Genomic DNA, 126,930 nt, shown 5'->3' on the forward strand with positions numbered 1-126,930 from the left:
AAGGGTCCCACAGGCTCATCCAAGGGTTCTGACCAAGCGAGCTTGGATGCTGAGAAGAGAGTCTGGGAAGGAGAGGTAAGGCTCCCTCAGGCTCGGGTTTCCAACAGGCCAAACCTACTGACTGACCAATCCCTTATCCTCGTGCACTCGTGCACCCTGTCTGAGGTAGTGGGAAGAGGCAAAAGAGCTCTACTCTCAATTGCACCTAACCATTAGTAGCTATTACCTGGTCTGATGGCTCTGACAGTTAATCCCAGCATGTGGAGGCGGAGGTAGAGGTAGAGGTAGAGGTAGAGGTAGAGGTAGAGGTAGAGGTAGAGGTAGAGGTAGAGGCAGGTGGATCTCTGTTGACTTTAAGGCCAGCCTCGTCTACAGAGCAAGCCAGGGCTATCTATATAATGGTGAGCCTCTGCTCCAAACAATAAAAACAAAAAATATAAGTAGCTATGTGGGAGTCACTGAGGCCTTTGTGTGAATGATAAAAAGATGTGGGAAAAAACGTATTAGGCTCAGAGATCTCTCTTAATTTTACCAGTGAATCCTAAATTAAGCATTTGGAACGTTAACCAGAAAGGGTCAAGGGATTCCTGACTCATTTGTTTTCCTTTGCCTGTCTACTCAAATCAGCAGCACCAGCCTGCCCCCAGGCCACAGCCTGGGAAGGTAGATGGAATCCCACTATCTCGCTACCCTTTTGCTTTCCCTTCCATTTGCAGCTTTTACTAAAGCGGGTGGTTCCTTCGGACGATTCAAACGTGGTTTGGGAACTGTATGAATACCCAGCGCTTTGGCAGCCCCGCCCCTCCTGACTCCGGCGTCTCGTAGAGCAAAGTTCTGGCTCTGCCTTTAAGGACGCTCCACGACCAGCTCCGTGGGTACCACAGAAGGGGGGTGCAGGTGTCCAGTCCCACGAGCAACTAAGGCAAAGTGCTTGCCCTCCTTCCCTTCCCTCCTCCCGACAGGGCACCCCCAAGGTGAGGGATCAGTGCAGGTCTGTTTCAGGGACTCTGGGGAGCAGTGGTAATTTAGTCAACTCTTCGGCTCCATACTACTGCATCGATCTCGCCATCTGGCTCTGAGGCCCACAGGCCGGTGGTAGCGAACCAGGACCAACTCCCAGACAATTCTCATCCCACCTCAAGCATGCCACCTGTGCGCATGCGTAACACCGCAGGCCAGAGCCTGGCCTGATCGGACTTACGCATGCGCAGATTTTTCGGGGCGATACCGGGGCGGGGCCCCAAATCTTGTTGTGGGGTTGTGCCCCGAGGCACGTTGGGAAACTCCACTTCACCCTCCAGGTCTACTCAGAACACTAGGAGACGAGTCGCGGGGTCTCACCATTCCTAGGCTGCCAGCTCCAACAATTTCTCCGCGGCGACGGCAGGAGCCGCAGGGCCAAAGCCGGCTTCCGTGAGACACATCTACTTCCGGGTTGCGAACGAAGGGTTGGACGATCTCTTCCGGTTCGTCCTGGACCCGTAAGTGGAAGGGGCGTGGCCGTGCGCCTTAGTGGAAACCATTTTGCGGGGAGCCGGAAATACAGCTTTCCCGGTTGGCAGAAGCGCTTAGGGAGGCACCAGGCAGTGTTAATTATAGGAACCGCGGAGGTTTCCGTGTTGGAAAACGCAGCGGGAGGGCGGGGCTTGTGCTGAGACCCCGCCCAGGCGACGCTGGGAGGGGCGGGGCCGCCGTGCATTCGTAATTAGCACTAACCTTGGTAGGTCTCTCTGGACCAAATCTTGTATTGTTTTATCTGCCAGTGTTTTCAGATAAGGGATTCGGTCAGGCTCTTTGCTAAGCACAGGACTGGAGGAACATGTTGGAGAGTTTGCTCTAACTGTGGCGTACAGTACGATCCCGAAAATTCCTGTCTAAGGGGGAGATGCAGGATGGTGGCCGCGTTCCTAAGGAAACACTCCTTAGAAGGAGCGGCGCCAGTTGCTTACGCCAGAAGAACTCCATCTAGACTGCTGGGGTCAGTCGTGGGTAGCCAGCAAACCAACCGAATCCTTTTCAGAGGACAGTGTTCCCTGAGGAAACTGTTTTGAAAGAAAGAACTAGTTCCCAGAGAACAGGAGACGTCCAGACTTTGGGGCCGTGAGAGATGCCCGGGAAAGCTAGGGAGACTGGGCTCTAATAGCTCTTTCATGCCTTCTTTGAGGGGCACAAAAGTGGAGCAGCTCTGGCTGGAGGAGCTTCCGGGAAGAGCGTTTGCCCAGCGTGCCTGACATCCTGAACTTAAGTGTCAAATGGACGACCCTGACAAGTTGCAAGTCTTCTCTTCATAATATACTGTTACTTATTTAACGAGCATGTATTTGCTTTATCGCTCCCAAAACAAAGTTTTCTGGTATACAGTGTGCTTGTTAGAGGTTTGTCAACTTGAAACTAGCTAGAATCTTCGCGCTCAGTTGAGAAAATGCCTCCTTCAGACTGGTTGGTAGGCAAGTCTGGGGTGTGTTTTCTTGTTTGGATAGATGTGGGAGGTCTAAGCAGTGCCTGCCTTGAGGTTCTTGCCCCAACTTTCCTCGGTAATAGACAGTGACTTGAAAGTTATGAGATGAGGGGCTGGTGAGATGGCTCAGTGGGTAAGAGCACCCGACTGCTCTTCCAAAGGTCTGGAGTTCAAATCCCAGCAACCACGTGGTGGCTCACAACCATCCATAACGAGATCTGACTCCCTCTTCTGGAGTGTCTGAAGACAGCTACAGTGTACTTACATATAACCAATAAATAAATCTTAAAAAAAAAAAAAGAAAGTTATGAGATGAAATAGACCCTTTGCTTCCCAGGTCGCCTTTAGTTACAGTGTTTTGATCACAGCAATTAAAAACAAACTAGGACACAGTCTGGTGGGTTGTGCAAAATATAGTGTGGTTTAGTATCTATACAGATGACAATTAATTGGGCTTTCTTCTTTAAAGAGTTTTTGTTTGTTTGTTTGTTTGTTTTTAAGTAGGAGTGAAATACTTGTTGCTTATCAGGCAAGTTCTGTCCCACCAAGCCACATGGACAGCCCTAACAAGGGATCGTTTGGTAAAGAGCTGGATGGGTACTGTTCAATGTTTGTTAGATGTTTTTCTCCTAGGAAAGGCAAACCCTTAAAGAAGGAAACCCTGAAAGAAGAAAGGGTTATTTTAGCTCACAGGGTTTTTGGGGGTGTGAGGGGGACAAACATCATGGCAGGAAAGGCATGGTGGCAGGAGTGTGGGGTGATTGCTCACGCTGTGTCCAGAACTTGGAAGTGCAGAGAGATGAAGTATTGGTGTTCTGCCTGCTTTCTCCTTTCTGTTCAGTCTGTAGCCCTAGCCCAAGGTCACTCGAAATTAGGGTGTGTCTCCCATCTAAGTTAAACCTCCAGAAATAGCTTCACAGATGTCTTGTGACTCTAAATGAGGTTAAGCGGACAAGATCACAAGCCCACCTGATGTCCAGGCATACCACATTTATGTCGGTGGCATCCATCAGCTGCTGGTGCCACTGGAGCATAGCGATCACCGGTCTTTCTTGGTTTGTTTGGCTTGGGTTTTTGAGACAGAGCCTCTATGTAGTTTTGGCTGTCCTGTAACTTGCAATGTAGGTCCTGAACTCACAGAGATCCATCTCCCTCTGCCTCCCAATGTAAGGATTAATGGCGTGTGTCACCACACCCAGGTATTAGGCTTTAGAGACAGGGTCTCATGCAGTCCAGCTGGTCTCAAACTCAAGTTATCAAAAGATTGACCTTGAACTTCTCATCCTCCCATCTCCACCTCCCCAGTGCTAGGATTACAGCCGGGTGCCATTATCCCTGGTTTTGTGTGGTACTGGGTATCAAACCCATGGCTTTGTGCGTGTTGTATAAACACTCTACCAACTGAGCTATATCCCCAACCCTGAAACATCACTTTTAAATCATAGCATTCCCTAAAGTCTCATGTTAATTCTTTAGACCGGATGTGAGCTTTATTACTGAACATGGTTCAGTGGGCATAGTAAGCAGAGTGGAAGCTCTCAGGAGGACCACAGAGTCTGCCACTCTCCCCAGGGACTATAACTGGGGACATATGTGCCCCATAGCCATCAGGGATGCACTGGTTGTCAGTTACCACTCCTTTCAATTCTTCTGCATTAAACTTGGTAAAGCCCCACCTCTTTGAGGCGTGGCTCTTCCAGAGGCCAGGGAACTTGAACCTTACCTCTATGCAAGGCCTTAACCACCTTCCTCATTGTGAAACCTGACACAGATGGGCTTGATGACTTGGCCTAAGTGGATCCTGGCCACTGTGTCCTGGAGCTTCCCAAAGGCAGCATGCACGCTTGTCTGCAGCCTGGACTGGGGATAGTATTGAGGTCAGAGACAGAAATAGCCCCTAGAAAGCTGCCACCAAGATCCCTTAGGGAAACCCACACAGATAGAAGGTTGAATATCCCTCCAAGTAGGCTTCTGTTTGCAGCCATTACACACAGGTGCCATGAAGAAGGGGGCCTGGCCAGCTCAACTGGCTGTATCACACTCATTTTTCTTTCTTTGTTTCTTTTGTTTGTTTGCTTTTGAAAACAGGGTCTCTCCATGGCCCTGGCTGTTCTAGAACTCACTTGGTAGACAAGTGCAGCATTGAAGAGTGCTGGGATTAAAGGTGGGTGCCACATGCCTGCCTTCATGTTCATATCTTAATGCAGAAGGCAGTTATTTCATCTTAAAAAAAAAAAAAACTCAAAGTCTCAACACTTTCAAAATGATTCAAAAATATAAGTGCAGAGTCTTTTCTGAGACTCAGGTGACCTCTTAACTGCGAGTCTCTATAAAATAAAATACAAGTTACTTACAGTATACAATGGCACAGTGTAAATATTTCCATTCCAAAATAGAGTGTGGGTCATGCAGGGAAGATCAGGCCAATGGCTGGAGAGGTGACTCACTCTGTAAAGTGTGCTGCAAAAGACCAGGCCAAAGCAAGACTGAAACCCAGACAGGCCAGCACTCTGCAGTCTGAACTCATGATGGAACCGTCTGGGCTCCAGCACTGTTAGCAGCTGTGGCCCCAGCCCACCACCGGCAGCACCTGCAGCTTTCCTCTCCGGTCAGCGCCCTTCTCTGCCTGCAGCTTTCCTCAGCAGATGCTCCATAGCCCTAGAACCTCCAATATGCACTGCAACTCTGGCATCCCGTTCACATGGTCAGGCAGTGGGTTCCCAGGGAACCTGACCCCATTCCACCTTGCCTGGCCTTGGAGACTATGTGTGCCTATACAACTACCACCACGTAGGTACCACCAAGTTCCACTGTGGCTTCAAGATGTAGTCTATCCTCTTCCTATTACCGTTGCAGTGCCTTCTGTACACACTAGTGGCCCAACCCAGAACACCTGGGAAAACAGAATCTAGTTAGGTTCTGTTTTCAAACAGTGAACGTTTTCAGGGGCATTCCCAATTTAGACTTTCAAGTTTGAGTTTTCACAGATTGGTGTCTCAGTAGATGGGGTATTGCCCGCAGGACACCTTTCCTGTGGCCCTGCTCCCTGTAAAGCTGGATAAGATTAGTGAGCAGAAGCCATGACTATAGCCTAAGACACCATGTTGTGATTATGACATTTTCTCCACCTCCACATTAGTCCATCACTCGTTAATTCCGCCCCAGTCAAGTTTGAAGTGGAAACTTCTAGTTCTTTGGAAAGTTAGTTATGTCAAATGATATTTTGTCGGGGCACCCAGGTGAAAGGACATCTTGCTAAAGCAGACATGGGAAAGACTGTTTTCCTGAAGCAGACACAGGTGAAAGGATGTTTGGCTAAAGCAAACATGTGAAAGGACTCTTGATGAAGGAGTATATAAATATGACCCACAGACATCAAGAGCCGAGCACTCAGCCTTGGTTTGGTTTGTTCTGTCTTTGCTAAAGACACACATGTACTGATTCGCTTGTATTTCTTGTTGAGCTCAACTTGTGGTAAAGCTGCCATTGAGAGAATCTCACCCAAGAACTGCTTGTGAGACTCCTGTGGCAGCTTGTCGCTTCTGCGGCCTCACCTCAGGCCGGTTGGCGAGCCTGGTGGTTCCTTCAGGATTGAACTACAGCTGTCTGGTCTCCACTTGCTGAAAGGACTGGACTGTAGCTGCCGGTTCGTACCTGGTGTGTCTGCCTGCCTAGAGGACTGGTGTGCAGCTGCTGAGTTGTATTTGGTGTTTGCTATGGGACTGAACTACTGCCCGAGACGATTGAGCTTGCCCCCAAAGAACTATTGCTGAACAAGTCCACTTCCCCCATATGCTAATAACTTTTCTCTTCCACTACCTCTGCTGGGTGGTTGGCTAAAAGTAGGTTGCAAAAAAAAAAATGTGTGTCTACATAAGTTCTCTTGGTGTGAGCAGAGTGTAGCCAGGGTGTAACAAGAATGGTGCTACCATGTTTCCCTCTGAAACTCAACGAGCACAGCAGTTACTGTCTATGTCAGGGTGCTGGTCCTCTAGACTCGCACCATAACGGCTTACAAAACTCTGTTGAGAGCATTCCAGGATTGCTCTTGCCAAAATCTTCCTCTCCTAACCCGAAACCATTTCCAAAGGCCTAGGAGCTGCACGGTCACCTTTATCCCAGCAGTGGCCAGTCCTCAGTACCATGTTTCTGTATGAGTTACTTTTATTGTTGTGCTCACTGAAGCAATTTATGGAAAGGTTTGCTCCAGCACAGTTTGAGCTGTACATTGTATCATGATGGGGACAGCCACGTGGGCAGCGGCTCTGAGAGGCAGCTGGGCGCACCGCACCCACAGGCAGTAAGCAGGGAGCCAGATGCGGTGCTGTGGTGCTCTGCATCGTCTCTTGTGTTTATTTACTTTGGGACTCCAGCTCTTCCCCCCCCCCCACCCCACTCCCCCTGCAGTTAAACCCCTCTGGAAATGCCTTCGTAGAAATAATCCAGAGGCACCAACCAGCCACAAAGCCTTTGACCTGCAATTTGTCCTGCCTGCACGATGTGCAGGGGCAATGGTGGCCCAGAATTTGCAGCAGTGGCCAAAATGGCTGAGTTATATAGGAATCAGACTGGGGACAGGGAAGCGGAAGCCTAGCCAAGGAGAGTGAGATGTTAAGGGCAAGGTGAAAGGTGCTGGGAGGAGCCACAGGTACTGAAGGATGCTGGGGGTCTGGCCGGTATCCTCTTTGATATGTAAACAGGCACCTCAGTCATAGTCCCAGGGTTCTGAGAGCTAACAAGGACCACCTTACCATGACCACCCTGCGGTCATATCTGTTTCAGAAGGTCCCTTGTGCTTATGCTCTGCTTCTGAGCCCTGCCTACTTACCCGCCAAATCCTCCATTTGGGAACCCTACCCTAGAAAAACCTTAACTTCCCCACATCCAAGGCTGAACCCCACCCTAGGGGGAGACAGCCCATGTACACAAATGAAAAAGCTTATTTTAGTTCATTGCTTGCTGTAATTAATTTGGCAGTGGTGATTTGACTAGGGTTGGTGGTCTTTCTTCTCACATCTTTGGGACTGACACAGAAAGGGGAAATAAAAATGAGACACAGACTCAGTCTGAGAAACTAGGTGGCTGCCCGGTGCTATGACCCACACCTGAGATTGCAGCTACCTGGACGGCTGAAGCTGGGGATTGCATGTTCGAGGTCAGCCTGGGCTGTATAGCAAAATTCTGTTGAGAAAGAAAGAAACTTAAAATATTCCAAACCTGAAGCACCTTGCTGGTTTTCCCACCATTCCCTACTACTAGTCCCTAGGCTCTGCACCCCTAACTGGCCTTCCAGCATTCTTCCCCACTGTGCTACCTCCCATTCATTCCCAGTACCCAGAGTGCTCCTCTTCAGATAGAGTGCTCCTCTTCAGATGATTCAAACTCTACTTATATCTGACTACTGTGGGAATCCCTCTCTTCTTGGAAGCAAACACCTCCACCCCTCTGACATCATCGCTGCCTTCTTTTGTTACCAGGCTTGGCCTTCTAGGACAGATGCTTCCAGGTTCGGGGCCTCATGTCTAAAGAACTGAAAAGAAGGGCTCAGGCAGGTTTGCAGATGGAAGAAGATAATATTATTCAGAGCAAAGCAATAGTTCAGGTTATAGAGGAACGTAATAGCAAGACTGACGTCAGGCCACAGGAGGGGGAGGTCACTGAAGGGCCCTAAGCTTTGCCTGAGGTCTCTTCCTATGGGATCCATAAGAAGGAAGGGCTACTTACTGAGAAGTATAGTTTGGGTGTTTCTCTATTTTAATTGAGAGATTAAGTCATATATTAAATTTTTCTACTACACACATCCCTTCCCATAGTGCATCTGATTTTAATCATATGCACACTTTATCACGCACAAGCATAAGATGGTAAACGGGATTCCCCCTAAACTTTACCAGAAGACACAATTTTGCCTTTATTGCACATGTACCTAAAACCAGTTCAGGTCGGGTCAGCCTTCTATTCATCACTCCCGGACATGTTGGGAATACAACTGAATAAGAACTATTTTAATTTGATTGTTACTAGGAGTGGGGAAGTTTAAACTGTTGGTCAAAGATGAGGGTGCTCGGGCTAGACAGATGGCCCAGCGGTTAAGAGCACTGATTGCTCTTCCAGAGGTCCTGAGTTCAAATCCTAGCAGCCACATGGTGGTTCACAACCATCTGTAATGAGATCTGATGCCCTCTTCTGGGGTGTCTGAAGACAGCTACAGTGTACTTACATATAATAAATAAATCTTTAAAAAAAATGAGGGTGCTCATAGCCCAATACACTGAAGGAACTCTGAGGTTGCTAGGGTCATTGTTTGGAGATGGGTATATGTGCATAATACACGCAAGGGGGAGGAACTTTGGTGCCACATGCATTAATATACACACATGCATGCACATAGGAGGGCTTGTGTGTGTCATGAGAAACAAACGGAGTTCCAGGAGAAACTGACCTGTACTAGTAAGGCATTTTTCAGCAGTAGGGTCCTCAGAGGGAGGAGCGGGAGGCGAGAAGACAGAAGCCGCGAGAGCTGGAGTCGGGAGGTCTTGCACAAGTTGTGTCTTAGGCCAACAGAAAACTATCATATACTGTGAAGTCAGCAGAAGGCTACTCAAGCAGTGTTGCATAAAGGGACACAGGATGTCAGCCAGACAGCGCTGGAGAGGGTAACTTTGCTCCTTAGGGAGAAGAGTGGGGTTCTCAGGACCCACAAATCCTTGCCAGGCATATTTCTGGGTTTGCACAAGGAACTACTGTTATCTTTCCATACATCAGGCATGGGGGGCGGGGGGAGCCTTGGGTCAGCCTGGCTCTCAGCACTAAAGGATCACCCACTCATGCTTTCGCTTGCCCTTCCCATCCTCCTGCTCCTCCCCCTGCCCATCCTCTCACTCCTCCCCCTGCCCATCCTCTCGCTCCTCCCCCTTCCAGTCTCCTGCTCCTCCCCCTGCCCATCCTCTCGCTCCTCCCCCTTCCATTCTCCTGCTCCTCCCCCTGCCCATCCTCTCGCTCCTCCCCCTGCCCATCCTCTCGCTCCTCCCCCTTCCCATCCTCCTGCTCCTCCCCCTGCCCATCCTCCTGCTCCTCCCCCTGCCCATCCTCTCGCTCCTCCCCCTGCCCAGCTGGTGAGCTCCGAGTTCAGTCGTTTGGCTCGGGTTCTTCTTCTTTTCAGTACTAAAGTACATGCTTGCTATCTGTTGAGTAATCATCTTCAATTACAACAAAGGAATAGCCTGTGGGAAGCCCAGAGTTGTGTGGGAGCAGAAACAAAGAGCTCTGAATTAAATAGGTTCAGTTTTGGGCACCTGCGAGGTATCCTGGCGGAGGTGTTTTGTTTAAGAGGCAGACATACTAGTTTCCTTAGGAAAGAGGTCTGGAGATATAGAAAGTCAGCATCATGATGAGGCAGACGTGAACGCCCAGGGAGGAGAGTAGACATAGGTATAATGCAGGAGAGCCAAGACCAGTGCACGGGACCCTCCAGCATTCATGATGAAGTGGAGACTTGGAGCCCAGAAAGAAACAGGATACAGATGAAAAGAAGGAGCTAGCAGTGACTCCATCCATTCAGCTTAGTCATCCGTGGTGGAGAACAGTCTCAGTGCACTCTCTTTCCCTGGTGTGGATGGAGCTTCCGTGGGAGCCACGGCTCATGGGTCCTTTTGAATCTTTGCTTAGGACTCCATGTTTCTTCTGGAAGATTCGAATGCAATGGTTGGGAACACAGGATCTGCAGTCAAATTACTCGTTTTTTTTGTCTTTTTTTGTTTTTGTTTTTGTTTTTAAAGACAGGGTCTCTTTGTCCAGCCTGGCTTGGAGCTCACTATGTAGATCAGGCTGGTCTTGAACTCACAGAAATATACCTTCCTCTGCCTCCCAAGTGCCAGGACTAAAGGCATGGGCTATCACACCTAGCATTTGGTTTTATTTTGTAAAAGATTTGTTTTTATTATTTTTTTCTCTGTTTCTCTATCTTGCTCTCTCCTTGTACAAATGCACACATGCACACACATTACATACATGCATGCCTGCCCATGCCCATGTATGCATGCCCAGCCACCATGTCATAGCATGTGTGGAGGTTAGTTCTCTTCTCCTTCCATCGTGTGACTCCCAGGATTTGAACTTAAGATAGTCGGGGCTGAAGCACACACCTTGACCTCCTGGCACATCCCACTGGTACACAAACAACTCTAATTTCTTAAAATTAGAATTTAAAATTGTATTTACTTGTGCGTGTGTGTGTGTGTGTGTGTGCGTGTGTGTGTGTGTGTCTGTATGAGTGTACACATATCGTGAGAAATACGCGGATGTCAGAGGCCGGCCTGTGAGAATTAATTCTCATTTTCCTAAGTCTTGGGATTGAACTCTGACTGCCAGTCTTCGCAGCCCATGGCTTCACCCACTGAGCCATCTCACTGGCCCCAGAGTTAATTTAAAAAAAAAAAAAGTGACTAAATTTGCACATCTCAGTCCAAAGTTCATAATTATACTTAAAAAAAAAATCACTCCCTTTAAAGTGAGTTGTGTGACAAAGTTTGCTCCTGTAGCTATTTCAATTTAAAGTACTTGCCTATATAATTACAGAAGAGAAAAGAATGAGATATAAAAAAAATAAAGAATTAAAATATTTAGGACGATATCCTTCCTTTTTAGGTTTTTGGCCGCTTGACCCAAGGTAGAGTTATTTGGGGAGAAGCTCAACTGAGAAAGTGCCTCCATCAGAGTGGCCTTGGGCAGGTCTGTGAGCATTTTCCTGATTCCTGATTGCCATGGGAGGGCCCCACCCTGATTGCCATGGGAGGGCCCCACCCCTCCCCCACCCCTCCCTCACCCCCACCCTGCTTGAACCCCACCCCCACCCCTGCCCACAGTGGGGAAGGGTCATATAGGGCAGATGGCTCTGGGTGTTTGAGAAAACCGGCTAAGCAAGCCATAAAGAGCAAGCCAGGGAGCAGTATTCCTTTACAGCCCCTGTTTCAGTTTCTGCCTCCAGGTTCCTGCTTTGAGTTCCTGCCCGACTTCCCCTGAGGATGGACCTGCGATCCAAATAAATAAATAAATTATCCACCCCAATGTGCTTTATTTATTTATTTATTTATTTATTTATCTATCTTATGTATGTAAAGTATACAGTTGCTGTCTTCAGACACACCAGAAAAGGGCATCAGATCCCATTACAGATGGTTGTGAGCCACCATGTGGTTGCCGGGAATTGAACTCAGGATCTCTAGAAGAGCAGTCAGTGCTCTTAACTGCTGAGCCATCTCTCCAGCCCCTTGATGTGCTTTTGCTCATCATCTTTATCATCACAATAGAAAGCAAATTAAGACAATAGGTTATTTGGATAGTCCAACAACATCCACTGAAAAATTAATACAAATAAGACATGTTTCACTTTATTTATTTATTTAGGCATGTGTTTGTGCGTGTATGTGCACACATGCACATGGAGTCTAACTCGGATCATCAGGCTTGATGCTTTAAGCAAAACAGACATAAGTTAATGCACACTTTAAAAGGTGTAAAGGAAATAAAATATGTGATATTCAATTGAAATAACAAAGCTGACTACATAGTCACAATCTAGATATGAATATGTTAGATCTAGATACTTAACATTAAAAATGCTTGTGAAGGACACCAGGAAGCTCGGACAACTAGGAAGGCACAGTATATCTTGAAGTAGAAAGACTCGCTATCATAAAGATGTCAGCTCTCCATAAATTAATCTATAAATTTAATATGGCCTAATAAAAATACCAATAGACTCCATAACCTGAATGTAAAGTTCACGTGTCAATTTATACCGATTTAAACAGCGGCAACAACAGCAAGCTAGCCAGGAGCGTGCTGAAAGGGAAGGTTAATGAGGGGGAGGAAGCTCTCCCACATAGCACGGTGAACTCCAGAGAATGCCAGTGCGTGCATAAGCGGCTCCATCAAGAGAACAGAATGGTCCAGAAATAGATCCAAGACGTTAAAAAAAAATGTAGTATATTATAAAGATAGCATTGTCTGTCAGCAGGGAAAGGCTAGATTATTCAGTAAGTACTATTGAGACGACTGTGCAGCCACCTGGAAAAAAATAATGCGGCCTCTCTGCTTCACTAAATCACTTCTACAGGAATCAATTGTACTTAAATAAATACAAAAGAGTAGAATTACAAATTTATAACGTCAGAGTGGGGAAAGTATTTCTCACGTGGTACAAGATTTCTCAAAGCGTAGGAAAAGACAAATTCTGTCATCAGAAAAAAATCTATAATTTCTGCAGGGTGAAAGCACACCATAAACAAAGACAAATGGCGAACCAAGGGGGTGCCTGTAGCTCATCCAACAGACAGGAGCTAACTTGCTTTATGTATGCAAAATCCTTTCAAATCGATATGAAAAAGAATAAAACTCCTACAAATGGGTTGCTGACAGAAAAGGAAAGATAAATGGCCCTCAGACATATTAAAAAAAAAAATGCTCAAGTCCCTCATAAGAAAATTGAAATTACATTTAAATATGTCTCACCCATAAACCGGCAACAATTTCAAACGCTTGATGGTGGGTCAAAGGGCAAATTGTCCGTTGCTTGTTGGAATTACAGCTCCGTATGACCTTTGATCCAGCACACCTGAATGTATGGGTGATAAACTATATAGAAAGTTAAAGCATTGGTAGAAAAGGTTTAGAAAACATCCAGTCACTTAACAGCACAGGACCAATCAATTATACAGCGCATCCAAGTAGTGGGTGCCGTACAGCCAGCTGGAAGAAGAGCTGGCATAAAAGCTTTATAGAGTGATTTTAAGAAAAGAGTTGCCAGGTAGTGGTGGCGCACGCCTTTAGTCCCAGCACTCCAGAGGCAGAGGCAGGTGGATTTCTGAGTTCGAGGCCAGCCTGGTCTACAGAGTGAGTTCCAGGACAGCCAGGGTTACACAGAAGAAACCCTGTCTAGAAAAAACCAAAAAAAGAAAGAAAGAAACGCAGGCTTTGGCTGAGGTGGAAACAGGCTTGGTTTGGATGAACTGAGCGAAGGTACCAGCGGCCATCGTCTGACATGTTTGTGTTTGGTTGTGTGTTCGATTTCTCGAACCCACAACGGTGGTTTACAACCATCCATCTATCCAGTTCCAGAGGAGCCAATGCCCTCTTCTGACCTTTGTGGCACTGAGCACACACATGGTACACACACAAACAAACATGCACTGCACACAGGACCATGCACGAAAAACACACAAAAGGTAGCCGGGCGGTGGTGGCACACGCCTTTAATCCCAGCACTTGGGAGACAGAGACAGGTGGATTTCTGAGTTCGAGGCCAGCCTGGTCTACAAAGTGAGTTCCAGGACAGCCAGGGTTATACAGAGAAACCCTGTCTCAAAAAAAAAAAAAAAAAAAAAAACAAAAACAAAAACAAAAAAAAACCCCACAAAATGTAAAATGAACAAACCTAATCCGTAAAATGTTTAAAAGAGAGGGCTGTTTAGTTGTATGTGTGCTGTCCAGGTCCGTGACTCAGGATAGAACTGGAGGTACATGGAGGAATCAGCCTGACAGTTGCAGCCCCAGGGCAAGGCAAGGTCATCCTGGGAGAGTCCTAGCAGTGGGGTGTCCCCCCCCCCCAGGAATGCAGGCAGGAGACAACAGTGGAGGCAGGCCAGGAGTGAGGGGAGACTACAGAGAGAGAGGCAAGGATAACTAGTCTGTCTCTCACTTGGCTGAAAACCTTTGAGGATATAAAATGAGCTTTATTCTTCTTGATGGTTTCCCTGTCTGTCTACCCTTCAGTTAGCACAAGGGTCTGTCTGTCCACCGTTCTCCCTGTGGCAGATCTATCTTTCCCAACTCAACATTGCTTGAAATCCCTCTGAGCCCTGAAGGCCTCTCCTGCCTGGGCCTTACCTCACACCTGAAGGCCGCTCTCCAGCTCTGCGGGCCCAGCACACCTTCCCACCCAGAGAAGACAGAGACATTGCATTTCAGTGTCATGACTAAGAAAATCGTCTCAGCACAACACAGTCAGGAGCCCATTGCTGAATGAGTGGTTGGACAGACAGACGGACGGATGGACAGATGGATAGCTGGAAGGATGCATGGATGGTGAGTTCTCAGGAGCCTAAGAACATTAGTTTTGGTTTTGTAATGTTTCAGAACTTATAGCCACGCCCCTGTGGTTGTGACAAGCTCACCCATCGGAAGTGTTTTGTTCATATTTATGTCCTCAGTGTGTGGTACAACACACGACAACACACAGTAGGTGTTCAGAAAGTGATTAAGCAGTCAGCTGGTAGCTGAATGTGGTCGTGCATCCCTTAATCCCAGCGCTCAGGAGAGCAGAGGCAGGTGGATCACTGAGTTCGAAGCCAGCCTGGTCCACAGAGCAGATTCCAAGCCACCCAGGCCTACCTAGTGAGACCCTGTCTCAAAACAGTAAATACAAGCCGTAATACAAAGTCATTTAATCTAGTCTGCTTTCTAAGCAGAAGCACAGCAGGGGCAAGATGATGGCAGATGCGGCTCAACCGGTCCCGTGGGAGGGAGGAGCAGGCAGTCTATACCTTCAGAAGAACTTGACTTGGTTTCTACTGTGTGCTCAGTCTCCTGAGCAGGATGCCTAGTATTGGGTGCTAAAGGGATATTTGTTGAATGAATGAATGAATGAATGAATGATGGTGTGGCATGTGTTTGATAGCCAGGCAAAGAGGAAGTGGCCCAAGGCTGAAGGAGAGAGGACTGGCCACTGCTAATCATCTGTAGGGTACAGAAGTTCGCCTTTGTGCCTTCACTCTCCCTTTGCTGACCTCGCCCTTCACTGGCAGCCCAGCACCTTCCCAGTTGGAGCCCTGAGGTACACCTTAGGCAGTTCCTAAGCTTCCTGTAATGTCACCCCTCCCCAGGCAGGCCCTTGAGTCTCTTAAACAAGCACTCTGCTGCCTCCTAGTGGCTTCTACAATAAAGGGCCTCTCTTCGGAAGCATGGCAGTGACCGGAGAGGGCAGGCACCTGAATCTTCCTAAATTTCCCAACCTCAAGTTATTGGGAAGCAGCCATAAGCATTCCTCAGCTGAGTCCTGGCTGCTGGGCCAGCTCTCCTCTCCTCCTCTCACTTAGCTTCAAGAGAGCTAAGCACCTTCAATTCCAGTACTCGGAGGGAGAGGCAGAAGAATCAAGACCACCGTGGTGTACTTAGTGAGTCCTAGGCCAGTCAGGGATACATAGTGAGACTCTGTTTCAAAGAAAGGAAGAATAGATGGAAGAATGGATGGAAGGAAGGAAGGGAGGGAGGGAGGAAAGAAGGAAGGACCGACCTGAGCCAACAGGCCAATCTTACGCATGTTGAGGGATATTCAAGTTAGTGACTAGTGTAACATACCCAGTCTTTGCTTTGCCTTCTCCCAACTTTAAGTGATGGCTTTGTGGGTGGTGAGGAGAGCAGCCAGGTCCTCACAGCACGCAGCATGAGAGGAAGTCTGGCACCTGTGGAGAACTAGAGGGCCCGTGCCTCTCAGGAGCTAGCCATTGCTGTGTTCTAGCCAATTGGCTTTGCACCTAACAGCAATCTAAGCTAATAACCCCCAGACCACTTGGTGATCTTGTGAACCTACAAGGCAGGGAAACACCTGGGGCTCAGAAACCAAAGTTTCTGCCAAAGAAAAAAGCTGCTTTCTTTTTTCTTTTCTTTTTTTCTTCTTCTTTTTTTTTTTTTTGTTTTTTTGTTTTTGTTTTTGTTTTTGTTTTTTTTTGTTTTGTTTTGTTTTTTTAAGACAGGATTTCTCTGTGTAGTCTGGCTGTCCTGGAACTCACTCTGTAGACCAGGCTGGCCTCAAACTCAGAAATCCACCTGCCTCTGCCTCCCAAGTGCTGGGATTAAAAGCGTGCGCCACCACCGCCTGGCAGAAAGCTGCTTTCTTATGTTTCTATGGCGCGCACACGTGCACCTCTGTGTGCTTGTATAGTTGACTCTCAAACCCAGGCTTTATACATGCTGGGAAAGCACTTTGCTGTTGAGGTATGCCCAAGCATGCTTGTTTGTTTGTTTGTTTGTTTAGTGGCTGCTTTTAAGATGTTCTTTTGGGCCGGGCGTGGTGGCGCATGCCTTTAATCCCAGCACTCAGGAGAGGCAGGCGGATTTTTGAGTTCGAGGCCAGCCTGGTCTACAGGGCAAGTTCCAGGACAGCCAGGGCTACACAGAGAAACTCTGTCTCGAGGAAAAAAAAAAAAAAGACGTTCTCTTGGGGATGAAGAGATGGCTTGGCAGTTAAGAGTACTGGATGCTCTTGCAGAGGTCCTGGGTTTGAATCCCAACACCCACATGGCAGCTCACAACTATCTGCCACTCTAGTTCCAGGGTATCTGATGCCCTCTTTGGGCCAAACGGCACCAGGCATGCACATCGTTCACAGACATGGATGCTGCAAAGCACATATGTCCAAAGTTAAAATAAACATTTTGTTTAAAATTGCTCTTTTGTCTTTGGCTTCAGGCTTCACTGTGATAATAGGTATGGCTTTCTTTATACTTATCTGCTTAGGTTCTCTGAACTTGAAGTTCATTCTTCTATTATTTGGAAATTCTCATTATCTCTTAGGACATTTCCCCTTCTCTTTCTGGGACTCCACAGTCATGTGATATCACTCCACGTGCCTTCGGTGCTTAGTTTGGGGGCTTGGGTGTTAGAAGGTGCTACATTTGGTTGTTTTCTGTCAGCCCAGCCTCGAGTTCATGGATTTCTCACCACCTTTGGTTTTTGTCTAGATTGCCAATAACCTTGTTGAAGGAATTCTTATAGTTACTTTTTCTGTGTGCTGGGAATTGGAATTAGGGACTTTCAGTGTGCAGGCAAGCATCTACCACTGAGCTGGATTCTCAACCCCATGTTATTTGTGTGTGTGTGTGTGTGTGTGTGTGTGTGTGTATGGGGAGGGGGCGAGAGTGTGTGCTCGAGCCTATGTGAACTGTCCGAGGAATTCAGGAGAAGGTTTGAAGCTGGAGTTACAGGCGTTTGTGACCTTCTTGACAAGGTCCCCAGGCCCTCTGCAAGAGCAGTGCCTACTCTTCACCACTGAGCATCCCCCCAGCCTCTAACTTTCTAATTTCCAGATCCCCATCTTTAATTTCCTTTTCTAGAACTTCCTGCTCTTTATTCAGAGCCCCTTTCACTCATGTGTAATGTCCGCCTTCCCGACAGACCAGACCCTCAGCGCTTTAGCTCCGGCTTCTCCCCGGCCCCGGCTGACGTGCATAGTATCTCAGCCATGCCCACGTCTCTTTTCGAGATGACTTATCAGGAATTCTGCCTAGCCTTAGCCTCCCACAGTAAGTGAGACAGGAAAATATATCTTTCTATCCCTGGCTCTTTGTCTAGGTTATTTCCAAAAGATTCTTGTCCCCCTTTCTTCCAAGTCTCTGCAGTCATGACTGGGGCTAACACAGATCTTTCCCTCGGGTTCTTTCCCACGTTACTTTTGACTCGTCGTCGTCTTGAGCCTCCTGAGGCCATGAACCATGCAAGCAAAGTTATGGCCAATGCTTAATATAGCCCCTTCCATGCCTTCCTTGGCTCCCCTCAGGTTGTGATTTTTGTTTGATCAGATAGGCTAACTCTGTTCTAAAAAAACAAACAAGTCTTGCGTATCAACTCCATTGCTAGAAAACCAACACACGTACACACACACAGGCACATACACACACACACACACAGAGGCACACACACACACATCCCCGCACACAGGCACACACACACACACAGGCACACACACACACACACACACACACACATCCCCGCACACAGGCACACACACACACACACACACGCATGCACACACACATCCCTGCACACAGGCGTGCACACACACACACACATATACACACATACACACACACACACATCCCTGCACACAGGCAGGCACACACACACACACACACACACACACACACACACACACACACACACACATCTAAGAAGCCAGAGCCCTCCATCCTGGTGATTAGCTGCTAAGAACTTTAAGCACCATGACAAGACTGTGAAAAAAATTGTATAAAACCTTTTCAAATGCTATTTCAAGTGCTTATAAAATACCACCTTGTCTTCACTCACTACTGATTTTAATATTCAGAATATGCCCATTGCATTAGTAAAGTTTGTTAGAGTTCATCTCTCTTCCGGATGGGTGCAGAGATGTCACAGTTACACAGGACATAGCTCACTTATAGCTGATTAGCTTCCAAAGCAAGGTTATAAAATTCATTTCAAATATTTGAAACAATATAATTTAATATGAAGGCTTTTATTGTTGTTGTTATTTTGTTTTTTCAAGACAGGATTTCTCTGTGTAGCCCTGGCTGTCCTAGAGTTCTCTCTGTAGACCAGGCTGGCCTTGATCTCAGAGATTCAAATGCCTCTGCCTCCCGAGTGCTGGGATTAAAGGCGTGCGGCACCGTGCCCGGCCCTCACTGTGTCACCAGGCTGTTCTGAGCTCACCATGCTCCTGCCTGCACCTCTGCGGTGCTGGGATTCCAGCCAGAGACCGACTGTGGACGTGTTTTAATGTTGGGTGTGATTGCGATGAGGCTGGAAACTGCTTCTTCCTGCCACAGCCTGTGCTGTCTGCGACCTGCATATGAATGCCAGTGTCCTCCTGACCAGGCATCCTTGCTGGCGCAGGCTATGGTTCAGAGCAAAATCTGATCCTCATAAGAGCCGTAGAGCGAGCTGGGCATCCCCCATGTTCTCCTTTTCTTTCCCGAGTTTTTGTTTTTGTGACAGGGTCTCAGTATGTAGCCCTGGCTATCCTGGAGCTCAGGCTAGCCCTGAACTCATAGAGACCTTTTTTTTTTTTTTTTTTTTTTTTTTTAGATTTATTTATTATTATATGTAAGTACACTGTAGCTGTCCTCAGACACACCAGAAGAGAGTGCCAGATCTCATTATGGATGGTTGTGAGCCACCATGTAGTTGCTGGGATTTGAACTCAGGACCAAAAGAGCAGTCAGTGCTCTTAACCGCTGAGCCATCTCTCCAGCCCCCATAGAGACCTTCTTACTTCTGCTTCCTAGTGCTGGGATTCTATGGATGTGCCGCCCTATCCAGCTCTTTCCTGGGTTTTAACCTCAACTGGAACCAAAGGTGGGCACTATTCCTGAGGGTTCACTTAGGGCATCTGCTTCTTGCTGTGCCTGACCCCTAAGCCATTCGTGACAGCATAAATAGAAGGGAGGGCAGGGAAGACTGGGTGGGGGTGAGGCAGGTCGGGTGAGCGCAGGACAGATATGTTAACTGAAGCAGGGGGCTGGTGAGATGGCTCAGAGGGTAAGGTCTTCTGAAGATCCTGAGTTCAAATCCCAGCAACCACATGGTGGCTCACAACCACCCATAATGAGATCTGACGCCCTCTTCTGGTGCGCCTGAAGTCAGCTACAGTGTACTTATTTGTAATAATAAATGAATCTTTGGACTGGAGCGAGCAGGGACTGAATGAGTAGGGTTGACCAGAGTGAGCAGAGGTCCTAAAACTTCAATTCCCAACAACCACATGAAGGTTCACAACCATCTGTACAGCTACAGTGTAGTCACATACATAAAATAAATAAATAAATCTTTAAAAAAAAAAGTAACTAAAGCAGGGTTTCCACTGACCAGACACATGGCTGATGGTGACAGCCATGTGATCCCCCACCGTCTGGACCTAGACCCTCCATATCTGCATTGCCTCTACTGTTGTAGCCAGGGATGACCACGGACTCCTGGTCCTCCTGAATCTGCCTTCCAGGTGCTGGGAACATGGGCATGAGCCACCATGCCTCCTGCTCTTATTGTCTGAGCTGTCACACTAATCATCTGATCATCGGATACTTATTTGTAGTTGATTAAACGGGTTCTCTAAGTGACTGTGTGCCGGCTACTGATGATGCCTCTGTCGTGCTGGCTCCCAGAGCCAGCGACACCACCTGGGCAGTTCTCTGATGGACGCTCAGCTTATTGTCAGATGGCCTTGGACCTAGTTCCAAAGATGAGTCCGGGGTGTGTGACCTTCAGCAATGAGACAGAAGACTGGTAATAAAATAAACCAACCTTTATTTTATTACAAACTAATAGTTTGGGGACTGAAAAAAGAAAAGAAAAGAAAATAGAGTTTCCCAAAGTTCTGGAACAACTTCGCAACAACTGTGTGTGTTTAAGAGCACCAGCTGGGATCCCGAATTGGGTTAGGGTTAGGATTAGAACAAGCCGCTGTGCAGTTGCTAGTGGCCCAGAAGTTTGAGAGTCGCTAACTAAGGGATGGAGTGGGTACTGGAGCTGCCCGATCCTTCCTGCTTTGTACAGATCGATCCGGGTAGTGACTGGCTGGACATTTTGCAGACAGGCCCAGCTAGCTCCTCTGAGGGTTCCTGGCCTTCCTTCCTTTGGACCGAGGAAGCACTGAAAGAGCTAATACAGTTACAGTTGGGTGGTGACTGAGACAAGGGCCCTGCCATCCACCCAGAGCACGGGCACAGATCCCGAGCTGGGCTCAGACTTGACCTGAGCACACAGCTGCTTAGCCTAACATTTCGGCCAGGTTTCCTCGCTGGCTCAGGCTATGGCTCAAAGCAAAACCCTACTCCTGGCGGCAGGCTCAGAGCCAGCTGGGCACACCCATGCCCTCCTTTTCTTTCCTGAGTTTTTGTTTTTGAGGCAGGGTCTCACTATGGTGCCCTGGTCTCCTTGGACTCAGGCCAGCCCTGAACCCGTGGAGCCTCTTGGCCTCTGCTCCCTCTCCTCTCCCTCCTCCCACTCCCTCCTCTCCTGACCCATTTCTTCTTTTTGTTAGGCAGAGTTCTTCTGCAGCCACTCCCCAGACCACACTAGCCTTGGACTTCCTGGGATCCTCTCTCTGTCTCTGTAATGCTGGGATTATAGAGGACACTTTGTCACCGCCTCACCCCCTCCCCCCAAGAGAGAAAAACAACACTGCATGACCCTCATGCCATAACCACAGGGCAACATAGGGAAACCCTCATAAAAACACCCGGAAGCCTAGCACACGGGGAGGTGACCCAGTCCAGTGCTCAGATGGAGAGAGAAGCAGGGTTCTGCCTCTAAACTGGAACTGTGGTAAGTCAGATAAACTCCTGCAGAGTTGTAAGGGGTGGGGGGGGGGGAGACAATTATATTCATCTAAATCCTCTCACAAAGAGAAAGCTGTCTTTGCTGGGAACAATATTTTGATATGTGCTTCAGCCTGCAGCTGAGATCCCAGTGGAGGCTCAGGGGTGGGTGGAGCAGCTCTACCTGAGACGTGAAAGAGATCTTAGAATTCTGCATATTATACCTCAGAGTGGGGCGGGGGGAGGGAAGGAAGGAAGCTGCTGTTGAGTGCCATTCTCTGTGACTCTCTTTTCCCATCATCCTCTTTGTGTGTGCAGGCACGTGTGTGCACGGACATGCTCATGTAGACATGTGAACATGTGTATGTTACATGTGTGTGAGTTCATGGGGAGGTAGAGGTGGACACTGGGACCAGTCTTCAGTTGCCCTCTCCTACTGTATGTTTTGAGGCAGGTTCTCTCAGAACCTGAAGCTCCCCAATTTGACTAGGCTAGCTAAGCTGGCTACTGAATTGCAAGGACCTACCTACTGCACCTCCTGATGCTGGGACTACAAATGTGTGCGGCCAAGCCTGGCGTTTTATGTAGGAGCTGGGATTCGAACTCAGGTCCTTGTGCTTGTGCAGCAAGCAGTGTACAGACTGAGTTGTCACCCCACCCACAACCTCCTTTTATTTTTAGGAAGATTCCCAATGCCCTAAATGCCTAGAGTCGAGTATAGTGTGCACACTGGATATGTACACTGGCGTTTATACATGGAAAGAACAAAGAGGTGGCTCAGGTTTCCCCAGCGTCCAGGAAAGCAGGGCAATGCAAGAGGTGCAGACGGGGACACAGAAAGAAGGAGCTTGCTGCAGGGATACCACCAGAGGACCTCACTGAACAACCTCCCCCGCACCCCCCCCCCGCCCCGCCATGACTTCTTTTTGTTATAGATCTTTCTTGGGATAGGCTCAGTCCCACTAGCAGCAGGTGAGATGAATGTGAGGTCCCTCGAAAGAGCCTTGAGTCTTCATTAGTGACATCTTCAAGCCACGAGAGGCAAAGGAGATAAGTCTGCTCTAACCAGAGAGGCCTTCAGCAGATCCCCTGGATCCTGAGTCCTGCTGCCTCCCCTCCCCTCTTGTCCCAGGGTGATCTTAAACTGGAGAGCCTCCTATCTTGGCCTCCCAAGTGCCGAGAGCTAGGCCTGTGTCCCAATGCCTTCTCCTCATCTGCTTTTCCTAGTGACAGTTCTTGAAGACAGTCAGGAAACAAGAACCCCAAGACAGGCCCAGGCACAAGTCTTGGGTCTGTTACCCAGTTCCTGGTTTCCCCCAGTTTCATTCTCCTCTGATCCATTTCTTTGGAACAACCCTATACTAAGGACAAGCTGGGGCACCTGAGAAAGTCGTGTGAAACCCAGGAACCCCATACAGCACTAAGTACTGTGGGAAGTCCTGTGAGAGCCTGAAGCAGTCTTGGTCTCAGGACCCAAGCTGGTGGCCTGTGAGGCAAGTAGGATTTTGTTTCTGGGGTAGCGCAATAACCAAGTCCAGGACTGGTGTCTGAGAGGGTGCCTGGGCTGCCGGGTAGAACCTGGGCAGCCTTGATGGACAGGTCTCCCCAAATCCAGGCTAAGCACCCACCCTTGCTCCTTACCGAGCCTTGAAGGACACCGAGCTTCTGGGGCAGGAGGGATGCTCGTCCACCACCAGTAACCTGGGGATGTCTGGGTAGCCCCCTAGTTGTTCCCAGCACATGTTTGTAGGGGTCTTCTTTTCTATGGGGTGACTCGAAGAGGCCACATCAGCCTTCCATATGGCTTCCATCTGGCTCCCTTGTTGGCTAGGAGTGGGAGAGTGGAGAATGTCAAGAGAGACAAAGAAACACAGAAGTAGGCTGAGGAGCCACAAGTTGTTCAGGGCCCTAAGGTCCGAGACGCTGGGCCTTGTTTTCTTCCCTTGTTAAGGAGTTTGTCGCAGAGGCTCTGTGTCCTAGTTCCACTTCTAGGCTCATGTGCTGAGGCTGGAGCTCGGATCAGGTCTCACTGGGGTAGGTGTTTCCGTGACTCACCCTGACTGCCAGGGGGCTCACCATGTCCGAGCCCGAAGCCCGCATGGTGGGAAGGGTTGGGCTGGTTTACATGGACAGACCGACGTCTGATGCTGGCTCAATGGGCTCAGGGTAGAAATGGAGGTTGTCCCCTGTACTTTCTCAGAGTCAGCCAGGCTGCTCCCCCAAGCCATACACATTGCCACACGCAGAATGCCATGCACGAATTCTGGTCCTGGATCTGAGCGCCAGAGCCAGTCAGAGTAGCTGAGTGGCGGCGGGCCTTGAAGCCAGGAAGGTGACCTTTGCCTGTGTCCTCACTTGCCACTGCTTCCCTAGCCTAGCTGCCCCCCTGCCCCCTGCCTCCCCTCTAATCCTACTGCCTGTCCCTACCGGCCAGTACCTACCCAGTTATCGGCAGGGGCACAGACTCCCGGGGCTTAGGTGGAGGACGGTGCTTGGTGGTGGAGTGGCTGGAGCGGACTCTCTGAAGCAAGACTGAAGATGACTTGCTCTTCACTGGCTTCACATGGGTGAGCACGGGGACGCTCAGGTGGACGTTCCACTCTTGCTGGAGCTAGAGGGACCAGCAGGGGGCATCAGGAAGATTTACTGACTACCTAAGATGGGTGGAGGTCTTCTCTGATTGTCACTGACCCTGCTGGGCAGAGGAAAGGCTCTTTGACTGCAAACCCCAGGTCCCCGGCATATGACACATTCCTTGAAAGCCCTTTGGGGCTGGAGAGATGGCTCAGAGTGCAAGAGCACTGACTGCTCTTCTGAAGGTCCTTAGTTCAAATCCCAGCAACCACATGGTGGCTCACAACTACCCATAATGAGATCTGATGCCCTCTTTTGGTGTGTCTGAAGACAGCTACAGTGTACTTATTTATAATAACGAATAAATCTTTAGGCCGGAGCGATCAGGGCTGACCTGAGCGATGGCTCACAACCATCAGTATAACTACAGTGTACTCATATACATTAAATAAATAAATAAATAAATAAATAAATCTTTTAAAAAGTCCTTATTTTCTGGGGTAGTTTCTACTTTTTCCCTTGTTGTAAAGAGTCTGGACCACGGACAAAACAGAGGAAAGAAAGCGGAGGGAAGCCGGGCCGCCGTACAGCACAGACAGCCCTTGAGGGCAGGGCCTGAGGTGCAGAGTAACCAGCCATGAAGCAGGGCAAGGCTCTGGAAAGCCCACATGCCGTTATTTACACACACACCTGCCTTCTTTAAAAGGCTTCGTGATATTTCAGTGTTCTTCTAAACCTTCCTTACTACTGATGCACGTACACACCGGAGCCATGTGGTGCATGCGGCCGTCGGAAGACTGCTTCATGGAGTCGGTTCTCTTTTCTGCCTTTCCGTGCGTCCCAGGGGTGGAACTGAGGCTGTCAAACTTGTGTGGGAAGTGCCCTTAACCTCTGAGCCATCTCAAGCCTCACTCTGAGGTGGCAGAGCAAGGCGTTCTCACGCCTCACCCATTATAAAGAATGCGGTGGTAGTTTCGCTTCCCCTGTGCACATACTGTGTAGTTTAGCCCCCTGCTCCAGAGAGATTTCAGCCCACCACCACCATCCCACACTGAGCAGAGGCAGGAGGCAGAGAGCTACACCAGAGCCGGCATTGAGGACAGCCTCCGGGGTCCGACTCTCCTCCAGCCAGACCCCGGTCCTGAAGGCCGCAGGCCTTCAAAGTAGTGCCACAGACTGGACGCTGAACACTCCAGACCTGAGCCTGTGGGGAGATTTTAAATTCAACCATGACAACCCAGGAGAGACATGGCTGGGTCCTCTGGGGATTCCATTGTCAGTTTCTTTAGAAATTTCCATGTCATAATGGCTGCAATCAAATCTCTGTCTCCACCAGCGGTATCCAAAGGCTCTCTTTCATCCACGCCACTGATCCATCTCTTACCTTTCCCCTCTGATGAACCCCGTTTCTTCTCTGGTGTACCCCAGCCCCTGCTAAGGGGTACTCCTGTGATTTGCTACCACATGCATGCTACGTTGAAATAACCCAGACGCAGAGAGAAGATACTGCATAGCCTCACATGTATATGTGGAATCTAAAAGGAAAGATGTCAGATATATAGAGGTAAAAGATAAAACAGTAGTTACCAAAGTTGGGGTGTGGGCCAGGAAGTGGGGAGGTGCAGACCCAAGAACAGAGCAGAAGGCGTGGGTGATAGCTCCAGTTGTGACCGTGCTTGTAGGGACTGAGGTGTTCTAAAGGGAGACACTTGTGCCCCACCTTTGATCAGATACTTGAAAAGTGGTCCCCAAGGGACTGGAACTCCCCAGAGACCTCATGCAAGGGGAAAGCTAGAGCTCTGGTGCCGGAGGAGGAGGAGCCCGCCTCCCAGGAAGAAGTTTCACACGGTACTGACAACCTGCGAGATTCAGGCTAGAGCAGAGCACCCATGGGTCTGTGATGTGATGGGGGCATGTCGTGATTAGAACTATGAAGTCCTATAGGCCTCGCACCCTCTGTGTGGACCTGCACCTCGTGACAGCACTCCAGGTAACCACTGATCACTAGGCCCTCTCGTTTGATCCTTCACCAAGTGTGACCGCAGTGACCTGTCTCTGCTTTTCACTCTGACTTTCTCTTTAAGGGGCATCTCATAGATGAGCAGTTGGGGCCGGCTTTCCAGGGCCGCCAGAGACCAGGCTCGCACCCTGAAGACTCCTGTAACAGACAGGCAAGTCTAGTATGCATAAGTACAGTGTGAGGCTCTAGTTAACCACTGTGGATTGTATTAAGGATTTTGCCACTTGGATAGATCACAGCTGCTTTTGCCACAGAGGGAGAACAGGTCATTACCTGCAATGCAATGTTCCTGCTGAGGGGACAGAAGCGAAGCATCGAGGCTCTGTCTCCCTCAGCAGAGTTACCTTCATTTCTTAGGGACTTTGACTTAGGCCAGAGGTGACTTGGGGGTGGGGGTGGGGAGACACAGACTGTGATGTGATAAGGTGAGCCAGAAGCCATTATGGTGGCACCAGGAGTCTTGGTGAGATTCAGGAAAATTTCAGGTTTACAGCCTGAGGTGGACAAAGGCCTAACCCAAATGTGAATTGCATTGGAATTCTTGAATCTGGGCTTCCGTCAGAGTTCAGAGCTGGGATCTTCTTTTTCCTTCCCACATCCCCGTAACTGTCCCTTACCCTTCTGCCTTGCCACCATGGATACATTAGCCTGTTTTACTGCAGCAACCATTTTACAACAGGTGGGTATCTTACTTCATCCTGTGTTCTACACCTTACAATAAAATTCACCATCTACAAACACAGTAATTTTTAATCTCACAAAGCCCCCTGAAAAGCGTAGACTCAACAGGCACGCTCGGCCTTTTCACACTGCACGGGGAATGATGACGGTCACACTCTAGAGCTGCAGGAAACAAAGAGACCCCCTAATGCCTTAGCATTGTGATTTGCATTGGGCCCTGTTCGTGGTCCTGCTGGGTGCATACAGGCCACAGGTTAACTGTGCCAGGAGTCCCAGGGCCAGCAGATCACACCTGAACGACTGTACAATTTAAGAATATATGCCAGAACCAAAGGGCTTACATTTCTAAATAGAAATGGTTGATTAACTGCCCAATAAAGTTAACAAAGATAGACCCGAGCCAGGAGGATAGTCATGAAGTACTGTTGACAGAGAGGGATGGATTGTGTCAGCTGAGAGGAGGGCGGGGAGCCAAGCCCAAAGGCGCAGGCCACTGGATGATTTTAGTCTCTAAACAGCATCAAAACCAAAAACCGAGCAGTGGTTACTACCTGGGAGGGACGGCGGAGCCTACTTCGGTTTCCATGAATAGACAGCCTATCAACTAGAAGTCAGCAGGGTCCCGGGGAAGACATTCTCGGTGCCCGTGGGATGGCTGGGAAGGGGCTTGCCATGAAAGCCTGCTGACCCATGTTCCATCCCACCACCATGGAAGGGGACACACACGCACAGCAAATAAAGTCACTTTTAAATAGAGGCACTTATAGGAGGCTGGAGAAATGACTCAGAGGTTAGGAGCGCTGGCTGCTCTTCCAGAGAACCCGAGGTCAATTCCCAGCATCCCCATGGCAGCTCGCACCTGTCTGTAACTCAAATTGCAAGGGGATCTGACACCTTCACACAGACACACATGCAGGCAAAATGCCAACACACATAAAATAAAAAAATAAATGAATAATTTGGAAAGAGGTGCTCTGGGCCGCCGCGGCCGCCGTCCTTTGCATTCTTTGTTAGGAAGTGCCTGGAGGAAAGACTCCAGCAAACCAAGGAAGAGAGTCAAGGAAGGATCCAGAAGCAAGGGCAAACAAAGCCAGGCCTCTGTAAGGGGGAAGAGGCAGCTGTGTCTCAAGCCTGGACCGCAGCCAGCGCTGAAGGGGCAGGGGAGAACCCCAGTGCCAAGGAGAGAGTGCAGGCCTCCCAGGCCTGAAGGAGTCTTCTCTTCTGCCCTCCATATATTACACACTGGGCAGTTGCCCTCCCTCACACTCCCAGCCCAGAGGCTCTTAGAATCCCCTCATTTCCCATCCCCTGACAACCCTCACTCTGTCCTCACTCACTGAGCAGGTGGCGGGGCAGGAAACCCACCTTAGGGAACATGGCCACCATGGTGTGCAGGCATTCCTGGTGCCTTTCCTCCAGGTCTCTCTGCTTGTCTGCCCAGGCCTGCAGCCTGAGGCTCTGCTGGTGGTCAATGTTCTCCAGGAACAGATAGAGGTTCTGGGCCTTACTGGTAACTCTTGTTTGTCGAATGGCTCCTATGTGTTTGATCATTTCTAGTCTGGGAAAAGAGAGAAGAAACTTAGGAGGTAGAGAGACTTCCCTACCACCACCACCCTCCTACCCTGAGTCAGTTGACTAGAAAGACACCTCCACTTTGTTAACAAGGAACGGATGAGGCTGGGAAGGAAAAGTTGAAGCGAATGGTAGGGACCATGTGGGATGAAGGACAGGAGCAGAGGGGTTGCACGTAGGGAAAGTGGGTTTGGAGGGAAGGCCCACTAGAAGGAAAACAACATACGGATGCCTTGCCTCCTACACCTTCAAGGGTTGCCCAAGGCCTGGCACCAGCGTTCAATAGTTCCTTTCCCCAGGAGACCTGGGGGGGGGGTGCCCCTCATGGTTTCCTGCCTGCATCCCTTTCTCTCTCTCCCCTGGGTTTTAGCTCTACCACAATTTGCAGCGGGCATAGGTTGGGTCCCGGGTGGGTCACCTACCGGAGGCTCTGGAAGCGCCTGTATTGGATATACTTCTTGCATAGGTACTGCAGCCGGAGAATGCTCAGGTCCATGGCGATGGCAATGACCTCCAGGGCTTTGCTGCGCAGGTACTGTGGCAGTGCCACCTCTGACTCCGAACCGCCCAGGACCTGCAGGTTCTTCAGCTGGGCCTCCATGTCTATGTGGTAGACCTTGTCCTTAGGTGTCCCCGGGGCTTGCTGCAGAGAGACCTGGGACACCCTTCGGAGGATGGACGTCCCAGTGACTGGCAAGGAGGTGGATTTCTTGGGCTTCGCAGAAACCTGGCGGGTCGGTGGCCTTTGCAGAAACTCAGCTGAACCCAGGGTCCTCTGGGTCCCCTGCCCAGGCTGCTGGGTGTGTGGGGATGCGAGTATGTACGACCTGCTCTGATGCGCGGACTGGGCCCTGCAGTGGGGCGTCGGCGTGGACTCCGACTTCTTCAGGCTCTTCCACCGACTGGTGGTGGTGAAGATCATCTCCGAGCTTGCCTTCTGCTCCTTCCTGGGGCTGGGCTTCTCCTCCTCTGGCTGGGTGAGCCTCTGCCACTGCTGCCTGGCAGCCGCCTCTGCCTCCCACTGCCTCACCTTTTCCTGGTGCTCCTGCTCCAGCAGGGCCCACTTCTTCTGCCGCTGAAGCCACATCTCTTCCTCCTGCAGCCATTGCTGCCTTCTGGTCTCCCAGTTGAGCTCTTCCTCCCAGTGCCCCATGTGGCTCTCCAGAAGCCTCCTCCTGATGCTCCCTGGGGACAGGGACTTGCTTTGGGCTCCCTCCTCTTGGATGTGATCCCCCTGGTCTTTGTCTTTCATGTCCCCTAGTTTCTCCCATTGTGTGGGAATCTGGGGGACCTCTGAGTGCAGCAGCACAGGCTCCAGGGCCTCTGTGCGGTCAACGAACACATCCCTCACCCTCGAATCCGTGTCCGTGCCGAAGATTGGCTTTGGGGCTGCAGGTGTAGTGCCACTGTGCCAGGCCTTGGTCAGGGGACTTGAAAAGAGAGCTGAAACTGCCTGTCCTTTCTCCTTGGGCTCCTGCTTCTCCTTCTCCAGGGCTGTACCCTGCCCTGGAAGGGGCTCTTTTTCAGGGGGTTCCAGGTAATGAATGAAATGCTTGGTGGGTTCTTCTGGACCACTAGCAGGCTGGGCTATATTCAGCTGGAACTCCAGGGTGTGCTTTAACATGAGGAGGTGATGGTATTTGTCCCCTAGAATCTTTACCTGTTTCAGCAGCGCGTCCCTTTTGCTCTCCAGGACTTGGATGGATTTTTGGAAGTGCAGCCTCTGGGTGCTGAGCTCTTTGTTCTTTTCCACCTGCAGGTACTTGTACTTTGTCTCCAGACTCTTGTTCTCCTTGTGCTGGAGGGTCAAGGCCTTGTTGAGGTTCTCCACCACGGCGGACATGTACCTGATGGCTTTAACCTCCCCTTTGTTGAACATCGTGGAGTCCAGGAGCTCCTGTAGCATGGACCTGACCTCCGAGACGTTCAGGTGGGCGGTGTTCTTGTCCTGGAGCATCTGCTCCGGGCTCGGTGGCACAGGGATTCCCTGCTCCTTATTCTGTGGGCTCTTCTCATGCCAGTCCTGCCAGAAGTTATGTTTGTACCCTGGAAGGGACGGAGAGGAGAAAGGCAGCAAGCAGCCATTGAGAAGTGACAAGGTACTGGGAAAGGCGTACTGACCCTTCGGACCCTGCAGAGCCAGGATGCTCAGCCACCCCTGTTTGGGATGGGCAAGAGCAGGGAGCTGGCACTGTGAGCCAGAGAGGGGTTGGTTATCAGGAGACACCTCTGCCAAGCCCGAGATTGCCCAGAGTGTAACCTTAGGTCTATCAACAGCATAGCGCCTGTAGAACCCAAAGGGGGCTGTCATAGCGTGGCAGGCTCTATTCAGTTCAGCCTACTACCTAACAAGGAGTTACGTTTCTAATCATGTCTGGCTCCTTCATGTCAACTACCCAAACCTGTTAGATGTTGCCTTTCCTTTTTCTGTTACCTCTGTCCTGTGCCTATTAGAGAATCTATAACAACTGTTTGTGTGCCATTGTTGTTTTAATGGTTGTCTTTGCCCATATCAGGGGATCACATTGGACTGTCACCCCAAGAAAATAAACTCAGCAGAGACTGTGTGCGCTGTGTGCAACCCCAATGTCAGAGCTCAGCTCTTCCAGGGCTGCTCATGGCCGTATATCTTTGTGCCTACTCTGTGTGGGCTGATGGAATGGTCACCCTGGAGCATTCTCTCAAGCATCACTGGCAGGGAGAACAGAGGGGATCTCTGGATGTGAGGCGAGAGAGTGTATGGCACTTACGTGACGCTGAGCTCAGTCCAGATCTCACCATGTCAGGTAAGTCACATGACCCTGGGGTTCAGAAGTCTGAGACCAAGCCACTTGGATCCGAATCTAATTTGTTCCATGTGCTTTGGGTACATTTCCTAACTACTCAGTGCCTTAGTGTCTTCGTTGGAAAAATGGGAACAACCATAGATTCTAATTCTTGGAACTTAGAGTGCACATATTTAATTAAGGCCATGGATGATAGCCCTACAGTGAGTGTTCAATAAATAATTGCACCACAAGTCGGGCAGTGCTGGATTTAATCCCAGCATTTGGGAGATAGAGGCAGGCAGATCTCTGTGAGTTCGAGGCTGTCCTGGTCTACACAACTAACACTAGGACAGCCAAGGCGACACAGAGACACCTTGTCTTGAGAAACAAAACAAACAAACAAACAAACCAAACCAAACCAAGAACAAGAAAGTTTACACTGTGTGAGGCTGAAGAGATGGTCAGGTCTTAGGGAAGCGCTTGCCCTGTAAACATGTGGGCCTAAGTTTGGATCCCCAGCACTGACGTAAAAAGCTGGACACACCAGGCATACCTATGACCTCATTGTCCCGTTACCAGAGAGGCAGAGACAGCATCCCTGGGGTTACCAGTGAGCCAGCCCAGCCCCCTGGGAAGCTCTAGGGTCAAGGGGAGATTGTCTGAAAAGCAAGGTAGAGAATGATTGAGAAAGATGCCCAGTGTTAACTTCTGGCCTACACATAGCACACCACATAAATTTATATTCTGGCAAGAAAATAAGTATACAAATAGCTGTATTTCAACATACAGAGTAGTACAGATTTTGGGTCAGGTAGTCTCCATTTTCTATCTTCTTCCTCCTGTAACATTCAACCTAATTTATTTTTAAAGAATTATTTATTATTCGACACACCAGTAGAGGGCACTGGATCCCATTGCAGATGGTCGTGAGCCACCGTGTGGTTGCTGGGAACTGAACTCAGGACCTCTGGAGGAACAGTCAGTGTTCTTAACTGCTGAGCCATCTCTCCAGCCCCCCTAATTTTTTTTTTGAGACAGGGTCTCTCTACATATAATCCTGGCTGTCCTGGAGCTCACTATGTAAACCAACCAGGCTGGCCTCAGACTCAGCGATGTTGCACTTCTGCATGCTGAACGCTGGGATTAAAGGTGTGCGCCACCACGCCCAGCTTCAGCGTCACTTAGTTATCCAAGAGAATCCGTGGAAATGCTACCGTTAGCTCCTGTTTATTAAGCTTCGGGGCTCTTATCTACAAAACTCGGGAGGTAGTCTCAAGTCAATTATAGAGTGGATAGGAGTAAAATTTCAAGAGTTAGCCAGGCTGGTGAACTTAGGAGAATCCAGAATTCTCTGGAAGGCTCTAGGGGGACTTCTAGCTGAAGCTTACCAAAGCTGGCTTGAACTGGGTGGGTTTTGAGTGAGAACAAGGTGCCCTTCAACCTCTGCCTATAAACTCCAACTTTCCTGGCGTTTAGGCTTCATCTCTCGGAACTCCCATGAGACCACAGCTCCAGGAAGCTCCTCCTCACTTCATTCCTACTATATCTGGTTTTGTTTGTTTGTTTTCTTCGAGACAGGGTTTCTCTGTGTAGCCCTAGCTGTCCTGGAAGTCACTTTATAGAACAAGCTAGCTTCGAACTCAGAGATGAGCTCAGAAATCCACTCGCTGGGGCTGGTGAGATGGCTCAGTGGGTAAGAGCACCCGACTGCTCTTCCGAAGGTCCGAAGTTCAAATCCCAGCAACCACATGGTGGCTCACAACCATCCGTAATGAGATCTGACTCCCTCTTCTGGAGAGTCTGAAGACAGCTACAGTGTACTTACATGTAATAAATAAATAAATCTTAAAAAAAAAAAAAAAAAAAGAAATCCACTCGCCTCTGCCTTCTGAGTGCTGGGATTTTGGTGTTTACCATGTGCATGCAGTGCCTGTGGCGACCAGAAGGAGGCGTCAGCAACCCCCATCCCCAACTGCAGTGAAGCTCAGAACTGCTTTGTGATCGGCATGGCTCGGTTACCCCAGCCCTACACCCTGGCTTCCCGTGCTACACTTTTTCACATGTGCGGCATGGAGGATGGTCAGGAGCCCCTGAGATGGCCTCCAGCCTACCCCCTCCCGGCTCTTCTCCTGGAAGCTCCAGGCACCTACTTTGTGTCATTTTCTTCTGGTCTTCGATGAGAGTCGAGCACAGAGAGATGAGAGACTCGATGCCTCCTTTGGTGGCCATGAGGGAAAGAGGCAACACCTTCTCCATCACTTCGATCCATTCGTCTAGGGCTTCGTCTTCCTCCGAACTCCTGTCCTTTATCTCATAAGTCAGACTGTCACCTGAGCGGGACGGGGGTCAGGCTGAGAACAGTTTGTCCTCTAGAGACCCCCACATAGCACAGGGGGTGTAGCAGACCTGAGGGCGGGGTGGTTTCAGTGCACTCTGGCTATCGGACAGCTCGCTCTCTTGAGCCTCGTTCCCTTCCCTGCAGAAGGATTGGGGGAGGACCGAATGAGGTAACACTCGTGAAATGACCGACACAAGGCCTGCCATGCAGACACACAGTAGACACGAGACAGTGTTGCTTAAGTGTGAGGCCAGCCATGTTAATCTATGCCAGTTATAATCTAACATCTGGGCCACTAAATGGATTAAGTCTGATAAAGTTTTCTTTGTGCTTCTGTTTGCTTGCTTGCTTGCTTTTTTTTTTTTTTTTTTTTTTTTAGACAGGGTTTCTCTGTGTAGCCCTGGCTGTCCTGGAACTCACTCTGTAGACCAGGCTGGCCTCGAACTCAGAAATCCACCTGCCTCTGCCTCCCGAGTGCTGGGATTAAAGGCATGCACCACCAACACCCGGCGTTTGTCTGCTTTCTTGAGGTAGAGTCTCATTATGTAGCCTGAGCCGCGTTGCTTGCCTGTGTGGGTGTGTGTGAAGCCCAGAGATCACAGTGGACCGCCTCCTCTCACTGAACCTGGAACTTAACCATTACTTAAGCTGTCAGATGCAGTGCTGAGGGTGTGGGCACGCACTGCCGCTCTCAGCCTATTACGTAACTTCTAGGAGTCTGGACTTAAGCCCTCAAATCTGCATAGCAAGCACATACCCACTGGGCTACCTTCTCAGCCCCGCCTGTGGTGATTAATTTTGACAGCCTTGATGGAAGCCACGCCTCCGGGCAGGGAGGGGCATTTCAGAGGTGATCACAGCACGAGGTTCTGACCTAATCAGCGCATCAACCCACTGATAGATTCAAATTTAGGTGGACTGTTGGGAGATAACAGAAGCGTGGAAGGTAGGACCAAGTTGCGGGGTGTGGGTCACGGACAGGGGTGGAGATGGGTCATGAGTGTGTGTGTGTGTGTGTGTCTGTGTGTCTGTGTGTCTGTGTGTGCTGTAAATGGTCTGTCCTGCCCCTGGCCTCTTCCTGTTCTCTGCTTTCTGGTTGCATGAGTGGAGCAGCCTCCTCTGCCACAATCCCTGGGACTCACTCTCACCATGAGCTAAGTGATAGGGCCAAGAGATCACCACTGACATCTCTGAAGTCACCGTTACACTTTACCCTTCTTTACTTGTCAGAGCAACAAAAGACCGACTGACATGACATAGCCCTTCTGGGGAGTGAGGCTGCTGCGTGCTGTGTGTGGTGACACTAGACTCCTTCACTGGGGAGGAGGAGTTTCAGTCTGTCCTTTGCTGTCTGCAGCCACCAGCCCCACCCCCTCCTTGCAAGGTGCTGATTAGGTGGAGAGTCTCTGGACCGACTGCAGCAAGCCCTCAGACTCACCCCATTCGCCCAGCCAGTGGAGGATCTCATACAGGTGCTTCTCCTTGGCCTTGGCGTCATCAGAGAAGGCGGCGAGTTTCTCCAGCAAGATGAACCTCTTCTTGCCTTTCTGCTCTGGTTGGTGAGGCTTCGCTCTTTCTTTTAAGTCATATCCCAGTTCTTCCTGGAAGCGGTTGATGGCACAGTTGACATTGTCCAAGATGTCCGAGAGCTGGGTGGAAATATCCTAGGTGGGGCAGAGGCAGCAGATGGCAGAGGTTAGGGGTCACCATCTTGGAGGCCGTTGCCCATGTGCTAGCAGTGTAACTCTGGGTCTCAGGGCTTTCTCACTGTTAAGGCAGAGCTTGCTATAGTACTTTATGCCACGGGTTTTTATGAGAATGGCATGAAATGATATTGTAAAGGGTTTAAAACTGGGCCCAGGGCCAGGCGTGGTGGCGCACGCCTTTAATCCCAGCACTCGGGAGTCAGAGGCAGGTGGATTTCTGAGTTCCAGGCCAGCCTGGTCTACAAAGTGAGTTCCAGGACAGCCAGGCCTACACAGAGAAACCCTGTCTCGAAAAAACAAACCAAAACAAAAAACAAAACAAAACAAAACAAAATAAAACAAAACCTGCACCCAGAACACAGAGAGAGCATCGGCTCTTATTACCATTTTAATTTTTTAAAAAAGATTTATTTATTTATTTTATGTATATAAGTCCACCATTGCTCTCTTCAGACACACCAGAAGAGGGCACCAGATCCCATTGCAGATGGTTGTGAGCCACCATGTGGTTGCTGGGAATTGAATTCAGGACCTCTGGAAGAGTAGTCGGTGCTCTTAACTGCCAAGCCATCTCTCCATCTCTCCAGCCCTACCATTTTAATTTTTAAGCCTTTAGAATTTCAGAATTGGCTGGAGACATCAGGAATTTCACAAGGACTCAGAAGCAACATGGGAACAAAAAGGGAAATCCCAAAGAAACACTGGATAAAAGGTTCAAGCAGTGTGTCCTTTGCTGTCCCGAGTCAACATCTACTCCCCTCCTTGTAAGTGCTCCTCGGGGGAGATGGAAAAACACTGAGCACAGCTGCACCCGAGCCTCATCCCCAGAGTGATCCGAGCCTCTGAACATCTCTGAACATCTTCCCAAGTGTTTCCGGGGCATAGCTTAGGGGATTCTAGCAGTCTGCCAACACAGAGTGTGAATTTTAAAAATCTACCCCTGCACAAAACCTTTTAGGATCCATCGCTAGGTGCTGTCCAGGAGCCTCCTGCCCACTTACCTCGGGGCTGTGACCTTACATCCCTGCTTTTCAGAGGTGGTTGGTCTTAGCCTCCCTTGCAGAAGTCAGATACAGGATGTGAGCATTCCGAACTCACCTGTCTGCAAACCTGGCTTGTCAAGTCTCCCAGGACCCCCAAAGGCCCAGAGGCTGGAGTCTTGTGTAAACTAGAGATCAGTCCCCAGCCTCTACATCAGACCCTAATAGAAGGGTAGTTTCCTCGTCTCTGGGGTTACCTCCTGAGTCCGAATTAGCTGGGCAGTCTCAATCTTTGAGATAATAGCCTTCACTGATGTGGGAGTCACCAAGTGTGGGGGGTTGTCCTTCTCCATTCTAGATAATTCTCTCAGTCCGAAGATGTCCCATGGCTCTTGTACACAGGGCTGAACACACAGTATGGGCAGCTTTAGGGGCTAAGGGCCCAGGGAGGTTCCTGGGTACCCTCTGCCCGGCCACAGCTCCTCTAGTAACTGCCAGACACCAGGTTCCAACTGACTCTCTTTTCCCCAGTGACATCATCAGTTTGACTTAAAGAATTAGAAGATTAAACTTCCCACCTCCCAGCTGTATGCCAGCCGTTGCCTGCCATTATCCTTTGTTTGTTTCGCCTCACCATTAAAAATCATGTTCCCAAACTAAATATTAATGGCAAAAAAAAAAAAAAAAAAAAAAGAAAAGCAACTAGGAAAAATGACTTCCTGCTGCAGTTTAGATCCTGGTTCCCCAAAGATCCGTACGTGGAAGGTTCTGGTCCCCAGTGTGGTGCCAAGGGGAAGTTGTGGAACATTTGAGAGGTAGAGCCTTGTGCAGGGGGCCTTAGGATCTGTGTCCTCTTGAAGGGCATTGTAGGGCTCCAACCCTTTCTTCTTCCCCTATCCTTGATCTGTGGTTTTACTCCACCACATCGGAAGCACAGCTCTTTGGTCACAGGCTGGAATTCCCAAAATGGCGAGCCAAATAACCTTTTTCCCTTTGAGTCAATCCTTACAAGTGTTTGTTACGGCATCAGAAGGCTGACAAGACACTTTCTAAAGGGAACCTCTGACTTTAAAATCAGAGCCAATCAACACCTAAATGAGGATATGTTTTCTTCCGCCCCTAGGCTCAAGGCTCAGTCAACACTCTTACTAGCTAAAGTTGATAAATAATCATAGCAGGAGGCTTTTGTTTCGTTTGTTTTTTTGTTTGTTTTGTTTTGTTTTTTAAGATTTATTTATTATTATTCTCTAAGTACACTATAGCTGTCTCCAGATGCACCAGAAGAGGGTGTCAGATCTCATTATGGATGGTTGTGAGCCACCATGTGGTCGCTGGGATTTGAACTCAGGACCTTCGGAAGAGCAGTTGGTGCTCTTAACCACTGAGCCATCTCTCCAGCCCCCTCGTTTCTTTCTTTTTTGAACATCGCTGTATGTTTGGGACTTAGAATTGTACCTGGCCCATACTAGGGCACTAAGCACCTATTGAATGAATGGATACAGAGTGCAGGTTCACAGACATGAAAAATATTCTCCCTTGTCACCAAAAATACTGCCATCTAATAGATAACAAATTAAGCATCGTAAGTTGTCTTACCCACATAAGACTTTTCCTGACACTCAACTGCTTTTCACTGTACTGTCCATCCACTAAGGCAATGGTAATTCTGTTGCTTACTCACTCAGCAAACACTCACCTTTGGTAATATTCTCAGTGCTTTGCTTGCGGCTCTGTGCCGGCCAAGCAGAAGTGCGCTAAGCTCCAGATTGACTTAGACCCTGGCTAGTGGATACTTCCTGATCTTTATGTCTGTTCTGGGCGATCCTTTGAACCCTTATGATTTCAGAAATCTCATAGTTTGTAAATCATTTTTAGTTTGACCATGTTTAATTTTTAAAAATTTAGCCCCTCTCAATTGCTCACACTCTTGCTCTAAGGATCAGAACCAGACCCCTGTGTGTGCTAGATACACATTCTACCACTGGGCACGTCCCAACCCTGGATGACTTACCGTCACCAGCATACCTAAGCCAGCAAAGGCTCCGAGGGTGATGGGTCACACCCAGGTACAGCTGAAAGAACGGGGTTAGGATTCGAATTTGGTTTCTTTACTCCAGCTCCTTCTCTGGACTCTCTTTCCCCCCTTCCCCCTCTCTATTTTTCTTTTAAGTTCAACCACACTGATGAGTAGACTGTATATAAATAATCTAAGCAAGGCAATTGAAATGTAGACAGTGTATGATTTAATTAAGAAAAGCCCAAGACACCTCCTCAATTTAGTGTATGAAATAGACATGCTGAGGCTCTGAGCTCCTTCCTCAGAGTGAACACAACTCACGCTTTTCTGTTAAAAGCGTGGTGGGGATGCCTTTAACCAATCCCAGCACTCAGAGCCAGAGGCAGGTGGATCTCCATGGGTCCAAGGACAGCCTGATCTATGTAGCGAGTTCCAGGACAGCTAAGGCTACATAGAGAGATCCTGATGAGACAAAGGGAGAGGAGAGGGCCCAAGACTCAAACTGTATACTACTGACCTGAATGAAGATCCTGTCTTTAACAAAGGTAGTTGGAGCCGGGAAATGGTGGCGAATGCCTTTGATCCTCTAGCACTTGGGAGGCAGAGGCAGGCGGATTTCTGAGTTTGAGGCCAGCCTGGTCTACAGAGTGAGTTCCAGGACAGCCAGGGCTACACAGAGAAACCCTGTCTCAAAAAGAAAAAAAAAAAAAAAAAAAAAAAAAGATGTGTTAAATTGGATCTAAGCACCTCTTTTAAGGGACAACATTTAGTTGGGGCTGGCTTACAGGTTCAGAGGTTTAGTGTCTAGGCATGGCACTGGGGAAGGAGCTGAGAGTTGAGAGTTCTACATCTTTATCCAAAGGAAGTCAGGAGCAGACTGTCTCCCATGTGGCTAGGAGGAGGGTCACAAAAGGCCACCCCCACAGTGACACACTTCTTCCAATAAAGCCACACCCACTCCAGTAAGGCCATAGTTCCTAATAATGCCACTCCCTGGGCCAAGCATGTTCAAACCACCACACTCATATACATAAATAAATAAATCTTTTTTTTTAAAAAAGAAAGGGACTGATGGTTTAGTTTGTGTGTGTGTGTGTGTATGTGTGTGTGTGTGTATGTGTGTGTGTATGTGTGTGTGTGTGAGAGAGGAGAGAGAGAGAGAGAGAGAGAGAGAGAGAGAGAGAGAGGAGAGGGTTAAAACATTTCTATAAAGGTTTCACATAGTGGGAAGATAAAATATTTAAAAAATTTTTTTATTTACTGTATGAGTACTCTTCTGCATATACATCAGCAGGCCAGACAGAAGAGGGCACCAGGTACCCTTACAGATGGTTGTGAGCCACCATATGGTTGTTGGGAATTGAACTCAGGACCTCTGGGAGAACAGCCAGTGCTCTTAACCACTGAGACAGCTCTCCAGCCATGAGATAAAAATATTTTAATTCATTATAAATAAAGTTTCACAGTGCTTTGCAGAAAAGGTTGCCATTTAACATTTCTTACATCCTATAGTCACAACACACGTATACAGCACACTACAACACACACACTCGCGCGCGTGCGCGCACGCGCACACGCACGCACACACACACACACACACACACACACACACACACACACACACACGATGTAACATATAACACTCAGGACTGTAGCTGGGCTCTGGGCAGATGGTGCATATGCCCAGAAGTTAGGTGAGCACTGGAGAGTGTAAGGGTTGGTGACTCTTCCTCTCTGAAGCAGCCAGACTTATTTACATCCCTGCCCCTTAGGCCTGGGACATCTCTAGACACTAGTTGTTCTGAGACCTGCACCTTGGGCCAGCTGCCATAGCTTCAGCATCCAGCATCATTCAAAGGCCACTCTCGGGTGATCACCGCACGTCTAGGAGAGACACAAACTTTAAAAACCCCATCTAGCCCGCTTTAGACTCCGTGCAGAACGTTCTCATCTAGAGCAGACACTATTGTGTTGTTGGTCCTCAACTCATTAGAGGTTCAGCTTTATGACAACTGGTGTTATGACATCATTTCACTGTGAAGAAGCTGCCTCAGCGAAGCCAGGCGTGTGATATGTCGGACAGGTGTACGCACGGTCATGCAAGCATCTGGAGGTCAGAGGTCAACCACAGATGGCATTCCTCTGGACAGCCGTCTATCTTGGTTTTTGAGATAAGGTCTCCAAGCATTGGAGCTGTTAGGGTGACCCGCCAAGTCTGACTTTTTACATTAGTTCTGGGGACCAGTTGGGTCTTCATACTTCCAAGGCAAGCACTTTACAGGCTGAGCCACCCCCCTGTCTCAAGGTTTTAGTTTTCACTGCATAAATGGAAAAAAAAAACCCCAGGAAAACAAACATATCATTTTAAAACTTTATAGCTGGGAATGTGACTCAGTGGTAGAGCATTTGTATAACATGCACAAGGCTCTGGGTTTGAGTATAAAATACTTCTCTCTCTCTCTCTCTCTCTCTCTCTCTCTAAATGAATGTAATAAAATGGAGCAAAGAGATTTTGGGGAGAAAATAATTAAATAAAACACAATCACTCAATACCTAGTTCTTTTCAAGATAGGTTATTGCAACAGGTTAAGATGCTATAAAATGATATTCAGAGCATATGTGAGAACAATAAGCTTAACTTGTTAAAACACACACACTCTCTCGCACACACACACACACACACACACACACACACAAGAATGGCGGGTAAGCCAGCTGGGGTGCCACATGCCTTTACTCCCTGCACTAGGGAGGCAGAGGCAGGAGGATCTCTGTAAGTTTGAGATCAGCCTGGTGGACTACAGAGTGAGTTCCAGGACAGCCAGGGCTACACAGTGAAACCCTGTCTCAGGAAAAAAAAGAAAGAAAAAGAGAGAGAGGGAGACGGAGACGGAGACGGAGACGGAAGAAGGAAGGAAGAAAAATGAGGGTCACCTCAATGGCTTAGCAATAAAAGCACTTGCCACCAAACCTGATGACTTGAGTTTGATCCCAGGACTCCACACACAGTGGAAGAAGGGAAAGGGCTCCATAGCTTGCCTGTGGAGCACACACACTAACATTTGCACACAAATAAATTAACAAAAAAAGTTAAAATGCAAATAACACAGCGCAAATGAACACAATAAAAAGCAGATAGTGACAAATCCCTGGGGAATACTGAAAGTCCGCTGGGAAAATAAGATGCCTCAGCTTTGCACTTGGCTCGGCTCTGCAGAGCAATCACAGTGTGGTCAGAACTGACGATTAGACAAACAGAAAGTGTTACAGGATGGATTTTGCAGACGGATATGATAAATGATGTATAACTTATGAGAAGGGAAGAGCAATGAGCTAAATCCTTACATCTGCCCCCGTTATTTCTGGGGCTGAGGCAGGACTGAGAATCAATAACCATACACTAAATATTTCAACACTGTAAGCCAACAAACTGTTAAGTAAAATACATTCTAAAACTTAATTTCATAAAAATGTACCTGGAAGGTCGGGTTCTAAATTAAAGTTTTGGGACTCTCCAGAGTTCCACAGACGAAAATGGCAGTGCCCAGAACCTGGCTCTGCTCCATTCTTTCCTTTCTGCTCTTGGCTGTGTCCTGCCTTGAGAGAACCTACAGGGTCAGTGACCTCTGGTCTATGCTGAGCCTTTCTCTGCAAACAGCTGCCCTTGTTATTCCTCAGGCTTGGGGAGGCCCACATCATCTGCAAGGTCTCTGTGAGGAGGGATGAGGGAATCCAGTGAGAAACGGGAGATGGTCCAGGAAACAAACCGGCAAGGCAGTTCTCCCATCCCTTCGAGTATCCATCAAAATAGGATCAGTAAGGGAATAGTAGCAGTGGATCAGGATATCTCCTTGGATTCCTTACCCAGTGAGAAGCAATGAGGCTGACAGAGGGATACACTGAAGAAACAAACAAACCAAAAACCAAAAACAAAACAACAACAAAACCAAAGAAACCAAAACAACAGCAACAGAAAATCCACTAGTTGTGAAAAATGGCTGTCTCCAGGGAGAAGATCAACGAGGCAAGCAAGGCTCTGCTCTTTGTCCTGAAATGCTTTCTATATTCATTTGACCTTTAAAAACAGTTGCCTGCTCATACTGTAATCCCAGCACTTGGGAGGCAGAGGCAGGAGTGTGAATTCAAGGCCAGCCTAGGCAATGTGTTAAATTCCAAGTCAATCTGGGCTACACAGCTAAACCCTACCTCAAAAAACCAAAGCCCCTAAACCACACAGTAACAACAACAAAACCGTGCTTTTGTGCTCTCTCTCTCCCCCCCCCCACTCCCCACTCCCCCCGCCCCGCCCCCCGCCCCCGCCTGTGTGTGTGTGTGTGTGTGTGTGTGCATGTGCCAATAGCCCAAGTTTTAAGTAGATCCACTCAGGTAAAACCAGATGCTTAACTATGCTGTGCAGAAAAAACATCAGGATGAATGAGAGTGAAGTAAAAATTGAGTTTATTAAGATAAAAAAGAGGGCTCAGAAGTTAAAGGTGATTGCTGCCAGGTCTCTCAAGAGCTTGCCTCCTTTATCTTCTCCCTGGAGACAGCCATTTTTGATCTCCTGGACCAGAAAGCATAGTCAAAGGAGAGAACTGGTATTTCACATACTTGTAACAACACAGGTCACACACACACACACACACACACACACACACACACACACACAAAGTGCCCCCCCCCCCCCCCCCAGACAGGGTTTCTCTGTGTAGCCCTGGCTGTCCTGGAACTCACTCTGTAGACCAAGCTGGCCTCGAACTCAGAAATCCACCTGCCTCTTCCTCCCAAGTGCTGGGATTAAAAGCGTGTGCCACCCCTGCCCGGCTCACAAAGTGCTTTTTAAAGGAGAGGCTGGAGAGATGACTCAGTGGGTAAAGACAATTGCCATCAGTCCTGATAACCTGATTAAATCCCCAGGACCCAAATTGTGGAAAGAGAGAAGTGACCCCAGAAAGTTGTCCTCTGGTTCCCACATGGGTGCAGTGAGCACACATGTGTCCCCCTCCGCCCCCCGATAAATAAATAAAATAAAAGCAAGAAAACATAAGGGAAAGAAGAGACTTTAGATTTTTTTTTAAGCTCGGTTTTGGTTTTATTTTGTTTTTGTTGTTTTGTTTTGTTTTGTTTTGTTTTGATACAGGGCTTCTTTGGGCTACACATTTCCCTGTGTATTCCTGGCTGTCCTCGAACTTGCTGTATAGACCAAGTTGGCCTCGAACTCAGAGATTTGCCTGCTTCTGCTTTCCAAATGCTCGATTAAAGGGGTACACCCACTACCACCTGACATACATTAGATTTAAAGTGCATCATGGATTTGTTATTTGAGATCACTTCAAGAAAGACAAATTAGATCTCAGGGGAAAGGGTTTCTTCCCCTCATGTCCGGCTTTTCATGACGTCCTGGGACATCATTTTAAAGATCAGGTCTCTCACTAGTCAGAAAACACAATGTAGGCTAGTTCGGCTAGCCGCTGAGCCCCAGGGATCTGTCTGCCTCTACAACTCAGTGCTGGCTTGAAGAATGAATATAAGAACTTTTAATACAACTATTGATAAAGCCAAATTGTCTATAGACATAAAGAGGTGTTTTCCTGAGTCAGGTTCAGAAACCTACAGAAGGAAACAGGCAACGTCTTGGTCTTTACCCCGGCTTTGGAGGGGTAAAGAGGTGCAATGCCTCCAACCAGGGCCAGCTGTACTAGCCCAAGAACTTGAGCATGCATGCCCATTAAGTAGCTTCGAGTTCCCTTATCTACATAACTGAACGTTTATCTCTCACTGTAGATGTTACAGAGGCAGATTCTGAAAGTAACCCAGCGCTAAGCGAGAGGCACGTACGCACTCATTTAGGGGATTTGTCGGCTTTGCCCGACACATACGGCTGCTGGCACAGGAGTTTAATTAATAGTTCTTGAATTAAGAAATTAAAACTAAAGCCGGGCGTGGTAGCGCACGCCTTTAATCCCAGCACTCGGGAGGCAGAGGCAGGCGGATTTCTGAGTTCGAGGCCAGCCTGGTGAGTTCCAGGACAGCCAGGGCTACACAGAGAAACCATGTCTCGAAAAAAACCAACAACAACAAAAAATTAAAACTAAAGAAAATACGCAGGGAAAAGAGCCGCTCTGTGAACCGCTGTAGTGCCCTCTGCGCGGGAGAAATTAATGGCTCGGTCCGGTCTGGGTGGTGGCCGCGGAGTCGCGGGCAAGAAGGGGGCTGTGAGCCGGGAGAGCCACGCCGCCCTGCGCAGCCAGCGCGCGGTCAGTCCCAGGCCCGCCCAGGCGCGCTCCGCCCCCGGGGGTGGGCCCAGGCGCGCCCCGCCCCAGGGGGCGGTCCCAGGATTCTGCGCACGTGGGGGCGGGGCCTGGCGCTCCGGGCCGGGGGCGGAGCCGGGCCGGGCACACCGGGCCGGTTGGGGGCTCCGCTCCTCGGCGAGAGCAACCGGAGCCCCGGCCACGAAGGGGTGCGACCCCCCCACTGGCCCCGCCCTCCCGGCCGAAGCCCGGCCAATCAGAGCTGTTTTTACTGGCGAGTGGGCCGAGCCGGCCCAGCTGCTCTGAGGCTCTGGCATGGTAACGTCCCCGCGCGGGGGTGGAGAGGCCCGGGGCTGTCTCACAGCGCCCCCTGCGGCCCGGGCTCGAGCCGGGGAGGCGGGAGGGCCGCCGGGGCACCCGGGACCCTGAGGGAGGGCGAGGGGACCGAGGGGTGAGGAAAAGAAGCCCTGTAGGTAGGTGGGGGCGGGGAGTGAGGGTAGAAGGGGCGGGGAGGCCATTATGGTGCATGGCGGGGGGCGGGGGGGCGGGTGCGACCGGGGGCTGAGGGGACGGAGAGCCTAGGCGCTGTGTGAGGAGGAGGAAGGGATGAAGTGAACGGTGGGTCTGTGGAGAAAGGTCGGGGGCGAAGGGAGGGCAGGCGATGGAAACCAGTTGCCAATCCTAGGCTATTTGGCGTGGCCCGTGCCCCTCCCCCAGACCCAGGCTTGTGCCTTTTGGAAGCCCCAGGTGCCCCTTTGGACCTTAGGGGACACCCTTCCTTACCCATCCGTTCTCAAAACCTGTCTCCCGAGGTTAGGAGGGACTTCTGAGGAAAGAGATGCTCCTGGTTTCCACCTCAGAACCGGAGTAGTCCAAGAAACGGAGGAGCAGAGGCCCCTGGGTCCCAACCCTGGCTCTGCCTTCAGACAGACTGTGGTAACTCTGTGTGACCTTGGGCAAGTCACTACCTTTCTCTGGGCCTTGAATTTCCCATTGACTTTTAAAAAGGAAAATGGGCAGTATGATAAACGGACTCTCCATCCGTTGCAGAAGGGGGCGGGATTTGAGGAGGGAATTCAGGCGAAGGGGTTCTAGGATGCGTCAAGCAGGAGGATGTTGGAGTGGAGACCTTCAGCTTGACTGGGGAAAATTTCTCGGGATTTACGGATAAGAGATTTAAAGCTTGCAAGGCTGGGTCCTGGCAGGCCTGGGCCTTGGGAATCCCGTTGGAGAAATGGGAGAACTCTATAAATAGAGGAAGTTGAACCCTGGAAGTTCAAAAACGATGAGAACCAGAAGTAACAACATTCTGTTTCTTCGGGAGAGTGAAGAGGTGATGGAGGATCAGAAGCAAAATGTTGTATTCTAGAAAGATCTCTAGGCTCTTTGTGGGGAGCAGAAGAAATGCTAGGGCTTACACACCAGAGTAGAGGCTAGGAAGTAGGTGGGGGAGGGGCTGGACCTATTTGGGCTCTGCAGGTCAGTGGAGACAACAGGGTGCTAGAGCTCAGCTGTTCTTTGCAGCGCTCTGCATTGAACCTAGGGCCTTGTTAATGCCGGCAAGAACTGTAGTGCTGAACTACTCTGCCAACCCCGTTTCTTTTTGATGATGGCTGCCTCTCTTTGAGAAATATGCCTCTTAGCCTTCATTTTCTTACAGTTCCTTTGGTGAATAAGTCAGTCCAGGCCTACCTAGGATCACCTGGTTGTCTCAGAATCTCAGGATTGGGATTAAAAAAAATGAGGCTAAGAAATGTCATCTGTGCCATCCTTCTTTCTGGGAGGCAGCTTTATGGGGTCGGACTGCTTGGATTCCAAACCTGCCTCCGCCGTTTAATCTCTGAGAACTGTAGCCACGAAGTAACCTGTTAGAACCCCAGCTTCTCCATGAAATGGGGATACTTTCTCAGAAGGTTGTGAGGATTAAATGGACATGTGGTGTGACTCTGGCTCATAATATGCACCCAGCAAACATTACTGTTAGCCGTGATCTCTGTTCTCTTCCCTGTCTCTCTATTTTTGTCTTTTTCCCTGTTCTTCTGAGTGCTCAGTTCTGAGCTACCCCTTAGATCTGAAGGCTGAGAATTGATTACATCTTGTATCAGGATGCTTCCATTGGTCTCCCTGAATATATGATGACTAGATGGCCAATAGTCTCAGTATTGACTCTCCCCTGCCCTACAATGTGTGTTCTGTTCCGGGGAAGACTGACAAATCTGCTTGTCTTTAGCTTTCTTTCTACTGTCCTTTTGCACTGGTCACTTCAGAGTCCACTCAGAAGTGTTACCGTCCCAAAGTTGTATTGGTATTGCAGCAGGTGAGAGGAGCAGAAAAGAAAGGACAGCACAGGGGGAGGGAGGGAAGACTCTAAAAGGTCCATGGTCATTTCCATTCATCCCATCCCTCTGTCTTCCCTGGGTAACTGAGTAAAATGGGCCAGGGTTTGAATTCTGTCCAGAAGTCTCCATACAGTTAGCTTTCTATCATGTAACTTTTCCCATATGAGTATTTGATACCTGCTGCCTTCCACCAAGGTAAAGGATCTCTATTTTACATGTTTCTATTACCGATTATACTCAAGAGAATTTACACAAACAAATGAGTGCAAACAGTATTTTAGGTAGTATCCAAAAATCCACCAAGGTTAGGGATGAGATGGTGTCATCAAAGCACTTCAGGTGGAGGGCCACCCTGTCTAGACAGTTGGGGAGTTTGAGAAAGAGAAAACCTAGGCTGTCGAGATGGCTTAGTGGCTTAAGTGCTTGCTGCAATGGCAGAAGGATTGGAGTTCAGATCCCCAGAACATACAAAATGCTCAGCTCCTTGTAATTCTAGCCTTTAGTGCAGAGACTGGATCACCAGAGTATGACAGCTAGTGAGACTGGCTTTATCAGTGAGCTCCGAGTTTGGTTGGGAGACCTGGCTCTCCCCAAGGAATAGGGTAAAAGATTGATGAAGGATAAAGGATAATTCCTAACATCAGCTTTGGGCCTCTGCATGCTCATGTGCCTCCCATGTCCTCAGACATTATGAAATGGGGAAAGAAAGAAAGCTCACTTCCAAAATGTAGCACACTGGATTGGAAAGGCAGGCACTCTCAGAAGCCCAGTAAACATTCACAGAGGTACAAGCGACTGCCAAGTGGTGTGCTTGGTCCTAAGAGGACAGAGTGTGTGGGTGTGCGGGTGTGGGTGCTCGGGTGTGCGGTAATGTGAAAGTAAAACAGAGTGAACTTTGGATCATCTTGAATAAAATGAGAGAAATCTAACAATTCCTGTACAGAAAGTTAACTAGGAAGCCCTGGCCTCAGGATGGGCCAGATGTGGAACTGCCTGTAGCGAAAGGCTTTGGATGGTAGATGAAGAGAAAAAAGTATTTATTTATTTATTATTATTATTATTTTTTTAGATAGTGTTTCCTCCGTGTAGTCCTGGCTCTCTTGTAACTCACTCTAGAATCTGTGGTCTTGAACTCAGAAATTCACCTGCTTCTGCCTCCCAAGTTCTGGGACTAAAGGTGTATGCCACCATGCCCAATTTACTAATTTATATATTTATTTTGAGATAGGGTCTCCCGCTGTAGCTTTGGCTGTCATGGAACTTGATTCAAGATAGCCTTGAATTTTCGGAGATCTATCTGCCTTTGCCTCCAAACTTAAAGGCATATGCCAAATTAAGAACACCTGACTCTAAGTCGAGGAATTTTATAGGGCAGGCAGTAGGCACCACTGTTTATTCTTAAGATGAGGTTTGAATCTTGATGATTTAGTCACTTTCAGGGAAGGTTGGTATGAAAACACTGCTTTCTGTGGCAGGCACTGTGCTTCTAGGGAGGACAGATGGGATTTAGTTGGCTCATCTGAAGCCAGCTGTGGGACTGACACACCATTTACAATTACTCTGTCTGACCTTTCTCACATGCTAAGAGAGGAGTGCCGATGTGTGAAGTGGCATTCCTTTAAGTCCAGCACTTGGAGATGGAGGCAAGAAGATCAGGAGTTCAGGACCAGTCAGTCCAAGCCACCCAAGCCACTGTCTCAACCAACCTTGGCACATGGCTATAATCCTAGCACTTGGGAGGCTGAGGGAAGAGGGTTGTTTGGTTGTAGGTTTGAGGCTAGAGTTAGAGTGGGGTATAGAGCGAGCGAGTCCTAGCCAGCCTTACTATAAAGTGATAACCTGTCTCATAGAAGGTTTCGGGAACATTTGGGGGATATTCAGAGTCTCCTCCAGCTCTAAATTGTGTTTTCTTTATAAGGAGGCCTTATCAGAGGCCACCGAGTTTGGCAGGACTTGCCAAAACCAAGTCAATGACCTGCCCCACTTTAATTTTTCTATAATGTCTATTACTCATTTGGATGACAGAGCATGTGCTACAGTGCATGTGTGGGGGGAAAACAGGGGAAAGTTGTGAATCAGTTCTGTTTCTGCTGTGTGGGTCCTAGGAGTCAAATGCAGGTCCTCAGATTTGAAGGCAAGTTCCTTAATCCACTCAGTAGCTCATTTACTGCTTCATTTGTGAGGCAGAGTCTCTGCAGCCCAGACTGACCTGGAACTTACTACACAGCCCACAGTGACCCAAGCTCCTCATACTCCTATCTCCATCTTCCCAGGGCTAGGATTGCAGTGTTGAGCCGCTGTGCTGAGTTACCTCTGCCCTTAAGACTTTACATTTTAGTGGAGTTGCTCTAAATTCGTTAAATCCAAGATGTAAGTGAGGATCCATGTTTTTGTTTGTTTTTCTAGAAATACTTTTTCTAAATAAATTATTTATTATATATACAATATTCTGTCTGCATTCCAGAAGAGGGCATCAGATTCCAGTATAGATGTTTGTGAGCTACCAAGTAGTTGCTGGGAATTGAGCTCAGGACCTCTGGAAGAAAAGCCAGTGCTCTTAACCTCTGAGCAATCTCTTCAGCCTGTGAATCCATGTTTAATAGAGTATATGTTTTAATGCCATGAGATGGTATGTTTGGAATTATACTAGTGACTGTAAACTTGTGATGGGTGACTCCTAGAAGGAAGGTGTGTGGTGTTGAACATATAAAGGAGACTCTGGCTAGTGCAGTGGGTTGCTGAAGGTTTTCATTGGAAATATTTGTTGGTTGTGAAGTGTGTATAGGACATAGGAGAGGTGCCTGATGCACAGTTGAATGCCTGAGCTGGGAGAAGTGAGTGTGGCTGGAGCACAGAGATGGGTATGGAAGAGACCGGCAAGGTCAGTGGCCTCAGAGACCTGGGTAGAGTCTTGGTGTTCACTCAGAACAGTGGGAAACCAATGGAGAATTCTATGCAGGTGCTTATGGGTCTGATGTGTATTTTGGAGGGCATTGTGGGTACAGATAGAAGTGGATATGAGGATAACAGTTTGGGAGGCCACATTGTAGATCAGATGGGAAAAGTGGTTTGGGCAAGAAGTGTGAGAAGAAATGGAAAGAGCACCTAGATGGAAGAACTCTTTTGGAGGTTAAACTGAGAGCTGGGTGACATATCAAGAAGGCTCTAGAGAGTGTCTTCAACAGATGACTACATAACATGGTGGTGCTGGGCCTGATAAGACTGAAGGATGATTACGGCGTAGGTTTAAGAGGCTGGATAAATGGTTCAGTGGTTAAGAGCACTGGCTGCTTCTTCCAGAGGACCCTGGTTTGATTCCCAGCACCCACGTGGCAGCTTACATATATCTGTAACTCCATTTTTAGGGCTTCTGACACCTTCACATGTAGGCAAAACACCAATGCACATAACATAATAATGTGTGTATACACACACACATTAAAGGCTCTTAAAGCAGCTTAAGGTGAAATAGTAGAACATAAAATTGGTATCTCCTATGCAAGTCATTTCTGACATTCCATACAGATAAACTCTCCAGAGGATAGGAACAGTACACTTAGTTGAAGGTAGACAATAGAGAATTCTAATAGCTTGGCACATAGCTACTTAGGACAAGGAAAAAGATATTTCTAGAGATAAAGGTTACAAAGCAGTTTTAACTGGTCAGGCCTCCTCAGGAGCGGGGTAACTGAGAACAATTGTGAGGCAGCTCCTGTCCGTCCAAACTTCCACCTCTTACTAGAGCTCTTGTGCTGGTCCTCAGCTTCTGCTTAGGGAGAAAAACAGCCCTTTAGCCACATCCTCACCTTTTACAGAGTGTTTGAGCTGGGCTCAGAGGTTAAGAGCACTGACTGATCTTCCAGAGGTCCTGAGTTCAATTCCCAGCAATTACATGGTGGCTCACAGCTATCTGTAATGGGATCCAGTGCCCTCGTGTGTCTGAAGAAGTGTACTCATACCAAAAATAAATAATTTAAGAAAAAAAAATGTGTTTGAGCCAGGCGTGGGCACACCTCGAATCCCAGCCCCTGGGGGGCAGAGGCAGGAGGATCTCTTGAGTTCTAAGCTAATATAGTCTACAGAATAAGTTTCAGGGTAGCCAGGGCTACATAGTGGCACCCTGTCTCAAAAACAAAATCAAACAATATAAGACTGTCTGTCTGTTTGTGTCTACGTCTATGCCCAGAGGCCAGATGAAGTCAACCAGCATTTTATTCATCCCTCACTGCCAAATTTACTAGACATAGGGCCTCTCATTGAACCTGGAGGTAGGCTGGCAGACAGCAAGCCCTAATGATCGCCTTCATAGCACTAGTGTTACAACCATGCACAGTTGTGTGTGTGTGTGTCTGACTGTCTCTGTGTATGTGTGTTTGTATATATTATGCTGGCATCCAAACTCAGGTACTCATGCAGCAAGTGCTCTTACCCACTGAGGCATCTCTTCAGCCACCAAAAGACATTATATATATATTTTTTCCATGTATTTAAGTTTGTCTGCATGTACATCTGTGCATCATGCCTGTGCCTGGTACTCATGGAGGCCTACTGGAGTGTGTCAGATCCCTGGAACTGGGGGTATCCACACATGTGAGCCATCATGTGGGTGCTGGGAAATTGAACCCAGATCCTTGCTCCTGGAAGCAGCTGTCTTGAGTGCTGAGGGATGTCTCCTCCTGCCCCACCCCAGGTATTTTTGAACAGGTAATAAAACCATATAGTTGGCATATTCATAAGGCATAAAATGACATACTGTGGAAAGTCTCTTCCTTCTGTGCCAGGAAGGATCTAGCCTTTGCTGCTGTTGGAAGATGGGTGGTGTTGAGCACTGGGTGGGAGAGCCGCTCTCAAACTCTAGTCCATAAAGTGACAAGAGAGTGTCTTTTGTATCTTATACAATAAAGCTTCGCCCCACCTTGCCTCCCTCAGCTTAGCAGCACATCTTTAGATGTTGGCATCAATCCATATCTTAGTAATGAGTTTCCTCATTCTTATGACTGTGTTCCATTTTATGTTTTCGTCTCATTAGTCTTTACTGATGGATATTTCAGCTTATTCTTATTTCTGTTTATAAATATGTTAAAATAAAGATTTTTCACATCTATTATTTTATACATATATATACAATGATTTGTACATCTATCATTCTGTATATAAATATACAGAAAGAAAGAAAATGACATTTTAGAATTTGAAAGTTTTATAAAGAGATTTGCTTCCTTTGTTTTAAATTCATTCAGTATTTATTGAGTACCTATTATGTGCCAGACCCTGAGGCAGGTACCAGGAATCCAGCTTTCGGCAAGTCATGTGATCCCAGCCTCTGTGGAATGGCATCACTCTCTAGTAAGGCAAAATATCAGAGGAGAAATTGAAGAAAGCTACTTTAAATAGTATCGTGTGGTCAGCCATCAGGGGCAAGATAGAAACACGTGGACTATGCAAGCCTGTGTCCACGTTTAGGGTTTGTAAAGGAAAGGCACCATCAGGTGGGGACGATGGCTTAGGAGTAGACATGGAGAATGTGGATGAGTGAACATGAGTCTAGTTAGGGAAGAAGCTGGTTATAAAGAGACCAGTGCTGTAAAGGAACAGCAGTTTTGGATCAAGTCTTCAACCTAGTAAATTGAACAAGGAAAGATGTCAATCCCTACCTGGCTTGAGAGAGGGGCAAGGAAGCGGGTTGAAGTCATGGCAAGAACCAGATGCCTGTTGCAGCGCCTTCTGTGCCTGTGTTGTGGCATTGGCAAAATGGGAACTCCCAAAGTAAAAATGATATGAAGGACTCCATCATCTGGCTTTCTGGGCTAGCACTAGAGTGTAGAGCTTAGAAGGGCTCAGGCCTGGGATGGGCAGGAAATAAATGGGGCTTGGAAACTCCCTCCTCAACTTGTGTTTCTCTTTCATCTTCACCCCCTCTGCTTCCCTTCTGCAAAAGCCCATCTCTGTGCCCGTCCTGGGTCCTATGACTTTTCTCTCCCTCAACAGTCGGTTCCCGATTCTGGTCCCCGGCCCCCAGCAGCGCCTGCCCCCTTCCCACCGGGGCCCCCCATGATGCCACCACCCTTCGTAAGTTTTATGTGTTTCCCTGGGCTTGGCTTTTCCAGCCTGTACCCTCAGCCCCCACCCTACCACTGCTGTGTTGCCAGGAACGACCTGTTACACAGCCTTTGCTGCCATTGGAAGATGGGTGGTGTTGAGCACTGGGTGGGAGAGCTGCTCTCAAGCTCTAGTCTATAAAGTGACAATTGTCCCTTTTTGTTTTGTCTTTGGGATGCCAGGGGCTGGAGGCAGGAGACATGAAAGGGAAAGACTTCAGCAGAGCAAGGCCTGGGAGGCTTCTCTGTTTTTCACTATTCCTTACTGTGCTCCTTATAAAAGCCTCTGCCTTTGGGCTGGAACAGCATTGGTGGTCATGAGTTAGAGAGGGATGGGAGGCAAGAGACTAGGACCCTTGCCTTGTTCCTTCCTCCCTCCACAGGCTCCAGGGCGTGCAGCCTCCCTAGTCTGTCACTGTTTCCTTGCCCTTTGCCTCTCCCTCCCTCATCAGGAAGCTGTGTGCTTGCCATTATGCCCGAGAACTCCTGCCTGTCTTTCTCAGTAGTGGGGAGGGAGACCGTCTTATGCCTTGTACTTCTCAATGGAAAGTCTTGGAATCACCTCTAGGCTGGGATGAGGGCTGGGTAGTTCTGAGATAGTGGTCTCTGCCATAATAAGACAGTTTCTTTTTCTTTCCTCATTTCCAGATGCCCCCTCCAGGGCTCCCACCTCCTTTTCCTCCGATGGGGCTCCCCCCTATGAGTCAGAGACCACCAGCCATTCCCCCCATGCCACCTGGCATACTGCCCCCAATGCTTCCACCAATGGGGGCACCGCCACCACTTACACAGGTAACTCTGCTTTCCACAGGGGTCTTTAGCTGGAAGGGAGCTGGGAGGGAAGGGAATGTTGGGCTAGATGCATGCCTATTTGTCTGCTGAGTGACTAAAGCAGTTTTTAGGCATGTGACTGCCCAGAACCTGAAGACTATCAGAGTGTGTACCCATGGTGAGGGTCGGAACCCCAAAGGGATCTTCTTTTGCCTCACTCTTCCTCACCCTAACATTGGCTGCTGGTCTTTATATCCATAGATACCAGGAATGGTCCCTCCAATGATGCCGGGGATGCTGATGCCAGCGGTGCCTGTCACTGCAGCGGTAAGCACGCGCTGGGGCTAGCAGGAAGCAGGTTCTGTCTGACTCGGAATGCATGGAGCTGCACTCTGTTCTTCCCTCCTGTCATATCTCCCGTGGTCCCTGGCTGCAGTCCTCACATTCACATCCGCGACAGCCACACTCAGCAGTTGTGGTTCCCTCCCTCTCAGTGGGACGAAGGCAACATGCTCTCTCCTTCCTTCCTTCCTTCCTTCCTTCCTTCCTTCCTTCCTTCCTTCCTTCCTTCTCATGCCACTCAGCACCTTAGAGAACACACTCATCCCGATACTCTGCATCCCACACGTGCTGAGAAGGCTTCTCCATACCACATCCTCTTTTCCTCTGGAAGGGGCAGTGGCACCTTCTTGTGCTGCTGTTGCTCAGTGTAGTGGAGTCTTGAGTTGGGTGTTGAATTTTGACATCTATTGTGAAGAGATGGATCCCAGGAGTTGGCTCAACAAAACACTCTTATGGAAAATGAAGAAAGGAGCTGCTGGGATCTGAGATCACAGCCCTGGTCGGGGTGGAGGGAATAGGACTGTTAGTCGGCAGAGATCCCTGGGAACAGGACACACAGATCCTGGCCTGGCCTGGCCTGCTTCTCCATTCCCCCATGGCCTGGGTCCTGGGGGCCACTGGGCTTGGCCCCAACCCTTCCCCCTCCTCTTTCTTCGGCAGACGGCTCCGGGTGCGGACACCGCCAGCTGTGAGTCTTCTGGGGGCCTGCTCCCCCCAGGCTCGGAGGTTGGGGGGCACAGGGGAGAGGGGACCATGGACTGGAGCCCACGCTGGATCATGCCTGTTGGGATGTTGATGGGAACAGGGGAACATTTATGGGATGGAATAAGGGAGGACTAAGTGGGGAGAAGATGGGGATTTGGAACAAGGGCTTAGTAGGCTTCTTTTGCCTTCTCTTCTAGCTGCTGTGGCTGGAACAGGCCCTCCGGTGAGTGCTTCCAGTTTAGGTCTCTGGGTAGAAAGTGGGAGGGAGGCTGACGCCTAAGTCTCTGGGAAAGGAGCCTCATGACAATTCTGTGCTTCTCCTTCCCCCAGAGGGCCTTATGGAGTGAGCACGTAGCCCCTGACGGGCGCATCTACTACTACAATGCTGATGATAAGCAATCCGTGTGGGAGAAGCCCAGCGTACTCAAGTCTAAGGCAGAGGTCCTGAGTGGGGCTTTCTGGTTCTTCCTTTCAGCTTCCCTGGTCCTTCCAAGTTCTCGCCTCCTTTGAGCCTCCAACCATTCTCATTGTGGTTCCTCTGACCCCAAGATCCCTGACCACCTCCATGCTCCTCGTAACTGCCTCCCTAGGTTCTTAGGAAGTCCACTTCCCCCTCAGCAAGGCCAGGTGGCAACTAAAGACTATTGTCTTTCCTGTCTTGTACTCACTGGGTCCCCTTAGCCCCTGCCAGGCTGGCGAGCACTCCAGGTGCTGATGATTTTTGACCCCTCCCCTTACAGCTGCTGCTGTCCCAGTGTCCCTGGAAAGAGTATAAGTCAGATACAGGGAAGCCTTACTACTACAACAACCAGAGTCAGGAGTCCCGGTGGACTCGGCCCAAGGACCTGGATGACCTGGAAGGTGAGGCATGCTGGAGGTAGAGGGGGAAGACTGGGCAAGGCTGCTGGGAGTCCTTTGCTATCCCGTGACTGCTCTCTTTTCCCCTTGCAGCCCTCGTCAAACAAGAGTCTGCAGGGTAAGTTTGTTGACTCTGTATCCTTCCTTCCTTCCTTCCTTGGAGCACTTTGGGGAGAGAGTGGACTCACTGCTAGCCTTCCTCTGTGGGAAGAGGAGTCTTACTTCTTTATGGGTTCAGCTGCTTTTTAGACCCAGGTTAGAGAACCTGGCCACCCCTACCTTCCTGTTCCTGGTTTAGTACACCATCACTCTTTGGCTTGCCTGCAGAAAACAGCAGACCCAGCAACTACAGACACTACAGCCACAACCACCTCAGCCACAGCCTGACCCTCCACCTATACCTCCGGGTCCCATCCCAGTGCCTATGGCCCTCCTGGAACCTGAACCAGGTCGAAGTGAAGACTGTGATGTGCTGGAGGCTGCCCAGCCCCTGGAGCAGGGCTTCCTGCAGCGGGAGGAGGGCCCCAGCAGGTATGGGCTGCTCCCCTTTCATTGCAGCCTCAAACTTTCCATCCTTATTCTCTTTAGAGCCTTGGGAGGGACATGTCAAGAGCTGAGCATGACCCCGGAAGGGCTTTCTGGGGAACAAGAAAAGGACAATAAATTGCTGAGAGTGAAGGGCACTGAAAACTGTAAGGATTATGGGCACCGTGGCTGAGTCCCTTCTACTCTCCAGCTCTACTGGACAGCATCGGCAGCCACAGGAAGAGGAGGAAGCTAAGCCAGAACCAGAGCGATCTGGCCTCAGTTGGAGCAACCGGGAGAAGGCAAAACAGGCTTTCAAAGAACTGCTAAGGGACAAGGTGCTGGGGATGGTGCTCCCAGGGAAGGCCTGGAGGGTTTGAAAGATAACAGGCTCTGAGACCTGTGCCTCTCTGCTCCAGGCTGTCCCTTCCAATGCTTCATGGGAACAGGCCATGAAGATGGTAGTCACTGACCCCCGCTACAGGTATGCTTGAGTCAGAATGGATAGTTCTTGTTGGTGAAAGCAACTGGGCCAGGAACTCTCTGAGATGTCCCAATTTGAATTGACACTCAACTGAGTTGGCTCCCAATTGGGTGCTGACACTCAGGTCTAAGTGGCTGGGATGGGCTGCAAGAGAAGGAAAAGCTAGAATAGCTCCAAGATGCAAAGAGGGAAATGGTACAGCCATGAGATGCTTAGTAAATGGTTACTGGCTTGAATTAAAATTAGAGAAATAGGGGCCCTAAGGAGACAGATGTCTGATGGTAACTTGAGAACACTGAAGCAACAGGGTCCAGTATTTCTTTCCCTCATGCCTCATCCCTCCCATATTCTCCACACCTGTATGTTAGGTCCCCAATTTGGTGTGGTGGAGACCTTTCCCCCATGTCTGTGACCCTGCTTCATGGGCTAACAGGGTAATTCACGCTGCATCCTCTCCTTTCCTCAACTGTCTACTCCAGTGCCTTGCCCAAACTAAGTGAGAAGAAGCAGGCGTTTAATGCTTACAAGGCTCAGCGGGAGAAGGAGGAGAAAGAGGAGGCCCGGCTGAGAGCCAAGGAGGCCAAGCAGACCCTGCAGCATTTCCTGGAACAGCATGAACGCATGACCTCCACCACCCGCTACCGGTCAGGGAACTGTACTAGACTGGGCTGTGGCTCAGGGACCCTGAAAACACACAGGTGCATGGTCTGTTCTCGATCTACTCACAGCCCATGTGCTCCACAGGCGGGCAGAACAGACTTTTGGGGACCTGGAGGTCTGGGCTGTGGTCCCTGAGAGAGAGAGAAAGGAAGTTTATGATGATGTCCTCTTCTTCCTGGCCAAGAAGGAGAAGGTAATGGACACTCACGGGCTGGACTCTGCTGCTCTCCATTTCTTGTGGACCTGGTTGCTCAGTGTCCCTTCTCCTGAATTGGAAGCTGGTGTGGAACTTTGTCCCGAGCCAATAACCCTGGGTGAGGGAGGGCAAGGACGACACTGGTTTGTGACCTGGGATTCCTCTCCTTTGTGGGACCCAGAAGTCTTGAGTCTTGTCCTCCTTTCCAGGATCCTCCCATGCTGGCCCTGCCTCACTTTAACCCTGTGTCTTCCCAGGAACAAGCCAAGCAGCTCCGGCGTCGGAATATCCAGGCCCTGAAGAGCATCCTGGATGGGATGAGCAGTGTCAACTTCCAAACCACTTGGTCCCAGGCCCAGCAGTACCTCATGGATAACCCCAGCTTTGCTCAGGACCAGCAGCTGCAGAGTAAGCCTGGCTCTCTGTTCTTCCCTCCGCACTGTCCTGAGACCTTCGAGCCGCCCCCTTGCCCATCCCCTTATGTTTGGTTACTGTTCCTCTTGGGATTCGGGGATTTCCAGATGTTTGATGTTACCTCTCTGGTTGGCTGGTTTTGTGTGTGTAGTGCTACAGATTAAACCTTGGCCCTTACATACATTTTAGGTCAGCCTGTATCTTATTTTTTTACTTTATTTTGTGATGGTAAGAATTTGACCTGGGGTATCAGTTAGGCAAAGTACTCTACTACTGAGTTTAACCCCTAGTCCTGGGTCCACTGTTTATATGAACACTGTATGTCTTTTAGGGATAAAAATGTGAAATCCTAGAGATGATGGTGATGATATCTATAGATCATGGTGAACATGGTCTTGTGGGCCTTAACTGTAGTTAGGAGTTGTTGGCTTGTGGTTACCTTCTGAACCTGCGCTGAAGCCTGACTGTGTCCAGTTCCCCAGGATGTGATGCCTCAGATTGCAGGATAACTAGGTTTCCAGGGTGGTTTCTAAAAGCTGAATTCATCAGAGTTGAATGCTTGCTAATTTTTTCCAGTACAGTTAATACTCGCCCAAGAACTCCCAGTACAGTGACTGCTCCCATATAGCCCTGCTTCACCTACATGGGAAGCATTCTTGAGGTCTGAGGGACGTCCTACTCATCTGTGCCTGCTAAGCTTCTTCCCTGCCCGTAGACATGGACAAGGAAGATGCACTTATCTGCTTTGAGGAGCATATCCGGGCTTTGGAGAGAGAGGAGGAGGAAGAGCGAGAACGGGCCCGGCTTCGGGAGCGGCGACAGCAGCGGAAGAATCGGGAGGCCTTTCAGGTATTTCATACTCATCACGATCAGAGGTTGGCTCAGCTCTGCTCTGCTCTAGAGCACAGCCTTTTTGCAGTGGCCTGCCTCTGAACGAGGTTGGCTGTTGACTGGCCTCTTTCAAGTTCCACCAGGCCACTCTGCAGAAGTGCTCCTTCAGGGAGATAGGCTGTATGTACCACCCTCAGACAGGAGTGGCAGCTAGACCAAGTGTCTTTTCCTTTGGGTGAGAGCCAGACAGGTAGTTTTCCTCAGCTTAGGAGTGATAGTGGGTTGATGAAGCTGGTCATAGCAGGAAACTGTGCTCTGAGGTAGGTCTGTGATTCATGGCCTCCAGGCTGGCTTATTGGTTGTATGTTCATGCTTTCTCCATCTGTAGTGCCTTTGCCTGAGTTGCCTCTGCTCGTCCCTCTGCCATCCCTTTTCTCCTCCTTAGACACTGGCCATGTGTCCCCAACTATCTCATTCTCCTCCTCTTGTGGCCTTTTCCTGTGCAGAGCTTCCTGGACGAGCTGCATGAGACAGGGCAGCTGCACTCCATGTCCACCTGGATGGAGCTGTACCCGGCAGTCAGCACTGACGTTCGCTTTGCCAACATGCTGGGCCAGCCGGGTAAGGCAGCCAGGCTTCCCCTTGTCTGCTCTGCTTTCCTACCCTGTCAGCCTCTCTGGACCTAACTCCCTGGTCCTGGCCGTGACCCTACCCTGAGCCTTGGGAAGCTGCCGCCCGCCAGGCCCCATCTCTCCCTTTCTGCAGGCTCTACTCCTTTGGACTTGTTCAAGTTCTATGTGGAGGAGTTGAAGGCTCGATTCCACGATGAGAAGAAGATCATAAAGGATATCCTTAAGGTGAGAGAGACCTGGGGCTACACATGGATAGACTGGGTGGAAGCCACATTCCCCGAACCAGGACTCCATAAGTCATGTTTTCCAGGAACCTGGCAGCTTGCATTGGGGATACAAATAGACACATTTTCTAGCAAGATGTAGTGATGCAGGTCAGCTTTCCAACTGAGGCAGGAGGATTGCCACGAGTTCAAAGCCAGTGTGAGGAAGAAAGTACCAACCAGGTTGAAATCCTGTATCAGAAAAATAGACTAAAAACCAAAGTAACAAATCATTGTTTTGCTCTTCTATGAGAAGCATTAGCCAGGGACAGGTGTTCCCAGGAAAGGTGATGTGGACCCCACCCTCAGGATGAGGAGATGGAGGGGTGGTGTGTTGTGACATAGGGGTGCTACAGGAGAAAGGCAATGGGTGGAAAGGGCACGCCAGCCCGAGGGGCAAGCATAGCATTTGTAAACTCGAATTCCCATATGCTAAGCTGCTGCCTGCCTGCTGCTGCTGCTGCCTGCCTGCCTGGAAGGGGTTTTGAAGAATTTGGAATTTGTTGCTAATACTTTACAATCTGGAGATTTCACATAAAAGCCTGTTTTGTTTTGGTTTTTGAGACAGGGTCTTATGTATTCCAGGCTGGCCCTGAACTCCTGATCCTTCTTTCACTTCCACATGCTGGGATTATAGTGTACACCACTGTGCCTGGCTTCACATAAAATCTTCAGTGTCTCTTGCCAGTGTGGATGATGTCAGCACTGGGCTCGTTCTGCAAGGCGCACCATGGACACTGGCTGAGATGCCATTGCCCTCTTAGAGGAGGACGGTGAGGCTTTCTTCACCTCACTACACCGTAGTGCTGGCAAGTGTCAGCTGCTGTTCACTAGTCCATGTGCCCTGTCATTTTCTCTACTGAAGAAATAGTTGTTCATGCTTGTCAAACTCTCAAGTGTAAGTGAAGGGATCGTTTTGTTCCAAAAGGAAAAAAATGTATTTCTTCATGGAAGTGAATACTATTTTAAATACATGTCTCTATTACTATCCTAATAGGAACTCTAATATCCTGATAGTAAACACTATTCTATTCTAGTAAATACTGTATGTATTAAGATACCATACAGTATGGTGACTAAAAGCAGGACCTAGGGGTAAAGAGTCCAGATTAGGGGCTTGAGAGATGGCTCAGTGGTTATGAGCACTGACTGCTCTTCCAGAGGTCCTGAGTTCAATTCCCAGCAACCACATGGTGGCTCACAACCATCTGTAATGGGAACTGATGCCCTCTTCTGGTGTGTCTGAAAAAAGAGAGTGTACTTACATACATAAAATAGATTAAGCCCTTAAGAACTTTTCTAAGCATTAGTTTGTCTCAGAAGTGGTAAGTGTTCCACCAAGGAACCCCCAGTTACCAAAGATAGCAACTGTGTCTCTTTCGTGGAGAGGGACATGGTACTGTTAGGCAGATTGCCTTACAAAGCCACAAATGTTGTATTGTAATACAGTCACCTGTTCAATATGGACTTAATAAACCAAGCACTGTGGCTCACACCTTTAATCCCAGGGCTTGAAGGCGAGGAGCAGGTGAGCTGCAGGTCAGCCTGGGCTGCACAACGGATCCTATCTAAAAACCTGAGTAAATTTCCCTAAGAGTTCAACGTTTCAAAGTTACTCTTCAGTGAGATGCATCATATTGTCCTGGGGTTTTCTCCTATTTCTCTGGAACCACATGCCCTCTAGAGCTTTACAAAGGGCTTTGGATTGAACTACACTTTTTAGCTCACCCATGTCTCTGGACTTGATCCCGGTACTCTCCGATTATCAGTGCTCTTTGATATAAAGGTTGGAGAACCACACCATGCCAGAGACTGGGTTAGAGGGATATAAGAGGGTAAGGGGAAGACCAGTCAGGCAGCTGTTAAGAATCTAAGTGGCAAAAAAGAAGAGCAAGACACTATAGGGATGCTGAGAAGAAAACAGCATCAAGGCCAAGTCTGGAGGTGACTCTTCCCCTATTTTCTAATAGAAAAGCTTGTATCTCTTTTGTGCCTTAGTGTACCATGTATAAGACTTTTATTAAAAAGATGGTTATAGTTGGTTGGGCATGATGGCAGATGCTTTTAATCCCATCACTTGGGAGGCAGGGGCAGGTGGGTCTCTGAGTTAAAGGCCAGCCTGGTCTAGAGTGAGCTCTAGGACTGCCAGGGCTACACAGAGAAACCCTGTCTTTTAAGATTTATTCATTTTATTTACATGAGTACACTGTCGCTGTCTTCAGACACACCAGAAGGGGGCATCTGATCCCATTACAAATGGTTGTGAGCCACCATGTGGTTGCTGGGAATTGAACTCAGGACCTCTGGAAGAATAGTCAGTGCTCTTAACCATCTCTCCAGCCTGAGAAACTTTGTCTTAAAAACGGTGAAAGTTGGGCTGGTGAGATGACTGAGTAGGTAAAGGTGTTCACCACCAATCCTTAGTTTGATCTCAGGAACCCATACTGGGAGGAAAGAACCAATTTCACATGTGCCATGGCACATGGGTGCCCACATATATACAAAATAAATGTTTAGACTCTGGATAGAACCAGTAAAATAAAATCGCCAGGCTGTTTTGTGAAGTGAATGGCAATTCTGTTGTTAAGTGTTAAAGATTGTAAGCAACGAGGGTTGAGCCATAAAGAGGTGCCTACAGAAGACAAGCATTCCAGTTGGGACGTGATCCTTTAAAGCAGCTTGGGCAGGGAGGAGTAAAGCCAATGAAGGATAGATGTCTATCCGAAGATAGCTAACATTTAGCTAGAGGAACTAGTGGCCTGATGGGTTTTATCTACCCAAAGCAACTGGTTATTTTGGACTTCTAGCCTTCGTTTGAGCTCCTAGCCATGGAGGCCTGATGATCTTAGAAGTTCCTGTGGCCGTCCATCCAGTCACATGAACTGTAGGGGCATCTCTCATCACCTAAGACTGCAGGGCCCTGAGCTTGGAGCAGGTAGAAGATTAGCGATGGGTACAGGAGAGCTGCTGCATTAGAAGAGTAGCCAGTTTGGCATGGGTTGGAAACTGCTAGGGAAGATGTAGGTCAGGTAAAAAGCTAGTGTAAGGGTAGTTCTCAGGAACATTAACACAGGGGAAGTGACCACAAACAGCCCTGGAGAGGAGAGTACTGCACACATCGCACAGTAGTCTGCTCTTTGGCCCGAAAACCTCTGCGAATTGCGGACAATCCATATATAAGAGATAAATAACAGCTAGAATTTTTTTTTTTTTTACCATTTTGTCAAGTGTCTTGCTTATAACAATCTCTTATTGTTTATTTCTTTTCCTTGTGCTGTGTCTAAGGAATTGAAACCGAGGGAAAGAACCAGTTAGTTAGCTTGAGACGCTAAAAGCAAGATAGAGGGATATTCTAAGTGAAGTGAGCTGTGTGCTCCTGGGGAGGAGAGTGAAGAAGATGTAGTCCAAGCCTTCCCAGGGGAAGGCCCGTACTAGGGAGATAAGGGCTGCCACGCAAGCACAAGGACCTGTGCTTGAGTCCTCAGCACCTACATAAAATCTGGGTATGCTTGCAACCCCAGCCTTGAGGCATGGCAGAGACATGATCCTGGCCTGATAGTTTAACAAAAACAGAAGGCTTCAGCTTCAGTGAGACTGAGGTTTCAAGGGAGGGAGACAGAGCTGTATACCCAGAGTCCTCTGGTTGTGACCTCACTCATAGAAAGGATGTGTTCAGGAAGGGCTGAGCCTTGACAGAGAAAAGACTCCTGGGAAAAAGCAATGTATACTCCTGCCATCAGCAGGCAGGAAGACTGGAGGAAGCCAGCTGTGTGAAAGGACAGGCAAGCTGGCCTGTGACACAGAATTCCATTTACCTATCAGCTTGGCCAAGTGAGATTCCTCTCCTGCACCTTAACTTCACTAGCACATGGAGGCTTTTTGGTGAGAAATACAGAACCTGGCTGTGTACTTAAGACAATGAACATGATTTAAATATTGATGGAGAGCTATACACTTGATGGCCAACATCTCTTCCTGGACCTATGCATTCAGGGTAGGTGTAGTGGCTGAAAGCAGATTTGGGATTTAGACCTGGGATATGTTAGAATAAGTGATTTCATTTTTCTGGTCTGCATAAAATTAGAAGACTGACCTAGTATGAGAGGATTAGTGGAGAAACGTGTCAAGCACTCAGCAGAGAACCTACTACCCAGTAAGCACCCAGAACATGAGGCAAAGGGTATAGACCAGATGTTAAGCATGCATGGCAGCTTCCATGAGCAGCAGGAAGGCCCAGCTGTGGCCAGAGGAACAAAGACCTAATTGTAATAACTCAGTCATCTATCAAGACGGAAGACACTTGCTGACTCTTTTGGCTCCATATGAATCCACACAGGTCGGATGGGGCCAGTAAGATGAAGACTTAGCATGGTTTCTAAGGTGTGTCACAAGTCTTATGGATCCTATTTGAGGGCAGAGGCCAGGCTTGAACACCTTGCAGCCTGATCCCTTTTGCCCACTGGCCTGTGGTGCCCCTGGCCTTCACACACTGCTGTGCCCACAGGATCGGGGCTTCTGTGTGGAGGTGAACACAGCATTTGAGGACTTCGCCCACGTCATAAGCTTTGACAAGAGGGCTGCTGCGCTGGACGCAGGCAACATCAAGCTGACCTTCAATAGTGTGAGGGGACGGGCAAGCCTGGGTGGTCCTCTCACTTACCCCAATGTCTTGTTCCTCCTAACTGCCCTGCTGATTATCTTGGGTTTGGGACACATCTTCCTACCTCTTAAGGTACCCCTGACCCTATTCTGTTTCCCTTTGCCTTCAGCTGCTGGAAAAAGCAGAGGCACGGGAGAGGGAACGGGAAAAGGAGGAGGCCCGAAGGATGCGGCGCAGAGAAGCTGCCTTTCGAAGCATGCTGAGGCAGGCCGTGCCTGCTCTGGAGCTGGGCACTGCCTGGGAAGAGGTCAGAAGCACAGCCTGGCCCCAATCACCCTCAGGCCTGAGGGCAGCGGAGCTTCTCCACCACTGAGGGCCCACCCCAGTCACAGCACAAGCCCTGGGCCAGCTCCAGTTCCCTTCCTTCCTCTGCCCCAGCCCTGCCCAGTTCTCGTGGCGGTGTCCAAGCTGGTCCAGGCAGGGCCTGGTCTGATCAGCAGTGCTCTCCCCGTTCAAGGTCCGTGAGCGCTTTGTGTGCGACTCAGCCTTTGAGCAGATCACCCTGGAGTCGGAGCGGATCCGGCTCTTCCGAGAGTTCCTGCAGGTGTTGGAGGTAAGGCACTTGGCCACCCTGATCTATGTATCTTTGAACTCTAGGCTTGCATGAGACCTTCAATAGCTTGTCACCGTAAAGGCTCTTTTACCTGCCCAGCTAAAGAAGGGAAGGACTGAGGGTGCCCTAGAATAGACAGAGGGCCCTAGCTGAGACAGGAAGGCAAGGTTCTCACCTCTCCCTCTGCCTCTAGCAGACTGAATGCCAGCACCTCCACACCAAAGGCCGAAAGCATGGCAGAAAGGGCAAGAAACACCATCGCAAGCGTTCACACTCACCCTCAGTGAGTCGGCAGGTAGAGGGACATGGGTGAGGCTGGACTGTTTCATACAAATTAAACACCTCTCCCCATACATTACCTCCTTGGCTCTGAACTCCCTGTCCCCAGTTCCTAGATGAGGGCTTCTGGGCTGACCAGTATTACTCCTCTGCCTAGGGCTCTGAGTCAGATGAAGAGGAGCTGCCCCCACCATCCCTCCGGCCCCCCAAGCGGAGGAGGCGGAACCCCTCAGAATCTGGCTCTGAGCCCTCCTCCTCACTTGATTCAGTTGAAAGTGGGGGTGCTGCTCTTGGAGGACCAGGCTCCCCATCTTCCCACCTTCTTCTTGGGTCAGGTAAGCAGTTTCTAGGAGCCCGGGAACTAGAGTGCTGGGATAGAGGCACAGCAAATCCCAGACCGCTGAGGGCTGACTGGGATGGGAGGGCCTCACTGTGGAGCAAGACTTCCTATCTCTGCCCAGGCAAGGAGCTGCCTTCTCCCGATGGGACTCAGCGTAGATTTTTTTTTTTAAACCCTATAGATCATGGTCTTCGGAAAACCAAGAAACCAAAAAAGAAAACCAAGAAAAGAAGACACAAGTCGGTGAGTGGAGGAGTCGTCTTGAGATTCTGCAGTCATGTCACCTGCCTCCCAGCTGTGCCGCTCAACTGCTGAGATGGGCTCTGAACTCTTACAGACCAGTCCTGACAGTGAGACGGACCCCGAAGACAAAGCTGGTAAGGAGAGTGAAGACAGAGAACAGGAACAGGACAGGGAACCCCGGCAGGCAGAGCTCCCTAACCGTTCCCCAGGCTTCGGAATCAAGAAGGAGAAGGTGAATGGGAGGACCTGGCTTTCGCCCCAGCCTGTGACACAGACTAGGGGGCTCAGGTAAGTCACACCTTTGCTCAACAGACAGGCTGGGACACGTCAGAAAGCGAGCTGAGTGAGGGGGAGCTGGAGAGGCGAAGGCGGACACTCCTACAGCAGCTGGACGACCACCAATGACCCCACGAGCTACTTTCTGCCTTGGACTTCGTGAGGCAGTGGCTCCAGGGTCGCCTCAGCATCTGCCTCAGACTCCTTCGTCTTGTCTGGTCTGTGTCCACTTTTCCTAAAGTAACCCACCCCCAACACACTACTGTTAGCACCTCTCAAGGTTGCTTTTGGTGTTCAAGGGTCCCCTAGTTCTCAGACTAGTGCAGTCCTTGCCCTCAGCCCCAGACCAGAGATGGGCAGTCTATACCACGGGGTGGGTGATGCCAGTAGATAGTGTGAGAAGGGGTCTCCAGGAAAGAGACAGGCTGCTTGGACACAGCCTGGGTGGCCGAGGGCAGGGTCCTCACCCTCTAGCATCAGTGCCTGCTCTTGCCTGACCTGGCCCTGGGGCTCCACCACTACTTCCTCTCCCCTGGGACCCGATGTATGTGTTCTGTTTTGTTTTTTAAATAATATTTATAACATGATCTACAACTCCTTTGTCCTCTTCATGTACTATCCACTGGGGACCAGCAGAGGGCACTCCAGTTCTGACAGCTTCCTCCCTGTGTTTAAAGCCCAGCCAGGCTTCCCCTGCCATCTAGGCTCATCACTCCTGAAATGGAGGAAAACACTTCCCACCCAAACTCATATCCTCATGGCCACTCTGACAAAGAGAAGACAGCTTGGTGCAAGACTTTGTTGAGAGGTCTGGGATTTATGTACAAGAAAGGAAAAGATACATATACAAAACAAAGTGCCCCTGCATTCCCTTCCAGGGTCAGAGCCCAGTAGGGAATTGAGCAAATAGTCTGTGAAGATCCTCTGTTGCCTGTTCCTGGGCCAGAGTCCACCTAGCTGAGGAAAGGTGAGATTGCGGCACATCCTTCCTCTAGCAGTCTTGGAGCTGGGACAGACAGTGCCTCTGCTCTTCAATCAGTGGGAAGACAGCAGGCAGGGTGGGGTCCAAGCCCTTCCTTGCATTGTTTGGAGCAGGAAGTGCCCATCCAGAGGGAGACCGCCAGGGGTCAGCTGCTCCCACTGCCACCCACTCTGCATGTTAAGTGTTAGCCCTTCTTTTTCCACTTTTGAAAGCCACAGGTCTTCCTCCACAATCCTTTGGTTTTAAGGAAGTGGAGCAGGAGGCAATGCAGGACAGCAGCTGGCTCAGGAAGCCAAGAAGATGGGTGCCAAGGTGGGTGGGACATGGGTCTAGGAGAGCAGAACAGCAACAAAAGAACCCTGAAGACGCAGGCAGCCAGTGGGCCTGCCATTGCTCCTCTGTCCCTTTTTACTAGGGCTCAGCAGAGTGGGCCCAGGCAAAGATTATCCAATATTGGCAGAGTCCAGGGATCCATTAGTGTGGATACTCTCTAAACCAGAGCTGACTGTGGGATTGCAAAGGCGGGGTGGGGGGACCCGTATTTCTTCTTGGATGTACTTCCTCCTCTAGGATCCCACTAGACCCTGGGAAGAGGGGGGCTGTGTACCCTCGTGTGCTGAAGCCGGAAGTGGTTTTTCCCAGCCCTGAACTGACCCTTCAGGAAATGAAGTTGAAGACTTGGGGCAAAGTGCACTATGGGGGGCACTAGGGAAATGTCAGACCCCTATAGACCTAGTGCCCACAGTGGCACAGGGACGAGCCAGCCTCAGCTGGAGCAGCAGGAGCTTGAACAACACAGCCTTCTGCTGGGCCCTGGGCCCACTGTCCAGATCTGCAGGACTCTGAGAATTAAGGTACTTCTGCCTCCAGGAGGATCTCAGTGGGGACCTGGAGCTCGAGGAGGGCCACTGGGTGGTACAGCACTCCTGACTTGACTGTGAACGACCATGCGTTGGTGGTTAAAGCCTGTGGGGAAAACAAGCGCATGAACAGTGACTAGGCAGGGACACCGAGCAAGACAGCACCTGAGGAAGAAGTCAGCCATGAAAAGGTCAGGGAAGCTCTTAGAGGAAGGCTTGAGAGCCAGCTAGAAAAACTGCTGGAACGATTCTCAGAGGGTAGCATAGGAAACTAAAGGCCACCCAGGAAAATATTAAGCCAAACTAGATGTCAAGAAGCAGAGGTTAGGGACATCTATCCCTGAGTAGGAGCTACTAGAACTCTTAGGGGAGACCAGGACCCAAGCAAGATACTTTGGGTCTATGACTGGAGCCTCAGTCATCCAAAGCATTAGGTCTTGCCTGCTCTGGCCTAGCTCCTAACCCTGGCCCAGAGACACCTTAACCCTTGGATCTTAGTAGCTAGGACAGTATTAGTGGGAGGACCCATGCAGGGATAAGCTGTGTTTCTCAGAGCATGCAGCATGCAAAGTCTGTGTCTCCATCACTGGGAGGATGCTACCAGAAGATGACTCCAAGGCATGCAGAGAGGGCAGCTAGAGTGCCCAGTACCTGTCAGGCTAACAGTTTGACTCGTCATGGTGGGCTGCATCACAGAAGAAACGTGAGCCCCGCTTGGCAGTACGTGCCGTGAAAGGGACACTCTTCAACACTACGGCCCAGGAGAGACAGTGATCAGGTCTTATGGGAAAACAGACTAGGAAGCAGGACCAAAGGGAATTAGGTCAGGCTCTGGGAATTGGGCCCAGTGGACAAACGTCCCACCTGTGATGATGTCCTCAATGGTACCATCCTTCCCCTCGTAAACAGGCCGGTGTTCCTTAGCTTGGCGCCGCCTCAGCTCTGCAATTAGCTCCTGCTGTTGCCATTTGTTCCGCTGGGATGGAGTCTAAGCCAGATATTACAAGGGGAAGGAAGTCATCACTAACCCAAAAGCAACTGGTTCCTGTCCCAAGATGTAGGCTGAAGATGACCCTGCTGAGAGTAACCCTGTGTCCTGTCCATCGGTGTCTACCCCTCCCTCTAGACTCACGCTGTCAGCCACTCCAAGGGAGGGAGGGAGACAGACACAGAGAGTGTGTGTGTGTGTGTGTGTGTGTCTTGGTTCTCCATGTCCTTCCTTGCTCCTTGCTCCCTGCTCCCTGAATCCTCAATTCTCTGTCCTGTCTTCCAGACCAGCTCTTGGTCCCACCCACCTTGGCATCCAGCTTCTTGGCTTCCTGAGCCAGCTGCTTCTCCCGCATTACCTCCTCTTGTTTCTTGCGAGCTTCATTCTCTTGTTCTGCTTCCTTAGATAGGACCAAGAGAGGGGAAGGAGCTTGAGGTTTTCACAGGCTGGAAGGGAGGGCCTGACACTAAGCATGAAGGGTGGGTGGCAGTGGGACCAGCTAACCCCAGGTGGCCACTCTCTGGAGGGGTACTTCCTGCTCTGAACAATGAAAGGAAGGGCCTGGGCCCCCACCCTGCCCACCAGTCCACAGTTTAGAGGCCTGTCGCCAGCTTCCATGGTTCCTTCCCTAGACCTTAGGAACTGGAAAAGTCTCAGACTTGAAGCCCAGGCTCGCTCTTGACTAATCATCTTCTACCAGCATAACTCCTGAAACGTTTCTTCAACTTACCTTGTAAGAACGAATGAATCGGACAAATACTGGGAAAAACACAGAAGGAGGTGTGGTCTTGGGACTCTCACCAAAGTAGCGCACAACTGCATTGTAGGCCTCCTGAGTAAGTAAAGGGCAGACAGAGGGGTCATCCCAGTGGGGAGGAGGCCCACAGAAAGCAAAGCCTGCTGCCAGGAGAGGAAAGCCAGTTACCCAAGCCCCTCCTAAGTCATAGCTTCAGACATGGATATCTGCTATCTTTAAAGTCCCTTGTTACTACCCCCTCACCTGCCCACACTGCTGGCCAAGAGTTGGATGCCTACCTCAAGTGGCCACTGTGCTGGCTTTAGATGTTTGTTTCCCCCCCACCCCAGTTCCTCACTCACCTCGGCAGTCTTGGCATCACGCTGGAGCTTGTCCAGTTTGCCTTCATTGGTACTAAGGAAGTTTCGAAGGACGCTGTTGTCATGAATGCTGCATTCCCGCCGAATCAGCTCCATTCCCCGGCCCAGCTCTTTCACGTCTAGCAGCACGTTCTCCAGGGACACTGTTTACCAAGAGCCTGGCTGAGGCTTACCCAGGCCTACAGCACATTTGTCCCACCATGTCCCCTTGGCATAGACTTCAGGGATGTACATGTAGAGAAGTCTGTGTCAAGCAGGCTGGGCTCTCTCGGGCAGTAGGAGGGAATGGAGAGAGTTCATGGGCCCAAAGAACAAGGTAGCAAAGGAAGGAAAACCAGAGACAGCTAGTCCCCGTCCCCCGTCCTGTCCCCGTCCCCCCACCCCCCCCACCACCCGGGCAGGACAGAAACAGTAGTACTGTGTATCTGTCTGTAGGGGGCTTTACAGGTTTTCTAATCACATCACAGACATGATTAGAGAACTACACTCTCTGGGCCAGGCTAAGGGAAACCTGATCCTACTTGAGCACATGGAAGGCTCACTCTCTTTGGGGTTGCCCCTGCTCATAGATTTAGTAGTGAGAAAGAAGATAGCAAAAGCCAGAAATGGACCGGGTGTTCCTCCTGTTCAGCTTCCTGGGATCGTCTTGAAGAGGGCACCCTCACCTGCTGCAGCCTTCTCCACAAAGTGCAGCTCCTGCCAGAAGTTAGCCAGTTCCGGGTATTTCTCCTTCACCGTCAAGGCAATGAAGTGCAGCAGGGTCATCTTTCGGTCCGTGGACTTGGTGTCCAGCAGCTGAAAGGGAGAGGTGGTGGCAGCACTGAGCGCCCTGGCTTGGGCACTAGGGTCTGTATGTCCTGCACATGCTGTCCCTGCCATCTTACCAGGTCCAGGCTCTGGAGCTTGAAGCCGTAGACAGCACCTCGCTTGCTGCTGTTCATGTAGTTCCCCAATGCAAGGATGATCTGTTGGTAAGATGCAAGGCAGGCAGCTCACAACAGCCCCAGGACCCCCCTGCCCTAGGACTTGAGACCCACCAGCACCAGGCACTCCCTTTCCCAACCTCCAGCATCTGCTTCAGTTTCTGTGAGGACTTGACGGAGGCAGAGGCTGCAATGATGGCATTCAGTTGCTGAAAGACAAGATGAACACTATGATACCCAGGTTGGGAGGAGGATAAAGCCAAGGCATAGGCCAGAAGGAAGGACAGTGGACATGACTGGTCACAGCAGTGCATAGTAATTAGGGAAGAGGCTGTACCGGTGTGAGCATCTGCAGATTGTCCTGGAAGTTGCCAAGAAAGGCCATGCCAGCCATTCGCTGGGTCAGCCGTTCCACCTTGCTGAAGAGCAACATGAAGCGGTCCTCAGCTGCCAGCTCCTCTAGTGGCTGTCGTTCACGCTCATACTGCCGCAACAGTTTCACCTCTGCCTCTGTAGGCAGGAAGCGCATCAGGCATTCCACGAAGTCTACAGGTAGTGTCTGTAAGTCAAACCTGTGTAGGATGAACAACACAGCACTTCAGGTGTGACATCTGTCCACATCTTCCCTTCTCCTTAGAAGGACTAGAGAGCAATACACAGGACACAGCTGCTGATGCTGTTCCCGCCCGATAAACTCTTCCTACTGGGCAGAACATGCAGCTTCTCTCACTGAGCCTGAGACCCAGCCTGGAGTCAGTATGCTCTGCTCTGGTTAGTGGGTAACTGAGAAAAGTGAGCAAGTCCTGTCAGGAACCCTGGAATCCAGGGAAACCCAGGTGCTGTGGGGATAACTGGGACAACAGCTATCTGGGGACCAGGCACAAGTTGGTGGGAGCCTCACGTGTGGATGGCCCTGCAGATCTCCTCAGCTGAGCGCCCAGCCTTGCGAAGGGTGATAGCCAGGTTCTTGGCACGATTGGCTTCCAAAAGGGTCACCTTGCTGGCAGCCTTTTGTGCTGTCTTATTCTTGGAGCAGATGAGATCAAGAGCAGGGCCCTGGGCTTTTGTCTTAAATAACTCTTCAAACCTGTCCAGGTCTAAGTCCTGGCAGAAATAAGAAGGCACAATGTTAAAAGCTCAAACAGTGACAATACCCACTGACCATGTGTCCTGCAGTCGTGACTAGATAATGGGGTCAGTCTTGCTCTGCCTGAAAGCTTTTCCAAGACCAGAAGATCTGGCTCTAAAGTCATCCCAGTCTCCAGGCCTCACACTAGCCCCACCCTTCTGGACCCCAAACCCCTGTCACCTCCAAAATCTTCTCATCATCAAGTTCACTGAAGACAGTGCCATTGATCTGATTGGGTTTTAGTGCTGTCCAGTTGAAGACTGGCAACCGGAACTTGGTCTTGATAGGTTTCTTGATGCGAATGGCTAGGTTTTCGAAGGAGGACAGATGTGAGATAAGAGCTGAGGAAAAACTCCAATAGCACTGCCCAGAGCCCTGAGGACACTCACCTGACAGGCCCACTGTCAACACCACAGAAGGAGCAGCACCAGGGAGAGGTGGGGCAGGGGGACACTTGTCTGGGAAGAATAAATGCCATCGTGACCCACAGTCCTAAGACTCTAGGCTACCCAAACTCTGCCTGCCTCCCTCTCCTTTGAGACCCAGAGAAGAGTGCTATGGAAGCTCTGGTCAAGTTGATCCTAGAAGTATACTGAAGGGGAGAGCCAGCACTAGTCCCTGACGGAGTTTCTCTTGTCAGTTTAACCTTCAGTTTGGCGGCCTTCAGAGGAATAATTGAGAGCAGCACCTCAGAGATCCTTGAAGCAGAATCTGCTCCCAGCATTCCTATTTCCCACAAACACTGGTCCTCCCTTAGCCCTCTCTCTCATCCTGACTTGATATCCTCCTGGCCCTCAAATGATGCTATTTCCCAGCTGTTTCCTAAGAAAGACATTTCTGACTACAGTACTGGCCTCACAAAAAACCTGCCCCTCCCGGCTTGGAAGTCCCAGTTACCTGGTAGTGGAGGAGGGGGCGGAGGCAAAGGGGGAGCTGGTGGAGGAGGCAGAGGAAGAGTCTCCTCAGTAGGTGGGGCTGGAGCCAGCAGGTCCAAGTCAGAGGGTGGGATGCCTTCAGTCAACTCTGTAGGGCCTACCCTGGCTAGGGCCTCGCCGCCCATGGATTCCAGGCCCCGGGCACTTGGCTCCAGGTGGCATCGGCGCTGGAAGGCCTCCTCCTTTTCCTTAATGAGCCTCCGAAGAGTATGCACCTGGTTGCTTGTGTTCTCATATGTCTCCTATCAGGCAGACAGCAACATTGAGGGAAGAATGGGCTGAAGGCTCTATAGTCAGTTCCCCTGGGAGTCAGAATTCCTACCCAACAGATTCCCAAGAAGGGTCATCTCAGTGTGCTCAAAATAGAAGAAATCCAGGAACAGCAAAGCTGGAGTGTGGCAGAGCAGAAAAGAAAGCTTGCTTCCACTGGTAATAGGTCATCTTTCTCTGCTCAAGTCTGTTCTCACTGCATAGGGCCCTCAAGGCTGAAGGAAAAGGATGCCCCTTTGAAACTCCCATTGGTCCCCTGCTAGATGGGCACTGCTGCTCTCTCCACAGACCTTACGTCTTCATTACTGCTTTTATTTCATTGGCTGTGGATACCAGCTCAGATGGGAGGTTCACGGAGAAGCCTTTGTGATCGCTCTATCCTTCCTGGCTCCCTCTCCAGTACTAGGAAGGGATAAGCAGATATCCACTGAGCCGCGCTCAGTAGCCACATAACCATATTCTTCCAAGACAAAGAGGTTGTGGCTTTATAACTAAGCTATAAAGTTAGGAGAAAAAACTCAAGAGACTGAAATAGGAGAAGCACTGCCCTCCAGGACCCCTGTAGACAGTAATAAGCAGTCGGGCTACTCTAACCATGCTCAGTAAAGAGCGGAGAAGCATTTGAAGAACAAGCCAGCAAGTGGACAGGAAGCCTGCCTGCCCTGGATCCTAGGGGACCAGGAGCACATCATCCACTCCCATTCTCGTCCGGGTCTGGCCAACTCCAGCTTCGAGATTCTCTCTCAAGATAAATCATGGGGAGGAAGCGAGGCGGTGGTGGTACACACCTTTAACCCCAGGATCTAGGAGGCGGAGGCAGGAGAGATCTCTGAATTCGAGGGCAGCCTAGTCTATAGACTGAGTTCTAGAATAGCCAGGGCCACATAGAGAAATCCTATCTCAAGAAGAAAGAAGGAGGGAGGAGAGAGGAGGAGGAGGAAGAAAAAAAAAAAACCCAGGAGGTAGGGTGGATCACCAGGTCATCCTTGCCTGAGTGCTGGGCATAGATTAGTGTCTTCCCTTGACATGATCTGAGAAGAAAAGAAGTGCCTAGGAGAGGACTGGAATCTGGGTGAGCAGAGGCCGCCCCACTGCCCCTCCCCTCCCTGGCACCTTGATGCTCTCCAGCTCCTTTTCCCGCTGTAGCAGCTGCTTCTCCAGTTCTGCCACCCGCATCATATTCTCATTCTCCAGGTCCAGGAGCTTCTCTGTGAGCTACAAAATGGGGAAGACATGCTCAGAGCTGTGTTCAAGCCCCAACACTCAGCATGATTCAAAGCCAAACCAGGACCTGAAAAGCTATGTCCAAAAGGCAGTCTTATTCAGGTGGCTTCCCTACATGACTCTCAGGGACCAGCGGACCTGACACTATGAAAGAGAAACAGATACAAGGCAGAGTCTGTTCCAAGTTCAAGGCCAAACCCAGCCACAGAGTTCGGTAAGTTGCGGTAAGTAGTGCCCAGTGGCTTGGACCCAAGTTCCATCTAGAGAGGCTCAGTGGGTCTCAGGGTTCCCTGTGGCTCCACTGGAGGCAGGTAGGTCAGCTCCTGCATTTCTAGAGCCCAGCTGTGCCCAGCCTTCCACAGTGGCTCTGGCAAGCAAAGGACACTTACATGGGACACATGCTCCTCCAGTTCTTCCACCTTTTCCAGGGCTACATTCTTGGTTTCTGCATCTTCCAACAAGCCCCCCACGTCAAACACATTGTCCAGGTACGCTTGAATCTGCACCTGCAACTTCTCGCTCTCCGTGTGCCTCGACTTCTGTGGAAAAGTGAAGAGCAGCATGTACGGAGTCAGCACAGGCCTCCTGGAAACCCTCAGTGCCCCGTCCCTGCTTCACAGCTCTTCCCAGAGCAGTGTCTTCCAGACATTGGCAGAAGGACCCAGGTCCCAGGCCAAAAACAGGAAGGTTTCAGATCCATCTAGGACTATATTCTTACTTGTACTTAGTTATGTGTCTAAGCTGACTGTACCCTGAAACACTTCACCTTTCCAAGGTCATACTCAGCTTACCTGGAGGAATTCCTCCAGCCCCAACTTGGTAAACTCATATTGCAGGTGGACCCGGAAGTTCATGTCCTCTACCGAGTGCACCACAATGTTGATGAACTGCATGCAGGCCACCTGGGGAAGAGAGGCAGCCTCAGAACACAGTGCGGCCCTGGCCTCAGCAGCAATGCTTCAGTAGACATGGCATGCATCTGGCCCAGACCCAGGTCCTCACCATGAAGTCAATGTTGCTGTCCTCATTTCGGAAATACTCCATGAGCTTCTCAAACCGATGCAGTTCTTTACACACCTGAATGCGCAAAAAGTCTCAGAGAAACAATCTCTACTATGCAGAAGTGAAATCCCCAAATTCTGGTTCCCAGGAATATGATGGAGAAGACATGGTTCAGACCAAGTTTAGCCAAAACTCAGTGGGGCACAGTGGCTAACATCCTCGCTGGCCTTCAGGAGGCTAAAGCAGGAGGACTGCCATAGTTTCAGGCCAGCTTGTGATATGAGGTAAAAATGTGTCTCAGAAAACAAAAACCAACCGACCAAACAAAGCCTATCACAATAAATATATAAATAAAATAAAAATAAAACAAAAACCAAATTAACTTTAACTCTATATGGAGACTGTGCCATTTTGGACACCAGAAGAAAACCCAGACCCTGGAGTCTGACTTTAGGTCTCTGACCCTCACCACAGTGAAGGACTCCAGTGTAGCTTAGGATTTAGGTGCCTCTAAAGTTAGGCCAGAAACACAGACAGCAGATCTGAAGCCATCACAATATAAAAAGAGAAAAAAAGGAGTCAAGCCATGGCTGCAGCAGAAGGCTGGGGCCCCAAGGGGACACTGAGGAACCAGTATGCAGGAAAGCCCTCTGCTAAAAAGGGGCCAGGGGCTCCTGTGAGTTTCTCAACTTTAAAGAGGAAGAGCTGTTTCCTGAACCAAACAATGGATGCTAGGGAAGAGGCCCAGAGAGGAGGAAGGGGTGGGACCACAGCTGTGCCTGGATGTTGAGGAATCCCGAGTTCAAGCAAACTGGGTTTCAGACGTAGATCTAGGGATGGGAAAATTCCATACAGGAGTTCTCTCCCCTCCCTAACAGCCTTCTTCCCTGAGGATATACTTGCTCTTGCTTTGGATCCCACCCACAGGCTCATGGCAGCAGAGCCACCTGAGGAGTCTTATAAAGTGAAGATGCCCAGGCTGCACTCCAGTGGGTGAGGAGTGGAGCTTGTGCTGAGAGACAGAGAGAGAGAGAGATAGAGAGAGAGAGAGAGAGAGAGAGAGAGGAGAGAGAGGAGAGAGAGGAGAGAGAGGAGAGAGAGAAGAGAGAGGAGAGAGAGAGAAGAGAGAGGAGAGAAGAGAGAGGAGAGAAGAGAGAGAAGAGAGAAGAGAGAGGAGAAGGAGAAGAAGGAATGAAAAGGAAAAAGAAAAGAAGATTGTGTTTTGCCGCTATGAATGTATATGAATGTGTGTGCTGTTCCTATGGAGGCCAGAAGGGGGCACCAAATCCTCTGGAACTGGAACTAAAGACAGTTATGAGCCACCATTTGGATACTGGAAACTGAACTCAAGGCCTCTGCAAGATCAGCAAGGGCTCTGACTACTGAGCCATGTCTCCAACCACAGTCTGCACTCTATCCAGAGCCTCATTAACTGGAAACTGGGAGGTGTCCTGGAACAAGATCTAAAAGACTTCAGTTTTGCTTTGGCTTTTGTTGTAGTCTCAGTCTGAAGCAGGCTGCTCAGCAGTTAAAGTCACTAGAGATCCCAGTAAATTGGATATACCTAGTACCCCCCTTCTCCTCTTAAATACACACACACACACACACACACACACACACACACACACACACACACACACGAGCATGCAGAAGAGACCAACCTCTTTGAAATTGTCAAAGGCAGCCAGGATGATTTCATGACCTCCCCGCACCAAACACACAGCTGCCAGCAGCTCCAAGACCAGGGCTTTGGTCCTAAGAGATGAAGGAAGTTAACATCCAAGCCCCATCCAAGCCACCACAGTTCATTTCCTTTAGGAAGGAGATGGACCAGGAATGCCTGTTCCCTCACTAGGCTGTGAACATTAAAAGTGGAGCCTGGTCACTTCTCCAGCAGAAGAGGTCCTGGCTAAAGGACCTGCAAAGACGAATCAGGATCTTTAGATATAATGAGGGAATCAACGCACCTTGGATTCTTGTTGTTGAGGCTAAGTGCAATCTCATTGACAGCGTGGGGGTGGGACATGACCAAGTTGAAGCCATACTGCAAAGGAAAGGACAGGGAGGGCCCTTGATGGTCAGAAAGGAGACGCCAGCAGGTCTGCACTAGCAAACCTGACTTTCACAAGCTGGTGCTCTGCTGTCTTGGTTGGAGAGATGAGGCGAAAGCGGGCAGTACATCAGTGGCAAGCATCACCCCTTACCTGATAGTTCATGATGGCTCTGAGACAAAGGATGCAGACATGGACGTCATCCTTCTGGCTCACCAGGCGGGAGTTCTTCAGGGCCCTGCGGCCAGGGAGAGTACTGTACCTGGGGGATAGGGCCAAGTGATCAGGTAGGGACAAGGCTGCTGGTGAAGGTTAGACCACCAGGCTGCCCTGTAGAAACAGCAGAAATGGAGGAAAGAAGACCTTGTACCAAATGCCAAGACAGCCAGGGTGCAGAAGGCAGTGAAGCCAGCCATTCACCTCTTTGGTACATGTCTTTGTTGGCAACTGCCCAGGGCCCCAGCTCTATACTCTGTCAAAATCATGCTAACCCCAGAGACCTCTGAAATACAAAATTGTTTTGAGGAATTTGTAGTTCTTGGGGTAGGTCACAAAGATATGCTCGTTTAGTTACATCTTTGGCACATTCAGTGGGGCAGGTGAGTCTTTGTGCTCATCTCATTCTCAAGTCCCCCAAAGGCAGAGCAGAAAACACAGGCCTTATGAAGGCTCAGGCTATGCCTGGCTCTGTATCATCTCTCTACTGCCTTAATGCTTTGTGAGAGGGGGAAGCACATACAGAATCTGCTCCTGCAAGACCAGAATGATGAGCAGTGTCCATGACACAAAATCCGAGAAGAGAAGAGTCACGAGAGAGACACAGGTCAAAGGAAAGGCTACGGATCTACAAGGACAGCCTCTGAGTAACAGGGCCTCTGCAAAGTGATCCAGTCCACCACAGGACCGCTCTTGTGAAACCACAGACAAAAGAAGGCACAACTTTGGAGAGAAAAGACCTGAAGGGGAAAGGGAAGGGAAAGGAAGGAGCCAGCGCGTAGCTGGGGCTGTTCTCTACGAGCTGATGGGAAAAGAGAGAGTTAAGGGGGAAATGGGTTTGGGGGCAGGAGCTGAACTGGCCAGTAAAGCCCAAGCCCTGCCTGAGGTCAGGAAGGAATGGCTAGGAGAGAGTGAGGACGGGGAAGGGGACAGCTGGAGCATCAGGGGGGACAGAGGAGGACCATGTACTTACCCAGGACAGACCGCTGGGCAGAGTCAGGGAGAGAGAGGACAGATCAGAGACAGGCGAACAGGCAGAGGGCAAGAGAGCTGAGCCTGGAAGCAAGAGTGGAGGGGGGAGCGTAAGCACTCACCGGGTCACCAAGACCGGGGCTGGGGCTGGGGTGGGAGGCAGGGGGCAGAGTAAGCGCGCACATACCGGAGCACGGACTGACGCGCAGAGCGAGCGAGGCTGTTGGTGAAGGGGGCCGACAGGGCGTTGGGCGGTTGCAGGTCCTCGATTGACCTGCTCCAGGACCGGAGCTTGTCAAATGCACCGTCATCACCACTCTCCAGACCCTCAAAGTCAAACCTAGAGCATGAGAGGACACGCACATGCACACACGCAGGCACATATACAAGGGAAGTTCTGTGCCAAGCCCCCAGCAAGCCCATCTCCCCCTCTTCAGGCCTCTGTGGCAAACAAAAAGCAGGGGCAGCAAGAAGAGGAGACAGAGTTAGGCATGGGAGACCTGATCCTGGTTGGAGCTACCAACGTAAGGCAGGGCAGAGGAGGCCTGGACAGCTCTAGGAGAGGGGAGTCTCAAGTCTTCTCCATGGCCCAAGGGCTGTGAGGGCTGGCAGGCTTCCTGTGCTCCCAGCCTCAAATGGGACATCTTAAATCACCATGACTCTACTTAAATATCTGTACCAAAGATGCTGGAGGGAAATGAGCCAACTGCAGGTCCTACTCAGTGGCCAGTGGCAGTGACCAAGAGACTCCGAGCACCCTAAAGTAGCCCAGCTCATCAAGAGCTGGACAGGTCTGAAAAGAAAAGAATTAGGATTCTGAAAAGCCAGAGGTGGCCCTTTAAGCTCAGCCAGTACACCACTGTCTCACACTACTAACTGCCTTCTGTGGTTTGGCTTGTTTAGCTTTGTCAGTGCTGAGGAGTGAGCCAGGGGTCTCCTGCCAGGCCAGTATGCTCATAGGAGGTCTCCTAGTGAGCTACATCCCAGGCCTAGCTCTCTTAATGGTGGATGTTTTATGACTGAGGCTTCTATGTCTTTCTCCTCATCTTCAGCTTCCCTGGAACTGGGAGCTGAGAACTGTGAAGAGGGAGGTATTCTAGCCCCTGAGGAAGTGAGTGTTGTTTCTGGTTACTTCCTGCAACAGGTCTGTTACCATAAGTAGCAGTGTCCAGAGCAAAGAGGTCAGCTGACATCACACAACACTCTCTTACATCCCCAGCCCCTATCTCACTGGTCCCTCCTGCCCTGTACCCCAGCCTCTAAGAACTGGGGCATATCTCCCAAAGGCTTTCCCCCATAGGACATTTTGCCCACTGTGAACGCCCAGTGTCAAAGGCTGGGGCTTTCTGGAACAAAGGGTACCCACAGAGGAGAGGCTGCCAGGGTCAGGAGGTGTCCTGACAGGTGGCATGTAACAGGGTGACCCAGCCATGGATCACCCCTTTCCTCTCGAGCCATTCCAAAACACTGTCTCTTGCTCCCTGGACTCTACTTTCAAAGGCACTGACTGCCCTGGACACCAAAGTGTAGTCTTGGTTTGGAGCAATGGGATTGTTTGCTTTTTCAAGAAAGACAGGCATATTTGGGGAAATGATCTATATCTTTTTACTATAAAAGTTCTGAACTAAAAATTCACTTAAGCAAAACTTCCCCATTTTTTTCTATAAAAAGATTATTTAAAGGGACAGGAGAACCGTGAAGTAGGACTTCCACAGAGATGTGGATGGGAAGCAGGTTACTCTGGCTTTAAAGAGAATGACCTGCAAGTGGGATGGGAAGCTAAACCTGGGAGACATTGCTAGGTCCCCTGGAGGAAACACACTGGACCAAGAAGAGCCATAAGGGCAGGGACAGTGGACAAGCAGATGTCTAGGCAAGGTCCAAGGCTCAAGACCCGGATTTCTGCAGACTAGGGACTTTCAGTTCGGGACCCATGGGAAGCTGAGAGCAAACCTGGACTGTCCTCCTTAGGCTGACTTGTCTAACTAAAGTGTAAGCCTGCATATGCTGCTAACTTCATTTACTATCACAGTTAGCCTTCTTTCTCTATGTCCAAAGATTAGAGGCAGGCTTATCACCTGGGTGATAACTAACAGCAGAGCAGCCACCAGGGGAGGAGGCTAAGAGGGATACACACCTTCCCATCTAATTTGTTTAGTCAGGAGGACAAAGGTACCTGAGGTTCCACAGATAGTGCACAACACAACTTTGACTCCAAAAGCTCTCATTCACTGCACCTCACCATGCTTGCTCTCCTGTGCTAACCAACAGCTAACTCCCTCCATATGAAAAGGATGTCTTGAAAATGCTCCCAAATACTTATTCGATCTGTTCGGGTCGAAGGTCACCACGCTCACTGGCCTTCCTCAACAATAGGCCTATAGTCACCCTCTCACATCTCAGGGCCCAAGCTGCCTCATGAAGACTCAATGTTGTTGAAATGATGAAACCCTAAGGAGCCTGTCTCCTGAGGATCCAGGCTATTTCCTGGAGGTCCTGCAGCCTGGTACTTGGATCACTTGGCTTCTGACTCCAAGCTCCCTTGCCGGACTGTTCTCTTCATGCTCCCTAGAACATGTCTTCTACTCCAGCTAACTTTCCAGTCCTTGCTGATGCCTGCTATTCCCTTGTCTTGCCTGCTCATGTCTGCAGCAACACTTGAGCTACTTCCTCCTGCTCTGGGGATGCCCATGCCCACCTTCTCTGTTGGAATCTCACTCTTCCTTTTTCTTTCCCACCCCACATTTCCCCCATGCTGGAGCCTGACACCTCAGCCTCAGCACATGGCAGGCAATGCTCTGCTGGCTTGCATTCCCAGCCCTCATCCTTCTTCTAAATAGATGGGGACTGTCTGCTTCCCAGTGAGTCCCCAACCTTTGCCCTGTGGTACTTACATGACAGAACACTGGGCAAATGACAGGTAATCCACCAGCACGTCCAGGCCTTTGTTCTCATCATTGAGAAACTCCCTCACCCACCTGCAGATACAGCAAACACAGTGGATGTAGTGTGCAAACTGGCTTGGTTTGGTGGAGGCTCTGACCCAGCAATCTAGCCCTCAATAAATTTGCTCTCTTGCATGCTACTGGAACCTACTATCAGGCTGAGAAAATCCTGAAAACCATAACCTATGACAGGCCCCTATGTGGTCATGCTGCCAGCCTGGACTTCCCAGAGGCAGGAGAATACATCACAAATGGGCTTCAGCCAGATGAGATTCTAGCCAGTCTCTCCTCTTGGGCCAGGTTATAACCCCATTATTTCCTGTGTCCCTTTGATCTGATACAATGCTAGGCATGAAGTCCTTTTCCACCATGTGCTGGAGGAATTGGGGAGGCATCCAGAGCATTCACCACTCACAGAGCTGGGCCTGGAAAAGCCTGCAAGTCCCTAGTGCCATAAATCTCAAAGAGAGCCTTACAGGGCCAGAGGGCTCACCGCTGAGTTCAATTTTGAGAAGCAATGAGCAAAGATGGTTGTGAGAGTTCTGTGTTCGGCTGGAGTGGGTCCGGCAGAACCAAAAAAGCTTAGGGAACATACACGCTCCAGTCATGGCTCTCCCAGGAAGATGGCAATGTGGAAAGGCAGGCAGGTGAGCAGACAGGAGGACAATGACCTGGGGCATTTTTGCTTTCCCTTTGGCCTATGCTAACTCTGGAATAAAAGTGAAGAGCAAACTCCCTTAGAATTGGTGGGGGGTTGTGACAGGTCTATTTCAGTGCAGAGACATTAAACCCCTCAGGATGGAAGCCTTGTTCTCCTGAGTACTCTAGTCCTCCTGAAATGTCCATGGAACTACATAGTCCAGCTGTGTCCAAACTGCCCTGCAGGGCTGTGTCTACCCCACAGCTGGAACACCAGCTCCATCCTGGCTAGCCACACCCGCAGCTGAGAGGCTGGCGCTAGAGCACCAGGCTTGGCTGATTTGCCAGCAAAGCTCCAGCTGAAGCTGACACTGGAGCTGCCTCAAGTTAGCTTCCTCTCTGGGGGCCGACAGGCCTCCCATTTCCTGTCTGTCTGCTCTCCAGCTCCCCACCCCCTTCTCATTTCCTGTCTGAGTCTACACTGCTATTTTAGGGATCCTGACACTTTGAGGGGAGGTTAAAGGGCACTTTGACAAGGCAGAAAACCAATACAAACCACAAGAGCTAGAGGGCCCTGGAATCCTACTCAGGCAGCCTCAGCCCAGAGCAAGAGACCCCATACACCGCGGGCCTCACTCCTGCAGGACCCCGTCCATCTGGCTGTAAGCAAAGCAGGATCCCCTTCTCACTTGGTCCTGGCCTCCTTCCACCCCTGACTAGCCTGACAAGCTTCCTGAAGAGAAGGATCCTGTCTCCTCATAGAACTACCCAGAGAAGCCTCAGATTAGATGGCACGGGCTTAACTCTTCCCTGGGAACCAAGGGCTGGGTCTAGACCTCAAACTTGTGAGCCAATGCTAAGAAGCCCTGGGGCCTGGAACTGTGCTAACCACAGGGGACTGTTTCTTTGTGCTCCTCTGCCAAGGAGAGCAGACCCCCCATCCTCCCACCAGTTACAGCAGGACTTAGAGAAGACGGCAAGGCCTGAGAGAGGCCCGGGGTGCTCAGGACTGCCACAGTGTCACTCTCAACCACACACAAAGCCTAAGTGATGCACTCTCCTAGTTTTCCTTCTGTGAGATTCTTAAGGGTGGGAGTGGGGACAGCAGGGTTTGGCCACACCTTTCTTGGTGGCTTTCCATGTCTGGGTCACAGATGACTGTAGTGTGGAAGCCATGCTTTGGCTACCACAGCGCAGCTCCCAACACCAGGAAGGGTCCCTTTCCTGTCCTCTCCTGTGCTGCTTCCCTTCTGAGTGCTGTTGCAGCTGGCTACATACAGATGTCCTCTCCCTCTAAAGGGGTCCAGGCACATCAGGCCTGGGGCAGACACGTAGGCTGCGCTTGACAAAAGAGGAAAAGCTGGTGATGTCAGTGGCTCTTTCCACCTTACTCTCAGAAAGCTCAGGGACGCAGGCTGGCATCTACCCAGAAACCCACTTCACCCTTCACTGCTCTCACTGAGGCACCCCTACCTGAAGTGCTGCGGTCTTAGTTCACTGTCCCTTCTGTGTGGCCACTCTTTCCAGTTGTTTCTTACTCTTGCTGGAACAGCTTCATGGGACAGAGGCGCTGTACTCTCCCTGAGCCTCAGCATCAGCCCTTAGCTTCCTCAGCAACCCCTGGTTCCCTGATCAGGCTGAAAGTCTTGCACAGACCCTGGGGCCCACTCAGCGCACTGGCAGCAATAGGATCTGTGAGCACGGGAGACAGCCAACGCCTGATCCTGTCTTACACCTCCAGTGCTTTAGGAAGCCTCTTCTGCTCATGTACAAAGATTATTTTCTTTCAAACAAATAAGTAATCTCTATACCAAAAAATCTAACTAGTCACCAATTAGTAACTAATTTCATTGTTCAATATAATACATCTCACGTCCCAACCTTTGCCAGGCCTTTCTTGGCCCAGTACCAGACCACAGGCAGACTCTGGTCTCAGCTGCTATGGGAATGTCTTCCAGTCAAAGCCACAGGACCCCAAGAGAGGCCCCAAGCTTGCCAGAAGTAACCGGTCAGCAGCTGGCAGTACAGAAGGGCAGAAAAGCCAGAAATGGCACGTCTAAAGCTCTGTGGAGCCAGATGCTATTCATGGCCGGAAGGATAAACCAAAAAAGGGGACCCAAACCTGTGTGGGAGGCAGTGTCTGGTGTCAGGGAGAGCAGATGACAAACCTGACTTACCCAATGTGATTGGTGCGAAGTGAGATCTCCAGCTCCCGTAGGACTTTAGTGGACTCCTGCACTCTCCTCCGGAACTTCTGTAAACAGGGAGCCTCTGTCACTTGATGGGCATTCCCTGCCAACCATCTTTCTTTTCCTTTTTTTTCTTTTTTTCTAAGGCAGGGTTTCTCTGTGTAGCCTTGGCTGTCCTGGAACTCACTGTGTAGATCAGGTTGGCCTCACACTCAGAGAGCTCCCTGCCTCTGCCTCCTGAGTGCTTCGATGAAAGTCATGCACCACCACGCCTGCCCCCTCTCGATTTTATTTATTTATATTTTTGTGTATGAGTGCTTTGCCTGCCTGCATGTCTATGGACCGTGTGCATGCACTGCCTAAAGGGGCCAGAAGACAACACTGGAGTTCTGGGAACTGCAGTTACAAGAGTTGTAAGACGCTGTGGATGTTAGGAACTGAGGCTGGCTCCTCTGGGAAAACAGCATGGTCTTTTAACTGCTGAGTCATCTCTCTAACCTCTTTCTCAACCCTGTCTATGTTTGAGGAGGATGTATGCAGCATCTTGCGATGTAGCTCAGGTTAGTCTGGAACCCACAATCCTCTTGCCTCAGTCTTCTAAGTGTATCACAGCCATACACTACCATACCCAGCTATCCAATTTTATACTATAAATAAAGGAGGCAGAGAAGAAAACACAGGGAGTGCAATTACAGGCTTCCCTCTAGCTCTGGACAGTCACTTTAGACCTCAAAGCCCGGATATTCAACTCCCATTAATCAAGAATCAATGTCAAGGCAAAAGGTCTGTGCCTAAACAGGGACTTTCTGTCTTGTACTTTACCTTCCGTGTTACATTGGGGTCCAAGAAGCTCTGGAGTTTCTGGATATAGGTGTGGGGAGGATTCTTTACTTGAAATCTTTCCTGAAAGGAAAACGCACATGTATGCACACAGAAACACAATGTTCATGGAGGGTGCTAAGGAAGGAGGATGCCTACACTGCTCAATTTGAGGGAACTCAGCCTCTAGTTGTCCCTTGGCACCATCCAAACCCTAAGTTCCCTTCCTTGACGATCCTTACGCATGTCCTAACTGCGGCTGTAGTCTCCTCTTCCGCTCAGTGCTCTCTAACACCTAAAGTGCTTTATGTCAGAAGCTATTTTAAGAGTCTACCACTTGCTAAGATGCAGGACTACAGAGCTGTGATTAGTACCTAAAGCAAATACGTGATTGGCTAACTGACAGGAAAGCCACAGGGAGGGAGCTTTGCCTCAAAGAATCTAGTTTTTGTGGCTCTAAACTCTGTAGCTGCGGCTCAACTAGTTTTGCTGTGTTGCTGACGCTCAGAGCAAGTACACCCTATCTGCTCTTTGCCCAGGAAATGGAGCCCAGCAACCAAATGAAGTTCTCAGCAGGGTGACCTCTCAACACCTTTCCACAGAGAGCACTACTCAGGTCTACCCACGAGGAAACTCAGCAAACCCCTTGGCATTCTGGTCCTCCAAAGGCCTCCACAAAGAAGCGCTCTGAAGAGCTCAGGGGAAGAAACGCATAAAGGGGTCTAGGAGTATGCTAGGAAACAGGACCTAAAAACAAATGAAGGACCCCGAGAAAAACTGAAATGATGTCACCTAGAAAGGACAGAACTTATCTAGTAGAGCACTTGAGCACCAAACGGCTGCTGTTCTCCAAGTTCAATGCTGAGTGCAGAGCCTAAGGAACAGGCCTTTTCTGGTGAGAACCTGGACCTCAGGACCTTGCTGCCAGCTCGGGGAAAGCCTAAGTCATGGTAGAAGAAAACAGCTAATAAAGACCGGCACCTGTTGGTCTTGCCCAATCTGGCTGTGGGTTCTCTGAATGAAATCACCTTACACCTTACTCAGGGTTTTGTGAGATTGAGATATTTCAGCATGTGTGGGGCTCCTAATAGGTAATCAGCCCCCCAACATTAGCTATTATGTTTTTGCTCAGAGCCTGAAAAAAAAAGCTTGTTCATGACAACACTAAGCAATTGAGTGCTTGATAAACACAATGCCCATACCCTGTGCCAGGTCCTTCCAGACCTACCAAAACATACCGAGCTCTGCAGTCAAAGCCTCGTGACCTGTGACCTTCAAACATGTGCAGACCCAGGCACTGAGTGTTATAGTATCTTGTGTCTCAGCAAAGTAATACTTTCTCTTCTTGCTCAGTCCTAAACACTATCCATACAAGATAGCTGCAGTCCTTGGTTACAGTGATATTTCAGAACCCAGACAAGGGGACAAGGGAACCTCCTCCTAAAAGTCTGTGGCAGCAGTACAACGGCCCCCCCCAAGCCAACCCCTCACTGTTTGTCATGTCTGGGCCAGAATAAGAGGGTCCTTCAGCATAGCCTATAGGCCCAGGCACAATCCTGAGTCTGACAAACTTTTGTGAGAAAACTAACTGCTCACCTAGCCCACAGCTGATCCTGCACAAACCACCATGACATCACTGTTCACTGGGCAGCCTCTCATGGGCATACAGGCTACCAGCTATCTCAGCCAGGCAGCCCCTAGAAACCAAGGCAGCCTACACTGTGCCAAATCGGCTGGTTCCTGTCAGCACAGCAGTCAACCCTTTGGCCTTACTGTCTTGTCCAGGCAGACACAGACTGCACCTCCTGATCTTGCCAAGCTCATACCAAGCTCATGCCAAGCTCATACCAAGCTCATACCAAGCTCATACCTGGTCATGCCAAGCTCATACCAAGCTTATACCAAGCTTATACCTGGTCATACCAAGCTCATGCCAAGCTCATACCTGGTCACAGATCAGATCCCACTTCTTCTCGTTGTCATACTGTCGCAGCAGCCGGGCCTTGTCAGGAGGCAGGTTCATAGAGCTCTGAGGAGAGAATCTGAGTTAACAAACTGAGTGCTCCCACATACCTGCACCTGGAGGGCAGGGCAGGTGTGAGCTCCCCTCCTCCCCTTTACAGCTGCCTGCAGCAAAGGCATCATGGAGGGGGGCACTTTTCCTGCCTCCCCACTGTCAAGCTTGGTTGAACAATATTTTTCAAACTAAAGGACATGGAATCAATCTAGTGAGTCAAAATTAACCTTATTTGAACTGTGAATTAATAACCAGTGAGGTGGCTCATGAGTGAAGGTGCCCACTGCCCGCTACCAAGTCTGTCCTGGGTTTACGCCCCAGAGCAGAGAAGAACCAAGTCCTGCAAGCTGTCTCCTGACCTCTGAGGACATCACAGCAAAGGCGCCCCACATACCCACACAAAATACTTACAAATACAAGCAAGATTCACTACGAGTAGGAAGCACAAAGGTGTTACAAAGCCTTCGTTAACATTCCACATGTCCGTCATATACACATAGGTCATGCGGTACAAGGTACTACACGTGCCAATCAGTAGTCGCGCACACCTTTAATCCCAGCACTCAAGAGGCAGAGGCAGGCAGATCTCTGAGTTTGAGGCCAGCCTGGACTACAGAGCTACTTCCAGTACAGCCTGGGCTACACAGAGAAACCCTGTCTTGAAAAACAAAACAAACAAAAAGATTCTATATGTAATCTAAGACAAGTCAAACTGACAAAAGTCACACTATAAAAGATACTTTTTTTAAAAAGTTTTTTTTTAAAACTATTTTAAAGTGTGTGTGTGTGCGTGCGCGCGTGAGCACGCATGCTGGGAGCTTCACTTCAGAGTCCTGAAAAGGGCATCAGGTCCTCTGGAGCTGCAGCTGTAGGCAGCGATTCTGAGCTGCCTGAGGGAGGTGCTTGGGTTGTCTGCAAGAGCAGCACCCACTCCATCTCTCCAGCACCAAAAGGTGCTTCTTAGCAGAAGACAGATCAGAACTTGGAGAGCCACTTTCAGTCTGCTTTTCTGCCATAGCCTGTGAAGCAGGAATCTTGAACAAATGCAAGTGAATAAAGTTACTCTTGCAAACAGAACCACTCACATACTTTTAAAAAAAAATCTACGAAACTTTAGAACTTTAAAAAGCAGTACCAACTTACTTGCTACTAATTACAAATTATTGCCCTTCTATGTAACTATTACACGGCACTATCCAGACCCCTTGGGGCACCTAGCATACAATGCTGAAGGCTAGGCCCTGAATCACTTTATTTTGCTCATTACTATGTACTGAATGAATATGCAGCACAGTGCAAGGAAGGTCTACAGTCTGCCTGGACAAGGTATAAACCTCCCCTCCTGTGTCCCCTGCAGCTGTGCCCACCCCCTTCTCTCTCCAGTCAGATGTGCAATGCAGTCATGGCTGCCTTTGTTCTAGGTCATAACTTTGCTTCTGATAGAGTCTGACACTTCAATCAGATCACAGCACCTGCACACCCTACTTTAAACGGGATGTCCCATCTGAGGCGCCTCTGGAATGCCTTTTTCTCACCTCTACCTGCTACTCAGAGAACCTAGCTTTCATTCCCTGGTAACCCAAACCTAACTGCTGGCTTCACCCCTGTCCAGCCCATGGATCCTCATCCTTACAGAAATGCTGTATTCAGGATCTCTGAGGTCGAAACAGTCCTGGAGACAGGGGTTCTACTTAAGGGGCCAACAGTAAAATCCTTAAGTATTATCTACTTCTGTCACAATCTATTCATCATGCACTGATGGCACACACGCCATTACGCCATCTGTACACTCATCTTACCCCGAGGACTCAGTCTATGTTGAGTCTCCTCCTCTCAACACATTTATAGACAGAAGTTGATGCTGAGCTGATGGTTATCAGGCCCTGGGAGCAGAGGGCTCATGTCCTGGCTGAAAACAGTCCTTAAGGGTCAATCACAGGAAGCAGGTTGAAGACTCCAGGTAGCATGTACAAAGAAAGAACTTAGGATGAGAGAGACAAGAACGGCCAGAGGAGAGAAGGACAGATAACCTCATCCCAACAGTGATAAACTTTCCCAGGTTTCTGTCTGCTGCTGAGGAGTCGGGCTGCAGCTTCCCCACAGCTGGGCAAACACCCCCGTCCCTCTGGAGCGGTTGCTTTGCTGGTGGCCTATGTGTCTGTGTGGATTATAGAACAAACAGACACACAAAGGTCAAAGGCAGATCCAGAACTGCCTCTGCCTACCCAGCTGGGGGACAGGCTGCTACCAGCTGAACCTAAAACTCAGCAGAGTCTCTAGGGGCAGCCCTGGCTCTACTCATCCTGAGCATAGCACTGTCATCTAACGACACTGCTTCCGAGCCTCAGCCAGGAAAAGAATTTCCTATTTTTTCCTGTGGAAGAAAAATGCTAGTTGTGCTGGCTTTTTGGGGGTGGGGGTGGGGTGGGGAGTAGGGGTTCAAAACAGGGTGTTTTTGTGTAGTCCTCACTGCCCTGGAACTCACTCTGTAGACCAGAATAGCCTTGAACTTAGAGATCTGCCTGCCTTTGCCTTCTGAGTGCTGAGATTGAAGGTGTGCACTGCTGCCTGCCTTTTTTTTTTTTTAAACACAAGCTAGAGTCATTTGAGAAGAGAACCCACCTCTCTCATTTGAGGAAATGCCCCCACTCAGACTGCCCTGTGAGCAAACCTGTGGAGCATTTTTCTTAATGATTGACACAGGTGGGTCTCTCCCCTGATGGCCACCCATGGACAGATGGTCCTGGATATCACAATAAAGCAGGCTGAGCAAGGTACAAGGAGCAAGTCAAAAGGCAGCATTTCTCCATGACCTCTGTAGCAGTTCCTGTAAAAGTATTTTTAATTCTCTTGACAGAACTGTTGTTTCTGAAGCTTACGGCCTCTGTCTGCTAACCTAGTCCTGGAAGCTTCTAACCTCCATACAATTGAATCTAGGCCTAGAATATTTTTCAGCCTCTGAGACTTACCACTGAATTAGCTCACCCTTTCTTGTTCTTTCTAAACTCTGGCTGGCTGGTTCAACTCAGCTGTTCTGGGTCAAACTCCTCTCCAGGCTGACTGACTCAATCTGGCTTCTGTCAGTTTCTCCTAAATTGCTCTGCTTGGCTTCCAACTAACTCTAGCAATCTGTTCTGATCTTCTGCCTCCTCCTGTCTTCATCGGTGTCTAGCTTGTTCTCTCTGTGTAACCTGTCTCTGCACAGCATTCCCAGGTGACTACCTCTCTCTCTCTCCCTCTCTCTCTCCCTCTCTCTCTCTCTCTCTCCACAGCCCCTCAAATAGCTTCCCTTTCCTCTCTCTTGAGAGTTGGGCAGATCCTGTATTGTGATTTGTCACTTTGTCTGCCACTAGATTAGACATCACTTTCAAACACGGGTGTTTCCTTCTATAGACTAACTCTACCTTCACTGTTTGGGAGTAGGGTGTGTGCTACAGTCATGTCTGTATTCCAGACAGAGGGATCCTGCCCTGGCCCCCTGTGATGACGTACTGTGAAGTGGAAGTGAAATGTTTGGTCAAGGTGTTTCGTCACAGCAATGGAAACCTCAGACCTTGCCACAGAGCAGGATAGGCTGCTGCTGCTCTAACAGACATCACATCCTATCTACACTGACTTCCTCTTCTGGCCAACCACTGTGGGCTGCAGCGGCTTCACATCTCCCTGTAGGTGTGCTGGTGAGAAAATGCTTGGGTCTCTCTAGGCTTCAAGGTTGAGCAGTCACCACCACCCCCTCCCTCTGGGACTCCTATCTTAAAAACACAGATGATACATCAAGGATCCTCAGAGAAGATAGGCCCCTGCCCCATGGAGATAGGTGGCAAAGCATGAAGCAGCCCTAGCCAGAGGCCCATGTCCTGTCTGGAGCTTCTGCGGCTTTTCTGGACAATGGCCCCAGCTTTGTCCGGGCTGAAAAGTGTAATGGGAAGAAGATGGATAAAGGAAAACCTGCAACCTCCAGCATTCTCACAGAGCAAAGTACTAACTGGCAGGCGGGAGGCACTAAGGCAGAGGACCAGGTGGTTCTCTTCCTGCCAGACAAGAGCACTGAGACCCATGTCTCCACATGGTAATGTGTATAAATCTGCCCAATGTCCAGAGGAAACCAACTTCCTGGCTCCCAGAGACATCCAGGGGTTAACCTGGGCAGGGCTCTAGACTCAGTCAGAAGCTTGATCACCAGCATTTTCTTTCAGTAGTTCCTTGGAGACTGGGCTCTCAGAGGCAAGAGCTAAGGTCTTGCTAAGTCCCTGATTCAGGTGTTGCTGAATAGAAAGGCAGCAGAGGGCACCAGCTGTGGGGCCAGGGTGCCTGAGATCCACTTGGGCATGTCAAAGCTATCAAACCCCACTGAACTCACTCATCAAGCTGATCCTATCATCTCACAGGGCTTTTTGAGCATCAGATGATGGGCGTAATTTACACCTTCACACATCTGGAATATGATGAGCATTGGCAAAGTCCACTCTCCTAGAAAGCCTGTGTGGTATTCAGCATCCACAGGCCTGCCCACTTGCTTCTGGGTTGTTCCTATTTGTCCTTCAGCAACTGCTTTTCAGCACTGAACTACAGCATAATCCTTTGAACCCCCTTTTTAATCTTTCCCTGATTTCCTCTAAGACTAGGAACAATTTAAACAACGCCACCTTTGTGGGAGGGGATGGAGGGAGGTAAATCACAGCCAAGACGGTCACAATAGGAGATAAGAGAAGGGGAAGCTGAAACCAAACTGAAAGCAGCTCTGGATACTAATCTGGAAGTCAGAGTAACCAGCAAGATGCTGCATATCAAAGGGTGACAATGGTGGAAGAAGCTGAGAGGCGAGGCTCTGATGCTTCTCCAGCAAAGCTGCTTGCTCTCCTCACGTGGGGGCCTATGTAAATAAGTGGTCCTAGTCCTCCACAAGGTCTCCTTACTGCCCCCGACCCCATCCCTGTCCACCTCAGAGAAGCTGGGAAGGAGGAGGGGTTCTGCTGAGGTTCCCTTCCCCTGTCTGCCTTACACCCCCAAGTCCATTTAGCCCTCCCTTGTTTCTCTCCCACTACAAGAAAAGGGAAATGCCATGTGCCTGACGTTTCCTAAAAGCTGTGTGCCCACTCTGGACTCACCACTACTCTGCCGGTCTTTGTAAGCCAAGCCTGGGGGAAACCCAACATACAGAAAATAGGAAGCACCCATAATTCTCTGCTTCATTGCTTCTCCTGGTCCTAGCAGATCGTGACAGATCTAGCAACGGACACAAAATGGTGTAGTTCCTAGAGAGACACTGGAAGCATCAGAGACCTCACTTGGAAAAGAGCATTGGGGACAGCTACAAATGGTATCTACTCTTAGCAAGAACAGAGTCAGTGATCTTAACGTCTTCTCTTGCAGAGCCACATAGTTTTCTAAGCTGGACACTCCAGGCCCTATGCTTGGCTATGGGGTGGAGATTCCTGGATAGCTGAGTCTGGAGCTTCCGTGTAGGTACCCCAAGTGCTTTCCTGGGTACCATGTGCTACTCAACATGCTGCTGTGCCCCTAGATGCAGGAGCCACCAAGGCCTCCCTGGCATCTGTCCAAGAACACGTGGACAGATGAGCAGAGGTGGGACATGGTGAAGCAGCAGAAGCTTGGAAGCTGAGGAGTTTGCTGCAGGAGGACCTGACAATGCTCCCAGCCTATATGCCTAATGGGATCCCCATCTCACCAACTAAGTCGTCCCCAATGCCAGTGACAAAGCTGGCAAGGCAAGGCATGAAGGCCCATGACCAGGCATCAATAGGGCAGTGTTTGGAACAGCCCAGCCAGCCTTCATCGTGGCCCCATTGGTAGGCAATGGGCACAGCTGTGGTGGGCTGGGCACTGCTACCAAAGGATGAAAGCTCAAAAGGTAGGAGGCATCAGCCCCTTGGCAGCCACAGCCAGCCCTGCTGCAGTAGCAGCTCCCAGACAATGAGAGCTATTTTCAGCCAGTCCTTTAACACAAGCCAGCTGGCCAGTGTGCTGGGCAGGAGTCCTCCTCCACCCAGCCTGCCCAGACAGCGGCTGCCTGGTCAGCCCCACCCGACCCATGCTGCTGCCACCTCTGCATTACTGTTTATCTCACTGTTTCAGCACAGCCCCTCCCAACACCCCCAAAACTGCAATCCCATCAAAAGGAAACAAATCAGAGCTCCATCAAAGGTCCAGGAGCTAAGAGTAGAAAATCCAGACATAGGAAACACAGCAGCCCCTTCAAACACCCACACTTTTCCCCAAGCCCATGACTGGCTGGGGCAGTGCAGGGGTGGAGATGAAACCCATGGATAGGCAGACTCACTGTGGCTCTCACTGACCCAGAATCCAGTCTTCTCTGCCAAGCCTGGGAAACGGAGCTCAGTTTTGCTCCTCGTACCCACTTCCTCTCCCCTTCCAGCAGGGGCTCAGAGATTGAGCTGGAGTCAGGGACAAGAGATTCTGGACAAGAGCTGCACTACTCCAGCAAGAGAATCATAGGAGGGGCCAAGGGCAGGCACTCAAAGCACAGAGAGCTACCTAGCTCCCTGACGAGTGTGATGGAGTGGGGTAAACATCCAGCCAGCCCCCATGCCCCGGCCAGCAGTATTCTAAAGCAGGAGGCAAGGAGGGCAACAGCCACCTCCCTGGACCCTGAGACTCCAGCCCTTTTCTGCCAAATTTCATAAGCTCACAGTACCCAACCCCCATTCCATTTCTTCACTCCCTTGAAGAGGGACCTACGCACTGGGGTACATGCAGAGCGCACAGCTCTCTGACTCAGTCTTCTCGAGGCCTGAGCTACTATTAGATGTAAAGGGAGGTTGCTGGGGCTCCTAATGGCATCAGAAAAGTGGGTGTGCTTTTCTGTGACTTAAGCATCTGCAGTGACTTAAGTCTGCCTTTCTGGATTTGTTTTAATTGAAGCCATCATCTTGGGGACAGGCTGCCAGCACAGAGCTATGTCTGGAGAACGTGCTCCTGTGGTCACTGATGACTCTATAACCAGAAGTGACTTGCCGAGTAGTTATGGGCCAAGTCCCTAAGCAGCCTGGAGGAAAAAGAAATGGATTCGCCAGATGTCTCCAGCTGAGCTCTGCAATTCACACCAGGCAAATCAGACAGAGAAAGGTCCTAGAAGGCCAGTGTCACCCAAACAAAGAGATGACTTTTTCCAACAATTCTATCACCCCCAGGCCTCTTTGTCACCTTGGAGGATTCCCTTATTGGATGCTCAGAGGGCAAAGGAAAGTGACCAGTCCCCAGTACCAAGAAACACCCAGGCTCTACTACCCTCTGCCTACTACTGCTCTACACCTACCTCAGGTAACTTCTACAGCTAGCCTGTAGCCCACAGTTGAGGACGCCCTTCTGCCCAGCAGTTGAGGAATACCCAACTTCAGACAAAACTGCTGATGTCATTTTCCAACTGAGCCATTGGCCCTAGCTAAGAAACCACCACCACAGCAACCTGATCCACCCATTGGCTCCTCAGCCCCTCCTCGTGGTTAGCCAGACCCACACACTCCCCAGTTACGGAGAATGGAAACTATTCCGATGGGGGTGACAGGTTTTCCAAGGCTAAGGAGTCTTGGGCACAGCTCACCACTCTGTTAGCTCACCAGGGTCCTCTCTCTTTCCCTGGGACTCCCTGCAGCCCAAAGAGGCAAGCACAACCCTCAGGCCCTCATCATTTCTAGGGTCACATCCCTCTCCCCCCCACACCACAGCCGCTCTCACTGAGCTGCGGTGACACCACAGCCGCTCTCACTGAGCTGCGGTGAGTCTTCTTTACAAGGTCGTCCGTTCACCTCCAGCTTCCCTCCCTGTCCTCACTCCACAGATTGCTTTCCTACTCACCTCAGCCCTCAGGTGGCACCGCTGCTTCTAACACTTCCTTTCCTCTTCCCAGAGACAGGCATGAAACATTCAAATACCTGACACACAAGATAAATCCTGATTTTTCTTGAGTCAGAAATACTCTGGCTCCTTATCATTTACAAAATACAAGTCCTTGGCCAGTTGCTCCTCAAATCTTACCTGAGAAGATCTCAAGAGCTAAGCTTCTCCCAGCATCTAAGAACAGCTATTCCTTTTGGCTTTCAAGGAACAAGCTATTTCTCTTGCTATTTCTCGGCTCCAGGATTTGCCTGTGACCAACTTCTTTGGTCTTCTAAATCCCTCCTACCCATTATTACCTGTTTCAAAATTCAAAGTGGTCACAAATCACACTCCCAAATAATTACATGTAAAAATGCCCCAGTAAAGGCCTCATTGCTATCCCCCAACTTCTCATCCTCCTCAGCAATGTTATCTTCCCATGTGATTAGCTTTTTCTCTGTCACTTAGGTATGGCTACATGACCATATGGAATGTAAACAGTTGTGTACAAAGTCCCTGAGAAGAAGCATTGAAGAGATGAAGCAGATACTCTTTTCTCTGTCCTGTTAAACACACAGACAATGGCTGAACTTGGGCAGTGATTTTGAACCAAGAGATGACTTTCAGATTGAAGTCTATACAGTAAAACAAGAGAAAACCCGCTGGGACTAGGGATGCGCTACTGTGGTAGGGAGCTTGCCCAGCAGGCGTGAGGCTCTAGATACAAACCCTACGACTGAACAAAGAAAAACTAAGAAGTAGCAACTGCTGTTGTCACTGCCATCAGGCCATGGTGCACACACTTGTAATCCCAGCGACTTGGGACAATGAGGCAGGTGGTTTGTGAATCGAAGGCCAGTCAGGGCAGTTCAGCAAGATGAAGGAAGATGAGATGGATGGGCTGGGATCAAGGATAGGAAGGATTGTTATTAATGCCATGGGCTGTTAGTGCGATCTGAACGGATCCCGTATATTCCTACTTTCTTGTTCGCTTCCTCGGTTTATCTAGTTACAACTAGAACAGGAATCCTTAGAAGAAAGCATCTGCCTCTACTCTGAGCCATGCTGGTGCTGAGTGATGCCTAGCCCTCCACCACGTCCTTGGCGGTTTCTTGTTCTGGTCCTGTCCCATTCCCCTGCTTATTCAAGGACAGGAAACATCTGTTAACATCTCACCACTGTCCTTGGGGCTCCTGGGCACTCACCTACACTCTGCCTTGTTGCTATTGCTGTTACAACTCAACTAACTTTGAGCTAACTAACTGTTTAGGCTATTTTCCCTCAGTAAGCTCTTGGGTCTCATTCAGGGTCTCATTTCAAGTCCTATGCCTAGTCCCACCCCTTTCCTTCTCTTTAACCAGAGTCACCACTTTTATAGCCTGCTGGAGCACAGGAGTCACCACCAACTCAATGAAGATTGAGCAAATTGCAGTTCTCCAAGGATCTACTCCTCTTCCTCTGGCCACTATGTGTCCTCCTCCCGGACACCGTGGCCTCGCCCCTCCTCCACCTCACAGCAGGCCAGATCCTGCCTCTTCTAGCAAATCTTCCCTGTTGAGAGGTTCCCCAACAGTCTCCACACATTTATTCTTTTTAAGTGTGGTCACAGAGTTGTGACTTATGAAGAATATTCCTTCACCCTTTCTTAGACGCGCAATAAACATCCTTAGGATGAATCTCCCTGACCCTCCTAGAAACACAGTGCTCCACCACTTAGGGCTGTGTATCCCTGGGAAAAGAATTTCATGTCTGTGAGACCCAATCTCTTCATGTGTAAAGAGGAGATAGGAATAGCAACTACCTTGAAGAGTTGCTATGGGGAATGGGGAAGTTAAGGTAGCATATTTAAGCATCTACACGAGAACCCACATAGAAAATGTTACACATAATTCGGACTTTGTTCAGGATTTTAATTCTAACATCTACCCATGAAACTACACACCCAAGCACTACACTAGAATCTGGGAATAGTAGAATAAACAAGGAGTGATTACTATCTAGGACAAGCGTATATCCTGAGGCAAGGTCGACTAGAAAACTAGGATGAGCTGTGGTTGGCTCTGCTGAGGAAGAGGCAGATCTTGCCCAAGGAATCCCTGAGGGATAACATCTAAGGAGATAAGGAAGCAAGCAGGGGTTACTGGAAGAAAAGTTTCAGGATTCTGTACTAAACATCAAGCAGGAGAGGGTCAAGCAAAGTATTAGAGAAAATGGCCACGCCCTGTATCGGCAGATGTGTGGAAGGACAACACACTGTAACAAGGCCACAAGTCTACAAGTGGACCTGCAGTTAACTGTGCACTAGGAAACCACTGTGGGCAGAAAACAGTCTAGCAAAGGCGCCTAGGAGCTACTGTCATAGGGAAGCAAGGAGGATACTACTGCTATTTAAATTAAATAGTAACAATGACCAAAGCTAACATTCAGGGGGGGACTTGTCATGAGTGCTGTGTGGATTACTTCACCTGACTCTCATGGTACCCCTAAAATAGGGATTGCTTTCTTTGTTTTACAGGTAAAGCTAAAAAGGGCTGTGGAACTTGCCTGGAGTCACAAAGCAAATACTGAAAGGGCTGGAACTGCAGTCTCGATCTGACCCCAAACCCTGAACTTTATCCCACGTACTCCTCCTCTGAGACAAGGAAGTACCTTAGCCCTCTCGGTCACCTTCCTAAACTGTGTGCCCTTCGGGGCTGACCTGGGGAATTATAATTTTCCTTATGAACTCTCCATGAACAACCCAGACCTTTGTATACTATTTCTCGGAGCATCTGCAGGGTTTATTACCTGTTAGCAGTTATGTTCAAACATTTTCTTAGTTTTCATTCATAATCATGAATTTTACTATCCATCTGCTTAGAGGGTACTAAGGAAAACCTGGAGCCTCAAGAACTGCACTGAGAAGCTGGGGCATGGGTGCAAGTCTTTGCAACAGCACTTGAGAGGCATACAGATCTCTGTGAGTGCAAGGCAGCCTGATTCACATAGCAAGTTCCCAGACAGCCAGGGCTACAAAATATAGGCCATCTCAAAAAACAAGCAAACAAACAAAGCAAGCAAAAACACAAATATAAAACAATACAAAACATCAAGATGTCTCAAGTAGGTGGGGTGAAGGGTTTCCCTCCAGAGCTATGGAAAGAAATGACTTGTCAGACACATGTCAAATGTGTCAAGGAATCTACTAAGTCGAAATCATTACTTTTAGTTAAACTAATTACCAACTGTTCTAGTAGTTGACATACCAAATGCGTCAGACAGAGCTGTCCAAAGTCAGCAATTGTTGTCTTCTTGTACCTGGATCCAAAGCACTACATGGCCTCCTTGAGCATCATGGCTTCCTTTCCCCTCCCAGAGACCACAGGCTTTGCCATTCAAACACTCAGTCTGTCTTCCTTCCTTCCTTTCCTTTCCTTCCTTCCTTCCTTCCTTCCTTCCTTCCTTCCTTCCTTCCTTCCTTCCTTTCTTGTATATGAGTACACTGTAGCTGTCTTCAGACACACCAGAAGAGGGCACTGGATCCCATTACAGATGGTTGTGAGCCACCATGTGGCTGCTGGGACTTGAACTCAGGACCCTGGCAGAGCAGTCGGTGCTCTTACCCTCTGAGCCATCTCTCCAGCCCACGCATTCTGTCTTAGCAGGGGAGACTAACAACTATTAGCGCTGGTTCAGCACTTTCCATGAGCAAGATGCCAGAGCCTGCATGCTTCAGAATGACGTTTTCAACCTCAATTTCTTCCCGGAGACAGATTTGCAGCCAGTGCCACTAGAGTGTGAGGTCACCACCCAGGCACATGAACCTGGGATCATCCTGTAAAACGAGAGACCCTTGTAATCAAGTCCTCCTGTATTCAGTGCTCAGGACATAAAAGTTTTCTTGTCTTTGGAACTTTGGCTACAAACAGTTCAAAGGAGACAATGCCCAAGGACTTGTCATCTACGGTGATGCCAAAGAATAGCATGGAGCTGAACACAGATGGCAGCAAGAGGCTACAGGTGACATCTCCTGTGGACTCTCAATCTTCCTTTTAACAGCCTAAGTGCCTTATACACCACATGTAGTTACATCTGTATTGTGCTCGAGTGTGCATGTGCGCATGTGTGTAAATCAGAGGGACGGCTTTCTGGAGTCTGTTCTCTCCCTCTACCATGTGTGTTCCAGGGATCAAATACAGGTCATCTGCCCACAGAGCCATCTCACCAGCCCAGAAAATCTGTTTGCCTTGCAGAAACTCTTGTATATTTACAAAGAGAGGGGAAGCTGCAGTTTATAAACATCTGCTCTAGGCCAGGCACCAGGCACTTTGCTAATCCCTTTATAATTATAAGATTTCATAGAGAAAAAAATTGTTTTCCTCAGTTATTCACTGCTCACCTTTTGCATGACTTCATCACACAGAGCGCACACTCCATGAGGGTGTACACTTAGCACAGAAGCACACTGTGTGGCAAACGCAGAAGAAAGCTTAGTAGAGTCCGTGGGCGGCCCGAGAAGGCAGGAGAGGCTGACAGGAGGCAGCTCTCCAGCATCCAGTGCACCTGCCTTGGCCCAGCTCTGACTTTCCAGGAGTCTCATAATAAATCCAGGAGCTTATTATCCAACCATAAAACTTAATGAATCCCTTCCTACTTCTAAACACACGTGGGAGGGCATGACTCCTGCTTTACAGAAGGGTAAAGTGAGGCCCAGCCCAGGCACATGTCTGTCACATGTCACAGGAGCTGGGAAGAGGCACTCCGAGTCCTCTGCCTCTCCTTGCATTTTGAATGGCTCTTAAGTGAGGCATGTCCACAGTGGATCCGGCTTCTACTCTCTTTGGGAGGAACTATAATGAACTCAGTCTACTCTTAACCTCTGAGCAGTCTTCCAATGCTGTCACCCCTCGTGCCTTCAAGGCCACAGCTTAACAGAGGTCACAGCCACCCACATCTCACCTTATGTCAATTGTTCCAGTGTTTTTGAATTTCACTGGACTATCCAACTAGAAAAGAATACCTCCCTGTATTTGGCCTAATAAGAGTTCCTTCCCTGGGCTAGAGAGATGGCTCAGCGGTTAAGAGCACTGACTTCTCTTCCAGAGGTTCTGAGTTCATTTCCCAGCAACCACATGGTGGCTCACAACCATCTGCAATGGGATCCAATGTACTCTTCTGGTGTGTCTGAAGACAGCTACAGTGTACTCAAAATAAATAAACAAATAAATAAATAAATCTTTTTAAAGGGGGGGGAGAGAGTGTGTGTGTGTGTGTGTGTTCCCTATAATCTAGAGAGACCCTGGGGGATGGGGGCTACAGAGAGGGCTCAGTGGTTAAGAGCACTGACTGCTCTGCCAAAGGACACAGGTTCAACTCCCAGCACCCAAACTCCAGTTTCAGACAATCTGATGCCCTCATCTGGCCTCTGCAGGTATCAGGCAAGCACACAGTCCACAGACACATAAACACCCACATAAATAAAAATTTTAAGTGTAAATGTGACATTTTTAAAAATTAAATAAGGAAACCCTGAGTAGCTTTTGGCTACATGTGGTGACATATATCTCTAATCCTAGCACTAGGGAGGCAGAGGCAGGTAGATCTGTTAAGCGTGAGGCCTGGTCTATATAGCAAGCTCCTGGCCAAGCAGGACTACCCAGTGAGACCTCATGGAAGTGTGAGGCACCCTAGGTGGCATGTTTAGTCAGGGTCAGAGGTTAGAAGGGATGTAGAACCAAGCATTTCATAACTAGCACTTGTCTCAGACTATCTCCGTGACCGCCCTCAACAACCACTGCAGCAAATGCTCCTTCACCTGTAACCCAGTAAGAACTGGAGACCAACTCGCTCAAAGTCACATATGAAGTCATAAAACCAGCGGGCGTGGTGCTGCGTGCCTTTAATTCCAGCACTGAGGAGATGGAGGCAGAGGCAGGTGGATCTCTGTAAACTGGAGGCCAGCCTGGTCTACAGAGAGCTCCAGGACAGCCAGGGCTACACAGAGAAACCCTGTGTTGAATCACTGCCATCACCACCACCATCACTACCACCCCCAAAAAGAAAAAAACTTGGAGGGGTAAAAAAAAAAAAAAAAAAAAAAAGGAAAGTACTAGAACCCAAATTTAAGCCCAGACAGGTGGTTTCCAGCAGCCAGGGTCTTCTACCATGTCCTGCCATGAGCTTTGATGGAGCACGGGGAACTCCATTTCTAATTCAGGAAGGTCCTGATTTGTCTGACAGCTTTGATCTCTAAACCATGCTTCCTTGCCTAGCAAGACCGAGTAAAACCAGCTGAGCAAGGCAGTGCAAAGACACCATCAACGTTTCTCAGTAAGAGTCACTATGCAGAACAAGAGAAAGGAACTGTCCTCTGAGACACAGCATGCTCTAACAGCCAAGGAACATTTCAAACTTTACACAGCACACGCTGTGCGAAGCACGCTGGCACACACCTCTAGTCCTAGCCCTTAGGAGGCAGAGGCAAGCAGATCTCTGTGAGTCAGGATCTGGCTGTGAGACCTTGCCTGAAAACAAAACAAAGAACAGCTCAGGCTTTGGGAGCAAGAGATGACGCAGGTTTGAATCTTGGTCAGGAGACTTTGACTAGGATTATGAATCTGGGTCATTTGTTTTAAAATATTTGTCATGAGATACTAGGAAAGTTGTCAGCTTTCTGTGCCTGTTTTCCCATCTGCAAAATAGGAATATGATGTAGCCCAACAGCTAGTGCAGGAGGGGTCCATTATCTCCTGCAAGCCAACCACTCTGCAGGGGAGAGCGGCTTTACACATACCATCTATCAGGGGTTTACCAGACGGGCAGGACAGAAGCAATGACTAAGCTGCCACACTATCAGAACAGCCGGGAAATCTGGGATTCCACTCAACTTGTCAGGTCACAGTGTGGTTATCTTAGAGATTAGGGGAAGATGTCACCAGATTTCCAGCATTCCTGGTATACCTCAAATCCCTCACTTTCCCAGCTGTCCCTGACTTCCTCCAGTTCCACCTGTGGTCTGTAAACCTGTCAATCATTCTCCTCAGCCTCTACTCTTCTCATGTCCGCTTTGCTCCCTGGGACACTAAGTCCTCTGAGTTTCCCTCCCAGTTCCCGAAGGGCTGGGCTGTGGGAATATAAACTGACCAGGTTTTACTTGACCAGTACACTAGTAACCCTTAAATATATAGTTCTGCCCCAAGTATCTCTTTTGAGCTCCACTGGTAAATCTCCAGCTTCCCAGTAGATGTTATTCCCACATCTGGTTCTGAGCCTTCATGTCTCAGACAGGCCTCACCACTTACCATTCTCAGGTTGTTCTGTGTTCTGTCAGCTGAAGGAACTTTCACTTAACTGACCAAGCAAGCTAGAAACCTCAGGAGACATCCTGAGTTTCATGGTCTCGTCTCCATGCTCCCAGTGTCAGACTTAATAGGCCCTCTAAGTCCCACTGTGCCTCCACCATCATCATATAGTACTCAACTCCTCCTCTCGTTGCTGACTTCGTCCCATGGGACTCACGGGACTGACCTACACACAACCCACAATCTGCTTGTGACACTCCCTTGGAAAAAGCATTAGGTACAGTTCCTTCCATGTAACATCCAAGGCTTCATCCCCCACTGCTCCAGCCTGCACTACACAACAGCAGTGAGCTGCCCTGGACAGATCTCGGCGCACATCAAGCTCTGTCCCCTCCATGTCTAGGCCCATGCTGTCCTCTCTCTGGAGTGCTTTCTCTGTCCCAGACTCTGTCCAAATCCTATTAGCCCATCGGCCAACAGAGATTTCCTCCTGCAGGTGATGTTCCCCTGGTGCTATGCATGTTTCCAGCCGATGTTCACCAAAACCTCACCTAACTACATACTGTAATTATACGTTCCCTGAGTTTGGCTCCCCCTCCAGCCTGAGCTCCTGGGGTAGACACTGTCTTAGTCATCTTTAGTCCTATGGCAATTAACACAATTCTAAGCCCTCAATAAATGCCTGCTGAGCCTTTGATGGCTGAAATGTCCCTGTCCCTGTGTCTAGGCAGACGAGATGGTATACTGGCATCTTTGGCTCACTGCCTCAGAGTCCCTGAAGGAAACTGAAGGGAACCTTCACAGCCTTGCTTCGAAAACAGGAGAGAAGAGTAATAGCGGTGATGTGGCTATGGTGTGGCCCTGACATCTCCCTGAGCATCCAGAGCAACAAGTACCAAGAGGCCAAATGCTACCTGAGGCTCTTCAGCTGGCCACCCCTCACATCCAAAGGTTATGTTCACAACTTTTAGCATGGATATTTTGGGGGAAATTAAGATACATACTTTGGGAACATACCAGAACCTGTTGCTCTATAAATGTACAGGAGATTCTTAATTCCTTAGTCACCCACCATGCCAGCAGTAATTAAAAAGCCCAAAGGAAGCAATTAGGAGCTACTACTGGACTACTAATCTAGAACTCATGCCAGATACATCCAAATACAACCTGCATATAGATGTGAGCACTTCTCAAAGAACAGGATTCACACCAAGCCCAACCTGCCAAGGACCTGCGGGTTAAGAGTGTTGTGTGAGGCTCATGCTCAGGAGAGGCCAGTAAAAACGAACCACAAACAAGAAGTCTGTCCAGCTGGGCAGTGGTGGCACACACCTTTAATCCCAGCACTTGGGAGGCAGAGGCAGGTGGATCTCTGTGCTTCAGGCCAGCCTGGTCTACAGAGTGAGTTCCAGGACAGCCAGGGCTACACAGAGAAACCCTGGGGGGGGGGGGGAGTCTGTTCAATGCAAAGGGCTCTTTCCTCACTGTACATCTCTGGTTCGTCCATCCTAGGGTATGATCCCCAAGGCCTGCACTGAGGAGAAAGGGGTGTATCTAGCCCACAGAATGAATCCAGATAACAAGCCAGAGTCCATTCAGAGCACAATCCTCAGCCTCAGCAGGCCTGTGTGTGATGACTGTCTGGCCTTGACAAAAGCCCCAGAGCTCAGAATGCTCCTCAAATCAGACTCTTCCAGGCTGCACTAAGGGGTGGGCTGACAGGAATCAAGGGTTACATACCCTAGTCCCTGGAATCTCTAAAGCCTATGGATAAGTCATGATTAGTCTAACATCAGACAGCAAAGTGATAACTGTGGTGTGTACCTCAGTGCTTCTGCACTTCAGAGGTACAGAAAACATAATCTCTACCCGTGAATAATAACTCACACTTCTTTTCTGTCTTAGAATGTTCTTGTGTGCATGAATGCTTTGTCTGTGCAGATGAATTGCACCACATGTGCGCCCAGTGTCCACAGGGGTCAGAAGAGGGATAAATCCCCTGGAGCTGGAGTTACAGATGGTTGTGAGCTGCTATGTGAGTACTGGAAATTGAACCCGTTCTCTGCAAGAGCAAGAAATGCTCTTAACTGCTGAGGTCTTTCCCCACCCCTGCTAATTCATTCTCTTGAATATTTTCATTTGGCTTCCTAATACAAGATTCTTGATTCAAAAGGTTAATGCCTTTAGAATACGCCTTCTTGGGTTAGGGATGAGTTGGGTGGCAGAGGGCCTGCCTTGCATGCACGAGGGCCTCCCTGCGTTCTATCCTCAGCACTGTATAAACTGGGCTTGGTGGAGCGTGCCTGCGATCCCAATGCTCAAAAGATGGAAGCAGAAGATCAGAAACTCAGGTTCATCCTTGTCCACTTAGGGAGTTTGAGATCAATCAGGACATATGACCTCGACACAAAACAAATCTTATTATAGAGCTCCCCACTACGCCAGACACTGCCTTGGATCTTTTATCCATGCCATTTAGTCCTTATAAAGCCCCCAGAGGGTAAGAACTGTTACCCTTATTATACAGGGAAAAAAGTTGAGGTTCAAGGGAGTTGAGAACTGGCCAAGGTCACAGAGCTAATAAACAGCAGCATTAAGAGTCAAATCCAAGTAGGGCAATAGTGCTGCACACCTTTCATCCCAGCACTCAGGAGGCAGAGGCAGGTGGATCTCTGTGAGTTCCGGGCCAGCCAGGGCTGCAGAGAAGCCCTGTCTTTGAAAACAAAACAAACAAAAAGATTCAAATTCAAATCCCCTCAGCTCTTGGAAAAGTACACCCGGATACAGGCAGGAAGAGCCCACTGTCCCCTCTGCAGCAGTTTCCCAGGCCCACCTTTACACTTCTCCTCTGTCCAAAACACGGGCATTTCTGAAAACCCTGAGAATCACACTTGAGAAATCCTGAGAAGGCCAGCGTCTATTTACAGCTAATCAGCACCCTGCCAGCCCTGTAGACAGTTGACACTACATTTGAAGCCAGGAAAAAACCACCACCGGCTCTGACTGGGGCCCACCTGGGACTAGGAGCCAGCTGGGCCCCAGAGGGCACACTGCTCGCCTCTCCACCAGGCTGCCTACTGTCACTGGCAGCCTCGTCCTCAGAGGCACCTTCAGGTGCTGAGATCTAGAACCTAAGGAAGTAGACTTTGCCGTCTCCCCCATTTCTTTACTTCAATCACAGAAAACACTGAGCTTCTGAAACACCAATCCCATTATTCTCCATCTCCATTTGTCTATGTGGCACCGACATTATTTTATACACTTGTATGTTTATATTGTTCTCTTCAACAACAATGTGAATTCTGAGGCCAGTGTCTTTGTTTCTCTTATTTACTATAGTATCACTAATGTCCAAAATACAGAAAACATTCAATATTGTTGAATGAATAGATGGATGCTACTTCAAATGGCAGAAACAAATGTGTGAGACAAGACTGAATGTTTACTTCCTAAGAAACCAAATCAAGCCTGTTGTTGAGCCCCAAGAGCCCCTCCAAATACCTCCCTGAAAGCCCCCCACATCTCACTACTATGCACAAGCCCTAACTGGGCCCTACAGCAGGGCTAAAGGAGGACCTGGAGCTATGCCTGGGAAGGAGACTTGCTTCTCCAGTAAGTACAGCCCAGGCAAATTAAAAGCTCCCTCTTCAGTGAATCCACTCAGCTTTAGTTATAGGTCGTACTTTTTATTTTTGTAACCAGCCAACCCACCAAATTATAGACCCAGGTCATGGGTAGGCACGCCAAACTCTGGGGCCAGCCCAGCAGAGACACAGCCCTTTTTGGCCCGAGGGCAAGTACTGCAGTTAAGGGCTGAGCACCAGTCAAACCTGAAATGATAAAGAGGGCCGTCCCTCTCTGGCAGAGCCCAGAGGGGAACCTGGCCCTCAGGCAGACTGCTGCCCTGGGCAGGACAGGCTGTAGAACTCTCCCAGCAGCCACAGTGAACCCAACACTATGAAGCCCGAAAACTGTCCCCACACCTATTTTCAAATTCTTACTACGGCTGGCAAGATCCCATGTGGTCTGGGTCCTGAGCACATCTGACGGCTTGCAGACCTCTTTAGGATCCTAGTCAACCCAACTCCTTTCGGTTCCCTCAGATTTTAGCATATGGCAGTGATGATGGATGGAGAACAGAGTTAGGTCCTGCAAGACTCAAGCAAGGACACCACCAGGTTTACTAAAACAGATCAAGCAGGAGCCAAAGACCAACTGCAGTGTGGCAGTACAGATGAAGGTCAAATCGTCCAGCATGACTGGGCCATTAGCTAGGAAAGGTACTAGCCCATCCCTGCCTCCCAAATATAGCATGTACACTACAACAGCAGCCAGAGGGCAACAGCATCATGATGCAGTGAAATGCTTGTTGAGAATCTACCACAATCAAAGCCTTTTGTGTATCTGTCCCTGCAGTGTGTGCCTATGCACATGTGCGACCTTGACTGTGGAGGCCAGAGGCTGACACTGGCTGTGTTCCTCAATGGCTCCCCATCTCATTCTTTCAGACAGGGTCTCTCAGTCAACCGGAGCTCAAGGACTCTGCAAAGCTGGCTTCACAGCTGACCCAGGGATGCTCTTGCACCCCAGCCCTGGACCCCTGACACATTAACACCTTGGCCAGCTTTCTACGTGGGTGCTAGAGATCGAACTCAGGCCCTAAGCATCTCACCAACTGAGCCAGCTCCCCAACCCAAGCACTGTTCACAACACAAATTACTTAGGACGAGATGCCCTTCCACCTTTAAAGACAAGAAAGAGTTAGGAAAAGAAAACAAGTTTAAAGTTTGGACAATAAGTTGAAGCATCTACATACGGTTCAAGTGTAACGGGTGGGACCATTTCCAATCCAGTTTTACTCAAACTATTCTGCTTCTCTAACCTCTGAGGATTAAACGTTTATTTTTCACATATTTCAACCATTTAACTTTCAATGAGCAAACTCATGAGTGGTCAGGGACCACTTACCAACTAATCGCTAATCTCTATTCCCTAATGAAAGATTGGGCAGCAGGGCCTCCTCAAAGCCTTTCCTAGCATCAGTCAATCTTCAGACAGAACTCCCTGTGGATGTAAGGTCCATCCTGAGCCAAGCTCACTTCTCTGTAACCAGGCTCCTCTATTCCAAACGGCAGCTTCCCAACAGCCGGCTCATTCTCCCTTTTTAACCTCGTCCCATCCTGCTCGGTCTGCAGCGCCTCCTCTCCTCTGGACTACCCTAGTCACTTTTAAGACAAGACTTAAAGCAGTACCTGACTTCATTCCTGAACCAGGCTGATCTTGCCCTCCTCTGACTCCTGTGTGGTTACAACTGACTGACTGACATCTCAGCACCTCAAGAATTCCCTCTGAGTGGCTCTTTTGTTTTCTTTTTCTATGGAGACAAGGTCTTGTGTAGCCCAGGCTAGCCTGGAACTCACTATGTAGTAAAAATAACCTCTGACCCTCCTACCTTAATCTCCAAAGTGCAGAGGTCACAGGAGTGCACTACATGCTCATTTTATGGATCAAACACAGTGCCATACACATGCTCGATAAGTACTCTACCAATTGAGCTACATCCCGGCCTCAAGAGTGTTCTTTGTTTCTTAGAAACATGTAACTGAGCAAGGCAAATCGTATCCTCTTATGGGGAAAGCCAACTTTGACGCTCATGCTGGGCTTAATGCTCCCGTTCAAAATACAGTGCTCGGCGCTCATTTGTCTCTCCAACTCAGGCAGCATCATTTATATATTTGGCACGCTCTAAAGCGCTCAGGAGAGTGCCTTGTGCATAGAAAGGAATGACTGAACAGAGTAGATCTGAGACTTGCCAATCTAAATGAGGTCTTTGCTTGGCTCTCTTAATCTATTCTTTGCTCCCAAAGACAATCCTATTTTTGTTTTTGGTTGGGATTCGTGAGATAATATTCTGCTGTATGTCCCAGCTGCCTCTAAACTCATTACCCAGCCCAAGCTGTTTCAAACTCACTATGGCTCTCATGATGACTTAGACCTGATCCTCCAGCCTCCAAGCCACCAAGTGCACGTGCCATCACACCTATATTGTAATTACCTTTTTTTTTTTTTTGACAGCTTCTCATTATTCCAGGTTATCCTTGAACATGCTCTATAGATGAGGCTGGCCCTGAACTACTGGTCTTCCTGCCAACATCTCCCAAGCACTACGATTACAGGTGTGCGTCACCCGACTGTAAACAAGAGGTCAACTCTGGGAAGAGGAGCGTGTAAAAATGTGGACTCGAGCCAGTGTGGTTTGTGGCTGTAATCCCGGCACTCAGGAGGATGAGGCCCAAGTGAGACACCTGTGTGAGCCAGTGAGTTCCAGGCTAGTTCGGTGCCATGCAATGTGAGATCATGTTTCAAAACAAACGGAAATACAACATGGCTTTGGAGTCAGAAAGCTTGGATGCAGACCCTGGTTACTTACTAATTCTTTAATCCTGAATCATTTAACCTTCCTGGACCTCAGCTTTCCCATCTACGACACAGAAATAACTGCTTTAGTCTGGAGCTGTGGCTTAGCGGTAGATCATATGCCTTGCACGCTTGAGACCCTACATTCAGCTTTAGCATGCACACAAATCTAAAACAACAAACAAACAAACAAACGAAAACAAACAACCCAAAAAAAAAAAAAAAAAAACTCCTGCTTTACACAGCCATGATGAAGGAATAAGACAGTTTGTGCCAAGTAACTGCTTGGGGCTGGCATTCCACTACCATCCAGTAAATATGATCAAAAGGTGATCTGGAACATTCCCGTGGTGGAAGGCCACTGGATGTCATCTGTCCCACTTTCCAGAGTGGCCACGTTCATTACATTGTCTTTTTCTGTTTTTCATTTTTTAAAGCACTATTAGTTATCCTTTTCCTAAAAGACAAGACTCTAGAGAACAATGCTGCTACAGGGTCCTGAGGAGCCCCGGCTCAGCTAAGTCAGAGCTGAGGCTCACTGTCTTTGCTGATGTCACTGCAGCTTCACCAAGGCGAGACGTGCAAGTTTAGCTGGACCTAAAATGAAAGAGACTAAAAATATACAACCTGCCTGAGTCCAAGGAACCAGGATGCCACTCAACAACCTAAATTGCAGCCTTGGGGCAGATGGACATCTTTCTTCTGTAAGAGCCAATGCCCAGGTCGCCACAGGCAGGTGACAGGCAGGAAGGAAGGAGCTACCAATCCTATGGGTGTCCCCCCCTCTCTCCTGTTCATCTTTTGACTGAGTGCAAAGCAAGAGAAATTTTTATCATTACCATTCAAAGTTGAAGTTCCCTCCTCCAACTCTATTTTTAGTCTTCTATTTTCCTTAAAAGAGTAATACATAATATAAATATATTTTTTTTGATAAATTCAATCTTCCCTGATGGTCAACACAATTTGGTTCTGATTCTTTTAGGCCTTTTCTCTACATAAGTAAGTACATACTCTATCATACAGCATTACTGTCTGAACTACCTCTTTAGATTATTATTTTTGTACATGCACACACTCCTATCTTGGAGATTCCCATCAGCTACAGATAGTAAATGATGCTTACCTATACCAGGTAGTTAGCTGTACAATGATAAGCAAACATAATGTCCCCACCCTCAGGGAGTCAGTAATGTAGGAAAAAGGATAAATAAGTAATTAAGTAAATAATCTCAAGATGAAAAATAACACAGAGGAATGAACAAGATTCTAAGATAGAATCGCTTCTCAGCTTTTTGGCTAAAATCAAGGGTAGGACTCTTAGGTAGACAGTCATAAGCAGGGCTGGGAAGTAGGTGGCGATTGCAAAGCGGAAGCCCTGAGTTATAAACTGAGTAATTTAAAGACTCGGGCAAATGGCACCCCAAGCAGATAGAGCTTGTGCAAAGGCCCTAACATAGAAATGTTCTGGATGAAAGACTAATATCTTAAATTTGGCTCTTTTGTAGAGAGAGGAAAATGGCTGCTTGACTGTAATACAAGCAAGGCTGATCCCGGCATGGATGGAGATGGTGGCAGTAGAGAAAAACTGATGTATGTTGTTAGAGATGAAACAGTGGGGAATTTCATATGGATTGTGTACTGAGAAAGAAGAGAAAATTAGAGAGTACTCACAGGATCTGCTTTGAGCAGCAAGGAAAATGGAAGAAGTCCCAATTTAAAAAAAGAAGAGAAGAGAAGAGAAGAGAAGAGAAGAGAAGAGAAGAGAAGAGAAGAGAAGAGAAGAAAAGAGAAGAGAAGAGAAGAGAAGAGAAAAGAGAAAAGAGAAAAGAAGCAAGCAGCATTTAGCAGCATCGCGGAGTACCCATGGCGTGGACCTCTGTGCATATGTGTAATCACTTCTGGAGAAATACTTCCCAGAATAAAGATGGCTGAAGTAAAAGAAGCATGCATTTCAAACTGACAGAGCCCTAAAAAGTGTCACCTAAGAACAAGGCATAGTGGCTCATGCCTGTAGAACACAGAGGCAGGAGGACAGCCCGGGAGTACAGGGACAGCCTGGCTTACACACATAGAAGAGGTACGGCTACATAGCAAGCCCCTGTTTCAAAATGACCAGACAAAAGCTCTCCCAACATCTGCACTAAATTTATCTTTAACAACAGCCATGGGTGTTGTCTAGCTTTTTGTTTTAACATTTTTGATATTTATTTTGAAATAGGGTTTTACTCTGTACCACAGACTGGCCTGAGAGCTTCAGCAATCCTCCTGCCTCAACCTTCTAAATCCTTGGATGGTAGGTACAGATGCCACCATGCCTGGTATTTTATTCACATTTTTACCAAAAATTTTCTACAGATTTGAAATCTATAAAGAAACCCAAAGATTTTGAAAAAAAAATCATCCATCATTTGAAAAGCTGTTTTTCTAGCTGTCCTTTTAGCACTAAAAAAAAAAATAAAAAAGAATCCAACTAAAAATGTCTTTAGGGAGGCTTCCCTGAGCGACCTTTAAATGGAGACCTTCTCTGGTTAAGCTCTCTGAGCCTTGCTTTCATCCCCTGTAAAACACACGTAAACTAGCCTTACAGAGCTGTTGTCAAGGTAAATGAAATCACCCATGTAACAGCATGTGCCCTATACCCAATAAATAAGAGTAACTTCAGCAAGTTAAGTCCAGGCCATACAGCCAGTATTAAAAACAGTCATTTCTGAAAGGAGATGGAGGACCCTACACAGAAAGAAAACACTCTCACTATGTTGCCCTGGCTGGCTTGGAACCTATGTAGACCAGGTTGGCCTCCAATTAAGAGATCCACCTGCCTCTGCCTTCTGAGTGCTAATTTAATACAAAGCCCACAAAAACGTGAAATCTTTGAAAAATATTTTATGAATATTTTAAAATATTCTAAGCAGTCAAGAGGTACAGGTCTGTCTATTGTTATCATTAAGTAGGTAAGCATTAACTATGAAAGCAGAGGCCACTGGTTCAAAACCCACCCAGTTACTCCCAACTAGATGTTCCCAGAATTTGAGACCTAGACCCCTAACTCAAAAGTGTAGGCAGCCCCTCCCAAAATGATCCCTAGTCAAGGTCAAATCAGTGTCAAGGGGGCTGAATGTCTCCCTCTAAATGGGGACCGGCCAAACTTCAACAGGATGCCTTGGCTGTCACCCTTTTATCTGCTCTGACTACTCTCTCCTAGCGCACACTCCATCGCTGCTGGTCCTGAGAGGCTCCTCGGGTCTCCTCACCCTCCTTCCACAATCAAGGCCAGGACCTCCCGGGAGGTCCATGAACAGGCAGGCCCAAAGCCCCTCGAAACACCACAGATATGCAACATACACAGAAGGAGACACTGGAGTTGAAAAGACTTTAAAGGGATCCGTTATCCACAAAATAAAGAAGCACTATCAAATGTACCTACAAATTCAGCTAGACATGGTACTACATGCCTGTAATCCTCACATCTGCAAGGTAGAAGCCAGACCATTAGAGGCTTAGGCTAGCCTGAGCTACAAAAGATCCTGTCTTAACTCTATCCTAGCCATACAAAAATATTTCTTGATAGTACATTCCCAAATACAAGACTTTTATACACTGGTCTGATGGACTGACCAGAGGGGAGATATAGTATGTATATGCCAAACTTCTCTGATAGATTTTAGGGTGGAGCCAACTGCAACAGAAGAACCAGACACTAACCCTGTAGACAGGGATAATAAAAAGGTCTACTCTTTGCTAAAGCATAAGTTCATTAAGATATAGCTCTATCTTTACTTTCATTCCATTAAAATAAAAAAAAATAAAGTATTAAATACAAGGCCTCTCTTTGTAGCCCTGCTGGGACCAGCAGTACAAGAGCCATACCGGATCACTTTGTTTAATAACCCTGGACTTCTGTACCAAGCATAGCAGCACTTAGTGTAATAGCCTAATTGCTCCCCAAAACTCCAACATAGGCCAATCCTTTCCTCAGCTGAAAACCATGTTAACATCCAGGAGTATCCTTAAAACACTGTGAAGTAAGTCTTGCCTTCACTTACATCGTAAAGAACAAAAGAGGCTCAGGTCAGTTACAGGATTGGACTGGCGGGCAGGGAAGGCCTCTTACCACCAAGTCTGACAACCTTGAGTCCAATCCCTGGGACCCACATGGTAGGAGAGAACAGACTCCACAAGGCATCCATACTGTGGCACACACATGTCCACATACACTCAGTAAATGAGTAAAAAATATAATGAAAAGTTTTAAGCTATAAGATTTGTTCTACAGTCCTTCAGATGAAAAACAGACTACAAAAACTGGATCAGAACCTAAGCTCCCGATTATAAAACTAACAGCCTTTAGTCTGAGCTGGCAAATCTCAAACCAGCTAGTGTGTGTGTGTGTGTGTGTGTGTGTGTGTGTGTGCTTTTTTAATAGTTTCATGGGAAATAAGATAAATAGGGACTATGTAGAAGGACTGTTCCCTGCAAGGAAGGAAATTGACATAAATTAATAAATAAAACAGCTAAACTCTGAAGTCTAAGTAGATCTTAAAACAGAGTACCCATTTCTTAAAATAACCAAATCCAGGCTCAAGCCCAGCTCTTAGAAAAGGGCTGGTTAACTAAAGAATGTGAAGGTCTCCTTTCTAGACTGACCCAGAGATGGGAAGAAAAGTATACATCTCGGTGGTGGTGGGCACCCTTTAATCCCAGCTCAGTGGCTTGGGGGGCACAGATGGACCTCTGAGTTAGAGGCCAGCCTGGTCTAAACAGAGAAACCCTGTCTCAAAAACAAAACAAAAAAAAAAAAAAAGAAGGGGGGGGGGGGAGGAAGAAAGATTCCCTCTTGTTACTGCATACTGGGGACCCTGTGCCAAAACCAACAGGACAACTCTAGCCCTGGAGGAATGTCAGAGGTGACTAAGAAGACGGGATGGAGTATGGAGTAGGAATTAAACTCCCACTGCTATAGGCCAGCCTAAAGCCAGCCATGCAAAGAGCTCAGCTAGTCTCTCCATGGCGCTTAAAGTTCTTTACAATACTTTCCAGTGTCACTGAGAATTTACAAACTAAGCCTACGCGGATCACTGACGTTCAGGATTTGAGAATCTCTGCACCATCACCCTTGGCTGTCACAGGGACTTTTCCTTCTATCACTTCCGGCCACTCTCTAGCTGTTTCACCAGCCAGTGAGTACAATAACACCATGCTTCCATGCTTCCGTTCCTGAGCCACACCTTTACTGTGTGAAGAGAACCTGGGAAAGAGCAGTGAAAGGAGGAGAGCAATGAAGGCAGAGGTAGCCAGGAGTGTGGGAGGGGTACCAGGAGGACTGGGTCAGCGAGATGCCTCCACACCTCTCCGGGGACTCACTCTCCACTGTGAAAGGAAAACAGAGAAAACTCAGGGGTCCTAGCTACCCAGTTCAGCTTCATCCTAGAATCCCCTGCCCACCCCACTTCCTCAGACAGAAGACCTTAAAACCGTTTGTTTCATCTACAGCTGCTCAAAGTGGGAGTCCTGAAGTCTCATGTCCAGAGGGGACAAGAGACCTCCTGGGAGACTAAGTGACCACAACACCTTCCTTGTCTTGAGAGAAAATGGTCTTTTCTCTTTTCCAAAAGTATTTCTAAACTAGAACGAACCCCCAGCTTTTCCCTGTCATTGCTGCAGCTCAGCTCAAATGCAAGAAATATCTCCCCAAAATGGAGGCCAGACGCCTGACAGAGCAGGCACCATGCGGACTTCAGGCAGACAGCAACTGGGTCCTCCCGGTTCACCGGTTCACCGCAGTCAGCTCTGGGGCAAATACCTTGGTCTTGACCTCAGGGAAGACCTTGACACTGCCTTCCCAAGAAGCCGCAGGGGCAAGATCTGTGGTTTCATTTCCTCTCCACCTTGGCTTCTTTCTTCACTTCACTGAAGACTAGCTATTTCCACCGAGGCCTGTTCCTGTTCTCACCAACTGTGGCAGTTCTCTCAAGAGTAAGTGACTGCCACCTAGACTGCCCCAGCTGCGAGACATGCAGACCCAATAAGCCCAGCACCAGAGGCTTCTCATGGAAGAGCATAAGGGGCAGGAAGCAATTCCAGGAACTCTGGTGTTTTATCCTTACAGAACAATTAGTTATTATACTCTTTCATGTGTAGAAAAAAAGATTTATAATGTGAAACTGCAGAAAACATATTTATTATATAGACATGTGGATATACAATAAACCCCCAATGAAGAACAAAAGACAAAGGTAGCCAAAACACATATGACAAAATATTCAGGAAAATCCAAAGTAAAGCCAGATAGTGTTTTGAATTAATCAAAGAGACAAAAGCTCTCAAAAATCTAAACCATCCAGAAGTGGCTTATAAAGGAAAGAAAGATCAGACCTTGTGGCAAACACTTTTAATTCCAGCACTCAGGTTAGAGAGGCAGGCAATTCTCTTGTGAGTTTGAATCTAGCTTGGTCTACATAGTGAGTTTCAGGATGTTCAGGGTTATAAAGAGAGCTTTTGTCTCTGTCTCAGAATATGAATGGATGGAGGGAGGGATGGAGGGATGAGTGGATGGATGGATGGATGGATGGATGAAGAAAAGAAGGGCCAGGGATGCAGGTAATGGGGAGAGCACTTGTCTAGAATGAAGGAGGTTTTGAGTTAGATCTCAAGCACTGTGAAAAAGGAAGAGAAATAAACGGGAGGAAAAATGAGATACTAAGTTACTATAGAGGACAGGAAGTCATTGATACAACTAAGAGAAGGTATAGATAGGTCTTGGGGATCAAGATAGCTCACTGAGGTATGGTGCTTGCTCCAGAGTAAGATGACCTGAGTTCAATTCCAGAAGTGGAATGAGAAAACGAACTCCTGAAAATTACTCTCTGATCTCCACACATATATACCACAGCACAACACACACACAAATGATTTTTAAAAATGGATAGGTCTCAATGGCCTTGAAAAAACATTTAACTTTTGGCCCAATAATGCCACTTGTGGAATTTATCTAAGACAATAATCAGAGATGAAAACAATTATTTGTGCATAAGAAATTCATCACAAGACAAAATAGAGATAAAAGAAAAAGTACAAGATAACATAGTAACCAAATACTCTACTGTGGAGTGCTATGTAGCCATAAAGTCATGACACCAAGAATGTTTTAAAAATTAGAAAATACTTAAAATTGTACAGAAAAACTCAGCTGGGAGTGGTAGTCCACAGCCTTTAACTGAAGCACACAGAAGGCAAAAAACAGGCATATCTCTACAGACCAAGTTCCAGGATAGCCAGGGCTACACAGAGAAACCCTGTCTCTAAAAACAAAGCAAACAAAAAAAGGGGTGGGGGGCTGGAGATGGCTCAGCAGCATAAGAACTTTGGCTATTCTTCTAGAGCACCCAGTTTCAATTCCAACCATCCCACCCACAAAACAGCTTACAACTGTCTGTGTAACAGTTCCAGGGAAACTCACACAGACATACATGCAGACAAAAACCATTAATACTTGTGAAAGAAGAAAAACTCAATTTATGACATAGTCTGAAGGGTATTATATTAATTGTTAAAATATATTTAAGTGTGTCAAAATCTTACTAGGAAAAAAAATTACTAGTCTATAGTACAGATGATTTTCTTCTATCTTTCAGTAGTTTCCAAATGTGCTTGATATATATATATATGTGTGTGTGTGTGTGTGTGTGTATACATACATACATACGTATATATACATGTGTATGTGTATATATATACATATATACATATATACATATATACATATATATATACACACATATATATATATATTAATTTATAATCAAGAGGAAAATCCTCTTTCCTCACTTGGAGGACACTTTTTTTTGGGGGGTGGGGTTGGATGAAGATTTGGTTTGGGGCTGGAGAGACGGCTCAGCAGTTAAGGGCACTGACTGCTCTTCCAGAGGTTCTGAGTTCAATTCCCAGCAACCACATTGTGGCTCACAACCATCTGTAATGGGATCTGATGCCCTCTTTTGGTGTGTCTGAAGTCACCTACAGTGCACTCATATAGATAAAATAAATAAATAAATCTTTAAAAAACAAACAAACAAATAAAAAAGAAGATTTGGTTTTGAGACAGTGTCTCGCTATGTAACTGAGGCAAGCCTTAAGTTTGTAATTCTATTGCCTTAGCTTCACAAGCGATTACAGGAATGTGCTACCATACCACATTATTGTTTTTAAAAGATAAACTTGGAAATATGTATTTAAGACCTTAAAAAAAATGTATAGAGCTGGCAAGGTGGCTCAGCAGGTAGAAGCTCCTGTGGGGCAGGCCTGACAACCCCAGCTGAAGTCCAGAACATGTGGTGGAAGGAGAGAACTGACTCTCTGATCTCTACACTCAAGCCATACATACAGGTGCCTGCCTGTAGTCACAGACATGGTAATAATAACTTCTTTGAAAATAAGAAACAATGTATAACCTATAATTGATCAGGTTCAATGTAAAGTTTCTATCCTAAGAAAATTATACAGCAAAAGGCTATTCACCACCACAGCTTTTTTTTTTAATTAGATATTCTCTTTTTTGTTTGTTTGTTTGTTTGTTTTTGTTTTTGTTTTTCGAGACAGGGTTTCTCTGTGTAGCCCTGGCTGTCCTGGAACTCACTCTGTAGAGCAGGCTGGCCTCGAACTCAGAAATCTGCCTGCCTCTGCCTCCCAAGTGCTGGGATTAAAAGCGTGTGCCACCACACCTGGCTAGATATTTTCTTTATTTACATTTCAAATGCTATCCCGAAAGTTCCCTATAAAAATTATGGAACGCTTCACGAATTTGCGTGTCATCCTTGCACAGAAGCCATGCTAATCTTCTCTGTATCGTTCCAATTTTAGTATATGTGCTGCTGAAGGGAGCACTCACCACAGCTTTGTTCATGGCTGCAGTGATAATTCCTGGTAGGACTGTGAGAACTGAAGTGTGTAACCTACATCAGCACTGGATAGGTGCTCTCTGTAAGCTACAAGCTGCTCCTTTGTTGCCTCTTCTGTTCCCACTTTGTCAGCTCCAATGTAACCGATTGCTTTAGGGAAAAGCCAGGGGGTACAGAGCGAGATTCTGGTCTCTGGTTTAGGATATGGACTTTCAACTTTCCCTCAGCCTCTGTTCAGGTGGTTGTCACTAAGTTACTACTGAATCCCTCCAGCTCCACTCTCCTACAATGTTGGTAATGACAGCGCTTCCCACCCGGGACTGTGCTACAGATTTCATGAGCGTCGAAATCAAAGATTTGGCAGAGTCTGCTGCGCACTGTATGCTCAGTAAATGTTAACTGAAGTTTATCTCAACAGTGACTCAGATCTGAGATCACCTGTATTCCCCAAAAGGAGTTTGAGGTGCAGAAATCTGAGGAAGGCAATTATCCTATGCTATACACCTGGTCACAGGATATGCCTGCTCCTGTCAGATGAAGGTTTTCCAAACCCCACTGTATTTACAGAGCCCCACCCCCTACACTCCTCCGGAAAACACTCTGACTGGGAAAGTTGTATCACCGCTGAGTCAAGACCACAGACTCCTGGCTTTCTGGTACAGACACATGATCTGATCCACAAAGACCTAGGCAGAGCTTGGAGAGCTTGAGGTGATTTACACAGAACATTGATTCCAGGAGTCCTAACCCAGCCCTGTGCCTTAAACCAGGGACTCTATGGAGGTGGTGCAGATACATCACAGGTGTGCAAGCATACTGATTTTTTTTTTTTCCTCCTTCTTCCTTGGGGCAGCTGAAGGTCATAATTGATCCCCTCCGGGTGTGCCCTGATATTAAGCGCCTGCCAGGGGCCATCCTTTCTTGCTTCCCCTGACACACCTCTGTGGAACATCCTGGACTCTCTCTGAGTCCAAGTTGGTGCCATTGAGATGATGATGTGAGGCTCCCCACATTGCAGAGGCCAGGATCTCTAGACAGCTCCACTGCTGCCAACAGATCTAATCTCCCTCTTCCAAGGCAGATGAAATCCAATAAGGCTGCTAAGTCTACAACTTATCCCTCCTCACGGGCAAAGTCAGTCCTTCAGACCGTACCAACAATACACCAGAATTATTACTATCTCCTAATAGCTCTTTGGGGGAAGAAGTGAAAGCTATTTCCCCAAGTTTTTCAGATTTATCTGTTAGCGTTATGTTCATTTTTTTTTTAAAGCTTCATGTTGAACATGGTCCAGCTTCCTCTCAGTGATACCTGCTACTAACCTCTCTATTCAGAGTCACTCACATCAACGTCCAAGCCCCAGGGCAAAGGAGAATCAGTTCGTCTTTAGAAACCATCCCTTTTGAAACCACAGAAGGACTACAAAGAACCACAAGCAACGGTACACGAACCAGTCACCAAAGTTTAACATGAAACGAGGGAGGATAAAAAACCAGGCGGGATGGTTTGTGTATTGTTTCAATTGGGGGGAAAAAACTGTCTAGTCAAATGGCTTATCCACATGTTCAGCCTAGGCAAATCCACTATAACTTAGCAGGATGCCTGCAGGCGGTCCTGAAATAAGTAGAATGGCATCGCTTCTTATCCCACCCCCCACCCCCATGGGCAGCCAGCCCCTTCTCCAATCCCCCCTTTTCCTCCCCGAAACATCTGGTCTGAACGCGAGACCCGCTCTCATGAAGGAGGAAAAATGCCTGATTTTGGCTGGGGACCCAACAGCTTCCGAAACCGTCCCACCAGCGAGGTCCCGGGAATGGAATTCCGGCAGCGGACCGGGAAGTCTGAGGGAAGTGGGGAGGGAGGAGTCTGGACCTCGGGCAGGTCCCGGGCTTGGGGACCCCTCCTCCCCGACCCCCGACGGGCCGCTCCGAGCTGCCGGCCGGGCCAGGCGTTGACGGGGCTGCGGGGGTGGGCGGGACCCGGCGGGGGCTGTGGGGGCGGCGGGAAGGCAGCAGCGCCGGTCTCACCAGCACTAGGGCGAATCTCTCTTCCAGCTCGCACGGCTCGGGCATCGGCGTCTTGCCGGGCGGCAGCAGCAGCGGGACGGAGGGCGGCTCGCCCGGGCCACCGTCGGTGCTCTCCAGGTTGCCCATCGCGGCGGGGCCTCCTCCGGGCCTCAGCCCTCCACCTCCTCGCCAGGGCCCTCAGCCGCTCCGACCTGGCTCCTCCCTCAGCGCCCGCTCCCCAGGCCCGATTCCTCCGCCCCTCAGGGGGCGCCTCGCAGTCCGGCGGGCGGCGGCGAAGCGCTCGACGCGCTGAAGCGCGCCTTATTCATGCAGGCCACGCCCACCGCCCACCGCCCCGCCCGCGCCTAACTGACAGCCGCGCCTCCCAATCACAGAGCCTCCCGCCCTCGGCGGCCTCGCGCCTGGCTGCGAGCGCGCCCTGGTGGCCCTTGGTGGGCATCCAATCGCTGTGTTTGTTGGAGGATGTAGCCACAGAGCGCGGACTGCAAAGTTAACTGGGAACACTAGGGAGACCACCATCTGTGACTCAGGTCTGTTCATTCCAGCACTGGAGAGGCTGCGGCTGAAGGACTGCTTGATTGGAGACCAGCCTGAGCTACATAGCAAGACTGTCTCAGAAAAAAAGCAACTTATCGTGAGAGCCATGTATATAACCCCGGAGAAGTCACACCACCACCTTCTGAGCTTTTGTCGACTGGAGGGAGAAATTTGCGCTTGAAAGAATGATTGAAATTAGCCGGGCGTGGTGGCGCACGCCTTTAATCCCAGCACTTGGGAGGCAGAGGCAGGTGGATTTCTGAGTTCGAGGCCAGCCTGGTCTACAAAGTGAGTTCCAGGACAGCCAGGACTATACAGAGAAACCCTGTCTCGAAAAACCAAAAAAAAAAAAAAAAAAAAAAAAGAATGATTGAAATTATTCCTGTGAGGGCTGGAGATGGCTCTGCTGTTAAGAGCAATGGCTGTCCCTCTGGAGGACCTGAGTTCCATTCCAAGCAACTACAGAGCTGCTCACAACTGTCTGTAACTCCCATTTCCAAAGGATCCGCGACACCTTCACACGTGTGATACGTAGGAAAAACACCTAGAAAATGCACGTTTTTAAAAAGGTGATTGCTGTGACCTAATGTCCATTTCGGCCTGGCTCACAGAGGATTTTATTATCCAAGGATGGTATCTCTTTTTCTGGAGCCTTACACAGACTTCTCCAGGTCTCAAGTTCCTGTACAATGCAAACAGTAAACCATACAAACAGCATATCAGAGAACAGAGGTTAGACTGTGGAAGTAAATGCCTTGGATTTGGTAGAAAGCGATCTGTTAGGTCCTTCCGCTGCTCACAGCCCTCCAGCTCTGATGGAACCGAAGACTGCTGGCTCACCACTAGACTCTGCTGCACGCCACACTGTGGCAATGCCTGCTTTCTGGAGAGGTCATGCATGCCCTTCCCTGGACTTGGCTTTAGGAAGGATGGGATTCCATCCAAAAGAGACTCGGGAGGGAGATATATTTGACACAGACATCCAGGGAGGGGAAAGGCTTCTTCCTGACAGACAGAGACAGGTGAAAGAGGCATTTAGAATAAGACCTTATCAACTGGTATGAAAATAGGAGAACAACTCTGCTCTGGCTTGTCATTACTAACAAGGTGATGGGCTTCTGTCATTTCTGTCAGCCTTTATCCCTCTTCTTCTGGTGATAGAGAAGTTCTCTTTTAGAGAACCACTAGATTCTGTTTTTGGCTGAAGTGCAGCTGGACTTTGCTCCTATCAAGGAGCAGGACTTGGCCCAAGACTGCCCAATGTTAGAGACTGTAGGACTAGTCAAGGCTGTAAAGGAAGAGTCAGGAAAGAGGCTCTCTGTTCCTGGAGCTTGAGAATTGTTAACCCATAAACCTACAGCTATTCTTGCTTACCTTGCCATCACGTCAAGCCCAACCTGCCTGAGAATGAAGCTAGTACATGGAGAACAGCTGCGAGGGTAACACAGACTCCAGATGACTGGAAACCAGATCCAACCGCTCAAGTTGTCACCCAAATGTTTTAGTCATTCATTCAACAAACGCTTTTTTGAAAAGATTATTATATGTCAGATGCTTTTCTGAGCATTGAAGATACATATGTGAGCAAAAAGAGCACACTTGTTTATCATGAATACTCAAGTAACATGGAGCATAAATAGAAATTTGACGGGAAGCGTGCCTTCTTCATCCCTGTGTGGTACCTCTTCTAATATTGACAAATCAGCCAAACATATAGCTTCCTCTTTTCCTTCTCCACGATCCTAAACATATACTTGCCCAACTTTAAAAATAAACTGTGGTGGTGCACGCCTTTAATCCCAGTACTTGGGAGGCAGAGGCAGGTGGATTTCTGAGTTCGAGGCCAGCCTGGTCTACAGAGTGAGTTCCAGGACAGCCAGGACTATACAGAGAAACCATGTCTCAAAAAACCAAAATAAAGAAAGAAAGAAAAATAAAGAAACTTTGTCTTTATGTGCTCGTGTCTGTTAGATCCCATGGAACTGGAGTTACAGGCGGTTGTGAGCCAGGTCCTCTGAACAGCAGAGCCTCTTAACTGCTGAGCCACCTCTCCAGCCCCTTTCCTGATTCCCTCAACAGAGACTTCCAGAGCAGAGACATGATGATAAAACTGTAGACTCATACTGAACAAAAATCGATAACTCAAGAAGGGAAAGAAATCACTCTTCGCTTATCATGGGTGCTCAAGGACCATGCGAGGGAACTGGTCGGGTGCCCAGAAGCCAGCCTCCATCCCTGTGTGGTCTCTTAGTCACCAGCATTTTGCTGTTGGTTGCTCATGCTTAACCTCCCGACTTCCATGCTCTAAGGATCTTCTGGAGCTCACCAGGAGATCACGATCATGTTCACTGTAAACACCCTGCTCACTCAGAACCATGCTTTGCCTTTTGGCAATGAAAGATCCGCATATAATACTCCCCAAACCTTAACGCCTCTTTAGTCCACGTTTCCTATCTCACTTGCCTCCAATCATTTAAATGAACCCTTTTCTTCAGCCATCGCAAACAGTAAAGAAGAGGAAACAGGTGTCTTCCATCCAGGTGTTCGTTGTTTGGAAGAAACCTAGTAGACTCCCAAACTAGTGTTTACAAAACTGTGATAAGTGTTGCAATAGGAAATGTATACAGAGTGACACTGAGAAGCTGAAGACAGCTTTAGGAGAAAGGCTTTGGCGAGAAGACTGGCAGTTAAGCTGAGACTGAAAGAACTATGAGATGGAAGGGATGTTGACCAGAAAGGGGAAAGGCCTTATGGGAGTGGAGGAAATGAACTAGGAAAGAATGTGGGAGGCTGAGCAACAGTAAAACATTCAACTAGGCCAAAGGATAGAGTGTGGAGAGGGAGAACAAAAGGTGAGTTGGGTCGGGTTGCTCAGAGCTGAAGAACTCACACTTGGGTCTGTAGCTCGTTTTGTGTCCAGGTGAGGGTAGCTTGTGTTTTTACAGCCAAGTCTCCCTATATGACCCAGGCTATCCTGGAACTTAAGATCCACCTGCCTTAGGTTTTCAGTGCTGAGATTACAGGGGGTTGCCACTACACCTAGTTTCTGGACAGCTTTTAAGTACATTCTTTGGGAAGATTTTCATAAATGCATTTCAGGATCTAGAAAGGTCTTCAGACAGAAAATGGAGGAGAATGGAGAAGAGCTGAACCAAATCAGGGCAGGAAGATAAAACAGAAGTTGAAAACAATCCTAACTAAACCAACCAGCATTGATGAACTGTTTGATAAATAATGGTAAAAAAATATTTATAGTGTTTTATATGTTTTTAGTGTAAATTTATTACTCTGGATAAAAAAAATTGTGTGTGTGTGTGTGTGTGTGTGTGTGGTGTGTGTGTGGTGTGTGTGGTGTGTGTGTGTGTGTGTGTGTGTGTGTGGTGTGTGTGTGGTGTGTGTGTGTGTGTGTGTGTGTGGTGTGTGTGTGTGTGTGTGTGTGGTGTGTGTGTGTGTGTGTGGTGTGTGTGTGGTTGGTGTGGTGTGGTGTGTGTGTGTGTGTGTGTGTGCCATGGCACGTGTTAAAGTCGGAGGGCAGCTTGCAGGAACCCCTTCTCTCCTAGCATGTGAGTTCTGGGAATTGAATTCAAGTCACCAGCCTTGGCAGCACGTACTTTTACCACTGAGCTGTCTGCCTGGTGCATGTTTTATGATTTGAAATGTTGTCTATCGTCTGGCTTGGTCATTATAACATCATCAGAGGGACATATTATTATCCTAATTTTGAATGTAGCTAAGCAGACTAAGACTAAAAGGCTGTCTAGCAATTAATCAGTTAGCCTGGAACTGGGCTAACTGGGCTTCAGTTTCAGATTTCCATATCATTCTAATTCTCTCATAAGCTGTGAGGGAATAACAATGAAGAGTTGAGCTTAGTTTAAGACGTCCCAACCCTTAGGTTTGTAGAAAGCCCAGAATCGATCCCTTTCACCCTCTCCCTCTTTCTCTCCAGTGTTTTTGAGACAGGGTCTCCTAGACTTGGTGTCGTAGAACTTGCTGTGGAACTAGACTGGCATTCAATTCACAGAGATCTGCCTACCTCTGCTTTAACAGTGTGACCACTAAACCTGGCTTCTCTCTTTCTCTCTCTTTTTTTTAAAAGTAGTTTGCATGTCTGTGTTGATATATATTCAAGTGTACAGGTGTCCACAGAGGCCTGAGGTTTCAGATCCTGTGGAACTAGATTTATAGGCTGCCCAGAGTAAGTCCTAGGACCAGAACTCAGGTCCTCTGCAAGACCAGTTTACAGTCCTAACCACCAAGCCATCTCTTTGGTCCCTCAGAATCTCTTCTAGGTCAACCACTTGCACTTACTCTTGCTTTTTTTTCTCCACCCCCTCCACCCCATCCCTGCCTTTTAGAGACACCACCACTACCATCCTTCACCCTGCATCTAAAAAGCCTCTATAATATACATCTAATATAGAATGGTAGAGTCTATATTATTCCTAACTCTCTCCATGGGTGTTTGGGAACGCCCCGTCTGCAAGGCGTGGCGCACATCTTCCACCTCAGCACTTGAGAGGCAGAGGCAGGTGGATCTCTGTGAGTTTGAGGCAGTCTGGTCTACATAATGAGTTCCAGGACAGCCAGGGCTACATAGTGAGACACTGTCTTGAAAGAGGCAGATGGACGGACAGGCAGACAACAATACAGTCCCTTTTTTGTGTGTTTTTCTTGGAAAGTGTGGAGGGAAATATGAACACAGACATTTCAATTTCTTTCTTAGCCAGATTTGGTGGTCCATGCCCGCAGTCCAAGGCAGAAGCAAGAAGATTGCCACAGATTTGAAGTCAACCAGTTGCACGTAATTAGATCAGCAAGGGTTGCATAATGAGACCCTGTCTTCAAAAAAAAAATTTTTTTTGAAGGCAGGGTTTCTCTGTGTAGCCCTTGCTGTCCATAAACTTGCTCTGTAGATCAAGCTGGCCTGAACTCAGAAATTCACCTACCTCTGGCTTCTGAGTGCTGGGATTAAAGGCATATGCCATCACCACTCAACATTGGGACATATTTTTTAAGAAAGAATTTTTTGCTGGGTGTGTTAGCACCTGGCTTTAATCCCAGCATTTGAGAGGCAGAGGCAGGTGGATCTCTAACAACAAGGCCAGCCTGGTCTCCAGAGTGAGTTCCAGAACAGCCAGGGCTTCGAAGAAAAACCCCGTCTCAAACAGCAAAACAAAACAAAACAAAAAAGCCCTGCAAATAGAATCCTCTCTCCTCCTGGACAATTTTTTACTTATGCGTAAAAACCAAGTTTAAAGGTCACCTCTTTCAAGACTTCTCTACCAAAAATGGCTAGGGACACCCCTGTGAGCATGTAGCATCCTGACATATCTCTTTCATCATACCATGACATCAACAGGTTACATAAACTCCTCAGGACAGGAAGATATTTCCTTGTCTAGCTAGACTGTCACTCAGTGTCTGCGGCATGCTCATGTGAGTAACTCCTGCATTCACCTTCGTTCCACAGGATGGACGGCCTTTGTTCTTTGTCATTCTTCCCACACGCAACGTGACTGCCATCTTGTATCATCCCACCATCAGTAGAGGAAACAGAACCCTTGCAATAGAGCACCAACAATGTCCCAGCATTTCTGCAATACAAGTTCTGTGCCAGAGAAACTGTTCCTTCTGCCAGTCAGGGCTGGAAAAGCCCCTGGAGGCCTCTGCGACAGCTGGGTGTAAGAATACAGGGCTGCAGACACAATCAAGGGATCCTGCAGCTATATGAGGACACTGCCACTGCTGATTCTGATGTAACCAGTTCTCAATATTCGCAAGGCTACAGTTGTCACAGAATCGCTGCTATAGGAATAAATATCTCGCCAAGCGTGGTGGCTCATGCCTTTAATCCTAGCACTTAGGAGGCAGAGGCAGGCAAATTTCAGAGTTTGAGGCCAGCCTGGTCTACAAAGTGAGTTCTAGGACAGCCAGGGCTACACAGAGAAATACTGTCTCGAAAAAAAACAAAACAACAACAACAAAAAGAAATATATATCTCCACAGCCTTGCTTGTGAAATATTCAAAGGAGGATGCCGTCCTTTGTGTCACTCCTGAATCGGATCCAGGTACGTGCAAGCCAGGCTGAGACTCAGTCTTAGCTGCCCAGCCCCTGTGGTGGAAGTACACTAGGTAAAAGGGGTGAGTGAGAAGCGCTCACCACCATAGCTGGGACACAGTTTATCTGCAAGTCCACCCTGGTTCTATTTTCTGAAACCGGGTCTTTTCCTCCGCAGTTACACCCTCGCCCAGTGTTTGCATTGTGGCTGTCTTGGTGTCTGCCCTTCGGAGTACAGTGTGTCCCTTTCTGTTTTCTAGGTTTGATAAGTTATTTTAGCTAGGATTCTGAATGTGCAGCCTATAAAAGAATAGATTAATATATTGGTATTCACCAGAGTGAAAAAACTAGCCAAGCATGGTGGCTCCTGCCTATAATCCCAGAAGCCAGCCAAGGCTACAAATGTGATGCTCTCACTCAGAACAGAGGAGCAACAAAACCAAACACAAGAAACTTCTTTTCCCTTCTAGGAACTCAGCACAGAGACATCAAACATGCTAAGCTTAGAATCTTTTATGGCTCATGGTTTTTAATTAATTAATTAATTAATTAATTTTGTTTGTTTGTTTGTTTGTTTGTTTTATGACAGGATTTCTCTGTGTAACAGCTCTGGCTGTTTTGGAATTTTCTCTGTAGACCAGGCTGGCCTTGGAATCTCAGAGATCAGCCTGCCTC

General features: G+C 48.7%; 4 protein-coding genes, 1 long non-coding RNA gene and 2 other non-coding genes across 44 annotated transcripts in view; 2 read left to right on the forward strand and 5 right to left on the reverse strand.

Moving 5' to 3' along the window:
* The window catches only part of Mcrs1 (microspherule protein 1), a 9,145-nt gene extending 7,704 nt beyond the window's left edge, over positions 1-1,441 (reverse strand). Inside the window, exons 1-2 of one of the 3 annotated variants that reach the window (NM_016766.3) lie at positions 1,342-1,441; positions 1-62 (exon numbers count right to left, since the gene is read on the reverse strand). The exon at positions 1-62 is cut by the window's left edge and continues 58 nt beyond it. The gene's annotated coding sequence lies outside the window, so the exon portion shown is untranslated. Of the gene's footprint in view, positions 63-1,201 lie in introns of all 3 variants that reach the window. The other 2 variants (XM_030248640.1, NM_001164156.1) reach the window with 2 other exon arrangements.
* On the forward strand, positions 1,268-11,521 carry 1700120C14Rik (RIKEN cDNA 1700120C14 gene). Its single transcript, NR_045627.2, has 3 exons — positions 1,268-1,481; positions 11,105-11,188; positions 11,432-11,521. It is a non-coding gene; the product is annotated as an RIKEN cDNA 1700120C14 gene (long non-coding RNA).
* On the reverse strand, positions 4,362-4,494 carry Gm25999. Its single transcript, XR_003951673.1, has one exon. It is a non-coding gene; the product is annotated as a small nucleolar RNA SNORA70 (small nucleolar RNA).
* Positions 11,522-20,497: 8,976 nt separating the features above from the next.
* Fam186b (family with sequence similarity 186, member B) lies at positions 20,498-51,255 on the reverse strand. Of its 4 annotated transcripts, none has more exons than NM_001081254.1 (8): positions 36,425-36,660; positions 34,920-35,145; positions 33,294-33,473; positions 28,798-30,421; positions 28,169-28,361; positions 23,970-24,139; positions 23,170-23,355; positions 20,498-20,869 (listed from the first exon to the last, which is right to left on the reverse strand). In NM_001081254.1, exons 1-8 carry the CDS (start codon positions 36,518-36,520, stop codon positions 20,713-20,715), a joined length of 2,832 nt encoding a protein of 943 aa, NP_001074723.1. In that variant the 5' UTR covers positions 36,521-36,660; the 3' UTR covers positions 20,498-20,712. The 4 variants fall into 4 exon arrangements, with proteins under 4 accessions (NP_001074723.1, XP_006521236.1, XP_017172192.1 ...); XM_006521173.4 differs by lacking the exon at positions 36,425-36,660 and adding an exon at positions 45,219-51,255 and having other exon boundaries at positions 20,499-20,869; XM_017316703.2 differs by lacking the exon at positions 36,425-36,660 and adding an exon at positions 45,219-51,255 and having other exon boundaries at positions 20,499-20,869; positions 33,294-33,619.
* On the forward strand, positions 44,556-66,498 carry Prpf40b (pre-mRNA processing factor 40B). 29 transcript variants are annotated; one of them, XM_017316707.1, is made up of 27 exons: positions 44,678-44,753; positions 51,267-51,478; positions 52,763-52,843; positions 53,521-53,664; positions 53,905-53,970; positions 54,646-54,673; positions 54,888-54,913; positions 55,021-55,131; positions 55,431-55,551; positions 55,642-55,666; positions 55,876-56,079; positions 56,285-56,411; positions 56,493-56,557; positions 57,037-57,201; positions 57,302-57,410; positions 57,671-57,821; positions 58,543-58,676; positions 59,165-59,279; positions 59,424-59,515; positions 64,058-64,174; positions 64,323-64,460; positions 64,671-64,766; positions 64,960-65,061; positions 65,203-65,380; positions 65,567-65,628; positions 65,723-65,860; positions 65,941-66,498. In XM_017316707.1, the coding sequence occupies exons 3-27, from the start codon at positions 52,826-52,828 to the stop codon at positions 66,031-66,033; spliced, it is 2,625 nt and encodes an 874-aa protein (XP_017172196.1). In that variant the 5' UTR covers positions 44,678-44,753; positions 51,267-51,478; positions 52,763-52,825; the 3' UTR covers positions 66,034-66,498. The 29 variants fall into 29 exon arrangements, 25 of the variants coding, with proteins under 25 accessions (XP_030104524.1, XP_017172196.1, XP_006521245.1 ...); XM_006521182.2 differs by having other exon boundaries at positions 51,267-51,464; positions 64,960-65,075; XM_006521183.3 differs by having other exon boundaries at positions 51,267-51,464; positions 64,960-65,075; positions 65,945-66,498.
* Positions 66,499-66,689: 191 nt separating this feature from the next.
* Fmnl3 (formin-like 3) lies at positions 66,690-120,001 on the reverse strand. 5 transcript variants are annotated; one of them, XM_030248512.1, is made up of 28 exons: positions 119,657-119,844; positions 87,110-87,193; positions 85,168-85,248; positions 84,334-84,410; positions 81,467-81,550; positions 78,760-78,912; positions 78,574-78,656; positions 77,538-77,646; positions 77,301-77,377; positions 76,995-77,088; positions 75,334-75,408; positions 75,123-75,233; positions 74,721-74,870; positions 74,221-74,322; positions 72,800-73,079; positions 72,292-72,360; positions 72,083-72,207; positions 71,675-71,877; positions 71,111-71,345; positions 70,914-70,982; positions 70,735-70,815; positions 70,516-70,645; positions 69,833-69,993; positions 69,465-69,566; positions 69,042-69,134; positions 68,611-68,734; positions 68,398-68,497; positions 66,690-67,852 (listed from the first exon to the last, which is right to left on the reverse strand). In XM_030248512.1, the coding sequence occupies exons 8-27, from the start codon at positions 77,547-77,549 to the stop codon at positions 68,406-68,408; spliced, it is 2,385 nt and encodes a 794-aa protein (XP_030104372.1). In that variant the 5' UTR covers positions 77,550-77,646; positions 78,574-78,656; positions 78,760-78,912; positions 81,467-81,550; positions 84,334-84,410; positions 85,168-85,248; positions 87,110-87,193; positions 119,657-119,844; the 3' UTR covers positions 66,690-67,852; positions 68,398-68,405. The 5 variants fall into 5 exon arrangements, with proteins under 5 accessions (XP_030104372.1, XP_006520907.1, NP_035841.1 ...); NM_011711.2 differs by lacking the exon at positions 78,574-78,656 and having other exon boundaries at positions 66,692-67,852; positions 119,657-119,962; XM_006520844.4 differs by lacking the exons at positions 78,574-78,656; positions 78,760-78,912 and having other exon boundaries at positions 119,657-120,001.
* Positions 117,509-117,615, reverse strand: Gm22951. The gene has a single exon (XR_003951722.1). It is a non-coding gene; the product is annotated as a U6 spliceosomal RNA (small nuclear RNA).
* Positions 120,002-126,930: the final 6,929 nt, after the last annotated feature.

This window comes from Mus musculus, chromosome 15 (genome assembly GCF_000001635.26).
Source record: "Mus musculus strain C57BL/6J chromosome 15, GRCm38.p6 C57BL/6J".
Lineage (NCBI taxonomy): Eukaryota > Metazoa > Chordata > Mammalia > Rodentia > Muridae > Mus > Mus musculus.

Excerpts from the sequence above, each read along its gene's own strand:
- Fmnl3 (NM_011711.2), bottom strand. The coding sequence starts at position 119,782 with ATGGGCAACCTGGAGAGCACCGACGGTGGCCCGGGCGAGCCGCCCTCC. Across the intron at positions 77,089-77,300 it reads CTCAACAACAAGAATCCAAG|GACCAAAGCCCTGGTCTTGG; the intron begins GTGCGTTGATTC and ends TTCATCTCTTAG. Across the intron at positions 73,080-74,220 it reads AGGAGCTGGAGAGCATCAAG|GAGACATATGAGAACACAAG; the intron begins GTGCCAGGGAGG and ends TCTGCCTGATAG.
- Fam186b (NM_001081254.1), bottom strand. The coding sequence starts at position 36,520 with ATGGAGAAGGACAACCCCCCACACTTGGTGACTCCCACATCAGTGAAG. Across the intron at positions 23,356-23,969 it reads GTGCCCCTGCCGATAACTGG|CCAACAAGGGAGCCAGATGG; the intron begins GTAGGTACTGGC and ends TCCCACTCCTAG. Across the intron at positions 20,870-23,169 it reads TCGGTGTCCTTCAAGGCTCG|CTCTTTCAGTGCTTCCTCGG; the intron begins GTAAGGAGCAAG and ends TAACTGTATTAG.
- Prpf40b (XM_011245697.2), top strand. The coding sequence starts at position 51,441 with ATGTCTCCTCCTGCCCCACCCCAG. Across the intron at positions 54,674-54,887 it reads GGGTGCGGACACCGCCAGCT|CTGCTGTGGCTGGAACAGGC; the intron begins GTGAGTCTTCTG and ends CTTCTCTTCTAG. Across the intron at positions 54,914-55,020 it reads TGGCTGGAACAGGCCCTCCG|AGGGCCTTATGGAGTGAGCA; the intron begins GTGAGTGCTTCC and ends TCCTTCCCCCAG.